This window comes from Juglans microcarpa x Juglans regia, chromosome 5S (genome assembly GCF_004785595.1).
Source record: "Juglans microcarpa x Juglans regia isolate MS1-56 chromosome 5S, Jm3101_v1.0, whole genome shotgun sequence".
NCBI classification, from domain to species: domain Eukaryota; kingdom Viridiplantae; phylum Streptophyta; class Magnoliopsida; order Fagales; family Juglandaceae; genus Juglans; species Juglans microcarpa x Juglans regia.
Genome location: NC_054603.1, coordinates 27,680,378 through 27,824,556, shown reverse-complemented (window position 1 = coordinate 27,824,556; position 144,179 = coordinate 27,680,378). Strand labels below are relative to the sequence as shown.

At 36.8% G+C, this 144,179-nt stretch overlaps 5 protein-coding genes and 1 long non-coding RNA gene across 9 annotated transcripts; 3 read left to right on the top strand and 3 right to left on the bottom strand.

The window, feature by feature from the left end:
* Positions 1-18,138: 18,138 nt before the first annotated feature.
* On the bottom strand, positions 18,139-19,495 carry LOC121266947 (probable membrane-associated kinase regulator 4). The gene has a single exon (XM_041170811.1). The coding sequence runs from the start codon at positions 19,390-19,392 to the stop codon at positions 18,316-18,318; it is 1,077 nt and encodes a 358-aa protein (XP_041026745.1). The 5' UTR covers positions 19,393-19,495; the 3' UTR covers positions 18,139-18,315.
* Positions 19,496-34,956: 15,461 nt separating this feature from the next.
* On the top strand, positions 34,957-35,316 carry LOC121267270. The gene has a single exon (XM_041171118.1). The coding sequence runs from the start codon at positions 34,957-34,959 to the stop codon at positions 35,314-35,316; it is 360 nt and encodes a 119-aa protein (XP_041027052.1).
* Positions 35,317-36,789: 1,473 nt separating this feature from the next.
* On the bottom strand, positions 36,790-46,519 carry LOC121266946. Of its 2 annotated transcripts, XM_041170809.1 has the most exons (19): positions 46,050-46,517; positions 45,474-45,695; positions 45,150-45,245; positions 44,505-44,557; positions 44,236-44,332; positions 43,645-43,718; positions 42,933-43,047; positions 42,219-42,329; positions 41,372-41,448; positions 40,753-40,819; positions 40,037-40,102; positions 39,685-39,792; positions 39,427-39,557; positions 39,179-39,245; positions 39,019-39,083; positions 38,763-38,856; positions 38,337-38,407; positions 37,878-38,235; positions 36,790-37,111 (listed from the first exon to the last, which is right to left on the bottom strand). In XM_041170809.1, exons 1-18 carry the CDS (start codon positions 46,176-46,178, stop codon positions 37,881-37,883), a joined length of 1,998 nt encoding a protein of 665 aa, XP_041026743.1. In that variant the 5' UTR covers positions 46,179-46,517; the 3' UTR covers positions 36,790-37,111; positions 37,878-37,880. The 2 variants fall into 2 exon arrangements, with proteins under 2 accessions (XP_041026743.1, XP_041026744.1); XM_041170810.1 differs by having other exon boundaries at positions 38,197-38,407; positions 46,050-46,519.
* Positions 46,520-48,972: 2,453 nt separating this feature from the next.
* Positions 48,973-62,819, top strand: LOC121266945. Of its 2 annotated transcripts, none has more exons than XR_005940947.1 (3): positions 48,973-50,236; positions 50,971-51,047; positions 61,725-62,819. It is a non-coding gene; the product is annotated as an uncharacterized LOC121266945 (long non-coding RNA). The 2 variants fall into 2 exon arrangements; XR_005940946.1 differs by lacking the exon at positions 61,725-62,819 and adding an exon at positions 51,173-51,471.
* On the bottom strand, positions 57,297-82,081 carry LOC121266944 (phosphatidate phosphatase PAH1). The gene is made up of 11 exons (XM_041170808.1): positions 81,746-82,081; positions 79,663-81,326; positions 78,977-79,566; positions 78,807-78,880; positions 70,058-70,142; positions 61,104-61,190; positions 59,946-60,018; positions 58,708-58,751; positions 58,487-58,615; positions 58,314-58,412; positions 57,297-57,546 (listed from the first exon to the last, which is right to left on the bottom strand). Exons 2-11 carry the CDS (start codon positions 81,149-81,151, stop codon positions 57,490-57,492), a joined length of 2,727 nt encoding a protein of 908 aa, XP_041026742.1. The 5' UTR covers positions 81,152-81,326; positions 81,746-82,081; the 3' UTR covers positions 57,297-57,489.
* A 26,724-nt stretch (positions 82,082-108,805) lies between these two features.
* LOC121266943 (calcium-transporting ATPase 1, endoplasmic reticulum-type-like) lies at positions 108,806-119,935 on the top strand. 2 transcript variants are annotated; one of them, XM_041170807.1, is made up of 9 exons: positions 108,806-108,882; positions 109,042-110,635; positions 110,888-110,960; positions 111,088-111,209; positions 113,161-113,442; positions 113,553-113,930; positions 114,431-114,540; positions 118,810-119,038; positions 119,176-119,935. In XM_041170807.1, exons 2-9 carry the CDS (start codon positions 109,223-109,225, stop codon positions 119,752-119,754), a joined length of 3,186 nt encoding a protein of 1,061 aa, XP_041026741.1. In that variant the 5' UTR covers positions 108,806-108,882; positions 109,042-109,222; the 3' UTR covers positions 119,755-119,935. The 2 variants fall into 2 exon arrangements, with proteins under 2 accessions (XP_041026741.1, XP_041026740.1); XM_041170806.1 differs by lacking the exon at positions 108,806-108,882 and having other exon boundaries at positions 109,024-110,635.
* The last annotated feature ends 24,244 nt before the right edge of the window (positions 119,936-144,179 follow it).

The window sequence follows — 144,179 nt, the reverse complement described above, 5'->3', positions numbered from 1 at the left end:
TCTATTTTCCCTTCCGCCAATATCATCGTAGTGACCAGTGCATGTCGCTGAACCACACGCACAGCCGCTCTGCACCATCTAGTAGTCTTGTGTTTCTTGACCAAGTGATTGTTGGGTTCTTAATGGTTTTTGTCATTTAGTTTCAAGAACATGATTTTCTGGTTAGAAGACTTTTTCAAAATACTTGTTGAAATGCCCTGAAATTCATTATTTATTGAGGCTGAAAATAAAGACATATACATAAAATTTGATCGAAGATGTTGGAATCAGAAGAAAAATACATGAAAACTCAAAATTGGATTTTAAGGAGTTTGAGACTAGTAAGCTTATCAGAGCAGAATTGGATAAGATGGGTATTCCCTATAATTACCCAATTGCAGTTACTGGTGTTATCGACTTCATTGGGACTGATGGAGCCCCTTTTGTGGCCATATGGGCTGATATGGAAAAAACTCCTGATGTTCCATGGAAAATTGTTTATTTGTAAGTTATAGTGTTTGCCATTCTTGGTCTTTATGCAAACATCCCTATCAAAATTAGTGCCTTGTATTGTCAGGTTATTTTTTAAGGGCATAGTGCCTTGGCTTGACGTTAGAACCCCCATTTTTGCTTTTGCCACTGGGTAGGCTCATGGGTCATTGGTGCTTAATGGCCCATGAGTTGCTTTTTTCAGAATTTTATTTTCTACGAGTCATTGGTGCTTAATTATTGTCTATTATGTGAAGTTCTCTGATAGGTCAATTAATCCTGATGATTTCGATTGGATTCTTGGGAAGATTTTGAGATATTTTTATGACGAAAATTTCAGGTAAAATATTTATTTTCCATGCTACATAGGTCTTTTTGTGAGATAATACATGTATGATTGCTGGAATTACCACACCTACAGTAGGTATTTGGAGCTTGGGGAGTACTATCATTTGGCTTCATTTGGTTCAGTTGCTTTATTTTTAAGTCCTATGCTATTTGTAATTTGGTGTTCTACCAATGATTTGCATTCTAGATGGTGTCCATATTGATCAAGTACGGTTCTGGCACTGATAAAACCATTTCTTTCTATTTTCTAGGACATAATTAGCAATCGGACGGCTTGACACAAATGCAGTATTTTTTGATCGATCATCAGGGTAGATCTTATCTAAACTCAGTGGCCATGCTAAAAAGGTTCAACTGCTTTTAAGTTTTATTCATTTGCTTGTGTTTTATGGTCATTACGATCTATTGGCTGATTAGATAACAATTGGCGCACACTTCCCTACATTTTTTCATGTTTAGTACTTGTGCTTATTTTTTTTTCCCTTTCTTTTAAAACTATTTAGAAATTGTTATTTTTATTCCAATATTTTCTTTTTTGTAATATATTGTTCACACTCTTTATGTATTTTAGGTATAGACTGTCAGCCTATGATACTATTTTGCTAGTATTTTTTTTTTCATAAAAGACTATTTCCGTTGAGAACAAATTGCCCGAAATATTTTTTTAATGCAGGAAAAAATAATTTTTTGCCATATTTATTGTCTAAAATAGGCATTTCTGGCAACATCATTCGCCACAATAAAATTTTCTCACGAGCAAGCTCCACTCGTGTGTGACATATTTTCCATGAAAACTCTATATTTCCAACTACTATCATATGCCAGAAATAATAGTATTTTGGACAGCAATTAAATTCGCAGCTACTAGCAACATCTATTGCTAGTTATTTCTAGGGAGTGTCCTACAAGTCGAAATGGCGGAACTCATTTCTGAAAATAATGCTGACTATACAGTTTGATTAGCATTGCAAAAGCAACTTCAGCTAAGTTCAAGGTGGCCTTTACGGACATCCGTATGAAGATAACTAGAAAATCATTAAGAGATCAAAAATAAAAAAATAAAAAAAAAGTTATAGGCAAATGTTATTAAGCTTAACTGGGATGCAATAATTTATTACCTAACGTGAATCAGCAGAAGGTTGGAATTGGTGTCATTGCTCATAACAACCAGGGACAAGTGAATGCATTTTTAATAGTGTCATCATTCAGTCTGCACTGACCAATGAGGGGTTTGCTAAGAGCAAAAGGTTTTGTTTTGAGCTAGCTTTTAAGCATATGGAAATTGAAGGAGATGCAAAGCAAGTTGTGATAACGTTACAGGTTGAGATGAACTATAGTTATATTGGGCACCTATTAAAGGAGGCGAGAGAACTCCCTCATTCTCTCTTCTTCATCTTCTTTTCTATTATACTTTATTTTCACATAATATCAGAGCCCTTGACTAACGTCTGGCTTAATCCTGTGGATTATCTCTTTTAAAGTTCTTCCACTAGTTTTACCTCTCATAGAATTTTCACCGCCATTCAACGATATTTTATTCAAATCAATGCATTTGGAATATCTTTACTAGCTATTAGCCTTTTTATTAGGTTTTGATCTGTTGTGGGTATTGTTTGAAGTCCCAAACCCATTTTTGGCCTTTTTTCTTGGTCCTATAGTTGACCAAGGCCATATGTAGCCCATTGTCAGTTCAATCTTTTGACTTATTGTTAACCCATTGTTGGCTACAACTCCAGATTCAATGTTCTAGCTACTAGTCACTTCATCATTAGTGCTATTTTGATCATCTCATCGACGATTAATCAACGAATATAATGGTTACACTCAAATTTTAAACTCAATATTTCAAAGTTCTTCACCTTGAGTCTGAAGGGGGATGTTGAAGATAATATCAAGTCAATAACTTGATTTGATTAATATCTTGATTTAGTTACATAATTATCACATCAGTTGATTTGATTTTCATAATTATCAAATCAAGAGATTTGATTTTCAAATATATTTACCTTATCTCATCTCTATGTAATTTCTCCATAAAGAGATAGCAATATTTTGTATTCAATAACAATTGAAAATAAAAATGATGTAGCCTTTAAAGTATGTTATATCTCGCTCCTCTCTTCTCCATCCTCTTTCTATTATATTTTGTTTTCTATCAATTATAATAGGGTTGCATGAAAGCCAAGTTCGATGTCAGTTTTTTAGTAAGTGGAGTTGGACTGTATTCATAATTCCCAATGACTCAAGTTATATTATTGACAGGTCCTTTTGGCATGTAACTCCTACATGACTAGCTACCATTTTAAAAGCAATTGAAAAAAGAAAAAAAAGCAATCAATTCTCCAACATTAAAAAAAAAAAAATGCATGATTGTCCAACAATAGTATGGATAGTGTGTTCAGCATGCTGGCAGCGATAGCGCTGGTCTTCATCTTCTTGGAAAATGTGAAGGAACACAAATTATCTAAACAAACCAAACCTAAAAACAAGTAAATATGATAAAGATGCATGGGAGCAATGGAGGGAAGACGCACGTGCTCCACTTATATAACAACTCGTCAGAAATTTAGTGGATAAATTTCTTTAGACTTAAGAATGTCGTGAAATCCGAAAAAGATTTCACGAATTGAGCGATCGTTTAGGTTTTAGTCAGTCAGCATAGTCGGTTTCCTACCCACTTTAGTGATAGAAGTGTTGTTTTAGTTGTTTATGATACTTAGGATAATGACTTTGAGCAACGAGTAGCACTATTAGTCTCGTATGATTATTTAAGATTTTATGGTACAATGTTTTTTTTTTTTGGAATCTTTTGGATGAATAGTAACACTCGAGATAGAGCCATGAGAGACCCGGTTTAGACGATTGTCAAATCGCTTTGTGAATTTTTCCAAAATAGTCTTAGAGAGTTTTTATTGGACACTTGGCAATATCTTAGTCACACTTGGTATATAGTGTAGGACACTTGGTACTAAAAGGAACCATTAGATGGAAATGTGAAGGAATAAAAGAAAAATCAAGCATTATGATCATGCCACATAAGCCAAACACTAATCTATCCAACCAAACACTATTACATCCAACCAAACACTTTGTGGACAACCAAAAGAGAGTTTCAACCCTAGTGAAACCCCAAACCATTGAGATTCAATTGAAACCCAAAACCATGGTGGAAGTCGAAACCCTAAACCGCTCCCCCAAACCCTAAATGACTAGTTTTAGCTTAAGTGATTAATCACTTGATTAAATCATTTTCAGATGCTATTAACCACTCAAATACATGCTATTACACCCTAATTTTATTTTTTTTATATCTTGGTAATTTTATTGGGCCAAGAAAAAATTAAAATTGGGCTTGATAGAAACAGAAACATTAAACTAAACCCTCTTTAAATCCTAAAGTGAGGCCCATTCGGTTAAGACCCATCAAAATGCACTACCAATGCAAAGCTTCTTGAGGAAGTTACCCCCAACCCCCAAGGCTGACCTATGGTTGACATGTTATCCCAAATAGCACATGATGGGAGGCCAAACAACCACCCAAAACTACCCACCTCTCTCGACAGCAGCGGCCAAATACAATAGGCTAAGTTGCCTATGGTTTTGGCCACTATTTTGGCAACAACCCCCCCCCCCCCCCCCCCCAAATCAAGTGGCCCCATTCACCCATCTCCTACCATGCCTCTCCTCATATAAAGGACGTCCTAAGCAGCCCCTTTCACTCTTTCATCACTTTTCTTTCACTTACTTTAAGAGAACTTAAGTGGAAGTTTCTAGCAATTTTTATGACTGTTCTTGCTTTTTTTTTTTTAATCCTTTTTTCTGTAGATTCTCATGAAACTTCCTTCATATTCCTCTTTGAGTATAGTTTCTAACGATGTATTTGGTATAATTTTTCGTGGAGTATGGATTGGTAAAATGTGGGTTTGAGAATATAAAGGTCGTAATGGGTGACAATTTAAATGATGGTGTGAAATCTTTATTTTTTATGAAGTTTTTGTTAAATTTAGGAGTATATGTTGATATGATGAAATTCAAACACATTTTTATACATATTATGAGTTTTTTTTATGCAAAGGTATCTTGTATTGAAAAGAAGCTTTTAAACCAAAGCTTGGATACAAAGAGGTGCAAAATCAAATTAGGTGGTATAACCACTGATGCTTACAGGATCCTTACTTAAGGCATGAGCAACATAATTGTTAGCTCTTACAGTGTGCCTTGCTGACCAAAAAGCAAAGGAATTCAGAGTAGTTCTAGTGTCTACTATCAACTGGCCTGCGTAGGTGTGGATGACTGATGTTGAGTTGAGTCCAATAATGACTTGCAATGAATCTCCCTCCCTGATGACATCGCTATAGCCACATGACTTACAAAACATGGATGCTTGTAATGCAGCAAATGCTTCTGCCAGAAAAGGGTCGGGGTACAAGTCATGCTGCATCTTGAGGGTGGCAAGAACCTGTCCCTCACTATCCTTGATAATTGCACCCACTCCCACCTTACAAGAGATTTTATCAAGTGTCGTATCCCAATTCAGCTTGAGTCTTCCCTGAGGTGGAGCTTCCCACTTGGTGTGTTGCTGCCTAGTGGTTGCAAGAGGCCTCTGCTGTTGTGTAATCTATTGTAATTCCACCACAAGATAAATTGATTTCTGGGCAATAGCAAAAGGGTGTAGGTACTGTTCCTTAAAAACCATGTCATTCCTTCTCTTCCATATTAGCCACAAGATAATGGTAAAGGACATCAGATCCTCAAGCTCCAAGGTCTCCATAAATCATTCAACTAAGTCTTTAAAGTGATGGTAGTGAGGACTTGCCTTCTATAACTTTCTAGAACTCTAACCCCACACATCCTTGCTGAGGGGCAGTCCCATAGGATGTGCTCCACTGATTCTAGTTGTTGTTTGCAAATTGGGTATGCAGGGTCCTCAATGACCTTTCTCTTCAGAAGGTTTGGTCGAGTAGGCAAAGCATTAAGGCATGCTCTCTAGATAAATATTTTTGCTACATTGGGGATGTTCAAATTCCAGAGATTAGTTCAGGGGTCCTTTGAGCTACTAGGATTAGAAGATTGACCCAATTGTTGATTGTCCAACTTAGTGAGCAAATGGTAAGCACTCTTTACACTAAACGCACATGGGTTTGTTCTCATTCAGATCAATTTATCAGGTTTAGGATAGGAGCTTAGAGGAATTTCTTTAATAAGGTTAGCTTCCTCCTTTGTAAAGATAGCATTAACTAGGTCAGTTTTCCATTGATTTACTGATTTATTAATAAGAAAATAAACTTTGGTATCAACTTGCAAGAATCTGAAAGAGCTTTAAGGCTTGAAGATTGTCTGCATAGGTAGCCATTTGTCAGTCCAAATCTCAGCTGAATCACCATCTCCTATCCTCCATATCAGACCCTCCTTAAGTAGAGATCGAGCAGCTATAAAGCTCTGTCATAGGTAAGATGTGTTTTGGCCCAGTTTAACTGATAGAAAGGACCTGTTAGGAAAATATTTTTCCTTCAAGACCTGTGCAGCAAGTGAGTCTAGCTTAGAGATAATTATCTAGCCTTGCTTAGCTAGGAGAGCTAAGTTAAAGTTAGCAAAATCTTAGTCCAAGGCCACTGTGACACTTTGCTCTTTTCATTTGATCCCAATGAACCTAGTGGATTTTGTGTTCTTATGATTGTTGCCCCCACCAGAAGCTTCTAACCATTTTGTTCAATTCATGGACAAGCTGCCTTGGCAATTTAAAAATGTCCATACTATAAGTAGGGATGGTCTATATGACAGCTTTAATCAGGACTTCCTTGCCTACTTGGGATAGAAACTTGGTCTTCCAGATGGTAAGCTTAGCCTGCACCTTATCTAGAAAGTTTTTGAAGGATTGAGCTCGAGACCTGCCTATAAGGGCTAGTAAACCTAGATATTTCTCATAGGAGTTGGTGTCCCTGATTTCTGCAATGCTGGTTATGATTCCATTAGTCTCTTCCATGGTGTTTTTTATGAAGTAGATTGAGGTTCTTTTCCTTGTTTAGCCTCTGTCCTGCTGCATTTTCAAAAGATTCCAACAAGTCAAATAATCTGCTTCATTCTATAAAGTTTGCTTTGTAAAAGAGGAGACTGTCATCTGCAAAAAAAAAAATGGTTAATGGAGAGTTTGTTTCATCTTATAGGCAGACCAATGATGATCCCATTCCTCTCAACTTTGTTAACCATGCAACTAAGTGCTTTTGTCCAGAGAATAAATAGGTAAGGGGATAGTGGGTCCCCTTGCCTAATCTCTCTTGTGGGTTTGAAACATTCTTGAGGCACTCCATTAAGGATGAGAGAATAAGAGACTGATCCTACACACTTTATAGTAAGGTCAATCCACTTTTGTTCAAAACTAAGCTGCTGCATTACTGATTTCAGAAAAGGCCACTCAATTCTATCTTAGGTCTTACTCATGTCGAGTTTAAGAGCTATGAAACCATCACTTCCCTTCAACCGTGCCCTCATGATATAAAGAGATTCAAAAGCCACAATAATGTTGTCTATTATGAGCCTGCCAGGGACAAAGGTTGTCTTAGTTGGAGATTTGATGTCTGGCAAGATGTATTTCATCCTATTAGTCAAGGTTTTAGCAATGATTTTGTAAAAAATATTGCATAGGCTTATAGGCTTGAAATCAATCACCTAAGAGGGGGAGGATTTAATAGGGATTAGTGCAATAAGGGTCTCATTCATAGTGTTAAACCATATTCCTTTATTCAGAACTTCAAGCATAGCTTTTGTAACTCTTGCACCCATCAGGACCAAGTGATCCCAAGGAACTCATGCTGAACAGGGTCTCTTTGACTTCCACTGCAGTAAAAGGACAAGCTAGGATGAGATTCATGTCTACTATGATTTTCTTAGGCATAGAGGAAAGGCATGTGGCAGTACTAGTAGGACTCGAGGAGGTGAATAGGTTCTGAAAGAAATGCTGAAACACCTGACTTATGTCCTGTTGTCTGTTGAACTCTTGGCCAGTCTCATCTTGAATCTTCTTAACTGTATTATGCTTTCTTCTTTGGCTAGCACATTATGAAAGAAAGATGTATTCATGTCCCCTTTTTTGAGCCAGGCTTGCTTTGCTCTTTGTTGCCACTTGGTGGTTTTAGCATCAAGTGTTGAATCCACTTCTTTCTGAAGTTCTTTGATCTCAGCATACAGTTTCCCCTCATTTTGTTCTTTTAGATGATTAAGCATTTCAATTTTAGACTTCAAGAGATCCCCTTGACTTCTGTGCATGTCCCTGCTCCACATTTTTAGGCCCTATTTGTAGTTTCTTAAGCCAAACAGTGGTATCAGATTGCCCTATGGAGTTCTCCTAGGTCTATTTGATCAAGTTCCCACATCCATCCCTCTTGCTCCAGCTAACTTCATATGTGAACATCCTTTCTTGCTTTTTAGTCACAAACTTGTCCTAGATCTAAATAAAAATAGTCATGTGATCTAAGGAGGATGCTGACAGATGTGGAACTAAATTCTGCTCGAATTTAGCAAACCAAGCAGTGTTGCCAAGAGCTCTATCAATCCTTTCTTTAGTAAAGTGACTTCCCTCTCTATTATTGGCACAACTAAATTTGTCTCCTGTAGAGCCAAGGTCATTGAGATCACAGTGTTCTAAGGCTCCTCTGAAAGCCACAATCTACCTATAGGGTCTGCTAGCAGCTCCAACTTTCTCATTAAGGCTTGCGATCTCATTGAAGTCCCCAAAACACAACCATGGGACATTCAGTGCAAGGGTTAGCTATTTTTGGAGCTGCAAAGTTTCACATCTTTTAGTAATGTTAGGGTGTCCATAGAAATCAGTTAATACCCAAGGGGTACCATCATTTGACAGATTGATTAATACAGAAATGTGCCAATAAGTATGCAAAATTACTTTTAGATTCACTGAAGAATTCCATAGTATGGCCAAACCACCACTTCTTCCCCTACTGATCACACTGAGTCTTTATTAGAAAGACCAAGTATTGGATCTTTGTTTTCACCAAAAGGTGAAGTTCGTGAATTGTTCGGAGGTTCCCAAGCCTTCAGCAATTCCAATTTAAGCAACTCATTGGATGAGGTGGGGCTTCTGAGCAGCCTCCACCACTTGAACTTGAGGTTGGCTCCTATTAGGTCTGAGCTCGATCTTCCTCTTCTTTTGGGCAGAATTGCTATACTGGGTCTCCAACATAGCTACGGGTCTTTTGGTATTTCTAAGTTTAGGAGGGGTATATGAGAGATTTGTGATATCAGACAGTACTGTGGACTGGCCTCTGGCTTTCCTTTTCCACGTGATGCCTTTGGGAGCTAAAAAGGAGTTTGAATGAAAGTCAATGGTTGTAGAACCAGAAATATGAGGTTTTGACATATTAGGAAGTGTAACCTTGTCAGTGAAGCTACTGTTGGCTACCATGTTAATCTCTTTCATAGGAAAAGGCAAATTAGGGTAGTAGTTGCTTACCTTTTGGACTGCATCCTCTAAACCATAGAGAAGACCCCAACTATTTTTAGCAAAAGGCCTAAGATTCTAGGAATCACCTGAAATATGCATAGCATTGCAATCTTGTTTGTTGGGTGCAAGAGAGAAATCCGTAGACTTCAGATTGCATTCCTGGTTAGTCTGACTTGTGATTGGCTCCTTAAACGTAGCAGCATTATCTTGACTTGTTACCTCTACCTCTGCATCTGATTGAGACTTGCCATGGCCAGCATTCCGAGGACCCCCTCCTCTGAATGCCCCCAAAAGGTAGTTCCCTGGGGAGAGGATTCCGATGACCCTCCATACTTCTTCACTGAAAACAACTGCAGGGAAACAGAAGCTGCTCTTAACCATTGCCCATATTGTTCCTATGGCTGTGTGACTTGGTTAAAACTAGGGCACTTCTAGTGGACATGCTGCAACAGGCCACATTTGACTCAGAAATTAGGTAGCCTTTCGTACTTGAAATAGGCCCAACATTGCTTGCCGTCATGGTTGAGCATACAACCTTGGATAAGAGGCTTAGTGACATTGACATCCACTCTAAGCCCTAGAAAGCTCCCCCAGCCACACCCTTGTTCATCAACCTCCACATGTGCACCTTACCAATGGCTGCACCTATCCTTTCACCTAGCACCTTATTCATACCTGCAAAAGGGAGATTATGTAATTGAACCCAAAGAGGTTCTGAAGTAAACTGCACCTCACTTGCAGAAAGCTCCCCCTCAAACTCTTTTAAGAATATAAGGTGACGATTAAAAGACCAAGGTCTTCCCTGCATGACCTTTTGCTTATCTGAGAATAGTTGAAGCTCAAGAAGAAACCGGTTGATGCCAAATTCTTTAAATGTTATCCATCCTGCTGGGTTCCAAACCTTTGCCATGGTAGTCTTGAAAGCTTCTCTGTTTGCAATTCTGTCATTGAGTATCATTGCGAAAAGACAATGGCTACCTCTAATCTTGGTTGATAAAACTGTTTCATATGCCAGTGTTAAAACCTGTTGTTCTTCATCTGTTAACTTCAAAGAACCCCAACATTGTGTGATATCATCGGACATGGATTTTTACTCCATAGACTGTCGACCAAGAGAGACAAGCTTTGTCAAGAGGCCAAGCAGAAACCTCACCCTTCAGAAGGAGAGAACACAAGCTTTGGAGTTCAGCTCAACAACCTTCGTCATACATATTATGAGTTGATCCAAAGCATGTTAGCATTTTTATTAAAGAGCTTTACATATTTTCTTTGAGCTTGAAACTAGAACCCACAAAACAAATTCTGTTTTGAGGTTATGATGATTATTAGTTCTAGAAACCTAGTCCACTGGCTATAAAATTCATATATGATCTTCTTAAGGGTTTCATTAGGTGTTAAGAGTCTCGTTTTGAAGAAAGATGGTTTAGATCTTTGTTGGAAGCATGTTTTACATGAAAAGATTTGGTTAAGGCACAAACTTGAAGCTCACAAGTTTACTTGGTGTTTTTATGGAATGTTTGACATGTGATCCTAGATTAAATGCTTAGATCAAGCTTATAAGTTGAATATGAAGTGTATGACTTTATTTCTTGAAGATTTGCTTCATAAAAGTCTCGGATTTAGCATTTTTTTATCTAAGTAAAAAACATGTGGTACTTGGTTTAAATTTTAGTGAGCATGGCAATTGTTTGGTGATGAATTCTGTGATTTTGGTTATTTAATCTAGCATGTTATCACTTAGTTTTGATTTATAAACATGTAAAAAGTGTCTTTATAGACTTTTAGAGTCCTTGGAGTTGATTTGAAAAGTGTTAGATGAAGAACATCAAGGGTGTGTTTTATTTCACCAAAACTTAATATTTTGGGCATTTTATTGATATGAGGAGTTTAGATTTTTATGAAGTGATTATATTGATGCCTTAGCACGATCTTAGAACTTAAGATATGATTTTTAGTCTAGCATAAATCGGTTTAAGAATATGGTTTGAGATTTAAAAAAATTGCAACAAAAATCAAGATTTTCTAACCTTGATGTAGAATGGTCAATGCATAGTTTGTATAGTTGTGGTTTTTTTTTTTTTTTTTTTTTTGTTCTAATTTCATAATTGGTCTTAGGAAAAAATTTACATGAAGTTAGTATGTAAAGTTTGATAGCATTTGGAGTTAGCATGTGAAACCCTTAATTTAGGGGCAAACTGGTCATATCCCACAAGTAGAGGGGTAAAATGGGCATTTTTCCATGAGTCAATGAATTTTATGTTTTATAGTAATTAGTGGGATATTCTAACCCTTAGAAATATTTCATTTCAGTTCACACTATTTTCTTGCTACTTTTACGTCACGTACAATCATTGTAAGTTAGCCTGTAACTTACATGCCAGTGTATTTCTGTATGTACGATGGTAAGCCATAATTGTCATAGTATTTTCTCTTATGATATCTATAAATGTTCTAATATGCCATGCCATGATTATTAAAAGTACATGCTTATCTGTTACATGCCATGTTATGTCATACCATCTGTCATATGTTCATGTCATGTCATGTCCCATGCATAGAGTATGTCACGAAAATTATTTTCAAGTCAACGGAATTTTTATGTTTATCCTGACTCCAAGTGCTAGGGTGGGGCATTATCCTAGTGGAATTCTATTTTTCACGCTGGCGTGTTTAAACTAGTGTGGAATTCCCTAAATTGACAAAGTACCATCAATAGATTTCGAATGAGACCTAAATAATTGGTTGCTGGAGCGAAGTCAGGCACCCAACGTCGGTAGTGCCAATCTCATGTTTATTGGTTTCAATTAGTTCAGTTATCATGATGTACACACAGTTGGCGCAGATGCTTGTAAGTGATGTGGTTCCGACAAGAGCACACAACTCAAGGGGACCCGTGTTGCATCCATATATTCATATTTAATTAGCCATGTTTATGTTGAACAAGATCTCAAGTTCATGTTCAGTTCATATCAAGTTCAGTTCATGTCAGTTACAGTCCATGTCAATTCAACTTATGTTAGCACATGTCATGTTATTTGCCAAGTCATGTCACACACATTCATGTTCACGTCACATCGCATTCAGGATTTATGTCATTTTACTGTCATGCATGCATCTATATACTGCTAGTTAAGTTGGTAGTTAACTTACTGAGATTGGTAATCAAATCTCACTTGGTAGTTTCAATTATCATTTCCCCCAAAATAGTAGACTGTGTCAGGACCTGGAGAGCTAGTTAAGGACCATCTAGATGAGGTCGATTAGGCCCCGATGTGATGACGAGTAGATTGTTACTTCAGTCCTCCAATTTTTAGATAGGATTATGGCTATCTTAGCCGAGTTACATGAGCGGCTCTGCGAGTTAGCTCAGTAGTTTAGTGTTTTTCAATACTGTACTTATGGAGCGTTGTCTCCAGTACTTATTTATGTTATAGTCATGAAGGACAAGCTTTGTATCATTACAATTATAATTTTGTTATGAAGTAATGAATTATGATATGTTTTGGGATATTTTTTTTGGTAAAGTGTTATTCATTCAAAGAAAAAATTATCCGCTGTGTATATTGCATATTGCTTAATGTATGCTAGGTGCATTGTATCTTTAACTGTCATGAACAGGAGCAAGTAACCTTGTGCATGTCCCAATGCTTTAGAGTCCGTCCAATCCTAAACAGAATCTGGGAGTGTCACAACTTATATATCCGAAATAGACACAAGAAAGCAAAAGGGACGGTCTATGTTAGAGAGAATATACCAAAAACAATATCAACATAAAAAAAATTAAAAAAAATATCCAAAAAGACCTAGCAAGAAATTCAAAACTACAAAATACAATATGAACTAAGAATAAGAAAAAAATTAAGTCAGAAATTAAACTAAAAAAATTCAAATAAAAAAATCAACTAAAAACTAAAAAAAATCCTTGCTAGGAGAAAGAGTTGCTTGTAACATGTCTCTGCATGTATGTCCTGATACTTCCAGCAGAATCTAATGTGAGATTACTTCAAGATACATTATCATCAAATAATTACTTGTGTGTCATGTATATGCATAGAGATTTATTTACTTTTCCTTATAAATATTTTAGTCATAAAGAAATTTTGTAAAAATAAACTCATAAGCTAACATGGCTTGATATTGTATGTTAAATTGTAAAACTACTTTTATTGTAAAATATATCTAACATATTATATAAACCATTTCAATTTGTGAGTTTACTTTTATGAATTTTTTTTATAAATGCATTTTACTTTTTTTTATTCGGGAGGGCGAGCATGACCATAATATTATATATAACTAATATGTAACATTTGTAGGTATTAGACAACTTCATGTTGATTAACAGAAAGAAAAATGATTTACATACAATATTTTTTACAACACTTTATACAACTATGTTTTAAATGATGGGTATTTTTGTAAAACACCTTATAAAAGTAACATCATTTTACAAAAATATCATCATTTTATAACATTGTTGTACAATATGTTGATCAATATGTTGTGTGTATATTATTACTCTAACAAAAAACTATCCACGTACCAATCATTTATTAATTGATCTGATGATGATTGGATCGCAACCATTCAGATAAAGTCATTAGTACTACTGTACGTACTTGCATGCAATCACAATCGTCCAGACATTTAACAGTTTTGATCATGCGTGCATCTTGCCTGCGTACTTTCATGCAGCTAATTTGTGACAAAGTTTTGCATCTAATACACAATTAATGCCCGCCACGTACGCACTTAGCTTGTAATTAATACCGTATTAATTACTGCCTACGCTACAAATTAATGCACATACAACAGTACAATACAGTAGCAAGGGGTGGCACAACTATTAGTTACTTAATGTTTTTTTATGATTGTATTCTTTTTTGTAAATCCAAAATAGATGAGTGGAGACAACTAAAGAGCATTTTGGATTCTTATGAAGTTGCTTCTGGACAGAAGTTGAACAAACAGAAAACCTCTGTCTTTTTTAGTTCAAATACCCCTCAGCAAACAAGAAACAGTTTAGGTGAAGTGATAGGTGTGAGAAGTTGTGGTGATTTTGAGAAATACTTGGGTTTACCCAATGTTGTGGGTAGATCTAAATATAACTCCTTTCGGGAAATTAGAGAAAGAGTTTGGGCAAGAATTAGCAATTGGAAGAATATTTTCTTAACACAAGCTGGGAAAAAATTTTTGATAAAAGCAGTTCTGCAAGCTCTTCCAACCTATGCTATGGGTGTTTTTAAGTTGCCTAAACAGTTATGCACAGAAATCTCTTCCTTAATAGCCAAGTTTTGGTGGGGTCATATGAAGAATGATAATAAGATCCATTGGAGGAAATGGAAAGGTATGAGCAGATCAAAACATGAAGGGGGGATAGGGTTTAGAGATATTGATTGTTTCAATAAGGCAATGCTAGCTAAGCAGGTCTGGAGACTACTAGTTAATCCTGAATCTTTTGCTGCTTCTATTATGAAACAGGAATACTATAGAAACTACTCTATTATGGATGCCAAGCTTGGTAGTGGACCTTCATTTATATGGAGGAGTTTATGGGAAACCAGAGATGTGGTTAGAGAAGGGATGAGATGGCGAGTTGGAAATGGCAAGAAGATAAAGATATGGGTTGATAAATGGATGCCAACTCCTACATCATACATGTTTCAATCTCCTGTTTCATCTCTTGGCAGGGAAGCTACTGTGGCTGAGCTAATAGATGAGGATACTGGCTGTTAGAGGTATGATTTGGTTCGAGAGACTTTTAACAGCGAGGAAGCTGCAACTGTTTGTACTGTTCCTGTGGGTAGAATGGGTTTGGAGGATAAAATTTATTGGGATCCTACAAAGAATGGACTTTTTTCTGTTAAGAGTGCGTATTATATTGCAATGGAGATTAAAAGGCAACATGGAGGGGAGCAATCTGTTAGGAATGGGGTAAATCTGGTGTGGAAGCAACTATGGGAGCTTAATATACCTAATTATATTAAGGTATTTCTATGGAGAGCTCTAACCAATTGTCTGCCTACTAAAGATATTTTGTGTAGAAGGAAGCTTATAGAATTTAGTTTATGTCCAATATGTGAGCAGCTGGTGGAAACAAGTGGACATGTATTATGGAGCTATGTGGCTACTTCTGATGCGTGGTCTGAGAACAGGAGTAAAGCTCAGAAAATGATATGCCAAGAAGAAGATTTTCTTGAGATTTGGACTGAATTATCACAGAAGGTGCAGAAGCATGATCTTGAAAGAATGGCTTTTATTTTCAGAAAGGTATGGCATAGAAGGAACAATTGGATTTTTGAGAATTCTTTTCAGAGTCCTTCTGAAGTCATCACAGGTACTATGACAGATCAATAGGAGTTTAATCTGGCTAAGGGTGTAAACCAGGTAGACATTTGTGTTTCAGCTCCTGTGAGTCGAAATGTAATTTGGCAAGCACCAAAACAGCACTCATACAAGGTGAATTGGGATGCGGGGTTTGATGAATCTTCTCTAAAAATGGGTGCTGGGATTATAATCAGGGATGGTGTAGGAGATGTTATAGCTGCTCTATGCATGCCAGGGAGATCTGTTAAGGAAGCTGTGGTGGCTGAAGCGTATGCTCTTTGGAGAGCTATTACTTTCTGTGAGGAGATTGGGATTGGGGCTGCTATTTTGGAAGGGGATGCTATGACAGTTATCAAGGGAGTCCAAGCCAGTGAAGAGAATTCTACATGGTATGGTCAAGTAATTGAGGACATCAAGCTGAAGTGTCGATATGGTCAAAGATGGCTACTGCAATACACCCCTAGAGAATGTAATGTGGTAGCTCATAAACGCTAAATTTGCTTTGCAATGTGAGGAGGAGGTGGTCTGGTTAGAGGAATGTTCTGATTGGATTAAGCCGTGTATCCAACTGGAAAAACTTTGTATCACTTCTGGTGTGGAATGAAGTATGGAATATGTTACTTTCAAAAATAAAAAATAAAAATAGTACGATACGACCCTTTTTTTAACAAAATGGTACGGCCATAGTATTAATACGCTTCAATACGATAGTTAATCATTAGAGTACGTAGTATATAGGGGTGAAAACCGTCATCAGTATAGTTTCGGTCCAAAACTGACGCTATACTGACGTATTTTTCAAAAGTCCAGAACCAATCGAACCAGCCAATTAGGGGAGCAAACTGGCAGCTTTGGTGTCGGCATAATTCTAGTCAATTATTCAATTTTTCATTGGTGGCACTATAAAGGAGGAGGAGAGCATAAAGTTGTGGCTCTGCGGGGTTGCGTGTGAGAGAGTAGAGAGATTATGAAGAAAAAAGAAGAAGATCAGGAAAGGAGGGGGCAGAGTTATTAAGGTTACGTTTGGGTAATGAGGTGATATCAGATATTTTGTAAATAATAATGAAAAAATAATAATAGAATATTGAATAATAGTGAAAGGTAGTTGAAAAGTAATAATTTTTTTATTATATGAACGTTAGAACTAAAACGACGTCGTTTCACTCATTTAAGTGAAACAACATCGTTGTATCTACGTATAATATAAATATATACATACATATACATATATATACAGTCGACCGGTTCAGCAGTTTGAATCAGGTTAATTCAAATCGGGATCAAACCGACCGTCGTCGATTTCTTTATTTTTTTGTCGCCGATCGACAGATTCTCTGCTAGTTTCGGCCTCTGACGGCCGGTTCGCATTGGTGACGACCGATGTGGTCAATTTTTGTACAGCCGTAATGTAGTAATCAACATTAATAAAAATATTTTTCCTTTCTTCACGTGAAAGAAGTCGCCACTAAATATAGTGCGATCCCTTTTCCCTTTTTCTTGCTTTGTGGTGATTGATGCTTTGGATGTTTATCGTTCTCCCCACCCTCAGGGCAATGTTTGTACTCTTATTTTATATTTCAATAAAGTTTTATATATCCAGCTAAGAATTTTTTTTTTTTTTTTAAAAAAAAAAGGAGAGAAAATCTTTACAACCCGATGTCAAATATTATTAAAGGATCAATGCACAAGAATAATTAACTCATAAAATGAAAATTGCTCTATGTAACTAAGGTACCAGACCTTGAGGCATTAATATACAACAAATATATATATATATATAACTTTTAAAAGAGCATTATTAATGTAGCATTTTGATCTTCTAGAATATGGCTGATCAGCAACTTAATTAATCTTCTATACCCTCGGTATAATACGTACTTTCGATCTTTTGTTAAAAAAAAAAAAAAAAGAAAAAAAAAAAAAAAAGGTCACAAGTTAGAAAGACTAAAATGTTTTGTTATACATCAGTCACTATTCATCTTCACACCTCACATTTGACAACTTTTTTTTTATTTTTTCATATGGCGTGCAGTGCGTGCAGTGAATAATAGCTGATGAGAAGAATTATTTAAGACTAAAATATATACTAATTTTATTTTAGAAAAGTGATCAAAATATTTCCTATTTATTAATGATATATATGTTTTGTAATTTATAAGATTAATTATTCAACTGTATCATTTTTAAACGACAATCGTTAGTATATATGCACTGTGAATATATAACTGTTTCAAAACATTCATGAGTATAGCTATCCAAACCCTCATCCCCTAGATCCCCAGAATGGGAAGTAAGCACCAACATATACTTGTGATCACAAATTAGAGAGATCGAGAAAAACTGACTGTCTTCAGTGTTTTCCCCCAAAAAAATCTTCAGTATCAAAATAATCATCTGTGATCTGCGCTCCAAGCATGACTTTTTAATGATAAGGCTCTTTTGTAAAAGTGTACATGCAGATATATAGACTGCGTGTAACTTTTAAAAGTACAAAAAGGTGATAGACCATATAGTGAATTAACAGAAGCGGATTTTTCATTGAAATTTATTTTTATTAAATTTATAATAAGCAATTCCAATGGTTTCTTCCACCCATTAACCTTAAAACAATGAGCTAATCTGGGAGTCCATTAAAACCAATTAAGCATATAATGCTAACATCATAATAATACATTCTGGAAATGTCTCTTTCTTGAGCTTTTCCCCAGTTACCATCAGATGATGCGAAGTCCTCTTCTTTCTTGATCAACACAAACCGCATTCCTTGAAGCAACATCACTAACAATCTTTGAAGAACTAATTAACAGCTGCTGAGACTGTTTACAGTGAGCGATTGCTCCCTCCACTGAGCTCTCAAGCTCTGAATCTGTACAACAACTGATCCTCTTGAGCAGCTGTAAATCATTAAAACCACTTGAACCGAATGAAAAGGATGAAGAAGCTGATGTGGATGAAGAACATGAGTTGCTATCAGAACGCCGTTGAATCACCCTAGAAAAAGACCACCTATGGCTGCTAACAGTACCATTCTCAAGCATCTCTCTGTCAATGTTCTTCATCAAAGTGGTCGACATCTGGTATTTCTTCCTATCAGTTTTTCCAAATGGGGTTTTATTGGGTGCCTTCCTAAACTTGTTTAGACAGTCCTTACTCTTTGAGGCAATGTTTGCTTCAGGAGTGCATGCTGCCTTGGCACAGGAGGATGCATCTGAACAACCAAATTTGCTGAACAGAGACTTGAGATATGAACTTGAAGCCTTGAGCTTTTTACCCAGTGCGATTTGCTTGAGCTGCTTGCCCGAAGACTTGTTTGGATGGTCTCCAATGAATACATTATTTTCAATAGACCATTCTAAGAAAAACTCATCTGCGTTTAGTTCGCTGCTGCGGCAAGACTGTGATGGTGAAATGTTGCGGGAGTCAAGTGGGGTACTGCTATTGGTAGAACCTGCAGTACTGGAGTCAGTAGTTATGGAATGAATCTTATAGTTTTCTTCTAAGGCTTCTTCTGTTTTGGGTTCAGTTTCTGTGCTAGGGCTACGAAGGGTTTTTCTAGCCATTTGTAAGCAAGTAGGGAGGTTAAGAGGAAGGAGTTTTCCCTTGTAGAAGAGCTCATCAGCTGGGGATGTTTTCGATTCTCTCTCACGTGAGATTGAAGCCATTTGGAACTCAAACTCTCTAGTTTGTGGTGGAGAACTGATAAAGTAACCCAAGAAGTTGGAAGAATAGCTCAATTCTATATCAATATAGTCTTCATCTGCATGGTTAACGGCAGGTTGGTTTGTGGCCATTTTATGTGACCTTCTGTCAAAACCTCTCTCTCTCTCTCTCTCTCTCTCTCTCTCTCTCTCTCTCTCCTTCTCTGTGATATGTGTATAGAGAACAGATGTGCTAGTTTGGTTGGGGGGAGGCCGTGAGCTTGGTGAAGGAAGAGGAGAGCAGAACATCATTTTATAAAGTGAGGATGGAGCATGCCATGGACGAAGCCAAGGGAGGGGCGAGAGGGGCGGGGCCCGAGGCTGCGATGTCTAAAAATAAAATTTAAGTAAAAAAGTTATGAATATTTGCTGCTGCTTCTGCAATGACACCCTCCCAAAAAAGAAAGAAAAATCTCTTCTAGTACTACTTCCCGGCCATCATCAGCAGATCTTCTTAGCTTCGTCTATTGAATAGCTCTAAACAAGAATTTACGGACAATTTAGAATGCTTCCAAGTTGGAAAATTTAGGGAAAAATAAAACTGTGGACCTTTAATTTCCCTGCCTAGCAGCCACACACTGACTGATCAATATGCATAGCTTGTCGTTTTTCTCCATCAAAAAAGGTGAAGTACTATATAGTTCATTAGCAAGTTGCTTTGTTTCAATTGTGTAATGTGTTCAGACCAGATATTGCATCAGCAGCATGCAGCAGCTGTGCAACCGATCGACATGCATGATCATTTGATCAGTCTAGCTAGGCTAATTACCTATATATGAAATATGCTAAACTTACTACAATTTTTACCACAAAATTAAATCTTACATTAACTTTCATGTGATTTGTGACATGATGTCATCATCAATATAATGAATATTAATTTAACTTTGTGTTTATAACATAACAATTTGTAAATATCACTGCAAGAAAAATTAGTATATGCGACGAATTATTTACAACGAGAGTGATTATTTACGACGAAAACAAATTCATTTTGACAGGATATAATTATTTTCACAGAAAATAACTGGTCATAATTAAACTGTTTTTTTGTAGTGTATTCTCGTGTGGTACTAAAATATGTCGTACTTGTAGTCCCTCTTAACACTTTTAACAATACTCATTACCTATTTTGCAGCCACTATTAAAATGAATTGTTCGATCAAATCGGGGTTGGGAGAATAGACCTGAAAACCTAGGATTTCGATCCAGATCATGATGAACTTGACCGAGATGTTAACAAGTTCTGACCAGAGTATTAGCACCGTATGGAAACGCCAAGTTCATGATTCACCTAAGTTATATTCAACATGCATAAATTGTTCGTGATGAGCACAGACCCAGCTAATTATTTAATTACAACTCCAAAATGCATGCACCGTGTATGTGTATATATATATATATATATAATATATATATATATATAGCTTAATTACTACCGGATGACATTGCTTGATCGAGCAAGCAGCATATATATCTTCTTGTTTTCTTTCGTTGCATTGCATGCATACGGCCTGTTGGTTCCTTGAATTTGCATGCATATATATATATATATATATATAGATCACACACGCACGCACACATACGTGATGAATGTTCTTTACGGCAGCTCGCGTGACAGACTACAGTATATATAGATAGGCACAGTAACATCTAATGAATACTGGCCTACATGATTTGAAATTCGAACAAACACGCAATAGGAAAAAATGTGAGTCATGTTTATCAATTTTTGGAAACCCCCGTGCATCTATATATAATGTCCACACGTACGTGACAGACTCGCTTTAAAAAACCAGCTAAGAGACTATAAAATTGGGGGAGTTGATCAAGTGCTGCGCCTTATCGGCCTGCTTTTATTTGGAGTAGTGATATTTCATGTACTGGTTGATCGCATGATCATTACAACTTTCACAACGTGCTTCTCATGTGACTGTTACTAAAGCTTTCTGCAGATAAAAGTTAGTGGAAAGCCCGAAAGGTGCCTCTCACTTTTGGAAACTGCCTTCCATTACAATGAATATGGGGTACCGTTAAAAGTTGTTGATTTTCTGGAAAGTGCAGTCTAGGAGTACTACCACTAGTACTGTTTAGTCTGCACGCAGCACTAGGAGTCTTTATAATGATTCATGTGCTCTGTAAGCGTACAAATTCAAGGTGGTCCATATATATATATATATATTATATAAGAACCTATCTCACGTAAACAGTAATTTTCTTATCCTTCCGTATATAGTCGGGTGTGTTGTCTTTTTTATCATTTTATTATATTCTTTTGTGTCTGTTTAAGTGAGGTTTTTGATCTTTTGGTGTAGGTGACAAGGCGTGCAACTTTAGTTTTTTTTTTTTTTTTTTTTCTCTTTCAATCTTTTTCGGTGTTGTGTTAGGAATGGGAATGGAATTGCGTCAATGAGTTTTTGTATTTTTGCATCTTTATTTGTTGAGTGTTAGGATGTTTTTGGTTTATTATTTTGCCTATTATGTTTTGTCGATTATGTCAGTACAAAATTCATGATTAAAGTGTTCTGTTAATCTGTCATACAAAATTTATAATTTAGAAGTTTTTAATTTCGTTGATTGTGATGTTATTGAGGTTTCTGATGCACTAACATTGTCATTTTGATTATGGGGAAGGAAATTGCTGGTCTCTGTATGATGGAATGTTTTTGTGTCAGTACACCACTTTTATGCTTTTTCTCAGTATGCTGGTCTTTGTATGTGTTTTCTCTTCTGCAGGTTGCATCAATGCATGCGTATAGGCAATTGTGCCTGTTTACATCTTTAAATTTATTTAAAAAAAAAAAAACCGTGCTTGCCGCTAAAGAAGAAAAAAAAAGCAACAAAAAACAAATAAAAAAAAGCACAAAAAACATTAAAAAATTGTAAAAAAAATAAATCAAAATCTAAAATAAAGATAAAAAATACAAAAACCATTAAAAAATTATTGTTAATCAGTGGGTATAAAAAAAAACTGTAAGGGTTTCTGATGCACTGACACTATCATTTTAATTATGGGGAAGGAAATTGTTAGTCTCTGTATGCTGGTATGCTTTTGTGCCAGTACACAATTTTTATATTTTTTCTTTGTATGATGGTCTTTATATGCTTTTTCTCTTCTGCAGATTGCATCAGTACATGCATATAGGCGATTGTGCCTGCTTACATCTTTAAATTTAAAAAAAAAAAAAGCTGTAAAAAAAAAATCGTGCTCGCCACGGAAGAGGAAAAAAAATACAAAAAACAAATAGAAACACACAAAAAAATAAAAAATAAAAAAATTGAAAAAAAATAATCAAAATCTAAAAAAAAAAAAAAAAAAAACCACAAAAACCATTAAAAAAATATTCTTAATTAGTGGGTATAAAAAAACTTCATCATTACTAAAAAAATAAAATCAAATCCATACATGTCTTATGTCCATTCATGGTCCTGTTATCGCACTTTCCTACAAAGGAAAATAAAATACATGTTAGAAAGATTTTTAAGAAGAATACATATAAGTGGCTAAAAAAAAACTGTACAAAAAAAACTATGCCTGTTACTGGACAAAAAAAAAAAAAAACATATGCATGCATGATTTCACAAGTTTTTTTCCATATCTGGTTTGAGAGTTTTTCTTTTCTCATGCCTGGCTTGGTTGATTTTGCAGCTTTTGATTGGTTTTACAGTGGTCTAATGGGCGATAGATCGCTTGGGAGGAGAGGGGACATTGCACTTTAAAAGATAATGTGTTGTGTTCATCTTTAGAAGAGTTCAGAAATCTTTAGTATTTTCATCTTGTGTTTTTTGTTTTCTTATGGATATTTTTCCTCATTACAGTTGGTTTTCTAAAAAACATTTTTTTGTGTTTTTTACTTCTCTTCTCTTTCATTTTTTTTCTTTTACTGGTTTTTAATGTTTACTACTAGTTTTTATTGGTGATTTCTTTTCAGCTGCTTTCCCAGTTCTCTAAGGTGTTCTTGGCTGAGGATTTCCAAAGCTGGAACTTTATGGTGTTTTATCATTGTGAGTGCATGGTTGTTTAGTGTAGTATTTTCTGACTTCCTTTTTTTTTTTTTTTTTTGTTCGTTGGTTGCTGTAGTGCTTAGTATTTTCTACGGGTTATTTTTTGTGCTTTGTTTTTAGGTCTTGTTGGTTGAGGGCTTTCAGAGCTGGATGTTTCTGGTTCTTATTTTTGTAAGTTTATGGTGCTATTTATTTTGTCACGTTGTTTGTTATATAATTTATTTTTTCAATTTTATTTATTTATTGTTATTCTATTTTATACTATTTATGGGGCAACACTTTCATTAATGAAAATGGTGCATGTGTTATTCTATTTATTCATTAATAGTGCATGTGTATTGTGTGGTTTGATGGTGACCTAAAAATTTTAACTTTCTATGTAGGATTGGATATATAATGGTTACACGAACCTTTTATAAAATGGTGCATGTGCAAGTGTTGCCCCATACTATTTATTTATTGTTATTCTATTCATTTATTCTATTATTATTCTATAATGAAAATGCATCTGAAAGTCCTACCTACAAAAGATGATATGTAATAACCTTATTTATAACATATAATATATTGGTGAGAAATCAAACAAAAGTTACAAAAAAAAAAAAAAAAGCATTGGAGCACACTTAACAGATAATTAGTTTAGTTCAAACCCAACACAATGTACAATATATAGAGAGATCTAACAGAAATTGTGAAAACATAATTTTTTAAAATTCCTATTTTTATTAAATAAAACAGAAATCATGTTTTATCTAGAAAAGCTAAAAATAAAATAGAATTTAGGAAACTCATTGTAAAAAAAGGCACAGATTAATAATTATTGCCTTTTATTTCGGATTCTTATAGATTTGTCAAATATAATATTATTTTGCTGCAATCAATCTAATTTTTGGAATATATTTTATATATTTTAGGTGTTTGTGTTGGCGGGCATTCTATATATAAAATTGTGAAATTGGTCAAATAAAAGGAAGACAGTTAAAGGTAACATTCAGATCAGATACAAAGCAATGTGAGGTCTAGTTGGCTATGTAAGGACTTGGAGAAGCAGAAAACGTGCGGCAAACTAGATGCAATTATCCCATTTTCTTAAAGTTATAAACCCAATCATAAAACTCTAATAATACAAACTCAATCACAAAACCCTAATAACACAAACACAATCACAAAAATCCTAATTTTGGATTCAAAAACCCTAATAAAACAAATACATTATATCATCTACCTGATTTGAGATTTCAAAATAATTTTAATAATACAAACCCATTCACAAAACCCTAATAATATAAACACAATCACAAATACAATCACAAAAATCCTAAATTTCGGATTAAAAAATCCTAATAAAGCAAATACATTATACCATCTACCAGATTTAAGATTTCAAACTAATTTTAAAATCACAAAAACAACTTACCATGGGAAATCGAAGACAGAGAGAGTGAGGTGAGGCCAAGGGTCTGTGCGTGGTAGCAATGGTAGGCTGCGGCTAGGTTATATGCGACAGAGAGTGGGGCTGAGGGACGAGAGAGTGAAGGTGAGGAAGAGAGAAGAGAGAGTGAGGTAGATTTTCCAATCACAAAACCCTAATAACACAAACACAATCACAAACGCAATCACAAAAGCAATCACAAAAATTCTAAATTTCGAATTCAAAAATCTTAATAAAACAAATACATTATACCATCTATCAGATTTGAGATTTTAAAGTAATTTTAAAAACACAAAAACAACTTACCGTGAGGAATCGAAGACAAAGAGAGTACTAAGGTGAGGCCGAGGGTCTGTGCGTGGTAGCACTGGTAGGCTGCGGCTAGGGGTAACAGTATGTGACACGACTCATTAACCCAACACGAACATGACATGATAAAAGCGGGTTAGGGTTTACCCTTAATGGATTCGAATCAAAACGGGTTGACCCGTTAAGACACGATAGCTTAACGGGTTGATAACGGGTCAACCCGTTATGACCCATTAAGAAAGTTAAAATTACAATTATACCCTTTGTAAAACCCCGCATTTTAGTATATTTTTACTAAAGGATTATTTTTATTTATTTAAATTTTATTCTCGTATTTTAAAATTGGTTGGATTTTTAATGAGTTTATTTCTATGATTTTAATTTGGTGAAAATTATTTTTATGTGCTTTCTTAATATTTATTTATTGTTATGCATTTAAATTGCTTTTAATATTTATTTAATTACTGTGAGATTCAATTATTTCAATTTGACTTTACCATTACGTTTAAATTATTTTATTTAACTTGAGGTTTTGAAATCATTTCCGTTGGATCATTTTTGTGACCCAAGTTATGAGGATTATACCTCATTTCTTTCTCTGCATTTTCTCTTTCCTCTTTTCTTTTTCTTCTTTTTTCTTTTTCTTCTTTCTTTTCTTTTTCTTTTCCTGGTTTCCTTCCCGTGCGCGCGTCCAGCTCCCTCTCTCTCTCTCCGTCCGTTCTTCTCCTCCCCAGCTCGCCGCCGTGCGCCGGCAGTGGCCTGCACCGCCCAGCCCAACAGCTCCCCCACCGGCCGGCGACCACCCCCCATCAATTCCAGCCTCCCTTGAGCCGCCGTGAGCCTCTACGCACGGCTGGAAGCCGCGGCACTCTTTCCGCCGCTGCGCCGCCGTCGCACCACCATTGGCCACCATCTTCACACCACTTCATCCTCGACCTCTTGGCAACCCATTGGACCCAACCCCAGCTCCGATCCGCCACCGGTGAAACTCCACCATCTACATTTCCGATTTGGGTATTTTGGTCTTCTACCACCCATTGCGCCGCCACCCACGGCCAACCTTCACCACCACTAGCTTCACCGACCTCCCTAGGCCCTACCCTATCATTTTTGAGTCTTCGTTTGTCTCCGTTGAAAAGTGGGTATCTGTGACCCACGGCCACAGTGTATTTTATACTGTTCTGTAGCTATTTTTCCACTTCTTGCAGCTTCGTGATCCTTCGGAAATTGCTTTATAGCATTGTAAGTATTTCTCTAAAGAACTTTCGTAATTTAAATGTATTTTTGCACTAACCCATTTCACTGTATTTTTGGCATGCCAGACTAAGTTCGAGGAGTTCGGGGGTCGGATGGATTTGTGATTGGAGTTGTTTGGTTTATTTGGTTTGGTTGTTGATGAGTTGCTTTGATTGGATTTGTTGGGATTGGTTGTGGATGGATGTTGGATCAGTGTTGGTGCATGTTCATACCATTATTTCATGCATGATCATGTTTGTAAAGAAAATTAGGTTTTCATGTGAGAATGGATTTTGGGTGTGTGTGTATCATGACCCCAAGCCGAGATGGGGCATTAACTCGGTGGAGCTCCTCTGGTTACTCGGGAGCAGAATATACTGAGTAACGTCCCCTGGATTGTCGCCGGGCGACAATGGGATCGGACGAGATGGTCTCATTCTGACTCCGTGGTCCTTCTGCTGGCGGGGACTAGAGGATGTCTGGCCACGTACGCACTGGGCACGGAACTGGGCATCGCTCGTTGCGTAGTATGGGTGCTTGGCCATGTACACGCCGGGCGCGGAACTAAGCACCGCTACGAAGCCAGGACGTGCTGATGGTCCATAGGGGAGGCCATGGTGCATATGGAATTAATGCACTATTTTCTGGGAAAATAGTGCGAGTTTGATTTCTGGGTAAATCATTTTCTGGGAAAATGTTTTACGGATATTTTGGGCCAAAATGGGATTTTGGCGTGTGTTGGAAAATTATCATTTTCGGGGAAAATGATGTCTTCTGGAAAAATGAATATTTCATCATGTGCATGCATGTTAGTTGCATTTAATGCATTTTATATTACATTGTTATTTGGGGTCATACTTACCTGCGATACCATTTTGTGGTAACGCAGATTTTGATGCAGATGAGGAGGAGGAGGGCGAGCCTGAGGAGACGGCTCCGCCGAGGAGTGATCTGGGATCACTCGTTTGTTTATTTGAAAACTATTGTAATATATTTTTATGGATGACTGTATAACTGCTATTTAAATTTTTACTGATGTTTGATTGTAAATAAATTCTGGTACTTAGTTGACTATCCGCTGCGTTATTTTATTTGTACACTGTTGTATGTACACACACTGGCACTTCGTTGGGATGTGTGACCGTGTTGTCACCATCCTGGCGTCTCGATCCATGTGTATTTATATAAGGGGGATTGGGGGCGCCACACCCTTATACCTAAAAAATAAAATTGTTGGGATTTTAATTTCGATATTTTTATTGTTTGGATTGTAATTTTGGACTTATAGTTAGTTTTATATTTTTTATAGATATTGTGATTTTAATATTTATATAAAATTATGCTAAACTTAACTAGATAAAATAGGTTAATTTTGGGTCTGTTTCAATCTATTTACATAAACGGGTCAAAACAGGTTGACACGACACGATCCGTTATGTTAATGGGTCGTGTTAGGATTTGAGATTTTGACATGATAAGCTTAACGAGTCGGGTTAGGGTTGACCTATATAGTATAATATACATGTCTTGATACAACACGAATACGACCCGTTAACACGATTTAACACCCCTAGCTGCGGCTAGGTTATGTGCTACAAAGAGTGGGGCTGAGGGACGAAAGAGTGAGGTTGAGGAAGAGAGATGAGAGATGAGAGACGAGAGAGTGAGGTAGATTGCATCATTGCAGAGAAACAGAGACGAGAGAGTAAGGCGACAGAGCGAGGAAGAGACGAGAGAGTGAGGCGAGAGAGTTGAAGAAGGGAGTGAAATGGGAAAGGGGTGTGTGACGCGGGCGAGAGGGGGGAAGGAGAAAAAGATAGGGTTTTTACTTATTTGTAGCAAAACGGCAACATTTAGGGAGAGGGGCTGGATTCCCCTTTGGCACACGAGCTGGGCCTTTCACACACACACAACCTCAGCCCAATAATAATAAAACTCACCCAAACACTACACATAACCCACCAGCACAGAAGGCCCAACCCAAAAAATCAAAATAATATATAAGAAGAAAACACCTTAACACAAAATACACAACAACTTTTGCAATAGTAAAATAAAATAATGAAAACGATCGTAATAATAACAATAATAATTTGAAATTAAAGAGCTAATAATAATATAAAATATTATTAGAAAATTAAAGTTTATATCATATATTATTGTGACACAGAAGACCCAATCCGAAAAACTAAAATAATATATAAGAAAATACATTAACACAAAATGCATAACAACTTTTGCAATAGTAAAATAAAATAATGAAGACGATCATAATAATAATAATAATAATTGAAATTAAAGACCCAATAATAATATAAAATATTATTAAAAAATTAAAATTTATATAATATATTATTGTGACACAGAAGGCCCAATCTAAAAAACGAAAATAATATATAAGAAAACACCTTAACACAAAATACACAACAACTTTTGCAATAGTAAAATAAAATAATGAAAATGATCATAATAATAAAAAAAAATGAAATTAAAGAGCCAATAATAATATAAAATATTATTAGAAAATTGAAGTTTATATAATATATTATTGCGGCACAGAAGGCTCAATCCGAAAAACCAAAATAATATATAAGAAAACACCTTAACACAAAATACACAACAACTTTTACAATAGTAAAATAAAATAATGAATAAGATCATAATAATAATAAAAAAATGAAATTAAAGAGCCAATAATAATATAAAATATTATTAGAAAGTATAAAAAATGCTTTCATTACTATTCAATATTGGCTCATCGCCGAACTAGGCAAACGTGCTTTGCATGTTGTTCTGACCTAGTGTATATATATATATATATATATATATAAATACTGAAGTGCTCCATGCTATATACACTGGTTAATTGTTATTATCATGTGTATATATGGTACAATATATTAATTCATTTCTTTACTATGTTTTGACTAGAAATCAACAGGGATTTGAGAACACAATAGTTGGGCCTCCCCGAGCTCCTAACATAATTGCTGCCTCCACATATTTGCTCTACATGATGTCATGTCACACTTATCTCTTTCTTCTTTTTTTCCTTTGGGAAGGATTCATGCTTTTTTCAAGGTTTTCCTTTGTGTAACGTGGCATACACATCAGTTTCTTAAAATAAAATAGAAAAATTATGTTTTATCTTCTCAATTTTACTCTCTCTCTCTATATCTCATGGCCAAGATGATAAATTTTTATTAACTAAACTAGTGAGAACAACACATGTAAGGCACGTGCCGGACTCCCCATATCCTAGATGGTGAGCACTATGCTTTCCATAGTGCTCGCCTGAGGCCAAGAACTTTTGCTCACCTCGGTGCTTTTGTCCAAGTTTCTACACTTGATTGAAAATTGCAAATGTTGGCTTCATCTTTTTTTCTCTCTTTTTAATAGAAATGACGCTTCCACATTTCCCATTCCACCACTTGACTTTGGCAAAACTTCTTCAGAGATTGCAGCCATGGAAAAGTTATTGCAATTCCAACATTTTGTTCACTTGTAAATCTAAAGTTAAGTGTGGTTAGAAAAGTTGGAATCTGAGTAAACAACCTAGTCTTCTCTCTCCTTTCCGTTTGTGGAAAGAGAGGAGGAGTGGGTCACACAGCACCCAAGGAGATTCTAACGGAATTCTGGTGGAAAGCACTTGTGAGTGGGAGCAGTTTTCTGTCAGCACCTGGCAGACTAAGGAGATGCGTGGTGGAACAGGGTGGAAAGCGGCAGCTGAACGAGGAGGAAGGTGGTTTGGTAATGGAAAATTTTGAGGCTTAGTGGGGAAAGCTTCGACTAACAAAGGATGAAAAACTCTGTGTTGATTTAGATGATGTTGTTCCAGAGGAAATAAAGAACAAAGGAGAAAGAAGCTTGGTGGGAAAGCTGTGGTTAGAAAGGAAGATTAGCTCTGGGATACTGGAGTCCACAATGGCAAAGATTTGGAAACTTAGTAAGGCAGCAAAATTTCTAGAGGTGGGGATGAATGTGTGTGTCATCATCTTTGCTAACCATGCAGATAAACAAAAAGTGTGGGATGGGAAACCATGGAAGTTTGATAACCAGATAATGGTACTCAAAATGTTCGATGGTTTTACTCCTCCATCAATGATGAGTTTTGATCATGAGAAGCTATGGGTGCACATGTATAATCTGCCGTTAGCCTTGATGACAAAGGAGAAAGGTGAGCAGGTGGGGAACACAGTTGGGAAGGTGGAGGATGTTGATGTATAGGGAGATGGAAGTGGTTGGGGAAGTTACCTAAGGGATCAAATCGATATGGATTTAACTAGGCCTTTGGCGAGAGGTAGAACAGTTTCAGCTCAAGGCAAGAGCATATGGGTTCCCTTCAGGTATGAGAAATTACATTTTCTGTGTTTTTTCTGCGATAGAATTATTCATTGGTCTAATGGCTGCCCAGAGAAGAGAGAGTTGAGGGATGGGAGTAGTGGGAGAGATGAGCAATTTGGGGCCTGGTTAAGAGTGAGTTTAGTGGGGAAGAAGAAGAGAAGCTCAAGGTTTAATGGGAAAACTAGAAGCAAGGGGTCATGGAGAACCAAGGTGGAGGAAGAGAGAGTGTCTAGCCTAGTGGGGGGTAAGTAGGTAGGAATGAAGGCAACAACCCAGGTGGCAGGCCAAGTTCATGAAGGGGTGGTGGAGAATGTGGAGATAGGGGGAGAGCCAAGGGGAGTAAAGGGGTCTGTTAAGCCTGGAGATGAGTTTGAAATGATGGATAGAGTAGAGTATGAGGGTCTTAATGAGAAACTTGTTTACCAAGAGGATGAGGAGGTTCTAAGGGACCTGGTAAAAAACAGGAAGACATGGAAGAGAAGGGCTTGAAATGTGGAGAATAGAGAGGTCCTGTCAATGAAATTATCAAACAAAAAAAGACCTTGTGAGGATGTTAGGATGGTTGATAAGGAGGTAACACTACAGAAAAAACAGAAAATAAAAAGTGAAGGAAATTCTATTGATGCATAGGAAGTTTTGGCGGAGGCTATTAAATAGCCTCGCCAAACATTATGAAAATCTTAAGTTGGAACTGCTGAGGGCTCAGCAACCCTTGGACAGTCCAAGACCTCTGTTGTTTAGTAGAGGAGAAGATGCCAGATGTGGTTTTTGTGATGGAGACAAAGTTGCAGCTTCGAAGGTTGGAAGGTATTAGAAAAAGACTTAGAATGGAAGGGTGTTTTGGGGTGGATTTAAATGGAAGAGGAGGTGGCCTAGTATTGTTTTGGAAAGAGGAAGGTTTGGTTGATATTCTGAATTTTACTCAGAGGCATATCAGTGCATGGATCTGTGATAATAAAAGGAGATAGTAATGGCTATTGACAGGTTTCTATGGACATCCCGAGACAAACAAAAGACAAGAGGCGTGGCAGTTGTTATATTCCATAAAACCTGAGAATAATAAAGGTTGGTGTGTTCTTGGGGATTTTAATGAGATACTTACGAATGATGAAAAGCAAGGGGCAGGCCTGGGGGGGAAACTTCATGAATAATTTTAGGAATGCTTTGGAAATGGGAGGTTTATCTAATCTAGGTTGGAAAGGGGATAAGTTTACCTGGAGTAATAGACATGGGAATGATATTTTCACTAAGGAGGGGCTGGATATGGTGGTTGCAAGGCTTGGATTGAAGCACAAAGGGAAGTTAGTGTAGAGGTTCTAGTGGCTAGAAATTCTGATCACAGGCTTGTTTTATTGAGTTTTTCCCAAACAAATAACTCATATTTCAAGGGCAGTAGATTTTTTAAATATGAGGCTTGGTGGGCTTCTGAAATTGACTGTGAGAGGGTGGTTAAAGAAGCGTGGCAGCAATCAACTAGGGGAAGGGGACCTTTTGAGAAGCTAAAAGGGTCAATTAGAAGCTGCACTGAAGGTTTGAGGAGGTGGAGCAGTGCTTTAACAAGAAACAAAACTCATGAAATTACTGCTTAAATTGAGTTGCTGAAGAATTTGCAGAAAGAAGAAGGAAGCCATAATATACAGGAGATTAGGGAGGTCCAAAAGGAGCTGGAAAGCCTGCTTGATCAAGAGGACTTGAAGTGGAAACAAAGAGCAAAAAGAAAGTGTTATAAGCATGGAGATAGGAACATGAAATTTTTTCATGCTTGTGCTAGTCAGAGGAAGAGGAAGAATATGATCACTCAAGTTTTTAATGAACAAGGAATTTTGGTGACTAATAAAGATGAAATAGAGGGGGCTTTCAATGAGTATTTTAAGAAACTGTTTTTTTCGACCTGCCCAACTCAGGAAGTTCTTAAAGACTGTCTAAAAGTGGTGGAGCCTAGAGTGACTGAGGAGATGAATGAGCATCTTTCCAAAGGGTTTACTAGAACAGAAGTCGAAAGTGCTATAAAACAAATGGCCCCATTAAAATCTCCTGGACCTAATGGGCTAGGTGCATGCTTTTTTCAAAATCATTGGCAGGTGGTGGGGGAAAATGTTTGTGATGTTGTCTTGTCTTTTCTGAATGGTGGTCCCTTTGATGAACTAATGAATTGTACACACATAGCACTTATTCCTAAAGTCAAAAACCCTATAGTGGTGAATGAATACAGACCTATTAGCCTATGTAATGTGGTGTATAAGATTGCCTCTAAAGCCATTGCTAATAGATTAAAGAAGGTTTTGGCAGTGGTCATCTCCCCTACTTAGAGTGCTTTTATCCCAGGGAGGATGATCTCTAACAACATAATGGTTGCTTATGAGGCTCTTCATGCTATGAATACAAGGCAGAAGGGCAAGACTGGGTCAATGGCCATCAAATTGGACATGTCCAAAGCCTATGACAGAATTGGGTGGTGCTTCCTGGAGGCTATGATGAAACGGTTGGGTTTTTGTGAGAAATGGATAAGACTGATTATGAGCTATGTTTCTATAGTGACTTATTCAGTTCTAATAAATGGGAGACCCTATCTCCCATTACCTTTTTATTATTTGTGCAGAAGGCTTAAGTGCTCTACTCAATTTTTCTAATGCAAGGGGCTTAACAAAAGCGGTAACTATGGCTAGAGGGGGGTACTAGGATAAATCACTTACTTTTTGCAGATGATTGTGTCTTGTTTGGTAGGGCCAAGTGCGAGGAATGGAAGAAGCTTATGGACTTGTTAAAGGTCTATGAAAAAGCCTCGGGTCAATTTTTGAATAAAGAAAAAGCTTCTATTTTCTTTAGTTCAAATACCAAAATTAAGGATAGGGAGCTTATTTTGAGGGATGGAGACTCGGTGGCATGTGGATGTTATGAGAGATACTTAGGTCTTCCAACAATGGTGGGAAGATCAAGATATAATACTTTCAAGTGCATCAAAGATAGGATTTGGCAAAAGATAATCTGCTGGAAAAATAATTTTTTATCTATGGCAGGAAAGGAGATAGTGATAAAAGTTGTCCTGCAAGCAGTACCCACATACATAATGAGTGTATTTGAGCTTCCAAAGAATCTATGTTCTGAGATTAATACCATGTTCTCGAGGTTCTGGTGGGGCAGTGCAAAGGGGGAGAAGAAAATTCAGTGGCAAAGCTGGGAAAGATTGGGGACTCAGAAGTTGAAAGAGGGAATGAGATTTAGAGATCTTGATAGTTTTAACTCAGCCTTACTAGCCAAACAGGTTTGGAGATTTCTACAAAACCCAAACTCTATGGTTGCAGCAATTTTTAGAAAGAAGTATTTTAAGTCCAAGCATATGTTGGATGCAAACTTGGGCTCCAATCCCTCTTTAATCTGGAGGAGTATATGGGGATCTTTGAAATTATTAAAGGAAGAGCTGAGATGGAGAATAGGGAATGGCAAATGTGCTCTTGTTTGGGGTCACAAGTGGCTTAATACCCCATCATCTTTTAAAGTCCAATCTCCTGTCAGAATTTTAGACAAAAATGCAAGGGTATGTGATTTGCTGGATCAAGGTGGAAAAGAATGGAATAAGGAGCTGGTGAAGGGAATCTTTATGAAGGAAGAGGCTGAACAAATCTGCAGTATCCCTTTAAGTAAGTTGGGTTCAGAGGATAAGTTGATATGGGGGCATTCTAATAAAGGTCATTTCACTGTAAGAAGTGCCTATTATGTGGACCAAGAGAGGAAAGGAGCACAGAAGGGGGAAACTTCAAGGGAGCAGAAAAAAGTTCTATTATGGAAGAATATTTAGGGTTTGAGGGTACTAGGTGTGGTCAAGTCTTTTCTATGGAAGTTGGGGAACAATGTCTTAGCTACTAAAAAGAATCTATGGAGAAGAAAGGTGGTGAAAAATGCATCCTGACCAATATGTGGGTATGAAGAGGAAACTGCAATGCATGTTATATGGAATTGCCTACTGCTAGGGATGTTTGGGCAGTTTCTCTTCGAGTCATTCAAAATGGTCTGCTAATGAAGATATTTTTCTGATTTTTTGGGAGAAGCAGATGGAGAGATTGAAAATTGAGGAACTAGAACTAGTGGCTGTTCTAATGAGGTCACTATGGCTCAGAAGGAATTTCTTTATTTTTTAAGACAAGTTCAGAGGACCTGATTCATTGATCAGAGCAGCAAGAACAGTGATTGAAGACTTTCAAGAGGCTCAACTAAAGGACAAAGCTAAGCCACAGAGTGAAGGTATTTCAAGAAGTAGTTTTTGTCAAATGTGGCTGAAGCCTTCACAAGGATGGATTAAGGCAAATTGGGATGCCTCTCTCAATAAACAAAATATGGGGTTGGGAGTTGTTTTAAGAAACGAAAAGGGAGAAGTATTGGCCTGTGCTTGTTACAAAAGACCCCCAGTTTCTGATTTTGTCATGGCAAAAACAGTAGCCTTGTGGTATGCTGTGGATTTATGCAATGAATTGGGCTTCAATAAAGTCATCTTTGAAGGGGATGCTCAACTTGTAGTGGAAGCTGTTAATAGTGAAGATGAGGATCTGTTTGCTAGAGGCCACATCATTGAGGATATAAAAACAGTGTTTAAAGGAAGAAGTGCTTGGAAGGTGAAGTTTATAAGAAGAGAAGAAAATGGGGTAGCTCATTTGTTAGCAAAAAATACTTTAGATATAGTACAAGAACAGATATAAATAGATGATTGTCGAGATTGTATTCTTTTACAAGTTTTAAAGGAGTCAAATTGTACTAGTTTCACTTTTGAGTAATGAAACATACGAGGTTCTTTGTTTCAAAAAAAAAAGTGTGGTTAGAATGTTAATGTTGACGGAGAGACACATGGTGAGAGAAATATGCTTACTTAAGGTTGTTGGTGCCACGGGATGGTGGCTTCGCACTGTGGATTGGTGATGGTGGTTGCGGTAGCTTTGTCAACAATGGCAGCAAATTTCTATAAACATTAGTAGAGAGAGAGAGAGAGAGAGAGAACAGCTTACTGGAGATCGGAGGATTCATTGTGGATGGTGGCCTCATGGTGGAGGGTGAGAGTTGAAGATAAACTGCTTTTATCCAAATCTCTACACTAATTTGAAAATGGTAAATGTGGCTTCTTCTTTTTTCTTTTTTCTTTTTTTCTCTTTTTAATGTAAATGATGTTGCCATGTAATGTTGAAGCCATACCCGTGGCCATCCCTTGGATAGGTGAAAGGAGTTGGCCTGATGGAGGTGATCGGAGAGGTTGAGAAATCTAATATCGGGATGGTGCGAAGATATGGCATTGGATTTGCTAGCCGAATTAGACTGTTCAAAAAGCTACTTGTCTGACGTGGATTAGACTGTTAAAAAAGTACCAAAAAATTGCATGGCTTTTGCAGATTGAATTATTCAAAGAGTACAAAACATTGGACCATTAAGTCTGAATAGAACAACCATGAACCGTTGATTTTTAAGGATGAAGATAGCATCTTCAAATCGTGTGGGCTCCATAATTTTAACACAAATGTTAGGGCGAGTTGGGACTATAAATTGGAAACACAAACCTCTTTTTATATTAGAGAGTAGATAAGTGGAATAAACGATGGGAAGGAAACCCTAACAAGCATCCCTGATAGGACATAGGTACATAGAAAAATCCAGTGAAACATGAAAAGAGAAACGGCTCCAGTTAAATTGGGCCGGTCCCATATTCCTTGGCATGATAACAAAGAGGTGTCAACATGCAATATGGGTGGTATTTAATGCAATCCAGTGACAGATTACTTGTAATTGAACTTTGTAGAATCTCTATTGAAACAATTGTCGTAAAATCACTACAAGAAAACTGTTTATTTGTACTCAATTATTTCTTGTGAAAATAATTATTTCTTGTCTAAATGAGTTTATTTTTATTTCAAATAATTCGTAACAAATGCTTATTCTTCCTGTAGTGAATACTCGTCCAATGGACCAACATTATCAGAAGGAGAAACAATGTCACAAACAAGTAAAAAAAGCATAAAATGGAATAGGAAAGAGAAAATTGAAGTGAACTTTGTGGTCATCATGAGGAGATGATCAAAGGCCAAATTGTGTCGACTAAAATGTGGGGTCGTAGGAACTTTCTGGTAGATCTGAGGGGGGAGATTCCAATTGTAGTAGAGGTGTGTGGAATGTTGATGTTTTGGCGGCAATAGATCTGATTCCCATGACTGAAAATGATGTGGGACATGATAAAAATGGGTATATGGTGATTGAGGATAAAGAAAAGAGGAAGAAGAGATAGAAGAATAGTGAAAGAGGAGGAGAGGATCATCAAGAGTAGGGGAGGGAGGGAGAAGCAAAGGAGCCAAGCTGCTTCTTCCTCTAAGTTGAGATCGGTCTTGGGGAGGATTATCATGAGTAGAGAGAGCAAGACTGGGGGACTGAGGTGAAAACCTCAAGGAGCTGGCTTCATTATCATGACCATCTATCAATATAAACCACTAGACTACCTAAAGTATCATGTAACTCCAAATTACAACTTTTACATCAATCTCCTTCTATGAGACCCATTTGTTAAAATCATGTTATATGACATTTTCTACTTACCTCAATGGTCCAATCATAAGAAGATAGTAATTAAATTGTAATTTATATTTTATATTGGGAGCTAAAGTTTAAACACTAATTTTGATAGTTTCTTGATCATATTACAAGAGGAAAAGGATCATAAGTTGTGATGTATTCATAAAATATTGTAGATCATTACGAGAATAACTCTCACAACAATGAGAATATATAAGACAAGGTGGGGATACCATAGAAATAATTCTGAAACTTTAAATATTAAATCAAATAATCTATTATTTAATGATAAGATTAATACATGAGATATAAATATATAATACAAGAACATGATCAATCTCGAGACTTGTAATCTTTTTATATTTGTTTCACTTCAGTGGCACTGTTCTCTGGTCTTGATCAAGAGCTACATATTTTCGTAATATGCAAGAATTTGCTGATCATATAACTTCCACTATGAGTGCAGCAAATTAGGAAGGAGATTGGTAGGAAATAGCTCTTGCTAGGTTCAAATTTTCTGACATCTTTTAACATTAGTTTCCCTTGGAACGTTACGTTTGGTTTGTATCTACGTTCATCATCAAGATCAAACAACTTGTAGTAATGCTCCCATTTGACCTAAAAAATATATATTCTTCTGTGGGGAAAATGCTTTCTTTCTTGCCCCATGAAAAAGAGAATCATATAATATATTTCTTTTCCATCTTCTTGCAGGTCAGCTGCTGGTTTTTAGGTCCTGTTCAATAGCATCAAACTCCCAGTCACCAATCTCCTCTGCCAATTCATCTCCACTAACCTGACCAATTTCCAGCTCTACTTTTGTCGGCTCTGCCTCAGAGTCCAATGCATTGATCAGTCTCTTAGTCATGGCCTCATCTTGTTTCTCTTCCAAAGTCACAGTATTCTGTTTTGAGTCAAGGAATGGACTTTGATGGGGACCATTGCTGGATGGTGTCTCTAACTTTCGAGTTGGAGACTCGATTTCTAATTTCGGTCTTGCAATTGATTCAAATTCTTCTTTTATTTTCTCCAGGTCATCAAACAGCTCTTTGACCTTCTGATCATCTTTTCTGGATGAGAAGTGTCCCAGGTGTTCTTTTTTAAGTGAGATGGATATACGTATTGCAAGCGATTGGGAGGGGAACAAACATGATAAAGACTGCATGCATACCTAAAAATGCCTTCACTCTGATTGCAAAACTGCCTTTTCATTGTGTCCACAACACTTAAAGTGGTTACAAACTGGAGCAAACAAATAAACATGGAGAATCATGTATTTGTTAAGTAGACAAGAGGTTGAACTTTGTGAAACAAGATCCTACTAATCATGGAAGGATATAAAATTTGACATCAGTATATTATAACAAAGAGAAATGATAGTTGCAGTCGTGAGTATGCAAGCGTCGTACATCACTTTGAAAAAAGTGAATAAATACGGGACCCACATGAAAAAAAAATTATTTTTTTAATAGTGGACCCCACTCTTTTTCAAAACGACTGCACGGCGCTTGAGCACTCTATGACTATATGTAGCATTACTCATTTTCAAAACTAAGTAAGAGATTAGGGGGCGTGGGGAAAAGAAAGTCATGCATACCTTGGCTTCAATATTCAAATATTTTTCTTCAAGCTTTTTTCTTGGATTTGTCACTTTTGAACTTTCATCATCAATTCTAGGAGATATTTTGGACCTGATTCAGACAAACAATACGAGGCTTGGTTTAACTTAATAATGTTTTTCTTTTTTTTTTTTTTTTTTTTTTTTTTTTTTTTTTTTTTTTTTTTTTGTTAATATGTTAAAGTAGGTTTTGAAAATTGAGTAACAAAATTTTAATATGAAGAGAACAAAATACCCTTGACTAGAACCCAAGTCGTCGACAAGTTTCCTGGTATGAGCTATGGAAGGCTTCAATATTTCCTAATTTTATATACACGATATGCTTGCTAATTAGAAAAGATACCGTGTCACCATGACAGATTAGAACAATCTAGCTGAGATGAATAAATGAATACCTTGTAAGTAGAGAGAAGATTAATAACCAGATTCACAAAGTTGTCTCCATATCTCTCCAGTTCACCACTTGATCAGCATGCAATAAGGAAAACACCATCAAATAAAAGAAATCATGTAAAAAATATGCAGGCACATGAAACATAGAACTGAAATTAGCAGATATTAATTCAATGTTCTGAACTATGGTCTTCAAAACTATACTTATAAAATGAATTAAAAAAAGAGACCATATATCAAACATACATACTTGACCTGCATCTCCCGTTGCTCTGTATACAAGGTCTGGTGAACCCAGGTATCTTCCAGAAAAGTGACCCATGTATCGACAACATTTCTTTCTACTCGACAATAAGAAATGGATCTCAATAGCTCATCTTCCTACAATATATCAATGTTTAAAGTACAAAATATCAGTGTAACGAGATGGATTTAGCCATTTTGAGCTATTTAAGTTTATATTTCTATGAGTAATCTAAAGGAGTTGATATGAGGAAAGCTATCATACCTTTGTTTTCAAGTGTGTAAGAATCTCACTACTTGCTTCATCAAAATTCTCTCTTTCTTCTCTCACATTGTTTAACTTTGCATTAGCAACAGCCAAAGAGTTCTTGACCTACAATAAATATTCATCTAATCAAATTAAACTGACATTGGCAATTTGTTTCCTTGCAAGTGCACAAACACATAGGTGGAATATGACACACTCAGCATACTTAAAGTAACCTTCTGAATGGATAATAAAATGAAAGAATATGCAGAACTAACATCAATGGAACAACTTAGAGATGTCTTTATCCCCTAAAAACTTTCTTCGCACTTGAGAAATAAAAACATAATCAGGTAGAACAAAAAGTAACCTTTTTCAATTTAGCTTCAAGTTCATCTCTTTGCTTTTCAAGTTCTCCAATTTCCACAATCAGTTCCTGGAAATGCATAATAATTAATGTTAAAAACCTTTGCAATGAAGTGGATCATATTCTGTTTTAAACTCCATTGCCAAAGAACTGTTCACTACATATCAGATAAGGATAGGAAACTTTTCAAGGGTATCAAATATGTTGTTGAAGAGGACTCGAGAGGGAAATTGGAGACTTTTCTCCATTCCCCGGGAGGATGGGTTGCACGTTTCTCGTTTCTCCACGTCCATAATTTCAAAGTTCAACGAAACTAAAGGGGAATGGAGAAAAATCAAACAGAGAGAAAACTAACAGAACAAGATAAAAGTTGAAGAGGACTCGAGAGGGAATGGTGAAAGGTTGCACATTAAGCTTTGGTTAAGGGATTTTTTGGCTTTAAAGACTTTTAGTTTTGAAGAGAATATGCATACATACACAGATATATATATATATATATAAAATAAAAACAGAAAACGGATACACATAGAAAATTACTATGTACCACAGAAGCAAAGATGACTGGTATCATCATCTTATCACGAAATGTCATGTGCCGTTAAAATTATTTTAAGTACTAATAGTGCTTATCAATGGCATTGATATATTCCTGAAAGAGAGTCCCTTAAATCAATGCTTACTGATGAGGAAGAAACATTACTTCTTCAGTAGCAATTTACCTTCTCAAGCTGGGTAACTTCATTGGCTTTAGCCACACGAAAATTGAGAGCTTCTTCTTTCTGAGACCTATTTGAAATGTATAAGTAAACAATAAGAAACGTTTAACTAAAGTGAAACACAAAAGGGAAGGAGGTAAACAGAAAATTTCAATGCAAGCAACAAAAAGGCTCGGGAAAAGCCATTCTATAGTCAAAACTGCAACTTATTGAACCATGGCAAGAAATTAGAGATGTTTTCTGTATTTACCCACAAGTGTGATGATGTCACATCCAGGTTTGTAGCATGATGTCTGTTTCTACATTGATTTATTCTAGTTTTTTGCTCGAATTGGTAAAAGAGAGGATGCATAAAGATAATGAGATGCCTTATCCTATTTTGGCATATGTAACTTATGTTGTAACCCAATAAATTTAGTTACAGATGACAAATATTTCCCCTTTATTGTCTTAAAGAAACCATGGGCATCTCTTATCCTAAAAAAATATAAGTAAGCCATCACAACGCAAAAGCAAATCCATCCACTAATACATGCACATGTAAGCATATGTGGCTATCCATACAAACACATACCAACTCATGTAGGAAACTTAAAAGCAAGTTCGCAGATACAATATGAACCTGTGGTCTAAAATCCGCTTTTCAGCTTTTGAGGTAGAGTTAGCCAGAGATTCCGATAATACTTTCAATTTATCAACCTGCACATATGGCATCTTCAACTATCAACCACAGAAAACTGTGATAGAGTAATCATGAAAGAATTTGCATAAAGCGAGCAAAGAGTTGCACAAACTATCAATAGTGAAATTTGGAATAAAAGTGCTACAAACGAGTTTAAAACCAACTGCATAATTCTATGATTTTTATTTCCCAAACACACCAAAATGCATGAAAAAGCCAGTATTAGACATGGATGACACATTTAGTCGGATATGCCTGGGATGCATGCCATAGGAGATATGTCTAGGGAGGAATAAAGACAGTAGCACGGCCCTAATTCAGCCAACAAAGGGGAAGCATCAAGTATTCTTGAATTATAGGTATGACAGCCTGAAGTCAGTTTGAACCGATATTTCCATATCATGAACATGGAAAATTGTAGCAGCACCAGAAGAAGATACTATGGTGGTGCTACAGCACCAATGTCATAACATCTGTCACTCAGAGGCATGGTTAAGCTTATTGTATACCAGCCATCTATGAAATAGCATATAAAAAAAATTTATCAAAGATAATGCCAACAAATGAGTCAAATATTAGAAGCTTTCTTCACAGTTCTGTTCCTTCCATACAGAATCAATGTTGGTGCTTGCCCAATACCAGAAAATAACTTCTGGCTGGGTTATTTGGGACACTTCAGCTGTGCCCTAGGTAAGATAAATGAAAAACTAACCTATTATCGTTGGACTCAGTTGAGATCTTTCATCATACATAAAAAAAATAAAATAAAGTAAAAACAAAATGAGACCTTTTCAGCATGAAGTGCTGGAGAATCACCAATGCTCAAGGACTTTTTCCTCAGTAAAAGTGCCTCCAACTGGAAACATAGTTGAATTTGTGCAATTGCTTCTTGTGGAGCCTGCAAGGAAACCGAAGACTCAGTTTCAATCATTTTTCACAAAATTATACTTGATTATCTGATTGAGAAGCAGCCTAGTGCTGCCCCAAGATTGCGAATTAAAATGGAAACTTCATAAAAAGATCTACGGGTGCCTTGAATAGTCAAGAAATTGAAGTTTAGCTTTACTTTCATTAAGATTAGACAGCTAAGATGCTCTTGCTTTCCCTTGTAAAGAGAAGTGAGCATTAATTGCAAAATGACTTGGGGGATGTTTTGTTTTCATGAATGGCATAGAAATTATTATGGATAGTTGTGAAAACGTTTTTTGAAAATGTTTTGATAGAGTTTTAAAAAATTGGTGCAACCCATTGAAAATACAGTTGGATGTCAAAATTTTAGGGAGAATAATTTTTTTCTGTAAGTTAAATACACTCCTTGTGTTTCTTACATTTACAACCTGATCCTTCACCCCATTCTCTTGAGGAGAGAAAGTACCATATAAGGCAAAGTTAATTAGCGATATGCTGAACTTAAAGTATTAGAAGTTCAAAGAAAATTTTTATCAACTTGCATCTGTTATGTCCATGTTGGTGTGTGTGAGATGAAAAAGATCAAGCTCACCTCTACCACTGCAGAAGTTGTTTCTTCATGTGATCTTTCACAACCTTCGCCTGGACACTGAGATGCATTCATTTTATCAAGTTTTTCCTTCAGAATACCAGCTTCAGCATCTATTCTGAGAGCAGACATCAGTTCACAAAAAGCAGTGGACAAAACATTAAAAGCTCCAATTACCATTTGTGTGATGATAAGCAACCATGAGTTGGGAAAGAAATTAAACTCAAGCATGATTTGAGAGTAGTTGCTAAAACATATATGCATGGTCACATATGACTCTAGCTATATACCACTTACTGATAGGAGAGCAATGGCCAATACTGAAGGGAGGGTATTCCAGAGGCAAACGGAAGAAAACACACCCTCCACATAAAATCCACACAGTGGCTATAATACACTATATCATTGGTGGAACATCAAAGAGTGAAGCACTACTTTGTCAAAGCTCAAGCAAGCAACAGTCATTTGACACATAAAATGGTATTGCAGATAAGCAAAGTTCCATCTCATCAAGGTTTAAAAATGTAGCCACAAAAGATCTGTTCCTTAACTGCAAATGAGTAAACATAGTGCTACATGCTGATTCATCAGACTCATCAGAAATCAAGCATATTACAGTTTATTCCATGCATAATATTTGCAACTGGATATAAACTAAAGTGCAGACTCATCACGGCCCTGACTTTCAGCTATATAAAGCAAGTTCCAAAACTACCTTTCAAGATCAGCATTCATTTTCAACCCTGTAATTGCACCTTGAGCATATTGCAGCAACTCTTCTCGCTTAACCTAAGAACAAGAAAACAAATGGAAAGAATGAATGGAGAGATGCATATATGCAAACATATTCAGTTCTAGGCAAGCCTGATGGTGCACAATAAAACAGGCAAGCCTATGTAAACAACATCAAACATTTTATCTGTGGCGCACAATAATGATGCTAAATAGGCAAGCCTGACAATATTTTGACTGCTCTGTAAAAAAAAGATAACTAGTACGGACAAATCAAATAGAACAATGGCCAGAATCGGATCCAATGAAAATAATATTTTTCTACATACAGAAAGAAAATCTATGTTAATCTGCAATTGAAAATATCATTGCTTTTCCATCACCAATGACAATAACTTAAATTTATAAAGCTTCTTCAAACTCCTAGTGAAGAACTTCTACAAATTAAATTGTGCCAGCATCTCTATGATATGATAATGAGTTCATGTGTATGTTCCTCATAATAATCAGGGGCGTAATGCTTATGCAATTTCTATGTAAATAGATGTCCTGGGCATGCATCTAATGTCTTTACCAGTACTTCATCTTGGTAGCCTGAGAATGCTTTTGCCAAATCCTGTACACTGCTCATTATTGCGTTGTGAACTTCCTTTCCTCCTGAAAGACACAGCCTGTACAAACCATACCACAAGAAAGTTTCTATGTAAGTCAAATAATACTAGGCTGAAATATGTGCTAATCATCTTTTTTTCCAAGAATGTGATTTCAAGGGAAAAAAAAAAAGAACAGGCCAAAGCGCTGTGATCAGACATTTTAAGAAAATTGGAAGATATAAAAAATCACCCATATATCTCCAGAAGTAGTGAAACTTCCTCCTCGTTTGGTGCTTCAAGAATCTGATTCATACAAAAGAGTTAACCTGCGGTTAAACTCCATGGATCAGCAAATACAAAGCCAGCAATGTTAATAACAATGACACTAAAATTAGAGGTAAGGTAGGAAGAGAAAAAGTATCACAAAGCCACAAATTTCTACTAGCCTAACACCCAAAAAATTAATAATAATTTAAAAAGAATCATCAAGTAGTAAGATCTTATTTTCCTCAACTATAAATCAGAAAAACTTCATATGTACTTCGAATATGTCCCTACACAGTACAAGCGTTATTAAAACATAAACAAGAGGGTTCCACTTGATCAGCAGAGAACATCCACATTCCAGGTGAACTTTCTCGTTTGGGATACAATACCCATTTATTTAGTAAATTAAACACCTCCTTCAAGATCCATATGTGCTATCTATTTTAAACTTATAATCCTAACTTCACCCCCTCCACTCAAGAGAAAGGGAGAAGTACTATTATAGAAAAGTATAATCCTTTCTTGTCAATGGGCATCTAGTGTGGGTTAGTTGAAAATTTCAAAGACTATAAACCATTGAAAATCTTCAAAATTCTTATGGGAAGCATGGATGTGTTGTTCAACTTACCATGGACAACGTTATACCTTCAAGAGCTTGGCTTTGAAGAAAGGCATCACGAAAATTCCTAAGTTCACCACCCATGTCAGAGTCAACATAATAAACCTGTTCACCATTATATGACAATTACTAAAAAATAGCTTAAAACATACAGTGCAAAACGCACAATGTGACCAAAAATAAATCTTATATGAAAAACCACAATAGTCAAACCCCCACCGCTTAGGAAAAACCAACTAGTGGTGCTCCCTAAAAATTTCTCACAACCAACAAAACATTCACATATACCCAAAAGAGAGACAAAATAAGATCCAAAACCGGTTTGCTTCTCACCAAAGCAGCTTTTCTTGGAGAGTCATTAGATTCATCAGAAGCAAGCTGTTCTTCGGGACTTTTTTCTATGTCCTCTCGAGAAACCACGGATAGACTCTCTATTTCTTTAAGGGCCACCAACCACCTTCTCAGTAATTGAACTCTCTCTGTCCCTCTACACGACACAGAAACCTCTTCCAATCGTTTCACGGTGAGCTTAAAGCTTTTCAAATTCCCAGGACCCTGATCGTGAACTTTAAAATAAATCTCAAAAATACAAGAGAATAAAATCATATGGCCTAAAAAATTAAAACAACAACAACAACAACAATGTGGGAACATGACACAAACAACCAGCATTGCTTCTAATTGACTAATTTCCAGTATTGGAATAATAATGACAATAATAATAATAAGGACGACAAAAGGATATTAATGCAAAACCCCAGCCGACAGCCGAGAGATATAGGAAACAAATAAGCTAAAATTATGTATATTGCATGATAGCAGAACGTATGTCAAAATAATTTTAAATTTACAAACAATAGTATGTGGATGAGAATCATTATAAGGAAGAATAATAAGAAGAAGAGTCACAATGCGCTCATGGATGATCTTGACGCCCTCGGAGACGGCATAGCCGGCGTAGTTGCGGACGGTGCGAGTGAAGTTGTTCCTGCCCCCAGCTTCCACTGCTTTGTTCACCGCTGTTCTTATCCACGACATTGTTATCGCCTGTCTCTCTCTGTTGACACCACTTTTTCAGGCAAAATGTAGGATGGTACGAGAATCTGAGAATGGAAGCTATCTGGGAATTAGACAGTATATATATTAAGGATGAAACAAATTTTCATATTAGTTTTTTGTTATAAATATTGTCGTGGACTTTGTTGTTAGAAAGAGCCAGTTGGATCGAGAGAAATGGTCGGGGATGGAAGAAGAAGAAGTCAACCGCTTCATCCAGCGCGCCGGTGCAGTGAACGTTTGTATTTTTCTTTACTTTTATTAGTTCATTTCGATTCCCATGCCTCTCCTTCCGCTTCCTAACTTCATTTCTCCTCTCTCTCTCTCTCTCTCTCTCTCTCTCTCTCTCTCTTTCAAGTCCAAATATTTTTCCTTTTTAAATTTCAAAATAATGTGTTGTCTATTAAGAAAAAATTTGTTTTATATCTAATGAAATAAAATGAGACGAGACAATCGTTAATAATAATGAAATCGCATGTGAATAATAGTGATAAATTTGCGTTGAGAAATTTGTTTTATATCTAATGAGATGAGATGATATAATCGTTAATAATAATGAAATAACATGTGAATGACAGTGATAAGTTTGCATTGAGATTTTTGAAAATGAAAAAGAAAAAATTAAATAAAAATATTATAAAGTTTAAATATTTTTTTAATATTATTTTTGTTTTGAAATTTAAAAAAATTGAATTTTTTTTTTATTTAGAAATTTTAAAAAATTATAATGATTAGGTAATGATTAAATAAAAAAACTACATATTTAAAATTTAAAAACAGTTGTATTTATAGTATTTAAATATTAAAATAAGATGAGATGAAATAAGAAACTATAAGGTGATATAAGATGAGAATCTTTTGCTATTTAAACTTGACCTTAGCAAATAAAGTACAAACAATCCCAGCGACTTTCGCAAAATACAAGTACAATTCATTTTATAATTTTGATTATATTCATGTTTTAAATTGAAGATATTTTTTAAATACAATATTATTTTTTATAATTTATTTTACAAAAATATCTCTTATTTAAAAGTAGGATTTTGTAAAGAATTGTGAATATAATTATAGGTGTATCATCTTATTTATTGTTATCCAAACAATATTTTTAAATTTTAGTTAAACACTTTCTAAAATTTCATTAAAACTACGTCTAACAACTTTTATTCAAATAACTTTTTATTCTGCTAAACACTATAGATGAGTAAAGATGATTCATTTAATAAATCTGTCGCCCATAAATATTAATATTTAGAATAGATAACTGATACGCACCAGCCTATATATTGCACACCTTTTTTTTTTTTTTTTTATCTTTAGATTTTTGTCAGACCCATCACATCTGTATGATTTCAATCTCTCTCTCCTTAATCTCTTTCACCGAAATCCATATCTCTCTCTCATCGACCTCTCTCCTCAAGCTTTCTCTCTCTCTTTGACCTCTCTCTCTTCTCAAGCTCTCTCTCATCACCCTCTCTCTCATCAAGCTCTCTCTCATTGAACTCCCTCTCTCTTGCAACACCCCCTCTCTCTCATTGAGCTCTCTCTCTCATCAAGCGCTCTCTTTTTCTCTCTCTCTCATCAAGCGCTCTTTCTCTCTCCTCGAGCTCTCTCCCTCCTCGAGCTTAGTTTTGGGTTAGTTTGATTTTCACTTTTTTTTTCATTACATTTTCTACACGCAAGGCAAAAAACACTAAGAATCTAAAGTCAGTTTTTGTATTTTTATATTTAATTGATGAATCCAGCGATTTTGTATCTATTTGAAATAAAATCACTGCAAAAAACCTTTAATTACAACGAGTTTTATATCGCCGCAGCCTTTTTACGTCAAGTTTTGCGACTAGTCTTTTGTAGTAATTTTTTTACTTTGTGCGATGGAAAAATCTGCCGCAACAAAACAACTGGTCTTTTGCAACGATTTTTTACTTTTTGAGACCAAAAAATCCGCCGCAATATTATAAAAACTTATTGCGATGTAAGTGGCCCGATGCAAGTAACACTTTGTGGAAATACAATTTTTTGTGGCGAAAAAAAATAATTCTTTGCGGCGAACTTTAGTCGATGCAATTAGTTTTAAAATTAAAATCTCCATCTTTCCCCTTTCTTCCCCCCTATACTCTCGTCTCTCTCTCTCTCTCTCTCTTCCCGCAACTACAATCGTCTTCCCCCGTCGCGAGCTCACATAAAGCCAGTCCCTCCCAGGCACAACCTCACCCAGTCAGTCATCCTTATAATTTTCCTTCAAAAAACCCTAGCCTCCACAATTATCATCCCTCTCTCTCTCTCTTTCTCCCCCCTACGAGTCTCTCTGTCTCTCGAGTCTCAACACACCACGTGACCTCAAGGTCCTCACCCAATCCCCCCTGTTACGATCCCACATCAACTAAGTATGGGATTGGTTGATGGTTTATAAACCCCTAGGCACTATTCCCTTATAAGCTAGTTTTCAAGGGTGAGTTATACCTAGTAGGTTCATAACAAATAGTATCAGAGTCACCACACGACTAAGGCCATATTGTGACGGTTGCAATCGTGCGGCACGTGGGTGATACCTGCATGGCAGTGTTCGCCCGAAGCTAGGAAAAGACGTAGTGCATAGCCAGCCAGTATGAGCGTCGGGACCGCCGTGGACATCGGCTACGGAGCGTGGTGGTTGTTACGATCCCACATCGACTAAGTATAGGATTGGTTGATGGTTTATAAGTCCCTAAGCACATTTTCCTTATATGCTAATTTTTAAGGATGAGTTCTACCTGGTGGGTTCATAACCCCCCCCCCCCCCCCCCCCCCACGCTAGTAGGACGCCGCAGTTGTTCCCCAACCACCCCCGCAAGCCGCAATCCACACGTTCTCTCTCGCTCTTCTGGAGACACGGTAAGCCTCTCTCTTTAATTGATAATCAATTCATATATTATGCGTAATCCTAATGAATTCATATATTATGTGTAATCCTTTGTAAATTCTTTTAGTTACTGCTATTAGTATATTATCATGAAACTTTCGAGGTGTCTATGTGTAATCCTAATGACTACAATATATACACAATAAATTGCTTTTTATTGTTAGAGGTGTCTATGCGTAAGTGCATGTGCTCTAATTTGCCCTTTTTTTACACCTCTACTAAATTTTTGTCTCTTTGGTTTGCTTGGTGTATGCAACTTATGGTATGCCTGTGGCAGGTCTACGGGTTACCACAAATAGGGGGATTACCTCAAAAATGGGTCTAGGGGCTTGTTTGTTGATCTCAAAGCTGATGTTCTGCTTTTCAAGTTGCTCTCAAAGCTGATGTTCTGCTTAGTACTTCTGCTCCAAAAAATATCATTTTGTATGATATCATTCGGTAACTGAGTTGAAAAACTTCCAACTTAAGCACGCATGCATGGGATATGTATCCAATTAGTAATATTTGTGCACCTATATATGTTAAGAAACGATTTGTATAAAGTAGTTCATGCTTAAAACCCATTTGTTATTTTAATATGGCTTAAAATGGCTTTGTCATCAAACTAAGCATTGAATCAAATCTGCACATGGTTTTAAGTATAGTTTTTGTGTTGGCAAGTGGAGTATAAATAAGACTAAACCAACTTCTATAATATATTTGCTCAAATATGTTCATGTACTTCTTAATAACGATGTCAGGCGGGGGTTTTTGGATGGTTTTTCAAAGTCTCTAGCATGCAAGGAATTCTGGGGATGAAAGACTAGAAGAAATATTTTTTGAAAATTTCTAGATAACTTTAGAAAATCTCTGTCAACTAAGGAACTCTAAGACAAAGTCCAGAACAAACTTTTTTTTTTTAAGTTGTGGTTGTGAAGGTTTAGTATTGTTAACTCCTAATAGCTTTTGGTGTTATGACTGGGAAGGAGTTTTTGGATTTAAATCTTTCAGTGCAAATCATTTCTAGGGTCGTTGAGTCTGTGTCAAACATTTCTTTTTTTCCTGACTATTAAGTTTTAATTTTTTTTCTCAGGTGGGGTTGGTCTTGCGGGTTGCTTGGATTGGCCCTCCCATGTTTTGGCCTCTGATTTTCTTCCCGGTATGCTTTACATTTTTACTATGAAGTGCATGGTTCGCGTATTTTTCTCTATTTTTGCTGCTGCTATTTGTGGTTCTTTGGTTCTTTCTTAACACCATATCTTTGTTTCAAATATCTTTGGATCTTTCTTAACACCATACACTAGCAATGTTGTCATGGCATTTTTGTGGGGCAAATAGGTTCATGAACTCATTATAATCTGAAAAATACTAAAATGTTATACTAGAAGTTAAGGCATATTTCTTGCAAGTCGGGGATTCAAAGCAATAAAGGAATGAAAATAATGTTGGGTGGAACTTGGCTAAACCCAATCTATACTAATTAGGTATGATTCAAATGAAAATTGGAATAAAATAGAGGTTTGGTTGCAACAGGATAGTCAAGGTGACTTATAAAAAAAAAGGATAGTCAAGGTGGGTTATACCTTGCCAACAAGAACTGCCCAGTTACCTTATAACCATCTTCCTCCAAGCTCTGTGCACATTAGAAATTGCAATGGTTTTGGTGAAAGCCATGTGTACTTGAAGGAACTTTGATGAAGTTCTTATTATGCTTTGAACAAAGATGCTTGTTGTCAAGCTCTGCCCAGTCACGTTGTCAAGCTTGTGATTTGGTTTCTCGTACATATATTCATGTAGCTTTTGTTTTCTATTGTATCCACCTCTGATTTAAATAATATCGTGAAGTTTTTCTCATGCTGTTATTTATAATAATCTGTAATTTGTTGTCTTCAGGCAAAAGTTTGATGATGAGTGAGTGACAAAAGAAGATGGAAAGAGGGCATTAAAGGAGCAACATGGGTGAGGAAGAGGTAACATCTATCATAAGGATAATGATACTATAAAAATATATCATAAGGATAATGATACTTCGCTCAATGGATTGGAATGCTAGTGAAACATTTCACTAGTAATTTTTTTTTAATGTTTGTAATAGATTATTAAAGTTGCCACAAAAGGACCATCTTTTCATCGAAAATAGATTTTTGTGACGATTAATGTATGTCGCAAATACACTTTTAGCGTCCAACATGAAATTTGTCGGAAAAATTTTATTTGCGACAACGATTTTCAACAGAAATGGCTATAGATATTTGCGACGATTCCGTGGTCGATGGAAATGTATGATTGCGGCGAATAATATTGGTCGCAAAAAGTCCTTATAGTTCCCATAACCTTTTAGTGTCGAAACAAAATATCGTTGGAAATTGCTTATTTGAGGCAATTTTTACAGTATTTACGACGAACAGTTAACGCTGCAAAAACTTTTTTCTCAACGATTTCCATTGGCAAAGAATGCACATTTGCGGCGACTTTTCAACTATTTGCGACCAACTTAATCACCAGAAATAATAAGCTATTTGCGACAATTTTTAGCTTTCATTGATTAAGAGCAAAAGTGACTCTATAATTCCGACGAATCTGCAGAGAACCAAAAATCGATAGGAAATATCAATTACGGCAATTTTGCCCACTTTTTGTGACGAATTACGGCGCTATAAAATGTTATTTTTCTTGTAGTATAGAATTTATAAACCGACTGATGAGAAGATTTACTCTTTAAGTTATTATTAGGGGTGGACCCACATACTTGGTTGGTGTCTCAAAGTTTTCAAATATCACCAAAAAAAAAAAAAAAGAAAAAAAGAATTTAATGATCTTTATATGTGAGAATTCTATAAAAGTTATTCTCCTGAAAGTCTGCTTATTTTTTCTGCCCCTAGTTATCATATAAATTTAGTTTAGTATACTATATAATATAATATTTGTACATAAAATACGTATATTTTATAATTGGATATTTGGATTTATCATGGCCAGAGGTTAAAATTTAAATAGTATAGCTAATATGGTTTACTAATTATAACAATTGTTAGAGGCATAGTTTTCCTGAATTCCAAATTGTATTCATTGTATTGAGGCAGTGCATATTTATACACTTTACAAGGGAATCAATTTAGTTACAAGAGAATAAAGTAAAGAATAAAATAACATAAATGTAAAACTTATTCTAGAATATACTAGAGTAAATGTAAATCAGTAGATTCTATGCTAATACGCCCCCTGGAGTCCAGTGGGGTGTCAACAACAATGAGACTTGTGCGAAAATTAAGAAATTTTTCTAAGACTAAAGGCTTGGTGAAGACATCAACCAGCTGATTTTTTGAACTACAGAAAGAGACTCAAAGTTTTTGCAACAACTCTATCTCGTACAAAATGATAGTCGATGTCCATGTGTTTGGTTCTGGAATGATAAACTGGATTAGCTGAGAGGTAAGTAGCCCCGATATTGTCACACCATAATGTGGGAGGCTGAGACAATGAGATGACGAGTTCCTGAAGCATGGTTTGTAACCAAATTAACTCAGTAGTAGGAGATGCAAGAGACATTTACTCAACTTATGTGCTTGATCTAACAATAGCTTTTGCTTCTTAGAACTCCACGAGAGAAGGTGCTGTCCCAGAAATACACAGAAGCCACCAGTGGATCGTCTATTATCTGGACAGTCTACCCAGTCTGCATTCGTGTACGCTTGAAAAGTAAGACTTGAAGATGATTTAAAAAATAGACCATGATTAAGTGTGGCTTTGAGGTACCAAAGTATCTTTTTAACAGCAGACCAATGAGACAACTTAGGACAGTGCTTAAATTAACATACTTTGTTTATAGCAAAGGCTATATCAGGCCTTGTTAGAGATAAGTATTGTAACCCTCCTACAATATACTTCTAAACAGAGTACAATCATCAAATTGAGGAGAATCAAACTAAGAGAGCTTAAGGGAAGCTGCCATAGGAGAAGTCATGGGTTTGGCATGAAGCATATTACTCCTAATTAACAAATCCTTGATGTATTTTCGTTGAGACAAAAATAAACCAAAAGTAGAATAATCAATCTCAAGCCCAAGAAAGTATGATAGTCGACCAAGACCCTTAACAGGAAAGGCAGTAGCCAAATCATTAATAAGAGAATCAATAGCATTTGGTTGTGAAGAGGTGATAATCATATCATCAACATATATCAAAACAAAGATGCGTAGATCACCATGATTCAAAATAAACAGAGAGCGATCTGCATGAGAGGCAGAAAAACTATACCCAACCAACCAAGAATTGAGTTGTGCAAACTAGACTCGTGGAGCCTGCTTTAGGCCATAAATAGCCTTGTTAAGTTTGCCCACGTAATTAGGATAATTCGGATCAATGAACCCTTAGTCAGATGCATGTAAACTGTGTTAAATAATGAACCATGTAAAAAAACATTTTGAATATCTATTTGGTGCAGGGGTCATCCCTAACTAACAGTAAGAGATATTATCAAACAGATGGTGGTCGATTTCACTACTGGACTAAAAGTCTCATGATAATCTAATCCCGATTGTTGGGGATAGCCTTTGGCTACCAATCTAGCCTTCCTACGTTCAAAAAAACCATTAGAGTTTAATTTGGTGCGATACACCCATCGACAGCTAAGAATATTAAAAGAAGGGAGAGGGGGTACCAAACCCCATTTTGAAGCAAGGTAGTGTACTCTTGAGTCATAGCGTCACACCATTCAGAGAACTTGGAGGCAGTTGAAAAACTGGAGGGTTCATATGGAACAGCTATCGTGGTGTTGAGACAATGCCGTCGTGGATAAGGGATCGTGCCATCTGTGACAACTCGTGGTCGCGAGGAGTTGGTATGACTTCGAGTAATGATTGGAGATCTTGGAGGAATGAGAGGAGATGAATCATTTTTGGATGGAATGAGAGTGGTTGAATGAGAAGGAGGAGAATAGAGAGCAAAATAATTTTCAAAAATTGAAGGAATAGAGGACAGGGAATTAGGGCTCAAGGAAGAATTAGGGCTTACAGAAGGAATAAACAAAGGAGATTGAGAATCTCGGCTTGGGCCTGGATCGAGGATGGGGGTTGTAAAGAGAGGGAGTGAAGTATGAGTCTGGGCTGTGTTGGATGGATTGGATAAGTGTTGGGGAGTGGGCTTCAAATGAGAAAGAGGAAAGGAGGCCTCATTGAAACTTATATCTCTTGAGATGTAAAGTATATTTGATTTGGGTTCTAGGCACTTATATCCTTTGTAAGTGGTGCTATAGCCCAGAAAAACACAAGATATGGAATGAAAATTTAATTTGTGTTGGTTATAGGGATGTAAACTGGGCCAACATTCACAACCAAACACCTTTAAAAAATTGTAATCCGGATCCCTTATTATAGTCGAGAATATGGAGATTGATTTTTGAGTATTTTTTAAGGGGGCAAATTGATCAAGTACACAGCAGTTTCGAATGCTTCATCCCAATATTTGGTTGGAAGAGAGGCATGGGCTAATAGAGCAAGCCCAGTTTCGACAATATGTCTATGCTTGCATTCTACTATCCAATTTTGTTGATGAGTATGAGGGCATGAGAAATGATGTGTGATGCCTAGTTTGTGACACAGTGGGGTGAGGGGTTTGAATTCACCATCACCATCGGTTTGAAGCATAATTAATTTGGTATTAAACAAACACTCGATAAAAGGCAAGAAAGTTGAGAATACTTGTTGAACATCAAACTTTAATTTCAATGGAAAAAGTCAAGTAAAACGAGTAAAGTGATCTATAAAAGAAATGTAGTATTTAAATCCGTTTCTGGAAACTACATGAGATGTGCCCCAAAGGTCTGCACTAACAAAATCTAAAGGCCTTGTATATGTGGGCCGACTAGATGAGTAAGACAATTGATGGCTTTTTGCTAGAGAACATTTGGAACACTTGAACGCAAAGGGAGTGGGAGAAGCAGGCAAACGGTTGGTATGCAAAATCTTAGAGACAAGTTCAAGGGATGGGTGACCCAGCCGTTGGTGACTTGGTGCCATTGAGGGAGAGATATTCGTTCACCAAGATGAGCTGAAGCAGATGGTTAATTTATTGTTCAAGGGAAGACATACAACCCATTACGTGTGGGTCCGGTGAGGAGGGACTTCCTCATTCGATTGTCCTTCACAAAGAAATGAGTGACATGAAATTCAAAAAACAAGAGTTATGAACACAAAATTAAAGAACTGAGATGAGGTTTTTGGTGATATTTGGAACATGAAGTAAGTTATGTAAAATGAAAAATGAAAAGCTTGAAGTAAGAGAGGAGTCACCAATGTGTTAAAGGGGAAGGCACGATCCATCACCAACTCTGATTGTCTCATTACTAGAGTATTGTTCGGTGGATAGGTTGAGGTTGCTCAAATCATTGGTAATGTGGTGGGTAGAAGCCGAATCTGGGTACCAAGTGGTGTCGGAAAAGGAGCTAGGCGTGGTGTAATTTGCAAAGAAGGATATGGGTGCTTCTGTTTGAAAGGCATGATCAAATTTGTGCCGGCATTGGAGGGCAACATGCCCTAGTTTGTTGCATACTTGACATGTGGGACATTGTCCACTAGGTGTTTGATGATAGTTGCCTAAAGGAGAAAAAGAGTATCGACCACCATGGCCATTGAATCTACCTCGGCCTATGCCTTGTCAACCACCACAGAAGAAACCTCTGCCACGTTGATCTCGACCACTATGTGCACTGTAATTAACTAAGTGTTTAAAGAAATTTTTGGCAGTGTAAGCCTGCCTACTTTCATGAATTAACAATAACTTATATAATTCATGAGATGAAAGAGGTTCGGATCTTGTAGTGATAGAGGTCACAAAAGATTCATAAACTAGACCTAAACCAATGAGCAAATAAGTGACGAATTCCTTATCTAGAAGTGGGTTACCCGTAGCAGCCAATGTATCAGCAGGAGTCCGAACTTTTCCAAAATATTCAGAGATAGATTGATCTCCTCAGAAAAGGTTGGTAAGCTGAAATTGTACCTAACATTCTTTTGCTTGAGAATGTGAAGCAAACATGAATGCAAGAGAGAGCCATAGTTCTCTAGCAGTGTTAGCAAAGAGAACATGGCCAATGACAGAATCAGAAAGGGATGAAAATAGAACACTGAATACCAACTGATCTGTACACATCCATGAAAGAAGATCTGGGTTGGTTTTTGGTAAGCCATTTGAGATGGGAGATAGAAATTGATCTGGACAAGGGAGGATTCCATCAACATAGCAATAGAGATCTTATCCTCTAAGATATGCCAATATTTGAACTTTTCATAGTAGATAATTTCCTATTGTTAGCTCAATGGTAACAACATGTGAGAAAGAAGAAATAATGGAAGAAGTTGGCTGTGGAAGAGAGGAGGAGACAGGCATTGCCATGGATCAAGGAGATTGCTAGTCGAGCAGCTCTCTGATACCATGTTAGAGGCACAGTTTTCTTGAATTCCAAGTTGTATTCATTGTATTGAGGCAGAATGTATTTATACACTTTACAAGGGAATCAATTCAGTTACAAGAGAATAAAGTAAAGAATAAAATAACATAAATGTAAAACTTATTCTAGAATGTACTAGAGCTAATGTAAATTAATAGATTCCAATCACTTATAATTTGTAATTCGATAGTATTATATAAATATACTATAATATATTTACAAAGTACAACTTAGAGCACTAGTATTAACTTGCCAAATGTCAGTGAGATTCATTAAAGACTAATGGAAGCCAATATTGACTTGCATTGGATTACGCAAAGAAAAATATATTTATCATACTCTGCATCATATACCAACATGTGATTTGTCATTTTTGTCATTCTATTTAAACACTCATATTGATGTGTAAATATGTGTATTTGAATAGAATGATAAAAATAATGAGGAAGGCAAGTAGCATTTCTCTTAGGCAAAATGAAACTATCTTAGCTTTTAGCTACAGTAATAAAAAGAGATTCAACAAATTTGGCCTCAACCGTAGAAAGGTCATCTTAGTTTTTTTATTCTTATTTCGCCCAGCAAAATGGTAAGCATGAGAGCTGCTATACAACATAACTGTTCATCCATTGAAAGATATCACAAAGGTCAGAAAATAGCTACTTATGTTTCCTTGACGCATGTTTTCTTCCCCAAAATACTACAGGTCAGAAAGAAAGAAAACTTTGTGATACAGGAAATGTCAGAAAACATAAAGGTCAGAAAATGATACAGGAGGAGGGCTAAATGTCACAGAGAATTTTATTCAGAAATGTATCTTGTGACCCTATCAAATAAATAAAACTTCCAGTAAAACATTGAGAGCTAGCATTAATTCTGGGATAAAGCCCAGCTGGTACCGGCAAACAAGAAGAACGTTTAGTGTATCCAAGTTTTGTGGGACATCCCAAGCCACTGACCGCGTTGGTACTATAAATCAATGTCTGCCACTGGCATTTTCCAATAATTCCACGAGTTATAATCTTCCTGCATGGGCATCAATAATCAAAGGTTGCATGAAGATTGCAGATCATGAAACAAGATATGCGTAAGACAACACCCTTTCCCCCTCCATCGACCCAAAGAAAAACAATAAGGTCAAAAACTAAAATAATCTTTTTGTTTTGCTCAATAGACAAATTAGTTTCTAAACTCTAAAATTAAACTTTTTACTCCCTACCATTGCATCATTGATCCAATCACTTCTTCTGTCACCCTCCAATTGGTAAATCGTTTGAAACGCCACATCAACACTATTAGATGCTTGGCATGTATCTATTAACAAGTTACACGTAAAAACATCCAATAAAAAAACAAAAATAATTTTGTTCACAAATATTTGTTTTAAAATTTTAAATAAATATATATATAAAATAACTGCAGTAGAGGGGACAGCAGCTCCTCCAGACAGCAACCCTTGGAGGGGCCAACACCACTCTAGGTTCCCTTTCACCTTCTTTTGGTTGGGGGGGGTAGAGGAACCAACCACAGAGGGTGGGGGTTCCCATCAACCGTTGTGACTCAGTGGCACAACCAACTTGTGAGCCCTCATGAGATTAGATATTGGTCTTGATGTAGCATTTCAAACGGTTTACTAACAAAAGGGTGGTAGAATGAGTGATTTCATCGATCATGCAATGTTGGAGTAAAAAGTTCAACTTTAGAATCCAAGAACCAATGCCCACTAAGCAAACCACAGAGAATTATTTCAGTGTCTTAACCCAAACAAATATTTAATTGTAAGGTTATCTTACCTGCTCAACCAATGAAGTTGGCGGGAACATGTCATTGACAAGAGTGTGCAAAGATGTGTATGACTTCACATCAATGCGATGACTAATGGCCACCTCACCCTGTCAGTTTATATTAGCTTCTCAGTAAACAAAATATTACTGAATGGTGAAAAACATAAGCTGAAGATAAATACCTTGGGATTAATGATAAATATTTTTCCCTTGGGAATCCCAATTTTCCTATAACTGAGTTCATCTGTGTCTCTATTTCCAAAGCCAGCATAAAATGGATTGCATTCAGAAGGAAATAGTTTTCTAATATCCTGTAAAATATGACATACAACAAAATCTCATAACAAAGGATACAATTGTGTTAAATATACATTCAGTAACAAGGTTGACCCTTGATGTTTACCTCTAAACACGCAATCTTGAATTCATGAGGCGCTCGTCGTATTACTGCCAATGGTAAAGGAAGAAATAAAATAGTAAATAAAGCATGCAAAGCAAGCATAAATAGAGACTTATGCTACCTGGGCAAGAAACGTGTACTAACAACAGTGAATCCTATGGTAATGCAATTTAGTACTTCTTTCTAGGGTGGGGTAACAGGTACATGTTACCCAGCCCAACCGCAGAGCCAACGGGAAGGAAACCACCTGTTAACCTGGGTGGGCTGGGCGGATTTTGCTACAAAATATTAAAGGGCAAGCGGGTAAGTTCTGTGTTGATTTTATTTAACCCAGTATATACCCACCCGCCAGCTTGATATAAGTATGTATATCATTACAGAACATAAGAAACCTAAGTTACCAAACACCTCTTGCGCTGCTCACATCTTCTCCCTCAAGTTCTTCTTTTTCCCCTTCCCTTCTCTTTTTGTCTCTGTTTCCTCCCCTTCTGTTCTTTCTCTCTTCTTGCTTCCTTCTCCTTCTCTCAGATCTCCTTCTCTCTTATTTACATTGCTCTCATGAACAGAAAGACCCACCGTCGGGGGTCTCTGCATGATCAGAGATCCACAAGTCGTCTCTGTGGGAGCAGATATGCGACTTTTGATGTTGGTTCTTGTGTTTAATGATGGTTTTTGTGTTTGATCTGGTATTTTACGGATCTGCGGACAGAAGGGTGATAAATTCATTTCCCAGTCAACGGGGATGGGTGGAGCTGGCCAGGGGCAGGGACAGGGATGGGGGGGCTATATGGCCGCCCCACCCAGGAGAGGGCAGCTACTAACCTGTATAGGGTATACAGGCTGGTAGCAACCCTACTTTTGATGTAGGTGCTTCTTATAATACATCCACCTTTCGCTAAATTCATTCATTTGAAGTCAGCTCCATAGATATTAGAACTCAAAGTTATTCATTCGATGGATAAATCATTTTATACATATTTCGGCATTGTATTTGCTATATTCACCATCTATCCACCCCCCACCCCCTTTTGGCTGAATGGTTGGACAGAATGTTTTGTGCATGCTCATAACAGCAGAAAAGTCACAATCACCACTAAGCATATTTACCAGAGAGCCAACAGAGAATATCACATTATATAGTTGGCACCATAGGCAATTGTGCTACAGACTTGATGCAAGCTGAAGTATTTCATGCAACTTTAGTGACATTAAATAATTCTCGAGGATGGGAAGAATATCACCTTCTCGGTACAATGAGGGAAATAATCCATCAGGGGAGATAACAACAGGCCCATTTGGTAAAGTATTCCCATCCTGCAATTGTAGAAGATTTGTCAATTCAGCGTATATAATTCAATGACCACAGTAGCTGCAGCCTCTGCAAGCCTAATGTAGGGCAAGAGGAGAATTGAACCGATAGGGAAGCTACAAAGATCAACCATAATCTCCCATAATATGATCCAGAAAGCCAAATGTTCAGCAGAAACACATGAATTTTTTCAGATGCTGGATCAGGACCCAAACCCTTCAATGAAACTGATTAAATTATCAATTATTTCAAAAGCTTAAACTGATAGCTTTCTTTTCCTCTAGAGACTAAGATGTTTCAATTTCAGTCTCTTGCCTACCCATTGATCCAACAACAGTTTGAAAGGTTAACTTATTTGGGAGTCTTTGGATCTACACTGATTTTCAACTCCCCAAAGAATTTCATCAGGACTACACCCTTCCTCATCTCTAAGTGCCTGGGTATCCACCATAAGCTACAGTACTAGTTGACATTCATGAAAAATATCTAATGAATTATGATTTCAATGCATCTTGTTTAGTAGAAAGATATTCCTTGCGCATTATCAGACAATCACTTATTTACAAACCTCGTGTGGGGCCAATCGTTCTCATTTCCCATCTCATGGAAAACCATTTTCGCTCCACTTAGCCCTATCCCCTTCTAGGCTTCGTTTGAACCTCACACCTAAATTTATGGTCGTGCCATCCTAAGGTGCTACCAAACAGAACTGATCTAATCGATATCCATTGTTGATAAATCAAAGATCTAACTGTCAAATCAGGAAAATTGGGTGTTATCATATAGGTCTGTATCAGCTAAGTTCACATGTTGGAGATATGCGAACTCAAATTGCTGGCATTCGTCACAATGGTATCATGTTAAATCACCAATCGTCCCAAAAGTTAATTAGCTTGGTAAGAAGAGATGAATTTAAACATTTAGCTAATATTCTAGCAAATTTAAAATACATCTCTATGGTTGATCTTGACCGTACTGCCAAATCTTAATTTTCAAAGTTCAAGATCTCATTATGCTAGAAAATCTAGTGAGATTTCAATTTTCAATCATTCAAGGAGCCAGTCAACAAAAAACCATTTTGTCTTGGTACCTGTTTCAGATTGAGCAAAAAACTCCTAGTAAGATATGCCTGAACAATTGCACGTGCACTAAGAAACAGCAGGTGATATCCATTCTCCTGTAAAAGGAGGAGCTAAAGATTAGACATCAATATATTAAAGCAGGTCATATCATTCCAGAATAGCATATTGGGCAACTCGAGAAAAGCTCACTTTTGCTTGATTGAGTACTTAATTCTACAACCATACTGCTCAATAAAATTTATCATTCATACCAAACTCCAAATAAAGCAAATGTTTTAAAAAGTTTATTTACTAGCATACTGCTACAAAACAGAATCGATCTATCACAAGTGGCCATTTTTTTAGTGTCTACAGTCGGATTTCTAGGAGATAAATTAGGAAGTTCTATTTTAGATAAAATCTGAAATTACTATTTCCGATTTTAGATATTTCTGTTTCCTGTTTTGTAGCCTAGATATTTGCTTATTTGATTTGCTGATTTTATGGCCTTCCTCTTCTATCTATCTTGTAATCATTTCTCTTGGAGATTAATAAGAATGATAATTCTTCATCTCAAAAACTACATGGTATCAGAGCAAAATGATCGCGATGTTACTACTTATTATTAGGAGTTGGTAACGTTATGGCAGGAACTTGATCAGTGTTATGATGATGTTTGGGAAAATTCGAACGACTATGCTCATCACAAGAAGATAGAGGAAAACGGCAGGGTTTACATGTTTTTAGCTGGCCTTAATCGAAGTTTGGACAAAGCTCGCAGCCGCATTCTCGGCAGGCAACCATTGCCCTCTCTTCGGGAAGTTTTTTCTGAAGTTAGACGTGAGGAGTCAAGGGGAAAAATCATGCTGCGCAATACAGAAACTGGTTTAAACCTGGAACCTGAGAATTCTGCTCGTGTCAAGAAGTGTTGATTCTGAAAATGACGGGCGTAATAAACCGTGGTGCGAGCATTGCAAAAATCGTGGCATAGGAAGGAGATGTGTTGGAAACTTCATGGTAAACCAGCAAACTGGAAGCCAAAACCAAATGTGATGGTTGCACCTACCAAACCACTGCTGAAGAGCTTCAGGAGCTTTCTACCAACTCAGATGCAGTACCTTTTACCAAGGAGCAATTAGAGCACCTGTACAAATTGTTTCAATCTCCAAAACTGTCCCTAACTCCGTCTTGTTCTTTGGTACAGAAGGGTAACCCTCTTGCTAATGCATTTTTAGGTGTTATTCCTAACTCTGTTTATTCTTGGATAATTGATTCCAGCGCAACTGATCATATGACCAGTTGCTCCGAATTGTTCTCATCCTATAGTCCGTGTGCAGGCAATAAATGGGTCAAAATTGCAGATGGTTCGCTCTCGGTAATTGCTGGGACAGGAACTATCAAACTCACTTCGTTGTTAACCCTTGATGATGTGCTCCATGTTCCCAATTTGTCTTGCAATTTGTTGTCCATCAGTAAAATTACCTCTGATCATCAGTGTCAAGCTAATTTCTACTCTTCTTATTGTGAATTTCAGGAATTGACCACAGGGAGGATGATTGGCAGTGCTAAGGAAAAAGATGGACTCTATTATTTTGAAGATGGACCGAACTCGAGTAGACAATGTCAAAGTACTTGCTTAAATTCAGTTTCTGTTTCCAAAGATAATGATATTATGTTATGGCATTATAGGTTAGGCCATCCTAGTCTTCAGTATTTAAAACACTTGTTTCCCAATTTACTTTGGACTTTCCTTTCAATGTGAAGTTTGTCAGTTTGCTATACATCATCATGCATCCTTTTCCACCCAACCCTACAAACCAAATAATCCATTTACTGTGATTCATAGTGATATCTGGGGCCCTTGTAGAACATCTACGTATTCCGGAAAAAAATGGTTTGTGACCTTTATTGATGATCACACGAGATTAAGTTGGGTTTATTTGATGACAGAAAAATCTAAATTGGGAAAAATTTTCAAAACTTTTTACACCATGGTATGGTACAAACACAATTTCAAAAAAATATTCAAATATTGCGGATGATAATGATCGAGAATATTTCAAAAACATTTTGGGCCAATTTTTTCTTGAAAAAGGAATTGTTCATCAAAGCTCTTGTGCCGACACTCCGCAACAAAATGGTTTGGCTGAAAGGAAAAACAAACACTTATTGGAAGTAGCTCGGGCATTGCTTTTTACCAATCAGGTACCTAAATATCTTTGGGGTGAAGCCATTCTTACTACTACATATCTCATAAATAGGACGCCTAATGAAACACCTTTTGATGTTTTTCATAAGTTTTATCCAACAAATTGGCTTTCTTCATCTTTACCACTAAAGATATTTGGTTGTACCGCTTTTGTTCATATTGATAGACATAATTGAGGAAAAATTGAACCCCGAGCCACAAAATGTGTTTGTTGGTTATGCTCCCACACAAAAGGGGTATAAATGTTTTGAACCCATTCCCAAAAAAATGTTTGTTACCATGGCAGTTACTTTTTTTGAAATACATTCCTATTTCCTATTTCCTATTTCACACCTCATCTTCCGGGGGGGGACACAAAACAAAGACTCGGCTGTTTTTCATAATTTCTTCCAAACTGAAGACTCGCAAAATGATCCTTCTCCAATTATTCAACCTGAAAACCCAAGCTTTATTATACCAGGGGAAAATGAGTCGAGTTTTTTAGATACTGAAAATGCAGGTCTTCCTACAGGGCCATCTCATGATGTTCACAAAGGATAAACAGAAACCAAAAACACAGCGTTGGTACCATTTGACATTGTCTACTTGTGACAGAATACAACTCGAAAGAAAGGGTCTTCCAATCCTTCGCATTGCCCAAAATCCGAAAACCCTCCAGGTAATGTCCTTACCGAGTCCTTACCTCATGTTCAGCCCATTTCATCTTCAAGTTCTGAGTCCTCTAGCTCTAAACCCGAGTCTGGGTCCAATCCTGAGTTCGATGATTCTAAACTTCCTATTGCTGTCCATAAGGGTGTGAGATCTTGCACCCAGCATCCGTTGTCCAATTATGTGTCATATGAAAATCTCTCACCTGTTTTTCAAGCCTTTACCTCACAATTGTCTTGTATGGAGATTCCTAATACTGTGCAGGATGCTCTGAAAGTTCCTGAGTGGAAGGAGGCTGTCTTCGAGGAGATGAAAGCTCTTGAGAAAAATGGCACGTGGGAGTTAGCTGATCTACCAAGAGGGAAGAAAACCGTAGGGAGTAAATGGGTGTTTACAGTCAAGTATAAATCTAATGGCTCTCTAGAATGGTATAAAGCTCGATTGGTTGCCGAGGGATACACTCAGACCTATGGCATTGATTACTTAGAGACATTTGCCCCAGTCACAAAGCTAAACACCGTAAGAGTTCTTCTGTCACTTGCAGCTAATCATGACTGGCCTTTGCAATAGTTGGACGTAAAAAATGCATTTCTCAATGGAGATCTAGAGGAATAAGTGTACATAGATGCACCTCCAGGATTTTGTGAAAAGTTTGTGTAAACTGAAGAAATCCTTATATGGGTTAAAACAATCACCAAGAGCCAGGTTTGAGAAATTCACTTAGTTTGTTAAAAGTCAAGGGTATACTCAAGGGCAAGGTGATCATACGATGTTTACAAGACATTCACAAGATAAGGAAGATAGCAATACTTATTGTGCATGTAGACGATATAATTCTCACTGGAGATGACGTACTTGAGATGAACCAATTGAAGGCTTCTCTATCATCAACATTTGAGATCAAGGACTTAGGATCTCTGAGGTATTTCCTTGGAATGGAGGTTGCTCAGTTGAAGAAAGGGATTGTTGTTTCCCAACGGAAGTATGTCCTTGACCTCCTTAAGGAGACTGGGATGAGTGGGTGTAGGCCAGCAGACACTCCAATCAATCCCAATCAGAAACTTGGAGATGACAAGGAAGGTGTTCCAGTGAATACAACTTGGTATCAAAAGTTGGTGGGAAAGTTAATTTACTTATCACATACATGGCCTGATGTTGCTTTTGTTGTGAGTTTGGTAAGTCAGTTTATGCATTCACCCTCTGAGAAACATCTTGAAGCAGTTTATCAGATTCTCAAGTACTTGAAAAGTACACCAGGCAAGGGTCTACTCTTCCAGAAGACCATACAGCAAAACATAAGAGGCATACACTGATGCAGATTGGGCAGGCTCAGTTACTAACAGGAGATCCACGTCAAGATACTGTACTTATGTCTGAGGAAATATGGTCACATGACAAAGCAAGAAACAAAATGTAGTTGCAAGGAGCAGTGCCGAGGCAAAATATAAGGACATGGCTAACGGAGTTTGTGAGATGTTATGGCTAAAGAGAATTCTTGAAGAGCTGCGGATGCCAGTAAATATGCCAATGAAGTTGTATTGTGACAACAAAGCTGCTATAAATATTGCTCAAAATCCAGTACAACATGATCGCACAAAGCATGTAGAGATTGACAGACACTTCATAAAGGAGAAGATTGATAGTGGAGTTGTTTGCATGCCTTTTGTTCCTCTACTCAGCAAATATCCGATATCTTCACCTAAGGACTTTTCAAACCTAGTTTTGAGCTCTTTGTAAGCAAGTTGGGCATGATAGATATCTACGCTCCAACTTGAGAGGGGGTGTCGGATTTTTAGGAGATCAATTACGAAGTTCTATTTTAGATAAAATCTGAAATTACTATTTCAGATTTTAGATATTTCTGTTTCCTATTTTCTAGCCTAGATATTTGCTGATTTGATTTGCTGATTTTATGGCCTTCCTCTTCTATTTATCTTGTAATTGTTTCTCTTGGAGATTAATAAGAAGTGAAGGAGGGGAGTGGCAGAAGGGATAGAATGAAAGGGAGGGGAGTTTCTATTGTCCATGAAACCTAAGATCCTCTCATAGAACGTGCGGGGGCTTAATGATCGCAATAAGCGTCTCCACATTAAATCTTTATTGCGATCGTGGAAGGTTGATGTGGTGTGTTTTCAAGAAACAAAATTGAGGACAGTTGATAGAAGACTTCTTAGCAGCTTGTGGGGATGTTTGTATGTAGGTTGGTCTTATTTGCCTTCGGAAGGAGCGGCTAGGTGTGTTCTCTTAATGTTCCCTAAAAGGGTAGTGGAGGTGACTGAGGAATGCGTTGGGACTTATTCGGTTGCTAATCTTTTTAACAATGTAGTAGATGGGTGGGAATGGGCATATGTAGGCATTTATGGGCCTAATTTGGATAGAGAGAGGGGAAGACTTTGGGAGGAGTTGGCGGGCTTACATAGTCTATGGGACATGCCGTGGTGTATGGGTGGAGTAGCAAGGGATGGTCGAGACTTGGCAGGTTTATTATTTCTCCTTCTTGGGAAGCTCACTTTCCGGACCTGAGGCAGAAGCGGTTGGCCCGGGTTTGTTCGGATCATTTCCCTATCTTGCTAGATTGTGGTGGAGTTCATAGGGGCCGCCAATATTTCAAGCTTGAAAATATGTGGTTAACAGCGGAAGGTTTTGTTGAGAAAGTTCGTTCTTGGTGGTCTTCTTATCAGCTCATGGATACCCCTAGCTACATTCTTGCAGGCAAGCTTAAAGCTTTAAAACAAGATTTAAAGAGGTGGAACATGGAAGTCTTTGGCAGTATTGACAACCAGAAGAGAGGAGTTACAGGAGTTGGAGGGGCAGCTATTGATGGGAGATACTTCTGAAGAGGTTCTGTTGAGGAAGAATGTGGTGGAGACTGAACTGGAGAGTGTTGTTGATGGAGGTGACCTCGTGGCAAAAAAAATCCAGGACTCTTTGGTTAAAAGAAGGAGATAAATGTACAAAGTTCTTTCATAGAGTAGTTAACTCACATGGGCACAACAACACTATTGAGACACTCGAGGCAGGTAATCAAGTTCTCTCTTCCCCTATTGAACTAGAGGATCATATTGTAAATTACTATGAGAATTTGCTCACGAAACCATCTTGTTGGAGGCCGAAGCTTGATTTGCCTTTTGAGTCAATTGACTTACAAAGTGCGAATTGGCTGGAAAGATCTTTTGAAGAGGATGAGGTGTGTAAGGTCATTAGCAGTATGGCTAAAGACAAAGCGCCTGAGCCGGATGGTTGTTCGATGGGTTTTTTCCAACATTGTTGAGAGATTGTGAAAGGTGATGTAATGCAGGTTTTTCTTGAATTCTATGCTTTCAAAAAAATTGAGAAATGCCTTCATGCGACATTCCTAGCTCTCATACCGAAGAAACATAGGGCGATTGAAGTAGAGGATTTCCATCCTATAAGCCTGGTGAGTGGGATTTACAAAATTATTTCAAATGTCCTTGCTAATCGGTTAAGCGTGGTGATGGAGCAAATTATTTCAAAACCTCAAAATGCCTTTGTATGGGGGCGGCAGATCCTTGATTCAGTTCTTATTGCCAATGAGTGCTTGGATCACAAGTTGAAGGAGGGCACACCCGGTATCCTATGTAAGCTTGATATGAAGAAAGCATATGACCATGTAAATTGGGATTTCCTTCTTTACTCTCTTGGGAGATGCTGTTTTGGTGACAGGTGGATTTCATGGATTTGTCATTATATTACTACTGCTCGATTCTTAGTGTTAGTTAATGGTATCCTTGTGGGCTTCTTTAATAGTTCGCGTGGACTGAGGCAAGGAGACCCCTTGTCTCCATTCCTTTTCGTTATTGTCATGGAGTCACTTCGCCAGATGGTGAAGGCTGCTGTTAAGGGTGGTTTCTTTACTGGATTTTCGGTGGGTAATGATACAAATGGCTCTATTATGATCTCACATCTTCTATTTGCAGATGATACACTCTTTTTTTGTGATGCAGAGTTGGGCCAAATCCAAGCTCTAAGAGCACTTTTGTTATGCTTTGAAGCCGTGTCGGAGCTTAAGGTCAACCTTGGCAAATCTGAAATGGTGGCGGTGGGTGGGGTGCCTCAAATCAGCAACCTAGCAGCTCTCTTGGGGTGCAAAGTGTCTTGTCTGCCCATGAAATATTTGGGCCTCCCCTTTGGGCGTCTTTCAAAGCAAGAGCTATTTGGGAAGGGGTTATTGAGAAAGTGGAGAAAAGGTTGGCTGGGTGGAAACGGCTGTATCTATTGAAGGGAAAGCGGATTACACTAACCACAAGCACTTTATCTAATCTTCCGACCTATTTCCTATCTTTATTTCTGTTGCCTGCTGGGGTGGTTAATAGGATCGAGAAGTTATTTCGGACTTTCTTGTGGGGTGGTTTGGGGCAGAAAAACAAATTTCATCTTGTTAATTAGAATAAAGTTTGTTCCTCAATAGCGAGTGGAGGTTTGGGTGTGCGTAATTTAAAGACTTTCAACAAAACGTTATTGGGGAAATGGCTATGGAGGTATCATTTGGAATGTGAGTCTTTGTGGAAGGAAGTTGTTAACCCTAGGCATGGAGGTGCTTGGGGTGGTTGGTGCACTAATTTAGTGAGGGGGCGGTATGGCGTGGGTTTGTGGAGATATATTAGGGTGGGTTGGCAGTGTTTTGAAAACAACATCCGTTATGTGGTTGGTCAGGGTACTAGAATCAGGTTTTGACAGGATGTTTGGTGTGGTGAGCGCTCTTTGGAGTGCCTTCCCAGCGCTCTATAGCATTGCAGCTAATAAGGAGGTTACGGTGGCAGATGTGCTAGTGTTTGTTCATGGTGCTTATCAATGGAACATTCTATTCACTCGGGATAATCATGACAGCGAGCTGTCTACCGTTACAGAATTTTTCAGCTTGCTACATTCCTCAAGAGAGACAATGGCACAAGTTGATAGAATACAATGGAGAACCAGTAGTAGCAAGAAGTTCACAGTGAAGGCATATTATAAAAGGCTGGCTTCACAAGGTAATGTACCTTTCCCGTGGAAGAGCATTTGGAGGTCTCACGTACCTTCTAAAGTAGCTTTCTTTGTGTGGACTGCAGCCCTGGGGAATATTCTAACCACGGACAACTTACGGAGGAGGGGCCTCATTGTGATGGATTGGTGTTATATGTGCAAAAAACACGGGGAATCAATAGACCATCTTTTATTGCATTGTGAGGAGACAAGAGAGCTGTGGGATGGGATATTTAGTAGAGTGAATGTTGCTTGGGTTATGCCATCAAATGTGGTTGATATGCTTGCCTGCTAGAAGGGTATTCAAGGTTGTCCCCAGGTGGCCGCAGTTTGGAAGATGATACCCTTATGCATTATGTGGTATAATTGGATGGAGAGGAACGCGAGGTGCTTTGAAGATAGAGAGAGAACAATAGCGGAGCTTCAGAATTTTTTTCTACATACTTACTCCTATGGTTTTCAGCTATTGTCCTTAATGGAAACAATGTGCATGATTTCTTATCTTTAATGTAGTCCTTTTAGAATGTATTTAGGCATGTTCTTTTGTATACTCCCTATGTACATGAGCTATGCCTATCTTTCATTCATATCAATGAAACTTACTTCTTACTTATAAAAAAAAAATAAGAATGATAATTATTCTTCTCAAAAACTACATCACCAATGAAAGTACAATGACAGAAAAAAACAGACACGACATCAACAAGCCTGCTTCAGCATTCCCACTATATGGCTTGGTGCCAGATGAGCATGAATAATATTTTCATGGATATTCCAGCAATTAAAATAAAAAAAAAAATATTTAACATATATTTGAAAATAATTACAAAATTAACAAGTGGTCAATCTTGAAGAGTAAAATGTAGAAGGATGATAACAAGCCCTTTCCTTATTTATTTATTTTGGCAAGTCAAAAATATTTGAAACCAGGAGTGGGTATTGACCACAGTGGAAGTCGAGGCCCACTTCCTTCTGCTCCTAAGTCAAACTCCCTTAACAAATCATAGAAACCTATATCTTTAGAGTACATTCTGTCTCACATCATAAAATTTCATTTTGTCCAAAATTGATACTTCTGTCATCTAAGTGACCATACAGCAGCCAAATGATGATTTGGGAACATTAAAATTAGAAAACACATACCTTAATTGCAGAGAAAAGTCTAGCGACCCCAGATTGCGTCCAGTCCCTACCAACTAAAGGCATAAACTGGCCTAAAACATCAGATCTGAAAAGGTAGAAAAAACAAGGGCCAGGGTAATGCATGTCACTTAAACCCTACAGTTAAATGGAAGAAATCCAACATAAAAATAAGAGACATCAAATAAGGAACACCCATAAAAATAGAAGACATCGAATATCCTTGCATAATAATAAATTTGGTAACAAGAATGCTCTTGGTTGCTTAAAAGTAAGACTCTTCATGGAGGAAGAGTTTCTTCCTTGCATTAAATTCATCTGTTAAGCCGTTAGTTCCACAAACATTTAGTACAGATCATGTTAAAGCATGTACTTAATAACCTTCGCCACCATCCATTATCCTCAAAAATAAAATCTTGATCTCTCCAGAATCAACACAGGCAGAAGGCTTCCTACGAAAAACAGTTGGCTATGCAGACAAAGAAAGTGGCAGATCAAGAAGAATACACAATCTCCAGCAAGGTCATGGGGACCATGAACGGGTTCATAAACACCACCTTCAGGAAGGTCGCTTTAGAACCTCCGTAACTTGCCAGGTACAAGAAGAAGCCCATGATTTAAACGAGAGACCCAGACAGCATTGTGGCTTGCATTGCTAGGTGAACTGCCTTAGTACACCCTGTTGGAGGGTATTAAGGCCATGGAGAAGAAGGATCTACTCTCCACTGTTGTATTCCTTCTATTTTTTAGCTTTTAAATTTGGGTTTGTATGTGGAGAAATTGGACCACTTGATCTGAATTGTTTTATGGTACAAGTGAAATGGAAGAGCTTTTCTATAGCTCTGGTTTTGGCAAATGGAATCAGAATTTAGTGAATAGAATGGTGCTTTCAGAAATTTATTGATTCTGTTTGACCATGCGATTTGTATAACCTGTTTGATGAAATGTCTCTTTGACAGTCCCGTTGTGGTGTTCTAGTTAAGAATAACTTCCTAAGCTCAATATAGCCAGTTAGTGAAATCAATGGGTAGTCTTTTGGTAAGATTATGAAGCTGTGTTTGGCATTGACGGGGATTGTCCACTTTCCAGTTTCCACCACCATCATGGCCGAATATGCTAACAAAAGAATTTGGGGTTCCTTCATAGTTGTCGTCTTTGTTATGCAGGGCATTAAATTAGCAGGTTGTATACTTCCAAGTATGGTTGCATCTGTATCCTTATGTTAGGAGCAATCCCCACTGCAATAACTCAATAGTGAAGCATGATGATGCTTGAAAGGCAGTTCACAGTCCTTGTTTTCAAGAATGCAGAACAAGCAGCATCTGATATGTTAAAGTTGTTGCAGAGAGCAGTAGGAAGTCAGAGTTTTTTCCTAATGCTAAGAAAACAAATGTTATTTTATGTTGTTAGAAATGTGGTCTTACCACTGCCCCTAGACGCATATTACATGATGTGTCACAAATCGAAAAGCCAACCAGAGCAAACAGAAGGGTCTTAAACCGGAGCAGAGCCACTCCCAATGACCAGGTGTAATGTTTTGAGCTTAAATATAAGACCTGAAGCTATGATAGAGTGATCTGGACATGAGCGAGAAATAAAATGGAATATTTCCATTGAAATTTTATATCAAACATTGGCAAGACCCTTGTCTGATAATTATCTCCCATGCGGAAGGACTATAACAAACCAGGAACACTGGTCGAACAATCTGCAAGAACCTCAAGATGTCCTACTTAGATGTGATTATGATTGCCAAGCCCTAGGGGTTGGCTCAAGTGGAAAGAACCTTGGTCTTTGTGGTATACTCCCTCTAAGACTAAGGTTTGAACGTTTTGGTGCAAACAACTTCTAGTGTCCATTGTACCGGGGAAATTTCTCCTTGAATTACCCCAAGTGTACTTGCGGGAAACTCCTTGCCGAGGGCTTGTGCACCCGCGGGATTAGTCGAGACTTTATTCCCGGCACCCAGTGCCAATAAAAAAAAAAAAGGATTATAATTGCTGAAAGAGTCCGTAAGTGTATTTAATTACATCACAACTTTAGTCACCATTGCTACACTAACGAAATTAATTTTTTATTGCAATTTTTTCTTGGATTGTCAGTTGCCTATATGGAACCTAGGGAGCCTACCTTGTAAAGTTCTTTAATAGCAAATTTGCTTTATATAATAACATCATGAAGTCACACCATCAATTTGTCAACATAATCCTGAATATAACCAAAAACTGATGATTAAACACATATGATAACCTTTTTTTTTATAAGTATACAAATTTTATTGATCAAATAATCGGCAAAGCCATAACAGAAAAAATGCCTTAAGCTACGTAGGCACATTATAGACAAGAAAATCATGTAGGTCCATGCCTTGAAATCAACAACAATGGCCCAAGTACAAAGCGTTCTAAAGAAAAAAACTTTCAGCTCCTCTTGCGATCTCCCCTTGTCTTCAAATGTCCTGTCATTCCGTTCCTGCCATATACACCACATACTACATATAGGGATCATCTTCCATATGGCTTTAATCTGTTGCATGCCTTTTAGATTGGTCTAGCTGGCCAGCAATGCCACCACTGTCTTTGGCATAACCCAAGACAAGTCTAATCTACTGAACACCTCATTCCATAATACCCGAGCGGTCTTACAATGTAGTAGGAGATGGTTTACAGACTCTCCCCCTTCTCTACACATGCAACACCAATTTACAATGATTACCTTTCGTTTCCTCAAGTTGTCGATTGTGAGAATCTTCCCAACGAAGCTGTCCATACAAAAAACGCTGCTTTGGGAGGCGTCTTATGTCTCCAAAGCCTTCTCCATGGAAACTGAGTTTGGGGTTCTTGTGTGAGAGCCTTGTAAAAAGAGCAAACTGAGAATACCCCTTTACCATCTGGTATCTAAATCTTCCTGCTGAGTGCTTGGTAATATAGAGTACAGAAGGCTGTAATAATCTGCAAAGCTGCTCATTTCCTAATCTTGTGCCGCTTTACTAAAGGTGATGTTCCAACGGATCTGCTTCCCAGATATCTCCATAACTTCCGACATTGATACATCTTTAGCACTAGCGATATTGAACAATGAGGGAAATATCTCTTGTAGAGTACTATTACCACACCATATATCTCTCCAGAATTTGATCCTAGAGCCCTCTCACAGAAGAAGTCTAGTATGTCTACTCAAGGCCTCCCAACCTCTTCTAATATGTTTCCACAAACCCACTCCATACGCCCCCCCAACTTCGTTAGTGCACAATCCCCCCATAAATCCTCATATTTGCTCTCAATCACCAATTTTCACAGGACTTCTGGTTCCTTATGATATCTCCACAACCACTTGCCAAGTAAAACCCAATTAAAGGTCCTCATACTTTTAATGCCCAAACCACCATTAGAAATGGGGCGGCATATCGTCTCCCACTTGACTAGGTGAAACTTGAACTCCTCCCCCCCACTCCACTCCACTCCACACAAGAAATCACGTTGGAGTTTCTCAATTCGAAACGCCTCAACGTCATCCTACCACCTTTTGACAAATACATCCTTTTCCATCCCCCAGCCTCCATTCTACTTTCTCAACCACTGTGCCCCATATAGAGGATGCTCTCGAAGGAGCCCCCAACGGAAGGCCCAGATAAGTCAGGGGAGTGAGGCTATCTTGCACCCCAACATATTGGCCAACTGTCATAGGTTAAGAACACCTCCAACAGGCACCATCTCTGATTTGTCGAAGTTCACCTTCAAACTAGATACTGCTTCAAAACATAGGAGCAAAGCCTTCAGTGCTCAAATCTGATTTTGATCCGCCTCACAAAAAACAAGAGTATCATCTGCGAACAACAAATGAGATATGTTAAAGGTTCCCCTCACAGGGGATCCAACCGAAAAACCATCCACGAAACCATTATTAGCCAATGCCAAAGTCATCCTACTAAGCGCGCCTCCATCACAATAACAAACAGCAAAGGCGACAACGGATCTCCTTGTCTTAAGCCTCGTGTGCTATGAAAAAAACCAATTGGACTGCCATTTATCAACACTGAGAATTTAACCGTTGATATGCACCAACTGATCCAAGTCCGCCGCCTCTCCCCAAAGCCACACCTCCCAAGAAGGTAGAGAAGGAACTCCAAGTTAACGTGATCATACACCTTCTCCATATCTAGCTTGCAGATGATCCCTATTTTGCCAGACTTTAACCTACTATCCAAACATTCATTGGCAATAAGAACTGCATCAAGAATTTGTCTCCCTCTTACAGAAGCATTTTGAGGTTTTGTAATGATCTTCCCCAACACCTCACTTAGATGGTTCGCCAGCACTTTGGAAATTATTTTATAAACACCATTCACTAAGCTTATGGGCCAAGACTCCTCAACCTCCATGGCCCCCACCTTTTTTGGTATCAATGCAAGAAAAGTGGTGTTAAGGCTTTTCTCGAATTTTCCCACCAAGAAAAGCTCCTGAAACACCTGCTGAGATCTTCTTTTATCACTTCCCAACAAGTTTTAAAAAAACCCATAGACAAACCATCAGGCCCCGGTGCCTTGTCTTTAACCATTTTCCTCACTACATTATAAACCTCTGCCTCCTCAAAGGCCCTCTCCATCCGAGATACATCATTCACCGCAAGGCCATCAAGTGTAGGTCACCATCCCTCTTGCTCAATTTGGAGCTGCTCAAAGAAGCCTACTACATGTTCTTCAATAACCTGCTCTTCCTTGCATTCAACACCATCAATTTTCAGTAAATCAATGTTGTTGTTTTCCCGATGGAAGTTTGCAATTCTATGGAAATATTTGGTACTTCAGTCTCCTTCCCTCAACCACAAGGCTCTCGATTTTTGACGTCGTTACGTCTCTTCTAGTAAGATAATCCTTTCAAGTTCCGCAGCCAACATTGTCATTTGTGCTAGCTCATCCTGTGTAAGAGGCCGCACCTCTTGTAATCTCTCAAGCTCCTGGATTTCCATCACCTTACTTTTCTTGCGCTCCCCTATATCTCCAAAAGTCGGTATATTCCAAAGCTTCAGATCTTTTTTTAGCGCCTTCAATTTACCCACTAGGATGAAGCTAGGGGTACCCTAAAACTGATACGAGGACCATCATTGTCTCACCCTCTCTACAAAGCCTTCTGACTTCAGCCACACGTTTTCAAATTTGAAATACCTTCGCTTTCTTCGAATATCACCACAATCAAACATGATAGACCAATGATCCAAGCAAAGACGAGGCATTCGTTTTTGCCATACATCCGGAAAATGACTTTCCCATTCTGGTGATATTAAGAAACAATCCAAACGAGACCAAGACTAATTGTTTGACCACGTGGCTGAACCCCCTGAGGCAAATCCACCAAATTCAAATCAAATATGCATTTCGAGAACTCAGTCATTGCTGGCCTTACTCTTCGATTCCCCGAACATTCGCTTGGAAATCTTATAACGTTAAAGTCTCCCCCAATACACCAAGGGAGATCCCACCAGCTGCATACTCCAACTATTTCTTCCCACAATGCTCTTCTATTGTTATCCAAGTTTGGACCATAGACACCTGCAAAAGCCCACAAAAAAATCATCTGATACACTTTTGAAGGAACATGCCACCGAGTAGGACCCTACAAAATCCTCTATTTTCTCCACCACCCGTCTATCCCACATCAACAACATACCTCCTGAGGCCCCAATAGAAGCCATATACACCCAATCCACGTGAACACAACTCCATAAACTACGCACAATTTTCCCATCAATCATTTTCATCTTCGTCTCTTGTAAACAAACAATGTCTGCTTTCCACTCACGAAGCAGATTTCTTACTTGAAAACGTTTATTAGCCTCATTGAGTCCGCAAACATTCCACGATACTATCTTGGATTTCATTTAGAGAAAGCCAGCCCCTTCCCTTTTGACCTACCCCTGCTGGAGCTACCCTCAGAATTCATAGACCAAGTCAATCTATTTAGCTCACGCTGTTTTTTTGATCTAGCTTTTCTATGACTTTGATGCCCCGCTTCAATGGCTATAAGCAAAGCCATAAATTGATCTTCATATCCCTCACACTTCAGTCCCACAACTTTTTGTAGTTCTTTTACCATTTGAAATACCCAATCTGAGATATTATAATGCACTGGCATCATGAAGCTTAGAGGGACTGGAACACCTCCACCAAAAGTCTCTTCCACCACTGAAATCTGTCCAGAAATACTCCCAGAAAGTTCAACGTTAGAAAAGTAAGCTTGCTCTTCATCCGAGCCCCCCCTCCCCCCCCAAAAAAAAAAATCCTCTTCAACCGTTTCATCCATCTCAGATTCATCAAAAAAGTGTGCAGGTGGGTTCACGTACGCGGGGCTTTCACCCACTAAGCTTATCGGCAAACTCTGCCCCTCCGCAAGTGACGCAGATGCAGATTTGAGCTCGCCAATCATTCTGTGTCCATTCGACACCTTTTGGCCTTCATCAGAGGCCACCACCATCGTCTCCGGCGTATTCTAGGTGGCCACCGTCACCTTCAAACCACCACCACCACCATCTCCGGATTGTTTCTGGGAAACCAAAACAGGTTCGTCGGGCTTTTTCTGCAAAACCAGTTGCTGCTGAGACCCCCACCAACATCGCCGGCACCTTCTAAGTCGCCGGCACATTCTGTGTCACTGGTGGCTGCATCCCCACTGATGGTGTGGTGGCTGGTGCGCCGGCTGCACTCTCGTAGTTGGGAAGGTTTCTCGGGCTAGCCTTCCTGTGGTACATTTTGAGCTAGGGCCCATAGTGAGGCCCAGCCCTTGATCTCGAAGGCCTGGAAGCCTTTGAAGGCCCAATCTAGCTCAAAGGCTTAAGCCTTTTTCCGTGGGGGCCCAGCCCATGGTAAGGCCCAATTCTTTCCACAAATGCCGGCCCCTTACCCTTATCCTCTCCCCCTTCTTTTTCCTTTTTAGTCCAACATTCCTTAACACTTCATCCATTTTTTGCTGCAGGTACCTCAATTGCCTCTACATGTCCATCAGAGCATGCCACATATCTCCTGCACTTTTGCCATCAGCCTCCCTGCCATAGCCCGCGTTACGTACAAACGAAGGGGCTCGATACAGCTTTCGGTCCTTAGGCCTCACACCACCATCTCCACCTCCTTGTACCAAGGGCGGCACCACCTGCACCAGAGCATCCTTGTATGACCGAGAGCCACCATGGAAACCACCCCTGTTTCTCCTTTCCAGTTCATAGTCCACAGAGCCTCCCTCAGTCTCCTCCCTCCTTCACCCTCAAGAATCAACAAAAAACTCCTCCTTCCTCCCTCACCATATGCTGCCACCATCATATATCGCCCTCTACTATTCGAGCACTTCTGTGCTACTAAACTTTGGTAGCCTTCCCTAATTGCTGAATAAAACTCCTGCTTTTCCCCATTCAAGCATTCCTCCAGCGCACCTCAAAGCCATTGCACTATCCTTGGTTCCAACAATAAAGAACTCTCCCCTTTCCATCCTTTCTCTGTGATACATAACAAAGCAACCTCTTGCACAAGACTGAAGAGTTTTGACTCTATCACAATCTCTCTTTTGAATCCCATCACAAAAATTAGTGTATCATCATGAAGCACACAATTTTTTTTTTTTTTTGTGAAAGTGTACGGAGAGAACAGGTTTAGGGGGAGAGAATACAGATGATAACCTAACATCGTTATTTCAAAATTTGTCCAAATTTTAACAGCAGCCCATCTCTCCATCAATCAATCTCTCTTTTCCATCTCTTTCCCAGATGGCATGAGTATCGGGTATCAAATTAGGACTATGATGGGAATATGATTTTCCTCCAGTGTCAATAGAAGATCTTTCTTCAAAAAACAATGGAGGGTTTTGCTGATTTTAATAAAAGGGTAGTGATAGGCTTACAATTCATTTACTACATATTTACTACTTATAATGTATTTGTTTTTTTATCATTTTCTTTTAAGTATTTTTTTAACATCCTTAATTATTAAGAAAAAATTAAAAAAATATATAATTTTGCCAATAGTCACTTCCTTAACCATTAAGTAAAATAAAAAATTTAAAAAAAAATTCAAATACAAAAAGAGTAGTAAATGAGTAGTAGGAGGGTTGTAACCCTATCATTTTCCTTAATAAAAAGTGTCCAAAATATTGCATTGACACCCACTATAGGAGGTCACCTTGTCTTGGCATTTTGAAATAGGCTGGAGGAAAACAGCAAGAGCTAACCAGAGTGGTCAGGCATGAGCAACTAAAACGACCTTTTCCATTAATACTTTTATCAAAACTCATGCTGAGGTTCATCTGGATTTTATAATTCAAGAGAGGTCAGGATTTGAAGAACACTACAAGTTAAAGTTCCCTAAGAGCTTCAAAAGATATTGTTTTTTCTGTAGAAGCTTAATAGTCCAAAGACAAAATAACGGCAACTAATATCAATAAGCCATGTAAATGACTCAGCATAACAGGAAACGCCCCTAGAGCTGCCTTGGTTGTGATATGAAAACTCTAATGGCATGTGCATATACTTCAAAGTCCAAAAAGACTAACGCTTATGATAGCCAAAGTCAGGCATTTGGGTAGATCACCTTTGGTGATTTCCTATACAAAATTGAAAGAGAAAACAGAGAGGAAAAAGAACATTATAACAGGAGCATCTTCATTGGCTTTCAGCAAGTTCCAGTAACAAGCATACTTTTTTTTTTTTTTTTTTTTTTGACAAGTTCGTAACAAGCATACCTAGCAGACAGATAATAAGATTTAAACCTTACTTGGTAATAGTCCCATCAACATCTGAAATTACAATTCGTGCATTCCACTTCCACAAGTAAATATGGGCATCAACCTGTTAAAAGTTAATACAGTTTTAGCAACTAAATTATACAAAAGTCCTGCTTTGATATCCATATTGGAATCTTTGAATTCTAGATGATTGACAAACCTTTTGTGTTCCCAGAACCCTGGTAGAGAAACTGAAAGTTATAATATTTTGACCTTCTTTCAGACTCAAAGAAGCTATCTGCTCATTAGTGGGAACATTGGTCCTTATCAATTGCTTGTGAGGGGATCCATTGCCATTATGCGAAGCCAAAGTTGACACTACTGTTGAGTTGCCAGATTCAGAATCAACAAAGACATCGTCATTGGATGAATTACTGCTAGCATGCTCAAGTGTTTTCACTCTTCTGAATGGAATAGGCCAGAGCCTCCATCTACGCCCAGATGAAGGAGTATTTCCAGAATCGTCATCCCTCGGCTGTGGTGTGCCATCCTGTTCCACAGGAATTGCATCTTTGGGCTCAACAGGTAAATCTAAACCAAATGCAGCCACTCCAAGAACAAGATGAGCAGCTTTTTCCCACGGCAAGTACCTCTCTCTAAATCTGACTATTAGATTCTCATTACTGATAATTGATGCTGATGAGTTTGTAAACTCCTCCGCAGATATCCGATGCGCATCAAAGGCTTCAGCAGCAGCTTCCAGACCCATACCTGGATGAAGTTCATTCCTACATAGTGAAATCTCAAACCCTGCGAATTGTAACATGGATGAAAGAATATAAATACTTTATGAGATGTACAACAGGAGACCCATATTTATACTAAATGACATCAAGAGACCCTTACTTAGGATGGAGTGAGTTTGATTCTCTTCAATGGAAACTCCTGTGTGAGTTTCTGCTGGCTCATTATTACTGCATTCATCTACCCCTTCAAATGCTGCTGATGTGGTAAACTTTCCATCCTTAGATTCTGAACCATTATATACAGAATGAACAGATTTGCTGTCATCCATGTGTTCTACTTCTGCTTCTGCATTCCATGCATTTTCCTCAATTGATTCAACTTGAACCTGTAAACCTGGAGACGTCATATTACCAGGAGAACTTGAACTACAGGAGGCAGATAGCCCATCATCATTTCTCGATTCTACAGCACTCCAATCTTTCCCTCCCTTAACAACTTGAGAACTCTGTTGAGATGTCTCTTCTGAACATTGGGCGTCCAATGAGGAAACCACATCTTTTAAATCAGTATTTCCAACCTGTTTGGTCAATTCTGATAGCTCCAAACAGCTCTTAAACACCTCTCCACTCTTGTTAGGAGGAGACACATCCTCTGAATCACTTTGCACGTGAATCTTTCCTTGCTGGTCTGCAATGTTCATAGCTTCTTGAGATTGACAAACATGGCCCCCCTCTCCTTCCCAAACTTCCAGCTGGTGTCCAAAAGCATTGTCATTATTGCTAATACTGCCAACATCAACAGATGCACCATTAGCTGTAGATGGACTCATCTTGCTAATATAATCAACAGCCCAAACATTTTCGCCTGTGCTAAACTCCTCATTGCCTTCACAAAAATCTGCCCCATCACCTGGGCCCAGATGAAACTGTGGTGTACTTAATTGCACATTCTCTGTATTCTGCTCTGATGTTGAGATGGGGGCTGTCAATACATAACCATCCACACTTACCAATACCACTTCTGCATTCAAACTTTGGGGTTCCACAAAAGCCTCGCCGTCTAAACAGTCATATCGATTTGATCCATATTCTGACAACTCTACTGAACCCTCAAAAGAAGATTGTTCATCCTGGAAATCATAAAACCTTCGATCGACATCAGATTCTACCCTCTCAATACGGTCCGGACGCAAGGGAACATATTCATCTCGCAATCCAACCACCCCTGAATCAGAGGCACTATGTTCAAGTATGTGAATGCCATTAATGTTGTAATTACTATCTTTGTTGTTATCGCCTAAACTACTATCCTCTGCTGTAACTTTCAAGTTATCAGAATCCTCTGCCACCTCGTTTATCTCACCTCCTTTACCAGCATCGACCTTTATAAAATAGGCCTCGCCTGAATTATCAAGATACATGTGGAAATTGGCTTCAACGCCATTGACTGCTATGCGAACAACCTTCTCAGCACCTTTCAGAACTCCCTGAAATTTACCAAAACGGACATACCAAGGCGTGCTTCGGAATGTCCCATCCTGCTGCTGAACAACGATGACATCAACAGCCCCACCAAAGGGGTGGAAAGGGGTAGCAACAGAGTAAACACCCTGGGAAATTAGGCTCCCAACTTTACCCACCACATTCATCAGGTCAACCTACTACCAAACCCTCAAGATTTTGGGAAGCCCACAAGGTTCAATCTTAATTTCCTCTCAATTGAAAAAAATCAACATAAATTATTTCCTCCAAACCAGAACGCGATATATTTCAGGATTTCATGGATTTTTTTTTGTCGATCATAATTGCCACTCTTCAACGGCGCTGCGTGACATCCAAGAAAATAAAATAAAAAATGCAATCAAGTTGTCATCTTTAAGAGAAAAATTACGAAGTAAAGATGATGTCCATACTTTGAAGAAAATTTGAAACCTTAATGCCTGTTTGGGCAATAAAACGAAGGGAAAGTAAAAGAAAAACTTCCCGAATACATATTCTGAACATTAGGGAAGATAAGGGAAGGCCACATGCAAACGAAACGAAGAAATGAACTCAATCTACACTTAAAAAAGAATCTAAATTTTTCAATATTTTTTAGCTTTATTTTTCCCAGCAAGCAAAAATGCACAAACAGCAACTTTCTTTCTGAGAAAGTTAACAAACAAGATTGGAGAAGAGAAAATTGAAGAACGAGAAAGCGAGCTCTCAAAGAAAATAAAAGAAGATGAGGCGGCTAGACTTACAGATACACAATTGAAGATGGCCGAAGACAGAACAACCAGGAAGCTCGAAATGCACAATTCCTCTTTCTTTTTTTTTCTTGCTCTTTCTGGGTGATTTTTTTTTTTTTTTTCTTCTTAAAATTTCTTGAAATTTCTTCAATCAATGGTTCTATGCTCGCGTTTGCAATCCTCAACCCGTTGAAATTGTCGGAGGCTTCGAAGTTTGGTCGTTAGTGAGGATTGTCTCTGGATAACAAAAACAGAAGGCCACCAGAGTCAAGAAACTTCCACCATGGCCAAACAATAAATAGGTATTCCTGGAATGATGTTGCTCAACTGGTCATATTGTTGAATGAAATTACAGAGCCTTGCTCTTGAAATCTTGCGTAAATGTTAAAGGAAAGAAAGGGTGTTTTAGGGAGTTCGGCTTAGTCTCCGTGTTAAATAAATACATGTTGTCTCCAGGTTACAGGTATGGAATGAGCGAACCCAGGCTAGAGCCTCTCCTCGTAGCGCTGTCTTTAAAATGTGGAGAAAATTCAATTCCTGATTTTGAAAAGACCAAATTGCCCTCCTTCCCCAAGTTCCATAATTTTACTGTACAAGTACAACGTACAGTTCAAGATTTTAGTTGTCACCGTTACAAATTCTTTTCCCACGAGAATTGAGATTTGTTGAAATTAAAATTAAAAATTAAATAAAATATTATTAAAATATATTTTTTTATTATTATTTTTATTTAAAAATTTAGAAAAGTTAAATTGTTTATTTTATATTGTATAAGAATTTAAAAAAATTATAATGATTAGATGAAATGAGTCGAGATAATTTTACTACTCATCATTTCACACATTATATATTATACTTATTTTTATTTTTATTTTATTTCTGTTAAATTAAATGAATTTTATACTCATCATTTCTACATCACATACTTGTTAAGAAAAAAAATATGTGTATAAATGATAAATAAGATTTTTCTTAAATATTAGAAATTGTGGAAGTTTTTCAAGATAAAATAGTTTTGTTTCCACAAGTAGGTGTGTTTGGTTCACTATTTGTCGTGAAATTTATTATAACTTAAAAAAAAAAATTAAAGTACCAATCATCTTTTAAGATAGTTGATGTGAAACTTTTTTACATAATATCAATATGTTGGATATGTAAAAAATAATATTTATAAAGAAATTTTTCCTCTTGTTTTTAGATAAAGTGAGAATAAATTGGGAGTTAATACTCACCCCCAATTATTAGTTTTCAATTTCATTCAAATTGGGTTAGAAAAAATAAAACCATCCCACTTTTGTATATACTAAAACAAATAATCAATTCATCTAAAAAATATTGTAGAAATAAATGAATATTTAAAAAACAAATTATTTCATATTTAGGAAAAGAAAATCATAGTTTTTAATTGAAAGACTTTTTATGAGTATGTAGACTCTCCTTTAATAGTATTAGCAACGTGGGTCGCTCATACAAAAATAATAAAAGTGGTGTTAGCCACCGAGACTGTAATTCGAGGATGGATTCCGATAAGGTTATTTAGTTTTTTTTTTTTCTTTTTTGTCATTTATTTTTTTTATATCCTTATATATATATATATATAGATATATTTTAAAAATCTCACAACATAATTCAAAAATATTTCTTTAATTATTAAGTAAAAAAAAATTTATCGAGACTCATGTGTAACCATTTGTCGAAATAAGTAACATTATTTAAAAAGTAGTGATACATGTATTTACAATTTTATTTACAGTCTTACTTACAATACTTATTTTGTTAGTTTTTTTTAAATTTAAATTTTAAATTTTAAATTTTATGATTTTTAACATATTAATAATTGATTCGTAGAAATTTTTTTTTTTTGTTTTAAGTTTTTCTTAAATTTTTCTTATTCAAATAATAATAATAAAAGTAGCAAATTGGGTCACGTCGTGACTCATTCTGATAGAGGACAAGATCGGTATATGATATTACAGAGAGGGCATTTCTGAGACAGAATAATGGGTGTGGACGGTGGCATGGCATCTGTTTGTGCACGAGTTGCGCATGGAGAGTTGCATGTGTTGCACATTTATAAAATAAAATATAAATGCCTTAAACTTATAAATAGACTGACCTATGTCATCTTCAAAACTTATTTTTTATAAAATATTTTATTATTGTATTCCTTCCCTTGCAATAATATTCTCATACATTTCATCATGACAAGTACTAGACCTATAAAGATAATTAATATATTAGATCTAATTTTTAAGACCGTTCACTTGGATATATATCTGGCTATTTGACTATATACCGGATTCGAATATCCATTTGGATCAACCCTAGCCGGTACCCGGAAGAATCTAGATTTTGAAACCTAGAACCTAGGTTGTACCCGGAAAGATCAAATTTTGCAAAAAAATCCACTTTTTATTTATTATTTTTTTAAAAACTGGATCCTCCGATTATATCGGATTGGGCATAACGTAAATTTTTAAAAATAAACTCGGGCTGCTGATATTCACCTCATGTACTCGTTCCCACTCTCAGATATGAGGAGGTCGGTAATTTGGTTTAGAGGTGGCAATTCATATTTGTGGATCGTGTTTATATCTTGTCAAGTGATGAGTATTAGAGTATATGTGAATCCGATCCATTTAATTAAACGGGTCAAACACTAAAATCTTAACAAGACTCATATAAATAACGGGTGATACGATATAACCCACTTAACCCGTCTTATAATAAAATTTTATTGGGTTAACCTAGATACAATCCATTTAATCCGTTTAATCCACTTCAACTCGTTTTATATAAATGGATTGAATTGACCCATATATTTATTTTTTAACTCAATTAATATAATTTTATATATAATACAAAGATTACTATATAAATCATTCACAATCACAACTGGATTCGTTATAAAATATTTTATTATCAATATCCAAACTAATAACATGTTAGAAAATTAATATTTTCATAAAATAAAATTACATATTAAAATTACATATTTTAATCTATAAAATAGTTATATCGGGTTCAAGTTGAGATGCTTGACCCATTTAACCATTCGTGTCGGGTTTGAATTGACTAAAAAATGACTCGAGATTGGCCTAACACAAGCTCAACATGACACAACCCAGTTGATAGTCCGAAGATTGATGTTCACTTTCAATTTCAAACTTGGATCTTTTTACATAGGCTGCAATTTGACAAATCTTGAGCATTAATTTGAAACTAAGGCTGCGTTTAGATGTTAAACTGAGTTGAGTTGAGTTGAGATGATAAATTATTATTATTATTTTAGGATTTGAAAAAAGTTAAATTATTTATTATATTTTATGTTGGGATTTGAAAAAATTGTAATTATGAGCTGAGATGAGCTTACTTACCAAACTAAAGCTCATGATTCCACCATATAAACAAATGTACAAAACTCAAGATCCATTCAAAAGGTAATGGTTAATTCTTTTCTCCAATGAACTAATATTGCTGATTGTCACTTGCTCGTTAGAACTCGATCTCATAAACTATCATCTAATTTTCACTTATCTCTCACATACTTTGTGGTATATGATAAGTGGAAATATATATAAGTTTTTAGGCACACAAACCTCAAAGCCCACCAATGATGTGACATTAAATTAAAAAACAAGTTCTATGTGGAGATTGAGTTTTTTTTTTTTTTTCTCTCTCTGACTTGGTCGCTTTCCTGTCTCCCTTGGGTATCCACATGGCTGCTCAGGAGGCCACGTCAGTCCCACAGGCACCAACGGGACATCGTTTGTTTGCTGACATCATTGTGGAACCATCAAAGCCTCTTCCTGAAGTCGAAATTCCAATGCGCCACCGAAGTTTTAAGGAAGGGGAGATGTTTTTCCAATTTACAAAAGATGAAATTGACCGCACTACTTCTCCTTTCTGTTTCACCGTTGTCCTGAAATTTTGCGCATCCATCACTAGACCAAATCCAAAAATTCATCAAACAAAGATGGGGTTTCAAAGTGCAACCAGTGGTGGATGGAATGAGGAAATCGGTATGGTACCCAAGACAAACGAGGATGATTTTCGCACTGTCATGGCAAGAGAATTTTTTAACATTGAAGGTGTGCCCTATCGCATTTTTCGCTGGTTTCCTGATTTTGATGAGAACGTAGAAACTGTGAAGGCCTTGGTGTGGCTTTTCCTATCGGAGTTACTACCAAATTTTTATCACATCTCCATGCTGAAGATTCTCACTGGAGGTTTTGGAGGGTTTTTGAAGCGAGACAATGCCATTGCGTGTGTTTCACGCCCTAAAGGAGCAAGATGTTGTATTGAAATGGATATCACCCAACCTTTGCGGAAAGGTTTCTAGATTTGGTCCCCTAGTGAACCTAGAAGTAGATTCCAGGAGTCGTATTTGAGACTTTGTCTTCCTTATGTCAAAAGTATAATATTCAAGGACATTCTGATAATAGTTGTCTGTTACAAAAGTAAGAAATAAATGGAGTAGAGGAGGCAGCGAAACCGAAACAGAAAGGACCTAGAAAGGTGTGGTGTCAGGTTAAGTGCCCTGAGAAAACTTAGAAAGAGAGCAGGAAAAATAGAAGGGAAGAGATTCTTAATCGGATTAAGGCGAGGCAGAAGCTTGGAGAGCAGGCGGATCAGATCCTGTATGCATCAAGAGATGGCATTATGAGGAATCAAGAGGAGTAAAAGTAGGCAGAGTCATATAATGGAACAAGAAAATGTGGAGGCTCTAGCCAAAAAAAAATAGGCTTTAGAGGAGATTGAATCCCCTCGTGAAGGTTATCAGTTTTTGGCTGACAAATTACAATCCCCACGTAGTTTTTTACAGCTGGTGGATGAAATTTTAGAATATGAACAGGGTCGTATAGCGCACCATGTCATCAAAGATATGGAGAGGGAGAATGAAAAGGAGCCCAACCTACTTGAGCAATAGAACCATGTTGTTGTGTTGGATTCTGAAGTGCCGATGGAGGATGGGGCTTCTGTGATAAAGGATTATGAATCTTATCCGGAAATGGGTGTCACAATTCGAGAAATTTTGAAGTCAGACAGAATGAGATCTGGAGTGATTTGTGGAGTCACCACTCGGTCTAAAAAACTTCGTTAACTATGTTTAAGATCCTTACGTGGAATATCAGTGGTGTGCATGTCTCAAAATCATTTATCCCATATTATGAAGAGACTTAAACCTCGTATTATTGCGATCATGGAACCTTTCTCAACTGAAAAAAAAAATATGCAAATTTGGGCTCGACATTTGAAGTTTCATAATTTTGTCTCTAATTCGGAAGAGGGTGGAGAAATTTGGCTGTTCTTAGATGATGAATTATAGTTTACACCATGTTTGGTCACGAACCAAATATTATCAGGTTGGTTCTCGCTTGGTGATGAGAGGATGCTTGTTACATTTGTTTACAATAGTTGATTTAGGCGGGTGCAGTTGGAGATGTGGGAGGATATAAGTTTGGATAATGAAGGTAAACCATGATTTTTGGCGGGTGACTTCAATATTATTCAGAATGATAGTGAAAAGGTGGAGGGTGTTCATCGGGCTGATAGGGCGAAGTAGGATTTTAATAATTTCATTGATGATTGTGGTTTGCTAGAGGTTCCTTTTTAGGGATTTAAATTTACTTGGTGCAATGGACAACATGAACGACATAGCATTTGGGCTCGGCTGGATTGGATTCTTGTAAATGCATCGTTTATGAGTAGATTTCAATAGACAACATGGATGCCATAGCATTTGGGCTCGGCCGGATTGGATTCTTGTAAATGCATCGTTTATGAGTAGATTTCAACAATGCAATAATGCATGACTTGCCCCATACTTCATCCGATCATAGTCCAATGTGCATTGAGCTGTGGAGGTTTAACAATTTTTCAAGAACAAGCCAGTTTTGGTTCCAAAGAATGTGGGCGTCTCATGATGATTTTATTTCGCTAGTAAGTAAAGTGTGAGATTGTGATATGGGCAGCAATGCTTTGACACGGGTAGCCAAGAAATTATATAATCTTAAAAATGCCCTAAAGTTGTGGAATACTTCCACATTTGGGCGTGTGGAGAAGGAACTTAAGTTGGTGGAGGATCAATTGGTTGGTTTGGAGCATGAGGTTGCTGATAATTATTTTGAGACTGCCGAAGAGCAGATGTTACTACTCAAGGTGAAGCATCAACTGTGGTTTGACAGGGAGGAGATCTTATGGAAACAAAAATCTCACAACCGATGGTTGAAGGAGGGTGATGCGAACACGTTCTTCCATGTGAGCGTCATGCACAAGAAGCGAAGGAATAATTTAACTTCTTTATTCTTGCTGGATGGGTCTTCCTTGTAATCTCCTTATGAGATACATGATGGAGCTATCACTTATTTTCAAAATTTGCTGGCTGCCGAACCAGTTGTTAGAGATGAGGTTGCACTTTCTCTCATTCCTAAGTTGGTTTCAGAGGAAGAAAATATGGCTCTACTTCAGCCTCCAACTTTGAAGGAAGTTAAATAGGCCTTTGATTCCATTTCAGATGATAGCTGTCCTGGCCCTGATGGGTTTACAGTGGCTTTTTTCAAAGTGGCATGGAACACCGTTTGGGATAATTTGTAGAAGGCGGCAATGGAGTTTTTTAGTGTCAGTCCTCTACCCACTTTTTATGGTGTTACAAACCTAGCCCTTATTCCAAAAGTAGATAAATCGGATAGCTTCACAAAATTTCGACCTATCAGTTTATGTTGTGTGGTGTATAATATTTTTACCAAGATTATGGTGAATCGTATGGCTCCTATCTTCGGTAAACTGATTTGTCTTGCTTAATCAGCTTTCTTAAGTAATCGCAGTATTTTTGAGAATATCTTCATTGCTCAAGAGATGGTCTCTGGGTTTAATAGAAAGGTACATGGCGGCAATGTTATCTGTAAGATTAACATGGAGAAGGCTTATGATCGGATCAATTGGAGCTTTCTACTTTGAGTGCTAAAGGGATTCAGCTTCTCCCCAAGTTGGTGTGATATTATTCTTTAGTGCATATCCTCTCCTTTTTTTCTGTTTATGCTGAATGAAAAATCTAAAGGGTTCTTCAAGCCTTCACATGGGATAAGACAAGGTGACCCCTTTTCACCTTATCTCTTCATTCTTTCGGAAGATATTCTTTCAAGGCTCTTGGATCCACAATTTGATCTTTGAGCTATCAAATCTTATTCTCTATCCAACTCTTGCTCGAGGATTTCACATCTCCTCTACGCAGATGATTTGTCGATCTTTTCTAAAGGTGATAAATGCTCTATTCGAGGCTTGTTGAAAACTTTGAAGCTATATGAATCTATCTCAGGACAGAAGATGAGAGCAAAAAAATCGATGTTGTTTTGTTCCAAAAAAAAATTATGCAAGGAAGCAAAGTTTGATGCAAGTTACAGGTTTTATTGAAAGCAAATTTCCTTACAATTACCTCGGTGTTCCGCTACATACTGGTAGACTCACAGCCTCTATGTTGAAGCTGCTTATTGAGAAAATCAGGAAGAAAGTAGTAGGTTGGAAGATAAGTCTTCTTTTTGCGGGTGGAAGATTGGTGTTATTGAAGCATGTCCTTAATAGTATCCCGATTCACGTCTTATTTGTGCTGAAAATCCCTTTGGTGGTGATTAGAGATATTCAAATTCTGCTTTTAGAATTCTTGTGGGGATCCAAGGATGGCAAAACAAAAAAAAAAGCCTGGGTATCGTGGAGAAAAATTTGTCGCCCGACTCAAGAAGGCAGCCTAGGTGTGAGATACCTTAAGGAGGTGTAGGATTCGCTTTCACTGAAATTTGCATGGAAGCTAATTGGCAATAAGTCTCACAGGGCAAATGTTTTTGAAAGCCAATACTTGAGGAACATGACACCTTTAGAAGCTGCTCAATCCCCCGTGGCTCTAGTTTTTGGAGAAGTGTGCTTGACAGGGTCCCTTTGGTCCTCAAACATGGTTTATGGAAAAATAAGGGAAAAGAATGTAAACTTTTGGTTTGATCCTTGGCTTCCATCGGGTGTGCTGGCTATTCGGGTTCAGGCTGTCCACTTCCTTTTGCTCCAAATTCGTGATTTGCTCTCTCTAGTTGGTTGGAACATATCTCGACTTAAAGATTTGGTTGGGGATGAGTTATGTAATGACATCCTGCAATCCAATATTCAGTTGAAGAAAGGTCCAGACATTTTCATTTGGGCACCTTGTCGTGATGGAAAATTCTCGACAAAAGGTGCATGGGATATGCTACGGCTTCAATCGATGCCTCCTCATTGGGCAAAATGGACCTGGTTCAAAGGTATTCTGAGTAAAATTTCTTATACTAGTTGGAAATTCTAGAACCGTGCGCTACCAGTTGATGCACGTATTCAAAAAATTGGTATCCATTTAGCATCCCACTACCATTGTTGTATGGAAAATTGTGAGATTGAAACGGAGGAACATATTTTTGGGAATGGCTCTCTCGCTGAACGAATTTGGAAATTTTTCTCTAAGAGATTAGAGATTCAATATAGAAGAGGCCAAAGCATTTATGTATTGCTCTTTGGTGGTTGAAAGCTAAGAGCTCGTCTCAACTGGGGGTGGTGCGTGGCCTTCTCCCAAATATGATTATTTGGAGACTTCAGAATTTCCGGTGCAAGAATCGTATGGAGGACAGAAAATTGTCTTGGGAGCATATTGTTTCGGTTATTGTGATGTGGGTCTAGAATTTGTTTGCAAAGTCTATGAAGTTTAACTCTAGCTCTATTCAGGACCAACAGATGATGTGGAGCATTAGATGTCCTATAATTATGCCACAGTTTACTAAAGTGAGAGCTTTTTCCTGGCAACTTCCAGAGCGTGGTTCTTAGAAGTTAAATATAGATGGATGCTCCCTTGGTAATCCTAGTTTATCTAGTGGAGGTGGTGTGATTCAAGATGATAGAGGAGATAGCTGAGTTTTGGACTTTAAGGGACGAACTTTGTCTTTGTAAAGAGCTGGGTTTATCGGGCATTAATGTTGAAACTGATTCTATGATGGTGCTCTCATATTTTCAACGAGGTGCCTGTTCACACTCGTATTTGTGGGGTTTTTGGGATGAGATGGCTGAGCTTCTACAGACTATTAATTGCCGCATTTGCCATGTCTCTCGGGAACGTAATATGGTTGATGATTATTTCACTAAGGAAGGTGCTCGTAACTCATGCCTAGATCTTTGTGTTCACAATATTCTCCCTAGGAGGCTCAAAGGTTTGTTGCGCCTTGACAAATGTTCCATACCTTATCTACGTCTGAGGTAATCCTTTCTGTGGTTTTGGGTTGTTTTTTTCTTAGTTTTTGGTTTCCCTTTGTGTTAGCTTTTGTCTTTTCTTTGTGTTGGTAGTTTGTTTATTTTGTTGTCTTTTTTTTCTTTGATGGATTGTAACCACGATATTCCTCTGCCATAAGTGAATGCTTCTTAATAAAGCTTTGGAGGTTAAATAAAAATAATAAAAAAACAAAAACAAAAAGAACTGGTGAAATATTCAAATGCAGGACGCATGCCTACATCTCTTACTACTATCTAATTTTCTCTTTGTATGTTCCTCACCACCTCCTTCCACTATCTCATTGATTGTCCCTCTATGTATATTTGCTTCTTGCTAATTGACAAACACAAAAAATAAAAGTTGGAATATTTCACAGACTTTATAACCTGCATTGTCTATTTGTCTACATAGGCCGTCACACTAGAGTTGGAAATTCTGTGATGAGTATAATTGGAAGCCAAGCCGTACGTCATCCATCAAAATGTAACCCAAGACTCAAGTGGAGGTATTGAATGATCACTCAGTGCAATCCCATGGATTTTTGCCTTATTGAGACAATTAGCATGGTTTCTGCATCTTCTTGTTAACTAGCGACATTGACTTGATGGTAGCCATTTCTCTTTTGACAGCTTCACACATCTATCAGTACTCAATGACTTAATAGTATGCCTATACATAGTATCAAGGCATTCTAATTTAGCCTATAGGTTATCCCCTCCGTGACTTGAACCCTTAGTGTTAAGGGTGTAAAATTTGAAAAATTGACCAAACCAAAAACTTGTTTGGTCGATTTCAGTCCTGTCCTAGGATGGGGTTTTACACCCCAAACCAACAGAGCTACAAATATATATTTTTAATATTTTTTTGTAAATTATATATTATTTTATATAATAGTTATATAAGTGAATTATATAATTTTCATATAACATATTATTTTGACAATATAAAATGTTAAATATATAATTATTAATTAACTAATATATAATTATCAATTTTGATAATTTGAACAACTTTTTTTTATGTTATTTTTAAGTAAAAAATGTGCAAATAAAATTAAATAGTTGTATTATTCAAAATTATAAATATTGTGGGCTTCTTTTTATACTAATGGGCCGAAAATACACATTGCGGACTTTTTTGTATACTTCAAGAATGATGAGTTTTTTGTATGATTGGACCCCCATTTAAAATTGGCCCAGACCGATATGGATCGACATGACTGATAGCTAACGGTTTAGTCCAGTCCACTAGGGATGATCGATTCGGGAAAATGATGATCATCTCCCCCCTCCCCCCGGCGGCCCCGGGACCTATTTACACCCCTACTTGACATGGTCCCTGCTCTGATACTAATTTTTTAAAACTCAACCATTGATCCAAAAGTCCTAAAATTATTGGATACTAATTTAGTTAAACATTTAACCCTCAGGATCATAATATGCAATAGAAAACAATTGAGAGTTAGAGGGAGAATCGATAGAGAGAGAGGAGAGCGAAATCAAAAGAGACAAAATGACGACTAGGCGCAAGAGATGTGCAACAGATCGACGGAAGCTGAGGCAGGTAGCATGGCTGGCGACAAAAACAAAATTGTAGAGAAGAAAGAGAGAGAAGTCGAGAGAGTGATATAGAGATAAAAAGAGAGAGAGAGAGAGAGAGAGGGATCGATGAAGACTTACCACCATGAGGTGGTGCAGGTCTGAGGGGCTAATGGTCATGGGTATGGGAAGCAGAGATGATGGGGAGGAAAAGTTAGAGACAGAGAGAGGGAAAAGTTTGGAAAAGATGTAAAAGTTAGAGGACCCCTTAGCGCCAACTTAAAATTTCAACATTGGCTCAAATGTAAATAGATGGTTAGAACATATTTTACAATTTTGCTAATAAATTATTATTTTTTTTGATATAAAAATTTTCACAAAAAATATAGTTTGAATGTAATATCACTGCTTTCAAACGTGGAAGAAAATTTGATAATTTTTTGTAATGATTTATCATAACTGTCACAAAAAGTCATTTTTAGTGACGATTTTTTATGCATCACAAATTTTAAACCGTCCCAAAAACTTAAATTTGTTGTAGTGCTGTACTATAGTTGCTTTTAGGTTTACAAAATAATTTCAAATTGGTGATAATACTTGATGACACTTACCTTGGATTCAACTTAGAGATTATACAAAGAGTTGCAACAACTAAGGACTTGTTAGGACTTGAAAAATGTGTTATATATAGGAATGTAGAAAACTTAGGTTGTCATGCTCATTTAAGTCGTTGGAAGGTAAGAAATGATTTTTTTTTTTTTTTTTCCGAAATGAAAAAGAAAACTTACCTAGATCACCAATGGGAGGCCAACATATAGGATTCTATTAAGAGAGGAGAAGGGTTGTGATTCTATGAATATCATTAAGGTTTAGGGCTAAGCATCAAGGAGGAGGGGGATTATGAGGTTTGGGGATATTTTTTCATAAGCAGAAGTACTTTGGGTTTTTTTTGGGTTCGTTTCATTAGGCTAATGAAATTATGATTGCAGGGCACAAAAGAATCTTCCTTGTTCTGTTTTCATTAAAGGTAAGTTTCTATGCCTAATTGAAGGCCATGGCAGCCTTGGTTTTCTTTCTTTTTTTTTTTTTTTTTTTTTTTTTACCCTAGGTTTTTTCTGGTAAGAATACAATATTCTATAAAAGTTCTCTGATAAGGCTGATCAATTCCTCTTCAAAAAGTTGTTCCTACTTACCAATTATAAAAATAATAATAATAAAAAAAACACTTAATGTAACAATCCAACCCAATAATTTTAAGATCGGAATATTGATCATTTTTATTGGGTCTAAACTATATTTAATGGATCATATTGGATAAGTCCACGAGCGATAAGTTATTGAGATTGATTATGAGTTTTAATTAAGCTCAATAAGTAGGTTAAATCTCATTTATTATTAAAGGGTTAGACTTGTTTTAGAATTTAAAGATCGACCATTAGAAATTTATTTCAATTTAAAATCATCACTGATTGAAGTCTCTTACACAGTCTCAGTCACTACCAATCCTACATTGAATGAACTGTTAAATCATATTTTTAAATTCAAATTCTCTTTTTAGATGATCACGACTGAGTGTTCAGCAAATTAGTGTCACTACATGTATTAACTGATTCCAACTCAAACTCATCAGCGCCTCTCCCAAATCTCTCTATAAATATTTCACTTCCGTGTGTTATTTGAAAAAAACCATAAACCTCTATAAGTGCAGCGGCCGAATCCAAGATATCTAGTCCAATACTGTGCGTCTTCCATGTTCAACACGCCAATAGTCGACTGCCTCATGCCTCTCACAACATCTCTCGCGTTTTCTCTCTCTTTCTAGTTCACATGATTGATTTCATGTCGGAAATATTGGATTAACGCTGCGAGGTAAGTAACCTGATCATAAATTAAGACTAGCACGTCAGCTAGTTATATATATTATTATTAAAGCCAGTCCTTTGAAAGCCACTGTTTATGCATCACGCATGTCATAATATTTGCAAGTACGTCATTCATCATGTTTCATTTCGCATATTATAGTTATGCATATATTATTCATCTCACGTTGCATGAGACATGTAAGTTTTCATATAATCAAGTGTAATATAAGTATAAAACAGTTAATCAGATGGTCATTTAGATGTATAGTACCAACGTAATTCATGGGTGGATATGCAAGCCACATAGCTAAGCGTGGTGCACTATAGTATGCTAGAATATTATTAGCAACTCCTATTGCGGCTATGGGATGTGGGGCCAATGCATAACCTTGCACATAGGATTAAATGCATGGGCCAATATAATGAGTAAGATAAATCAGGTAAGCTAAGATAAGTCATGCTTGTCATAGCATACATATGAACAGCCATGATTTTAAGTTCTCAGCATGAAATATTTTATGAAAAACCTTATGTTAAGTATGTTTACGTTATGATAGGTTTTTTACTGAGTCATCCACTCATTTTAGTTGTTTTATGTTTTTAAACCACTCTAAGTCAGAATATTTGTAAGGGTTGAGCTGCAGAATGAGACTTGGTCCAGGGAGACATGACAGTGACCCAGATCATATACAAATATTTTAAGTTATGCTTTTTATAGCACAAACTTTGCGAAGTTTTAATAAAAACTTTCGTGCATTCTTATTTATGATTTCAGCATTATAATACAAAACAAATCTATTTATTTTAAGGAATCTTTATACTTGGTATTTTCTTTATAACAAATGATATATATTTTTAAGTCAGATTCAATAGTAGTACTCTAGCTCCTGTGATTTTCTAAAAAAAATAACATATTTTTTAACTATGGGGAGCGGGGTGTTACACTTAAATACAACCAATCATCATCTAATTAGCAAGTACCTCTCATACAATTAATTAAAATTGAGTAGTAAAAAAACTCCATTTAGGAGTTGAATACTTGAGTTTGGCATGGCATGTGGAGGTAGAATTGGTAATAGCATATAATCTTGAGCAAAGGACTTTTTGCAAAGAGAAATGCTAAATACCATCACTTTTCTTATCATCATCTAATATGACATTAAATGATTGGAAAGTTATTTATTATTCATTACTTATTATCAACTAATCATGTCACATTAGAAGATGGAATGGTGGATAGAGTTTTTTTTCCAACAAATACAATAATGGCATTCAAGGGCATGGTCGACGAAGTTATTTAAGATAAGGAGGCAATTCTATTAGTATGCATTTGATTTTCAATCACATGTCTTGGTAAAATGGATTATCATTTGTACAATTAAATTTAAGTAGCCACTAAGTTTGATATTTGTGGTTTACTACCATTATATTGATATCAATTAAATTTAAGAAGCTACTAGCCACTAAGTAATGTGTTTGTATGTCTAGAATTGTTCGTTTGAAATTTTCTTGGTAACCAAATGACAAGGATGAGAAACATAGACAAAAGGAACAAAAATTCCAATACTACACATATCACTACCGACACCAAAACACATTAAAATCGTAAATCAAATATGCAATGAGTGAGAGATGGGAAAACTTGGAAAGTGTAATGCCTAAACTCTCCTATGGGTGTAAAAAAAATCGATAAATTGGTTGAACCAGACCGAACTGGTGTGTTTGGTTTGGTTCGTACTTGCGACTCGAAACTGGCTCTAAACTGGTTTGGTACTGGTTTTTATATTTTGAAAATCGGTTTGAACCATACCGGACCAGTATATATATTTTTAGTTTAGATTTTTTATTATTATATATAAAATATTATTCATATAATTATTTATATTATATATGTGTTATATGTTAAATTTCTAATTAACATAACATGAAATTTAATTTTATTATTCATGTCTATTAGTCTTATAATATAAAATTAATCTTAAAAGTTTTAATATAACATTTGATTTATAATATAAAATAAATTAATATTATATTTTTAATATAACATTTAAGTTTTGATATTAACATATAAATTTTAATTTTATAATTTTTTAGCCAAAAATTATAAAATATGGGATATGGGTCAATCACTTGCTAAGTTTTTGTCGGGGTATAATTTTTTTTATCCGTAAAACTGGATTGGACTGGATTGAAACCAGAAACATTGATAGTTCCGATTTCGGTGGTTAATCGGTCTAATATCAGTTCTTAAATTTTTAAAACCGGTAGATATCGGTTGGGTTCTACAAAATGTCCAAAACCAGATCAAATTGGACCAATTACACCCCTACTCTCCAATAAACAGTATTTTAATAACATGATGAGATCTACAATAGTAAAGGTATGGAGATCTCAATAAAAATCTCATTATAGATTATACATTGGAAAATCTTATGTTGCTTGTTGGTTTTGACCACTAGTGCATTTTATTTTTTTAAAAAATAAAACAAATAAGAATGCACTAGCAGTCAAAACCAATGGTCCCTATAATAACAACAACAACATTGTACATTTGGCCAAAAAAATAAAAATGATCAATAGAGCCAAATAAATGGTTCGATCCCATGTTGTTAGAAGTCAAGAAAATATACACAGTGGAATGATTATACCTCAGGTTTAATCTTTGTAGTTGTTCCATGAATGAATCCAATGTACCACACTCCGATTAATCCGAACATATCTCTACACAATAGTTGAGTGTACTACATAGATAAATTAGAGACTCACTCAAAATACTCAACCTAGATGCCTTTTCAAAGAGAGAATGAATTTTGGGAGAGAAGATGATATCACCCTAGTCTCACATCACTAGCTGAAAATTCCCCTAATAAAAGGAATTATTTTTTGGTAATATATAGGTGGCCTTAAATGCTAGCCATCATCCAAATGTAACGCATGGCCATAATGACAAGCATTATTGGCTTGGCAGATGAATAGGGAGGGGCATGCCCATATGATCTCCCCTTCCTTTTTCTATATCTCCCACTCGTACATAGTGAGGATAGCCCTAGATCCATATTTCTCACTATTTTCTCAATATTGTTCAAATAAACAAATAGGTTGTGCCACTACCGAATACACATAAGAAGAAAAAAATGTGATAGCATTATACCAAATTTCTCCAAGAGAACACCAATATAATGACATCCCTAAAGTGTCTTATATGCACCAATCTCATTTGATTGCATCTAATCAAGCATCTTCGATCCCTCTCGAGATCTAAAAAAACTAAAAAAAATGCATCTTTAAACTGTATTAATCATGACCATAGACAACATACTATTGTAGCAAACAACATAATCTCTATCTTATGACATATGAAAGAAAAACATAACTATAAAGAACATTATCCAAATATACGAAAACATTATTTTTTCAAAAATAATACAGAAACCAAATCCAACTTAAGTAACTACAAAAAGTAAGTTTTGTTGAATTTTGAAAGTGTATAGCACATTGTGGAGCAATAAAGTGTGACAGGCTTGCAATTCTATCTTCTGGGTACCAACTCCTAACACCTCCACACTAGCTCTATTCCCACTTTGATATCACGACCCCCAACTACAATCCAACAATACTCCTCAAACCCGACTTTATCTTGCACTATATGCTCAGTCGCTCTTGAATCAACAACCTACATTAGATATGAGTGAGCAACCATCACATGACTTGTTTCATAAATAGAAAGAGGATAGCCAAATGGTACCTTCTTCGACTAAGTGTAGTCATGAGCGAAGTGACCTTTATTGGCATAATTGAAGTAGTCTAGCTTGGACTTGTTCTTTCCGCGCTTGCATCTCTTGCCACGCTTAGAAGGTCCTGACCCTTTCTGTACATGTCCAATAGCTACTCCAATCTTAGCGTTCTTGCATTTGGGCCTTAATGCCTTGCGGGAGCCAGATTAAGTCGCATAGGTTGAATGTTTGGGTTTAGCGGCCTCCAAGCACTCAACCTCAAGTTTTAAGTGACATGACACATCATCAAAGGTTTTGATGTTTACATTGTGAAACAAATTTTGGCTCATCGTTTATCAAGAATTGGGTAGAGAGCATATCACTGCCTGTGATTGTTGTTCATCAGTCATATTGTTTCAGGCTATCTTGAGTTTGCAGATCATGGATGACATCGCTCTAAGATGTTGCTTTATCGTGCATTTAGAGTGCATCTTATAGGAGTCAAACTTCATGGTCAACCCGTACAATCTCATAGCTAAAGTTCTCCCAAGCTTCACTTTTAGTGTCTTCCACAAATTCTTGACAGTATTGAACTCCTTAAACCCACTAATAAGATCATCGTGCATGGTACTTAACATAGTAAAGTGCAAGCATTGATCATTCTTGAGCCAATTCTCAAAGGCCTTACAATCCTTTCGGCATTTTTATGAGTCCCCTTTCTCAGGCTCATTTAGTGAGTGAGTTAGAGTTTTCACGACCTCCTGCTCAATCAAGACATATTGGATCTTGCAATGCTAAATGTCATAGTTCTTCTCATCTAATTTCTCTCATTTGTTTTAGCCAGTAACAATATTCTTAGATGCCATTTTACTACAAAATGGCACATAAGACATTACACTCACACCCTTTAAGGCCTTGTTTGGATGTTGAGATGAGATGATAATAGTAGTAAAATTGTTTAAATTAAAATATTTTATAGGATTTTGGGAAAGGAAAGAAAAAATATTGAATAAAAATATTGTAAATTTAAAATATTGTTATAATATAATTTTTTAATGTTATTTTTGTTTTGAGATTTGAAAATGTTGAATTCTTTTTTATATTTTGTTTAGAAGTTTAGGAAAATTGTAATGATTAGATAAAAAAATTAAGATTTGAAATTGAAAAGTATTTATGTTTGAGTCATGCTTGGATGTTGAGATTAGATGAGATAAGACCAACACAACATCCAAACGAGGAAAGAGATTTCCCATGCTAGTGTTAAAAGAAGAACAAAAACTCGAAATGGAGAAGTAATGTGGGGAAAAATCTCATTCTCATTATATTGTTTAATGATACAAAAACTACTGATATATACATTACAAAAAGCAGAAAAGAAAAGAGTTCTAAAATTAACTTTTGATCTTCTATTGAGTTACAAGTAATGATCTGTAGCTGTATGGACAACATGGATAGGTAGTTTACACTGAGTTTCCTGACATTTGTGCATTCTATGTAGCCATGTATTTTACAACTGATGTCTTGTTTTTCTTTGTCATTGCTTTTCTTCTTTCTGTTGCTTCCTTCTATTTCTTGTGTGCTGCAGTATGCTTTATATTTACTTTTGTTGCTGCATGTATTTCTTGTGTATTGCATGGTTCTTCATATCTACTTTTGCTGCTACATGTATTTCTTGTATACTGCAGTTTTGTTGCTCAGTGTCCTTATGTCTTTTTTGCTTGTAATCTTTCTTATCCCATTTTATTTCTTGAGACTCCCCTCAAGATAGGTATAGATGTTTAGGATTCCCATCTTGGACAATAGAAATTGAAAAACAGAAGCTGATAATGCCTTAATGAAGATGTCTACCAATTGGAATTTTGAGACTATGTGGACAGGAGTGTTGACTCCAGCTAAGACCTTTTCTCAAATAAAATGGCAGTCCAGTTCATTTGTGTACTTTCCAATGAGTCTTTGGTAGGTTGTAGGGTCTTGCAGAATTTCATTTGTGGTGTGGCTCAACTTGTGATTCAACTCAATGGGTGAAAAGACTATTTTGGTGCCAAGTAACCCTGCATCTTCCAAGATTTCGAAGGTATAGTTCCTTTGACAGATCTTGATTCAAGAAGATGACCTTGCAACCTCTAATCCTAGGAAATATTTGAGAGTGAATCAACTTCTTCTTGAGAATTACTTTCCACTATGATATCATCCACATACATTAAGAGTGTTGTAAACCCTTTTTGACTAACTTTAGTGAATAAAGAATAGTTAGATTTGGATTGATGAAATCCAATAGAAGTGAGTGAATTAGAAAAATTTGAAGACCATTGTCTCGATGCTTGTTTAAGTCCATAAAGGGACTTATACAGTTTGCATACTAATTTCTCCCCCTCAAACTGCTCTCTGTGGATGTGGTATTCTGGTGGCATCTCCATATAAATTTCCTTAATAAGATCCCCATGTAAAGAGGCGTTAAGAACATCCATTTGAGATTAAAAAAAAAAAAAAAAAACCACTTGTGAATAGATATGCTAAGGCAAGAAAGACATGAACTGTGGTGAGTTTGGCAACTGGAATGAATGTTTCTTGGAATTCAAAACCCTCTCTTTGAGTATACCCTGTGTATTTCAAAAGAACCATCAGATTTGAGTTTCACTTTGTAGACATATTTACAACCAATGACAGTTTTATTGGGGGGAAGAGAAGTAACAATCCAAGTGTTATTTTCCTTTAAGGCATTGAGTTCAACTTTCATAGCATCTTGCCAATGTTTAAATTTCATAGCTTCACTATAGGATCTAGGTTCAGAGAATAATGAGAGGAAAACAAAAAAAGATTGGTGAGATGGGGAGAGATGTCTGTTGCTCAGGTGATGATTGAGTGGATGAAGTGTGGAGGATGGAGAGGATGTATTGAGGGGTAAAGATTTTGCTATCTGGTAGTGGTATTGATGAAGATAGGCAAGTTGATGTTTATCTCTAGTGGACCTTCGAAGAGGGAGGGTGGCATGCAACTCATCTGGTGGTTGCAATTCGGAAGGGGTGGCATGCAACTCAAAAGGGGTAGCAGGTAAGGATGTTTCAGGATGAGGTGATTTAGATTAGGAAACATGATTGGATGGTTAAGGAGAGGGTGTGAAGGAGTCATCTAGTGGTGCCGGAGGTAAAACCAAATTTTGAGGAAAGGAGGAATGAATGTCTAAAGATGGATGAGAAGAGGGAGTGAAGGTAAAGTGGAGGAGTGGAATGGAAAGACAGATTCATGAAAGATTGCATTCCTAGAAATGAAGGTAGAATGAGTCTCTATGTCATACATCTTGTAACCTTTGATATTTGTAGAGTATCCTAGGAAAATACAAGGTCCAGTTTGAGGTTCAAACTTGGTTCTGTGGTGTTTAGGAGTGCTAGCATAACTTAGGCAGCCAAAAACACGAAGATGAGCATAGGAAGGTAGTGATGAAAAGACCATTTCATAGGGAGATTTATTAGAAAGGTAATCTGATTTGCAGAATAAGGTGCAGCAGAGGTACCTCCAAGCTTGGTGCTAAACTTGAAGTTTGGTGGAAATCCTACTGACTTATAGCATTTATCTTTTGTATTTTCAATCTTACCATAATGGTGCAAACCAGGTCTAACCTATCTTTTTTCTTTAGGAAATTTTGGTAGGCAAGTAGGGTAGAAGGTTCTGAGGTGGGTAAGACTATATTCCTTGCTTGCCTCTATCTTTCCTCTTGTAAAATTAGTGAAAACGTTTTATCTAATGAAGGCAAGGGACTTAGCAAAATGATATATCCCTTTACAACATCATAGCTGTCGTTTAAGCCCATTAAAAACTTAAACACATAATCTCCTTGTTAGACTTCACCAGTATTTCTTAAGGCATCACAGGTACACTTTCCGCAAGAACAACATGGAAGAGGTCTACAACTATGTAACTCTTCCCAAATAGCATTAAGTTATGTGAAGTAATCACTTACAGAGAAGTGTTCTTGTACAATCCCACTAAGCTTGTGTTGGAGGTGATAAATTCGAGCTTCATCAGGTTGTGCAAAACGTTCCTTAAGTTTGTTCCAAACCTGTTTAGCTGAAATCATGAAAAACACATTAGATGCAATGTCTTTTGAGATAGAATTCAGAATCCATGCAAGGAGGATGTTATTGCATCTTAGCCATGAAACATAGGAAGGGTCTGGCAAATCAGGAGTGGTAATGGTGCCATCCAAGAAGCTTGACTTGTTCTTGATGGAAATAGAAAGCAGAAATTATCTACTCTAAGAAATGTAGTTTGAACCAGTTAATGAGGGTGAGACAATGACAGTGTTAACATTGTCACTGTGATGTAAGAAAAATGGACTATTTGGATTCTCAGCAAGGGAAGGAGGAGAAGAAGAAGAGGAGGATGTCATGATTTATGAGATGAAGTCTGTTTGTAAACGAAGTAAACACAGTAGAAGAAATTTCTTGCTCTGATACCATGTTAAAATAAGAATAGAAAGTCAAAGTGAAGAAGTAATGTGGAGAAAAATCTTATTCTCATTATATTGTTTAATGACACAAAAACTATTGATATATATATATATATATATATAATACATTACAAAAAGTAGAAAAAAAAAGAGTCACAATTAACTTTTGATCTTCAATTGAGTTACAAGTAATGATCTATAGCTGTATGGACAACATGGATAGGTAGTCGTTTACATCGAGTTTCCTGACATTTGTGCATTCTGTGCAACCATGTATTTTACCACTGTTGTCTTGTTTTTCTGTGCCATTGCTTTACTTCTTTCTGTTGCTACCTTCTATTTCTTGTCTGCTACAGTGTGCTTTATATTTATTTTTGCTGCTGCATGTATTTTTTGTGTGCCGCATGGTTCTTCATATCTACTTTTGTTGTTGCATGTATTTCTTATGTACTGCAGTTTTGCTGCTCAGTGTCCTTATGTCATTTTTGCTTGTAATCCTTCTTATCGCATTTTATTTCTTGAGAGCTAGTCTAAGTTAAAAGGAATAATAATTAAGACGCGTCACAAGATTGAAAATTTGTTAAGCTTTCTAGTCATCTCTTGCGCTATAATGTCTAATTGGTAATTTTTAAATTAATTTTTTAATTGGTAGTAGTGTTTTGTGTTTAGTCAAACTACTGATTTCCTGAAATATCTTTATTTTGAGTGTATGAAAAATATACTTCACTCTCCCATAAAGTTTTACAACGAAATGAATTCCCAACAAATTCTGCTTAGTCATTAAATGGATATATGCTTTAAAGTATAGAAGTAAATGCAACCGTATTCAGCAACAAGTGAAGCTTATTAAATATTAGTTAATAAAAGAGAACAAAGAAAAAAGATAAATAAAGTCAAGTTAATAGTATAGAGAAATACTTTAATCACAAAAAGACTTCACAAAAATAAACTTATAAACTAATATAGTTTGATATAGTACGTGTAGATTATAAATGTACTTTTATTATAAAGTACTAGATGTAATGTATTATATGAAGCCACACTAATTTTTAAATTTATATTTGTATGATCTTTTTGTAACTATAGGAGTCATTGAATTTTCTAGCCAATTAGATATTAAAATAAGAGTCATTGCTAAAGCGTTTGATGCACAAAGGAAGTGTTATGGGATGCATTGTTTTGATTGTTGCCGTAGGAGGGAACTACTATTGGATATTTTGTGAAAAATAATTTGATGTGATATGTTAGATTCTATTTTACGATAAAAATAATTTTATAATATCTAATATTCTTCATTAAGTCACGTCACTTTATAAAATTATTTTTATATAATTTTCTTGTGACTAAAATGTTTCTCGTAATGGAATGTAACAAATCAAACTGATTAGAGTATGGACTACTCCCCGATCCTTTCTTGAATCAGCACGAGCGTCAGCACCTATGGAAGTGAGATGGAGTTGCTTGAATAGCTTGATAGGAGGCTAGGAATACACGACTATGACTTGTGGAAAAATGAACGGAAGAAAAATGATCTAAGACAATTACAAGTATGGCTTGTGGGGGCCGGAGATCTATGGGCATGTTGATTTGGAGAACGTTGTTTGAGAGATGAAGTGAGGTGTTAAAACATCTCTGGATTAACTTCAAAGCTGGGAAATTTTGAGTAATGAGTCTTGAAATCTCCGGCTTATAAAATTCTGTTGAGCCAAGATTATTGTCTTGTCAATAAAAAACGGCCGGGCTTCTTCTTGGTTGCTTCCTCTTAGGAAAATAAATAAATAAAACCGAGGAAAAACAGCAAGTGTTGACTGGACAAAGACTAAAATATAAGAGCAGTTGAACAAGAAACTTACAACCAAAACCGAGGCTGGTTTGTTTTTTTTTTGTTGGGTTTTGCTATGTATAAGATACTATTTATTTTTACATCATACACCTAATATTTATTTATTTATTTTTTCTCATAAGGTGTAGGATATAGGAAAGTGAATAGTAATCGATGAGAAATTCTTTTTTTTTTTTTAGGCTGCGTTTAGATGTTGAACTGAGTTGAATTGAAATGATAAAATATTGTTAGAATATTATTTTTTAATATTATTATTATTTACTATCCATTTACTATTTATATTATATTTAGTTTTTTGTTTATCATTTTTTTAAGTATTTTTTTTAACATTCTTAATCATTAAGAAAAAATTAAAAAAAAATATATAATTTTACTAATAGTCATTTCCTTAACCATTAAGTAAAATTAAAAATTAAAAAAAATATAAAATACAAAAATAGTAGTAAATGAGTAGTAGGAGGGTAATAACCCTATTATTTTTCTTATTTTTGTTTGGAGAAATATTTTAGCCATCAAATAATTTTATAAAATTAAATTTATAAATTGATGTGATTTGATGTGGAATATCATATGATAAAATTACTTTTATTGTAAACTAAATTTAACAGATTACATGAAATCACGTCAATTTATGAATTAACTTTTATGGATCTTTTTTTTTATACCTTTAGCGCTTGTTGTTTGTTCTTATTTTTCTGATATATTTTCCTTTAAAATAAGACTCTTTTATTAATTTTTTTGCAGGTATCTTTTAACTAAGATGCCATAAATTGCAGCCATCAACTCTAAATTAGATGATCTAAATTGTGGGACAAGGATCCTCACCCTTTCATTATTATCAGCCATCTTATCATTTGCTATATCATAAATATTGTAGTTATAAAGGAATTACAAAAATAAATATATAAATTAATATAATTTAATGCAGTATGTCAAATTATAAAGTTATTTTTAATATAAAGTAGATCTAACATATTTCGTAAAATCACGTCAATTTATAAATTTATTTTTATGTAATTTCATGAGATCTATAATAGTACTCTTTACAAAAAAGAATTAAAAAAAAGATCGTAAAACTTTGTTGCATTCAAGATGTATTTTTATTGTGTACAGTGCATTGAAGGATGCTGTCCCAGATTTGCTGTCCTTGCAAAGGATCCATTATTTTATTCTCTAATTAATTTAATATTAATAAATATTAATGTTTAGAAAGAGACATAGACCAACAAACCACTAATTTAAAAGTCAATCACATAAGACTTGAGTTCGAGGCAATTCAATATTTAAATGCCGATGGCTGAATGGTTATTGGATCTTACTCCCGCAAATTTGGACATATACACAAATCCTGCCAATTTCGACGTGAACCCATCAGCTTTGTTCCCTAACCCATGACCTGGAATCTACGAACAAGTACAACCCAGCTTGGGATGTTCACTCACTGGCATTAATTAGGTTCTTCAGATTCAACTTAGGGAATTGAGGACATTTTCCAAACATAGCAAGTCAACTTCCTCCTTATCAAAATATATATTTAAGAGGAATATCATGCATCAATTATTATTTATTAGCACATTCTATACTTATAATTTTTTCATAAAATGTGAAGGTATTTTTTTATAAAGTGTAAGAGTATTTTTTATAAGATGTGAAATTATTATAACTTTTTAAATTCTCATATAAAATATAATAAATAATTTAATTTTTTTAAATTATAAAATAAAAAAATATTAAAAAATTATATTATAATAATATTTTATTTAACTTTTAATAAAACATTTCTTCTCGTCTAAATTATGTAGTCAAACGAGTTATTACTTCGCTCTACAAGTTTCAGTTTTCCTCTCTCAAAGCCATCCGATCATGACCCAATATTGGTCCCATGGCTCAAGTGGGCCAACAGTTTTTTTTTTTTTTTCCTTTCAATTGTACTTTGTATCCATAGAGTGGACTTTACTATGCTGGAAAACTTGGAATGGATAGTGGAAAACTGAATTATAGACTAATTATGGGTTTGTCAAGAAAGTGAAAGCAGAGAAAGTTCTGAGAATCCTCCAAACAATCCGATCACTGACCCTTTTGTGTATTGTAGGGCCCCATCTTGTTCTGCTTTAGCTCTTCCTTTAGGCTTTATGCATGCTTGCCGCCTGGTCCCTTCACACCCATCCACTGGTCATATTTCTGGGATTTATTCAAAAGACTTTCTTTTGCAGACGGCAATGTTATTATTTCATGACAAGTGCCGCAGATATAACGAGGTTATAAGTAAATTTATAAATTGATATGATTTTTTAAAATTTGTTAAATTTATTTTATAATAAAAATAACTTCACAATTTAACGTATTATATTATGTCATATCAATTTATAAATTTATTTTTGTATAATTATTTTATAATTAAAATATTTTTCTTATTTTATTGCATATAAACGAGCGTTGAAATGGAAGACCTTCGGCTTTCATAACATCATAACGTAAAGAAGCTGCATACACAAGTTTCGGGTCTAACAAGTGCAAATAAAATATCTGAAAGATAAGATAGAATTAATATCATTCTTAAGCATTTTCCATGAACTTTCGTCCTAAAATGCCTTTCTGTTGGCTCAAGTTTCCAGTTTCAAGCTGCAGTGCGTCAAAAGTTGGTAAATGGGATTCGTGACTCAGGACTGGGAAAAAAAAAAAAAAAAAAAAACAGAGGCCTTGTCGTTAGTCAAAGAAGCAAAGGTCCAGGCTCCATTCCATTCAAGGATTGCTTTTTCTTTTGGTCTAGAGAGTTGTATCGACCAAATGGTGTCTTGTGAGTTGTGACCACTACCAGATGGCAGCGGCTGCTCTCTCACCCAAAAAGCAGCATGTGTTCATATATAGAGTTCCCCCTTTTCCTCATCATTCAAATAGAAAAGTAAACCAACGACAAGAAGGCATTCTCTACTTGTCCAACAAGAAACAACTCGTGAAAGCAAGAGTGCTCTTTAATCTAACGTCGCTTTCTCTCAAGTCAAAAATTCAAAATTTGTTATAACGTATCTTATTAGGAAAATGATATATGTCCCGCTCCCAATTTTTTTATTTTTTATTTACTTAATGATTAAGTATATATTTTTTAATAATATTATAATTTTTTATTTTTTAAAAAAACATTTAAAAATTAAAAAAATACATATATGAAAAAAAAAAACAATCATAAGACTATCGGTGGCTCCCAGCAGAGCGGTGGCTGTAGAGCCACTCATCTTATTAAGTCATATTAATTTATAAATTTATTTTTATACAACTTTTTTTTTTTTGCACTTCTCTTTTCAATACAAAGATTTGCTAAATTTATTATTTAAATTTTAAGGTTTTTGTATTTAATTTTTTTGGATATTTAAGCAATATTTATTAACTATTTAATAATGCCTACATTCGCACATTTAGTAACAAATACTTTTCAAACTTACTTTTATGTACCTATATTTCTCCTACTCTAAATCCTTACATAAGTCTAATTTGTTTTTACAGATAAAATGAGATAAGATAAGATGAGATAAGTTGAAATAAATATTAAAAATTGAATAAAATATTATTGGAATATATTTTTTTAATAATATTATTTTTTTGAGATTTGAAAAAGTTAAATTCTTTATTTTATTTGATGTGAAATTTAAAAAAATTATAATAATTAGGTGAGATAAGATAAAATGAATTGAAATGTATTGGAAAAACAAACGAGGCTAATACCCTACCAACAACAATAATAAAGACTAGTTGTCGACTTAGCCAACAAGAAAGATAAAAATAATAGCAATTTAATGTGAAAATAGTAAATGCCGTTTAATCTAATGTCGCTTGTAAGGATAGTTTCAAAATGTATATGATGATGTTTCGTTACAATTCAAAAATATTATTCTTGAATTTAAATAATAAAAAATAATATTATTCTTGAATCGGGTTACATATAAGAAAAATGTTATTTATATTTATAATTTTAATTACATAACCATACGTACTACCATATCAGTTATTAAAATTGAGAAAAAATTTTTAAATTTGAGATTTGAAATTTAAATTAAAAAAGAAAATACTGATAAAATAGATGAAATTGCTATTCAATACATATAATATTGCACGTAAAATTATACGTTGGTTGTAGTATTACTCTACCTATAATGTTACAAAGATGACGTTTCTGTCTTCATAATGTTTAAGTTGCATATAATGACACGTAATTAATCTATTTAAAGACGTTTTTTATAAGACGAAAGTGACAGAAAATTGGGTGTAACATAAAGAATAACATTGGAAAAATATTAGAGAGATTATGATTCCATTCCAACAACCATTGGTTTATTCTTTTTAAAAAAGAATCACATCTAATAAGTTATTGATAATATAAAATAAAGAGAGCACAAAGCATAAGCATGAAAATTGAAATTAAAAGGCATATGCTCTGGTTTCTCCGGTAATTTAATCGCACGGAAGGTTAGCAGGTAGTTTCGATAATCTCCTCTCTAATCTAAACGCACTTAGGGAGGGAGAGAGGGAGAGAGGGAGAGAGAGAGATTGTGGAGGGTCAGTGGAAAAGTAGGAATCGTTCCTCGATCTGATGCGCCTTAATTGAGTGGTCGAAGCATTTTATACTTTTCTAGAGAAACGAACAAACGCTAATTTAAAGGGCTCTTTAGAAAACAGTCGGAGTTCGGTGATTTGGGATTTGCAGTGTCCTCGGAAATTTTGTTTGTCTTCAATTGATCAGGGTTTCGTACGATTTGACCTAGAAGATTGGGTTTTCCTGAGGAAACAAGTTCATCGTCAAAGTCCGTAATCTCTATGGGGAAGGGTGGCCAAGACTACGGTAAGGCGGAAATCGTTAGCCCCAAACCCTCCGATCGAGAGGTGTTTCCAGCCTGGGCGAAACAGATTCCAGAATGCGAGCAGCACTACCAGGTGAACAAGATATCTGGACTAGGATCCGAAGACGTCGAGAGATGGCGCAAGATCTACGGCTACAATGAACTGGAGAAGCATGAGGGCCAGTCCATTTGGTCTCTGGTTATCGAGCAGTTCAACGACACTCTGGTCCGGATCCTACTTGTGGCGGCAGTCATATCCTTCGTGCTCGCCTGGTACGATGGAGATGAGGGCGGCGAGATGGAGATCACCGCCTTCGTGGAGCCTCTTGTGATTTTCCTTATCCTGATTGTTAACGCAGTCGTTGGAGTTTGGCAGGAAAGCAATGCTGAGAAGGCACTAGAAGCGCTTAAGGAGATTCAATCGGAGCACGCCACGGTTATTCGCGACGGCAAGAAGCTCCACAATTTGCCTGCGAAGGAGCTAGTACCCGGCGATATCGTGGAGCTTAGGGTTGGCGATAAGATCCCTGCCGATATGCGCGTCTTGGAATTGATTAGCTCGACCTTAAGGGTTGAGCAGGGGTCACTGACTGGAGAAAGTGAAGCTGTGAATAAGACCAATAAGGCAGTTCAGGAGGACGCTGATATTCAAGGGAAGCGATGTATGGTTTTTGCTGGGACGACGGTTGTGAATGGTAATTGCTTTTGCTTGGTTACTCAGACGGGTATGGAGACAGAGATTGGAAAGGTGCATGAACAAATTCACGAGGCATCGCAGAGCGAGGAAGATACGCCGTTGAAGAAGAAGCTGAATGAGTTTGGTGAGATGCTGACGATGATAATTGGAGTGATATGCGCGGTGGTGTGGCTCATCAATGTGAAGTACTTTCTTACTTGGGAGTATGTGGATGGGTGGCCTAGAAATTTCAAATTTTCGTTCGAGAAGTGCACGTATTACTTTGAGATTGCAGTGGCATTGGCGGTGGCTGCAATTCCCGAAGGTTTACCGGCGGTTATCACGACGTGCTTGGCGCTTGGTACGCGTGAAATGGCTAAGAAGAATGCCCTTGTGCGGAAGCTGCCGAGCGTTGAAACTCTGGGTTGTACGACTGTGATTTGTTCGGATAAAACCGGAACCTTGACTACAAACCAGATGGCTGTGACGAAGCTTGTGGCGATGGGGAGTAATGCTGACAGGCTTCGAACCTTCAAGGTTGATGGGACTACATACAATCCATATGATGGTAAAATACACGACTGGCCAATGGGTGGTATGGATGATAATCTTCAAATGATTGCAAAGATAGCTGCTGTCTGCAATGATGCGGGCATTGCTCAGTCAGAGCATAAATATGTAGCCACTGGAATGCCTACCGAGGCAGCTCTAAAGGTAAGACCTTTCTTTTTGAAATTTGTTTTCCTATTCACTTTTGTTTTCTATCTTTGCGACTGATTCCCCCCTCGACTGACCCATAATTAATGGACAACGGTGAAGAATTTTCTGTTCTAAAAAAATAAAAAATAAAAAAAATCTGCAAATTGAGTTGCTGTATGGTGTTTTGTTTATTTCACACCTGCTCTGCAACAGCAAGTAAAATTGTTATTGAGATTCACACTTGAATCTGCTCTCTATGCATTTCAGGTTTTAGTTGAGAAGATGGGCCTTCCTGAAGGTTCTAACCATGGTGGATCAACGACTAGGAGTGATTTACTACGTAAGTTGAAACTGGCATACTTCTCTCTTTTGACGCCTTCCGCCTCCAAGAAAATGAAAAAGTTTTAACCTTGATGATTTACATGGTCTGCTGCCGTATTTTATTTCTTAATTTTACATTTATTTAGGTTGCTGCCAATTGTGGAATGAATATGAACATAGGTTCGCAACTCTTGAGTTTGATCGCGATAGGAAGTCCATGGGTGTTATTGTGAACTCCCAATCGGGGAAAAAGTCATTGCTAGTGAAGGTGCTCTCTCTCTCTCTCTCTCTATATATATATATATATATTATTGTATTAAAGAAACTTTCACACTTTTTTTTTATAAGTAAAGTAAGAGGTAAATTTTATTGATAGGAATGAAATAGGCATAGCCTATGTACACAGGATGTATACAAAAGAGCGCCTAAATATATTCTAGAAATGCTAAATTAAAGATAAGAAGTCATGAACATTGCTTCCATCGAGCACAATGGCTGAAAACCAGAGCAATAACGTGTGTACAAAAAAATTCCGAAGCTCCGTCATTGTGAGCTCCCTATCTTCAAAGCACCGCACATTCCTTTCTGACCAACTTTCACACTTATTTTGCCTTTCTATTAAATGCAACAGTATTATTGTGATATAACAGAAGCTATCTGTGAAGCATGGGCAATGTGTTTCCTTTTCATTTGGTGTTTTTTTTTTTGTAAGTAAGAAGAGATTTTATTAGAAATGAATGTATAGGCGAAGCCTATGTACACATGAAGTATACAAAAGAAAACACTTAAATACATTCTAGGAAACAAAAAGCGACATCAGAAAATCATGTACGGAAGATCCGTTGATAACTAAAGCTGAAAACCAAAACAGCAAAGAGTGCACAAAAAAATTCCAGATTTGCTTGAGATGCTCCTTGTCATTAAAACACCACACATTCATTTCCATCCAAATGCACCACATAAGATGCAAAGGAATCATCTTCTAGGCCGCGCCCACTTGAGAACAACCAAGAAGCCCGATCCAACATGCAAGTAGGCCAACCACTCTCAAAGGCATCACCCAAGCCAAGCCAATTCTACAAAAGATACCATCCCACAACGCCCGTGCCACCTCTCAATGCAAGAGTAGATGATCCACGGTTTCCCCATTCTTTTTACACGTGAAGCACCAATCCATAACTATAATACCTTGCTTCCTTAAATTATCCAGCATCAAAATTTTCCCAAGAGAGGCAGTCCAAATGAAAAAAACCACTTTGGAAGGCATGAGGGACCTCCAAATACACTTCCAAGGAAAATGAGGACTATCCTGAAAAGTCAACAGCTTATAGTACGAATGAACAGTGAAATTTTTGCACCCCTTAAGACTTCCACAACATCCTATCCTCATCATTACCACCAAGCCTCAAAGAGTATAAAAAGCTGAAGAAAGTTGAAACTTCGTCAATCTCCCATTCCTGTACAGCTCTAGTTAAACAAATATCCCACTGAATAGTACCATTAGAACAACAAAGCAAATCTGAAACTGCAGCAAACTGATCTGAAGCCAATCAAAAAATAGCTGGAAACACGCTATTGAGGGCCCGATCACCACATCAAATGTCAAACCAGAAATGGATCCAAGATCCCTCACCAACAGCAAAACTAACATGACTAACAAAGCTCTCCCAGCCCTTTCTAATGAACTTCCGAAGCCCCAAGCCATAAACCCCCTGAACTACATTAGAACACCAACTCCCCCAAGAAGTTTCATTTGGTGGTTTTTTAAGTGCAGTATTTTCTTGGAAAGCTTCTACAAATTTAATGGTTCAGTTGAACTTGTCTCTACAGTTGCAATCAAATGCCTTCTTGATTTATCATCAACATGCTTGGTTAGTTGATTTGTATGTTTAAAACCTTAAAAGTGCAAAATGTGGAGAAGAGAAGTTGTAGGGTTCTCGTTTATAAGACTTGAGAATCCTGGGGGAAGCCCCCCTGGCGGGTGGGTATAAGGGGACAAATTTGGCAATCAGAAGTATATAAGGTGCTAGGTTTCCATGATCCAGTATTGATTCAATTGAACTTGTATATAATTGTAATTAATGTCTTCTTGTATAATGAAGAGCTGCTGATTATTTCATGTTGCTAATGGCAATTAATTTTTTACTGCCGTGTAGTTGTTTTCACTTTGTCAATTGTACCATGTTATATAATTCTAATATGAAGTTAAATTGTGGCAGGGTGCTGTAGAAAATCTCTTAGAGAGGAGCACTAAGATTCAGTTGCTTGATGGTTCCGTTCGATTTCTTGATGAGAATTCAAGGAAACTCATTTTAGATGCTCTTCAGGAAATGTCAACTGGTGCACTGCGCTGTCTTGGTTTTGCATACAAAGATGAGCTCGGTGATTTTGAAACCTATGATGGTAATGAAGATCATCCAGCTCACGCACTTTTACTTGATCCTTCAAATTATTCATCCATTGAGAGTGACCTCATTTTTGTTGGCTTCGTTGGACTGAGGGTAAGTCTTGACATTGCTAAACTCTACATGCTTTACTTATTCAATCACTTTATTTTTCCTTAGTAGCCTTAGGCCTAACTTTGCGCGATCATTTTTCCAAATTTTTATAGGACCCTCCTAGGCAAGAGGTTTACGAAGCAATTGAGGACTGCAGAGCAGCCGGGATTCGTGTTATGGTTATCACTGGAGATAATAAGAATACAGCAGAAGCAATCTGTCGGGAAATTGGTGTATTTGGACCTAATGAAGACATAAATTTAAAAAGTATAACAGGAAAAGAGTTTATGCAACTGCATGATCAGAAAGCTCATCTACGCCAAACTGGTGGGCTCCTGTTTTCTAGGGCTGAACCAAGGCACAAGCAAGAAATTGTGAGATTGCTTAAAGAGGAGGGAGAGGTGGTTGCCATGACTGGTGATGGAGTGAATGATGCGCCTGCATTGAAACTCGCTGATATTGGGATTGCAATGGGCATTGCTGGAACAGAGGTGTTGTTTCTTTTCGTTTAGTAAATTATTTCTCATATTTACATTTTGAGGTACATGCCATGCCAATGGTAGACCTAAATGAAAGGAATAATCAGCAAAAGAAGCTGACTTATTAAAGAAATCATTAGGGAGAAATGCCTAAATGGTAATATTAGAATTTCCATGAGGTAATGGAGGCAATACTGAGAGAATGGATATGTTTCATTTAATTGTATAGACAGAAGTAACATACTAGAACAAATTGTATGGACAGTAGATGTGCATTGGACAAAATTGAACGCTGTTGAACTGGACTTATGTGGCATATGCACTGGTAGATGGAATAAGGGAGTAAGCATTAGTAATATTGTATACCATAATTATAACACCACTAACTTCTTTCCTGGTTAAAATACACTTGTTTTTCTGATCAGTGAAAAAATACATAACTTGTAATTTCCCTATATTCCTTGTAACTCTCCAATCTTTTTCAACCATTGTTTCAATTTTCCTACTTTCAGGTCGCAAAAGAAGCTTCAGATATGGTGTTGGCAGATGATAATTTTAGTACAATTGTTGCTGCTGTTGGTGAAGGCAGATCTATATACAACAATATGAAGGCATTTATCAGGTTGGATCATACTTTTGCTTGTTTAGTTTTCATTTTGCATGATTTTAAGACAATCAATAATCAGAAAAAGAAAGCTCTTAAAATGGTGTACTTCAAAGTTGGGATTTAGCTATAATTAAACTTAAGTCTGTTTGGTGGCCCGTGTATTGTCATGAAATAGTCAATTTTGACTGATTGAAGAGGTTGAATGAAATTATAGCCATGACTAGATAAATGAATGGCTATTAACAAACTACAAGTGATTTATTTGAGTTGATTTCCTTGCTTGATATTTGAAAATTTTGTTGGATGGTCATATCGTTGTTTTGGTTGTTAGTAGATAGTATCTAATTATAAAATAAAAAGGTATCTAACTTGATGCAACATAACGAATCAGTAAATCCCATTAGTTTTCCATGGCCTAATTTGTTCTGAAGTGCAATGTGAATTTGATGCTTAACGGCTCAGATCATATCTAGGGCTGGTCATGTGCTGGGAGGGGTCCAGTCTGGATCATCACCTTGGGATAAAATCGTATTGCCTTCCTAGCCCAGCCATGCCTAGACTTGTGCCTTAGATTGCAGACATGGGCCCAGGTTTGTCCTGGGTACTCCCATTGATTGTTCTTCATTTGGTATGAAATTGTCTTTGTATTCATCATTAATAAGATCTTTGTTTTACTAATAAAAATAATCTTTTTAGTAATTTATTTTTTCTTTAAAAGCCCCTTCCAAGTTTTGTTTTTGTTCATGGATTAAGGTATAGATATCAGAGGTCTTTTATTCAAACATTCTGTAAGTAAAAAAAATCCTTGAAGTAAAAAGAAAATTAAAGGATTATAATGGGAACCATAATATTATAGGAAGATGGTGAATGGAATCTCATTTTGCTTGGGGGGAGAAGTTCAAGCACTTTTTAATGATTTTAATGGGCTCCACTTGTAACATTGATTAGTCCTTCATAGTGACAAGGAGAACATGCTTTTTTTCATGTCATGTTAGTGGCATCATCTTGCCTTGACCTTCGCTCTCTTTCCCCATTTATCTTTTTTTTTTTATTAAAAAAATAAATATGTAATACCCCAAATTTTGTATAGAAAAGTGAATGGAATTCCACATTGCTTGGGAGGGAGAAGTTCAAGCCCTTCATTATCATTTCAATGGCTCCAATTATAACATCGAATAGTTTTTTTTCGAGTATCGGCCCAGGTTTAGCTTCAGCCTTCTTTGGGTCATTACAAAATAAATGGTATTAAAGATAATTCCAACCAAAAGTATGACACTTGAGTCTTGCCACCTATGATGGAATGGCTCGACAGAATGTCTAGGGTGGGGGGGGGGGTTTGTGTAGGAAAGTGGTAAATGAGATCCCACATTGCTTGGGAGGGAGAAATCCAGGCCCTTTATAATGATTTAAGGAGACTCCAATTATAATATTGACTAGTCTTTTTTACACACCCGTGGGTAACCCAAGTGGTAAGGGCGAACTTGTGTGCATTAGCCCCATGTCATAGGTTCGATTCCCCCGGACCAAACTGCGATTTAAGTGGGAGGCCATGGTGGTATGTTGCTGTGCTAGTCTCCCCGGGAGTTTAGGTTCCAGGGGTGAGTCCTAAGGGCTATGCCGTGGGGCAGTTCCCCCATAATAAAAAAAAATTGACTAGTCTTTTTGGAGTATGGGCCCAAAGGTCGCTTGACTCTTCCTTAGGTCATTACGTAATTTGATTTTTGGTTCAAATGCCATTTCCTTTTCCATAAGGACAGGGTATAGTGTGAGGCTGTGGGTTCATGATCTAGTAGGTACATGCATAACGTTTTTGATAAGTAAACAGATTAATATAAAATGCACGCTTTGTCATCAAAAGATGAAAAAATGCATACTATACTGTCATTTTTATACCATATTGGAGTATGTTGGCCTCAACGCCCTCCTTTGCAATAAACAAAAGGACATATAATGCACATAGTGCTTTGTCATGTGCATTCTGTTTGGATTTTTAACATAGTACTTTATTGCTGTCGAGTTGATTCATTTTGTTTTGCATTAGTTCATTAATGGAGTCTAATGTCGTCATGATTGTGGAATTACTATAGGATAAATAACTTATAATGCACATAGTGCTCTGTCATGTCTAGTCCAGCGGTACTAGGGCTGTAAATGAACCAGTCTGTTCAATAGCCCGCTCGATACTTGTCCGGTTAAACTCGAATCGAACTCGATTCGTGGGAAAAAAATCGCTTGTGAAAGTAGATACCCACTCGATTAGTAAATGACACATACCCGACTAAACTTGACTTGACTCGGCTAAGGCTGTCGTTAAGGCCCGCCCGTTTATGCCCGAGTCTACTCTATTAAAGCTCATTCATAAATTGATAAATATATACATACACCTTTGTATATATACATATATATATATATTAGTTAATAATATAAGCATAGCATCTTTTATAATTAAATATATAGTATGTAACCTAATTACTTATGCATAATCACTTGTGCCTATATATTGAATATACTTTATAGCTATATTTTATAATTTGTACAATAGTTAATTGATAAGATTTAATAATTTCATATACTAATACGTGAGAAATATATATGAAATGTTGATATATACTATCATATTATGTGTATGTATTTGTGATTTATATAGGCATATAATATGTTATTATTATGGATAAACATCGACTAGTTACAAAGTATTTATTTATAAATTTTTACAATTTCTAATTCAATAGAGGTTCTATTTGTTATTTGTAAAAATTCCATTAAATTTAAATTTAAATTTTTTTATTTATCTAATATCTTAAATATTAGTTTTTTTTTTCAAAAAATAAAAAATAAACAATTCGTGCCGAGTTAGCTTGGCTTGGCTCGAGCTTGAGTTTTTTGAGTCGAGTCGAGCTCGGCAATACAAAGACCGGCTCGGCTTGATTACAACCCTAAGTGGTACTGCCACTTCTGATTTGGTGTCTACTGCCTCTTTAGCAAGTGTGAGAGATACTTGGGTGTATGTTACAAAATCATGCAAACTTGCTGGTTTTTCAAGATGATGGACTCATTCTCTAAAAGTAATGCTATATACAGTTTTGGAGTGTGCAGTCTCTGCATACTCCTTTTGAAAAAAAAGTGGGGGCCACCATTAAAAAAGTTATTATTTTTATGTGGGTCCTAGATTTTTCCACTTTTTTCAAATGGAGTATGCGAGGATTGCACACTTTAGGACTGTAAATATTTTTTCTCTTCTCCAAAAGGTTTTTATAAGGAAAAAAAAGTATTATCATCTTTCCTATAGGTGACAATATATGACACGACTCGTGAACCCAACATGAACACAAATACGAACACGAACGAAATTAGTGGATTTGAGTTTTATGTTAACGGGTTCAGGTCAAAACGGTTAATCAGTTAAGACACGATTTACAAACGAGTCAATAACGGTTCAATCCATTTAACCTGAAATCAACCTATTTTGACTTGTTTAGATTTTATTTCAAAATACAATTTTATTATTGTTGAGTTGTAATATTGATATTTCTCATTATGCTTATGTTTTTATTGTTAATATTGTAATTCTGGACCTATGCTTTGTTATTGTAGGTTTTGTAATATTGGTTTTATTATATGTTAAAATTTGAAAAATGTTGATATTTTTTGTTAATAGGTAGTCTTTTTTTTTTAAAAAGATATTGTGGCTATTAATAAATATAGATTTTAACTTTTATGTGAAATTATGTTAATCAGGTCAAATGGGTTATGCGTGTTAGTTCAATCTATTTACATGAAACATGTTTAAATGAGTTGTGTCGTGTTTACCTATTTTTAATTAATTATTAAACGGGTCAAAATGGATAACACGACATGACCTATTATCTAAATGGGTCGGGTTAGGGTTTGAAAGTTTGACATGTTTAGCTTAATGGGTCAGGTTGACCTATATAGTCGAATGTTGATGACTTGACACAATACAAACACGATCCAAAAACACGAATTTCCACCCCTAATCTTTCCTTCAATGTGGAACTGCAATCCATGTTTGGTGATATTTACCAAGTCTGTTTGTCAGCACTTCATGCTAGTCATGCTGTGATCAATTGGTCTTTGAATTTCGAAAGGCACCTTTGTTGAAATTAATATGTAAAAGTTGTATATCTCCTTTTAACTTAAAAAAAAAAAGAAGTTTTATATCTCCTTTCATAAAATTGATTACTTTTCTGCCTCTTAAATTAGATACTTCTGGCATATGATGACATGTCAATGTGTATTTTTGTGTTTCCAACCATTGTTCAGGTACATGATTTCGTCCAACATGGGTGAGGTCGCCTCTATTTTTCTAACTGCAGCTTTAGGTATTCCCGAGGGCCTGATACCTGTCCAACTTCTGTGGGTCAATCTTGTTACTGATGGACCACCTGCAACTGCTTTGGGATTCAATCCTCCAGATAAGGACATAATGAAGAAGCCACCTCGTAGAAGTGATGACTCACTAATCAATGCTTGGATTTTATTCCGCTATCTGGTATGTGTCCTTTCATTATGCTCCAACTTATGTTGACATTAATGTTTATAAGTTTTTGTTTTTTCTTGCTGCACACTTTCCGCTGATAGCACTCAGGGACTTGATATATAATTAATCCACTTTAACGCTGCACACAGGTCATCGGGATGTATGTTGGAATAGCAACCGTTGGTATATTTATCATTTGGTACACCCATGGTTCCTTCCTGGGCATCGACCTCAGTGGAGATGGTCATAGCCTGGTCACATACTCCCAACTTTCCAACTGGGGGCAGTGCTCATCCTGGAAGAACTTCACCGCCTCATCCTTCACTGCTGGCAGCCAGGTTATCTCTTTTGAAAACCCTTGTGATTATTTCCATGGTGGTAAAGTGAAAGCGATGACACTCTCGCTCTCTGTTTTGGTTGCCATCGAAATGTTCAACTCCCTCAATGCCCTTTCCGAGGACGGAAGCCTCTTAACAATGCCCCCATGGGTGAACCCGTGGTTGCTTTTGGCCATGTCTGTCTCATTTGGCCTGCACTTCTTGATCCTCTACGTGCCATTCCTGGCAGGAGTATTTGGCATTGTGCCCCTCAGCTTCAATGAATGGCTCTTGGTTTTGGTAGTTGCATTGCCCGTGATTCTGATTGATGAGATTCTCAAGTTCGTAGGGAGATGTACAAGTGGGTCTCAAGCACCCAGTAGAAGAACGATAAAACCCAAGTCAGAGTGAGGCAACTTGTGGAGAATTTTTATTCCTAAGACTGCCACTGTTGGTTGGTATTTTTGACATGGGATTCTTAACCTCCGTTCTTTTGGTACTTCATAGTTTTTTATGGGGAAGAAAAAAAGAAAAAAGAAAAGGACATTTTTTCCTTACTTCATTAGAAAATTTATGCAGCTCGTTCTTTTCATGCCTATCGGGATGGAATGTCTCGAGGCAATGTATAAAATGCACTAGGTTGGGCTTCTGTCTGCAGTGTATAAAATGCAATCCCAACTTACAACCCACCGAACCCCGATCCTCACATCTTCTAATTGACGCTTCAAACACAGTTAGAAATAATCAAGGATGGTGCATTGTGTATTTTCCAACTAATAATTGTCTAGGAACTTGACAAGGATAAAGCAGCCCATATCCCTCCCAACTAATCTCCTACATTAGATATTCTGTGTACAAACTGTAATTAATTCGATATATCCATACTGTATAACTATATTTATTTTATGCCCTTGAAAATTTCTGTAAAATCGCCCCTATAGACTATTGTCTAGGCAATATTATAAACTGTAATTATAATTTGATCTTTAGGGCCCTCTATAAGTTGTAATTGTAATTTGATCTCAAATGACCATTTGCAAACTTTTGTTGGTACCGAGGTTGTAACGGGCAGTTGTAGAGTATGCCAACGCTATAATCGAGCACTTGCTTGATAATTGAGCATATCGATGTTCGTGTGTGACTGTTTATCATTAGTGAAAAGCGTGCATTTCAAACTTGGTTATCGGTTTTGTTTTCGTGGGCGCTAGTGGATTTCTTGCCTTCTAAGGTGATTTCAAGATTGTGTAGTTGTTTTGGTATTAAAGTCAAAATTTGTTTGTTGTAACTCGCGCTTAAGTGGTCAGGGAGCCCATTGACCATTTGGGTCTATCTTAGGCAGTTTCCGATGTGATACCCCAAAAGAAAACTTAGAATTTCTGTACTTTTGGATATATTGATCTAATATGAAAACATAGGATTTTTGTGGATCAAACTAGTTAGAATTCCATTTTAATTTCAATGTTAATTTATGATCCTCAAGTGAACCCAAAAATTCTTGGATTTAGTTGAGATATTTAGGATCACAATTAGACAAAATGATTTACACCATTAGGTATCGTTTAGATTTGAAGATGAGTTTACATGAGTTGTGAATAGTAGTGAGATGAGTTGTAAATAGTAGTGAGATTTGTGAGTTAAAGTTGATGAATAGTAATGAATAGTAGTGAGATGAGTTGAGATGAGTTGAGATGAGTTGAAATGAGTTGCGAATACAAATCGGGATTAATCTAGTCGAAATTTTTAGAAATTTTTAGGAAAATAAATTTTTTTTTGCGATGATGTGGCAGAAAGTGGCCCAATCCGGGCATGACACGTGGAATGTACATTTCCACCTGATCATCCGGTTACTCCATAGCTTGTAACACCCTCTCCACCTGGAAAACACACTTGCAGCAGCTCCTCACACATGGTTTGATCTCCTTCCATCCATTTGATCAAGACTCACACACTTGGCATTAAGTATACACATGAGAGAGTAAGTGCAGTTGCCAAGCTGCATGCCTTCACATTCTCACTTTCCTTCTGCAAAATCGAGCCAAGTCCCTCGTATTTCCTCTGTTCTTCTTCCTCTCACGCACTCTAACTCCAGCTGCACAAGTCACACAAAATTTTAGTTCATTACTTCAAGTTTTAGTGAAATTAACCGAGAGGTGGTGTGAGCATAGTGAAGAAACGGTTACTTTATGCTTAAGGTCTTTCGGTTTGGTCTCTTCCATTTCTTTTTGTTACAGGTTAGATGAGTGAATTAAGATTTGATTTGAAGCATATTATTGGAAGTATATATTGAAATTGTTAGAGGAATCTTTATCTGGATTACACCCTTCTCTGTCTCATTTTATTCTTATCCTTTTTTTTTTTTTTAAAAGCGGACCCTCTAGAACATAACTAAAATGACTAAAAAAGTAAATTTCTTTGGGTTTATAATTGATCAAATTATTTATACATTCTAATCTGAAAGAATCTATATCTTTGTTGGTTTGAAGTCTCGTTACACACTTTGGAGTTTGATGTTGTTAGCTTAAGTTTAATCTTGGAAATGTGAATTTTTATAACTTGAATGTCGTATTTGGACTTGAATTAGACTTGATGATGACTTGCATGGTTAATTTAGATGTTCAAGAAAATCAACATATTATAAGAAGATGAAGTTATATGCTGTAGATTGTTGGATATATGTCTTGGTTTGAACATTTGTTTATGATTTGGAGTTTTCCCTTAAAGTTATCTTAGATTATTTGTTTGTATGAGCATGATACCTTCCATAACTGATCTTTGGCATGAATGTATTTAGAACTTAGGATTCATTAACGTTTTAAGCACCCAAATACACAATAGAAGCAAGGAACACGATATTCGGCCTTGGTTTGTTGTTTGATGTTTTAAGTTGGATTAGTAGTCATTCTTTTCATGAACTTGGCCATTTACTCTATTTTGGAATGTAATCAAGTATCAATTTTCGGTTGTGTGTTTATGAGTATGCAATTAGGCTTTAGTTGCATTTAGTGAAATATTAATGTCAAGAATTTCGGATTTAGTGAATTTCTTATGTTTGATGTGTGATAAATTATGTTTTGAGGCCAAAAATGGGTTTAGAATAGAAAATGTGCATTTTGTGAAGTTTGGGGGCTAAAATATAAATATTAAAAGTTTAGATATTTATGTGCAATTTTTTAGAATTAAGGGGTTCATATGCAATTTTTGCTATATTTATGAAATGTTCAGAACTTGTTTTATATTTTATGATTTATTGTAAAGTCTCTAACCATAGTATATATTTATTTGAGCCTTTGGAGATTTCTTTTGTAAACTAAGGAGTTTGTAAGTTAACTTCGAACTTACTCATGAATTGTACTAATATGCCTAATGATAAATGCTATTCATTGATAGGTGTCTATGTTCTAAATTTCTATTTGATGTCCCGAAATGTCCATATCATGTTGTAATGTCATATCGCACGAAGCATGAATTCATGTCATGTGGTATAAGCCATGCACTGTATATGTTTTGTCATGACCCAAATTAGGATGAATGATTATCCTAGCGGAACTCCTTTGTCTACCTTGGAGTACATCAATATGGAGTGGAATCTCTTGAATTGATGAAGAACAATCAACAAACTCGAAAAATGATCATAAAGTGATGGTATTTATGTGCCTTCCCGTTGGTGAGGGCTAGAAAGTACTTAATGTGAAGGACATTTATGTGAAGCTTGAGTATTCTTGAGAAGAAGTCATTGATGGGATTTTTTTAAAACTCCCATTATTTATTAAAACAATCCTCACTTATAGTGGAGGGAAACCTTATACATCATCCACCTCAAACAAATAAACAAAACAAACCAAAAAACCGGACCAATAAAGAATAGAGTGGAAACAAACCAACAATGACATAAAGTAAAAACAGAACACTCAGAATTCTCATCTTATCCATTTGAATGATTCCTCTCAATTTAGTTGGCAAAACATCACCAGCAAAATATCTCCTTGTAATGCCTCCCTCTCCTTTACGCGCTAAGAAATCTGCTGCATGATTTCCTTCTCTAAATTGATGTTTTATAGAGAAATGAAGACCTTGTAACTCCTCTAGTATTTCCCAAAAGTCCCATAAATACCAGGAAGAGCAAAATCCATTTGTGAGCCATCCCACTACCAATGCCGAGTCACTTTCAATACAAATATTTTGGAAACCCAAATCTTTACACAACCGAACACCACTAGTAAGAGCACTTAACTCTGCTTTATTGATGGGCGTTACCTGTCACGTGGTGAAGATAACCAGAGGTGCATACTTATTGTGAGGGGAGCCGTGGAGGTACCATAAGTAAGATAAAAAAAATGATGTTATGATGTTACTCTGACTTTTGTAAAGGAATCTAGATGAGAGAAAAATACAGTTTCATGAAGTACGAGTCTATCTTCATGCATATATGCCTTGTTTATTATTAGCCATGTTATTATAATTTGTTTGTATGTTTTTAGCTTAACTTATTGATATTTGTAGAAATCTCATGGTGGTAGTCTCACTACCATTCCCATTGGGAATGGTAGAAGCTGTGGCAGGACATGAGAAGACGGGTCCTAATTAGGAAGAGACAATAGGACTGGGTGAAGTTGACTGATGAAAGTTTCTTCTTTGATGGAAGAATGTTGTTATTGATAATATTATTTGTTATTTCTGGTTTATTGTGCTTAATCAGTAATTTGGAAACATCTTGATTTTAAAGTTTATAACTAAGGAGTATGCTACTCCAATACATTTTGGTTTGTATGTTTTACTTGATGGATGTTGAACAAGTTTGCTATGCTTTAAGGTTATTCCTAAGTTTGGGATATTAGTTATTCAGGCACAATTGCTAATTTGGATTACTTATTCTGCTACGATTATTTTATGCTGTTAGACGCATGCTAGGTGGATTGCATATTATCCGTCAAGTAAAGGGATATGTAATCATGTGTTGCATGTACTGATGTTTTAATCTCCATCAAATCCAAAGCAGGATTGGAGGCATCATAGTAGAGCCTGTTGAATCATTCCTGAAAGCAACCCGTGCAAGGCGAGTTATACAGATTGGAGGCTCATCCCTAGAGGTAACCCGCTAGTGGTGATTATGGCGAGTGTTAGTCTCTATCGCATGTGCGTTACCAAAATTTCTCGCTAAGGTAGAGGGAGGATATCTTAACTGCTTTTATGAGGTGTAAGTATTAGCCCCAATCGCATGCGCATTGCTAACACTCGTGTGGCGTCTCCAATCCCCCTTATATAAATACACAGGGATCAAGACACCAGGATGCTGACAACACGGTCACACATCCCAACGAAGTGCCAGTGTGTGTACATGCAACAGTGTACAAATAAAATAACGCAGCGGATAGTCAACTAGGTACCAGAATTTATTTACAATCAAACATCAGTAAAAATTTAAATAGCAGTTATACAGTCATCCATAAAATATATTACAATAGTTTTCAAATAAACAAACGAGTGATCCCAGATCACTCCTCGGGCGGAGCCGTCTCCTCAGGCTCGCCCTCCTCCTCCTCATCTGCATCAAAATCTGCGTTACCACAAAATGGTATCGCAGGTAAATATGACCCCAAATAACAATGTAATATAAAATGCATTAAATGCAACTAACATGCATGCACATGATGAAATATGCATTTTTCCACAAGACATCATTTTCCTCGAAAATGATAATTTTCCAACACACGCCAAAATCCCATTTTGGCCCAAAATATCCGTAAAACATTTTCCCAGAAAATGATTTACCCAGAAATCCAACTCGCACTATTTTTCCAGAAAATAGTGCATTAATTCCAAATGCACCATGCATTAATTCCATATGCACCATGGCCTCCCCTATGGACCATCCGCACGTCCTGACTTCGTAGCGGTGCTCAGTTCCGCGCCCGGCGCGTACATGGCCAAGCACCCACATTACGCAACGAGCGATGCCCAGTTCCGCGCCCAGCGCGTACGTGGCCAGACATCCTCTAGTCCCCACCAGCAGAAGGACCACGGAGTCGGCACGAGACCATCTCGTCCGATCCCATTGTCGCCCGGCGAAAATCCAGGGGACGTTACTCAGTATATTCCGCTCCCGAGTAATCAGAGGAGCTCCACCGAGATAATACCCCATCTCGGCTTGGGGTCGTGATACACACGCACCCAAAATCCATTCTCACATGAAAACCCAGTTTTCATAAACACATGAACATGAATGCAATACACGAAAACCCAGTTTTCTTTACAAACATGATCATGCATGAAATAATGATATGAACATGCACCAACACTGATCCAACATCCATCCAGAACCAATCCCAACAAATCCAATCAAAACAACTCATCAACAACCAAACCAAATAAACCAAACCAACTAAACAACTCCAATCACAAATCCATCCGACCCCCGAACTCCTCGGACTCAGTCCGACATGCCAAAAATACAGTGAAATGGGTTAGTGCAAAAATACATTTAAATTACGAAAGTTCTTTGGAGAAATACTTACAATGCTATATAATAATTTTCCGAGGATCACGGGTGCGCTCGAAGTGGAAAAATAGCTGTCGAACAGTGTAAAATACACTGTGGCCGTGGGTCACATATACCCACTTTTCAACGGTGACAAACGAAGACTCAAATTTGATAGAGTAGGGCCTAGGGAGGTCGGTGAAGCTAGTGGTGGTGGTGGTTTGCCGTGGGTGGCGGCGCAATGGGCGGTAGAAGACCAAAATACCCAAATCAGAAATGTAGATGGTGGAGCTTCACCGGTGGCGGGTCGGAGCTGGGGTTGGGTCCAATGGAGGGAAAAGAAATGAGGTCCAATCCTCATAACTTGGGTTACAAAAATGATCCAACGGAAATGATTTCAAAACCTCAAGTTAAATAAAATAATTTAAACGTAATGGTAAAGTCAAATTGAAATAATTTAACCCCACAGTAATTAATTAAATATGCAAAAAAATTTAAATGCACAACAATAAATAAATATTAAGAAAGCACATAAAAATTAATTTTCACCAATTAAAAAAAATCCTAAAAATAATCCAATTAAAATCCAATAATTTTAAAACAAGAAAATAATTTTTGAATAAAATAAAAATAATACTTCAATAAAAATACACTAAAATATGGGGTGTTACATCCTCCCCCCCTTAAAAAAAATTTCGTCCTCGAAATTAGCAAGGTCAAACATTAAACCAAGACAGGATCAAGATTCAACCGAGAGAATACTTAGAACATACCGTCAAAATCAATCAAACAAGTACGGATATTGCTCCCTCATGTCGGCTTCTCTCTCCCAAGAGAAATCTTGAGCCAACGGATCACCCCATGACACTTTCACCATAGGTATTATCTTGGACCTTAACTCTTGCTCTTTCCAATCCACGATCTGTGTTGGGGCAACTTCATAAGTAAGGTTGGGCCGCAGTTGAATGTGTTCGGGATCCACAAAACGTGGCTCTTGCTGTCCAAAACTCTTCTTCAAAGAGGACACATGAAACACATCATGAACATCCCCAAAATAATCTGGCAAGGCAACTCTATAAGCAACAAGCCCAACTTTCTCTACGATCTGAAAATGGCCCACATATCTTGGACTAAGCTTTCCTTTCTTACCAAAGCGCTTAACGCATTTCATAGGAGAGACTTTAAGATAAACTCAATCATCTTCTTCAAAGGATAAGTCTCTTCTTCTTGTATCTGCGTAACTTTTCTGGCGACTTTGCGCTTCAGCCATCTTCTTCCTAATAAACTGAACTTGATCCTTCATTTCTTGAATTATCTTAGGCCCAAGCAATTTGTTCTCGCCAACTTCATCCCAACATAAAGGCGATCTGCACTTCCGTCCATATAAAGCTTCATACAGGGCCATCTGAATGGAGGAATGAAAACTGTTATTATAAGAGAACACAATCAGCGGTAAGTGATTCTCCCAACTTCCTTGGAATTCCATGACACAAGACCGCAACATATCCTCTAGAGTCTGAATAGTACGCTCTGATTGGCCGTTCGTTTGGGGGTGATACGCCGAACTAAACTTCAATTTAGTGCCTAATGCTGCCTGCAAACTCTTCCAGAAATGGGACGTGAATCGCGAGTCTCGATCTGACACGATACTCTTGGGTATTCCATGCAAACGCACTATCTCCTTGACATATAACCGAGTCAACTTACCCAAAGAGTCAGTATTATTAACAGGCAAGAAATGGGCACTCTTGGTCAACCGATCCACAATCACCCAAATGGAGTTCTTCCCACTAGGAGTCCTCGGCAACCCTACCACAAAATCCATAGAAATATCATCCCACTTCCACTCCGGAATAGGGAGAGGTTGGAGTCTACCAGCAGGTCTCTGATGCTCAGCCTTCACCTGTCGGCATGTGTCATATTTCTCAATAAACAAAGCGATGTCCAACTTCATTCCTTCCCACCAGAAATTCTTCTTTAAATCTCTATACATCTTCGTGCTTCCTGGATGAACCGAATAAGGAGCCGCATGGGCTTCTGCTAAAATCCGCTCTTTAAATTCAGAATCTCGGGGAATCACTCTATGATCCCGAAACCGAAGAATGCCATCCTTATCCAAGTTGTAATGCAAGGGTCCTCTAGACTTTCTGACTCTTTTCCTGATAGCCAACAAATTAGGGTCCCTTCTTTGAAGAGTCTTTAATTCTTCAAAATCCACTACTCGGACATCCAAGACTGAAGATAATAATTCTTTTTGTTGTGAACTCTCGATAAGAAGTCTCCTCATTCCACAAAGGAGAGAGTCCACATCTGATGATTCCGCTTCATCCACTTGTTGTGACTTCCTACTCAAGGCATCAGCGACTAAATTTGCCTTTCTTGGATGATACTTGATTTCACACTGATAGTCGCTAATTAGCTCTAACCACCGTCTTTGCCTCATGTTTAGATTCTTCTGAGTAAACAGATGCTTCAAGCTCTTGTAATCAATATAAACTTCACAGGCTTCGCCATACAGATAATGCTGCCAAATCTTAAGCGCAAAAACTATTGCCGCCAACTCCAAATCATGCGTGGGATAATTCCTTTCATAAATCTTCAGCTGACGAGATGCATAAGCAACAACCCGTCCCTCTTGCATAAGAACGCATCCCAACCCGAATTTGGATGCATCACTAAAAATCACAAATGGCTTGTATGGCTCCGGAAGTGCCAAAACAGGTGCCGTTGTCAATCTTCTCTTCAACTCTTGAAAACTTCTCTCACATTTGTCAGACCATACAAACTCAGTATTCTTCCTAGTCAAGGCAGTGAGAGGTCCTGATAGTTGAGAAAAACCTTCCACAAATCTTCGATAGTAACCGGCAAGTCCCAAGAAACTTCGTATCTCACGAACTGTCGAAGGGCGAGGCCACGACAAAACATCTTCTACTTTACTAGGATCTACAGCCACCCCTTCTTGAGAAATCACATGTCCAAGAAACTTAACTTCTTCTAACCAGAATTCACACTTGCTCAACTTAGCGTACAATTGATGCTCTCTTAATTTCCCAAGTGCCAGACGAAGGTGACAAGCATGCTCTTCCAAATCTCGAGAATAAATCAAAATGTCGTCGAGAAACACCACCACAAAGGAATCCAAGAAAGGCTGAAACACCCTATTCATCAAATTCATAAAAGCAGCAGGGGCATTAGCTAACCCAAAAGACATCACCTTAAATTCATAATGCCCATACCTCGTCCTGAAAGTAGTCTTGGGCACGTCCTTATCTCTTATTCTCAACTGATAGTACCCTGACCTCAAGTCAATCTTCGAAAAGATAGCCGCTCCCTGAAGTTGGTCAAACAAATCATCAATTCCCGGTAGATGATACTTGTTCTTAATAGTCACCTTGTTAAGCTCCTGATAATCTATACACATTCTGAGGGTACCATCTTTCTTCTTGACAAACAACACGGGCGCTCCCCACGGTGAAGTACTAGGCTGAATAAATCCCTTGTTGACTAGTTCTTGCAATTGAGTCTTCAACTTTTTTAATTCAGCCGGTGCCATGCGATAAGGTGCTTTATGCACAGGAGCCGCACCAGGTTCCAAATCAATAACAAATTCCATATCGCGAACGGGAGGCAATCCGGGCAAATCATCTACAAACACATCAGGAAACTCGCCCACAACTGGAATATCTACTAACGACTTCTTCTCAGATGGCGTAGACACGACTTGGACCAAAAAAGCATCTGCTCCACAAGCTATATCTCTCCTAGCTTGAATTGCTGATATAATTGTTGGTTTTGCCTTCAACTTACTTCCCGCGAATTCCAAATAATCATCATCCGAGAGTTGAAAACCAATTACCCGACTTCTACAATCAATATTTGCTGAATATCGATATAGCCAATCCATTCCCAAAATTATATCAAATCTCAGCAACTTGAATACAATCAAATCTGCATCCAGTGTCCTCCCTCCAAAATCCAAAGGACAGCCTAAAGTAACTTTAGAGCACCACACCATCTCACCATTTGGAAGTGCCACTACTAGAGATTGCGATAAAGGCTCCGTGACCAGATTACACATCCGTGCAAAAGTGGCAGACACAAAAGATCGAGACGCCCCGGAATCAAACAAAGTACATGCATAGAAATCATATAGGCGAACTCTACCTGAAGCAAACACATCCACCAGACAATTCCAAAAAATCCAACCATATCAAACATTAAATCAAATTAAAATAATTAAATGCATACCAGTAATAACCCCAGCATCGTGGGTCTCTGGAGCTCCATAATCCACATCACTAGGGGTCACTGCATAAACCCGAGCTTGTACCAACTGTCTCTGGTTGCCCCTTCCACCTCGTCGACCTCCTCGCGCTCCTTGCCCTCCTTGAACTTGACCAGGACACTCCCGAGCAAAGTGACCCGGCTGGCCACATCTAAAACACTGAATTCCTCTCTGGCCGCAGTCACCCTCATGGGCTCTATTGCACCTGTTACAAACTGGAGCTCGACCTCCAGCACGAACACCGGTGGTAGTCTGCGAACGGGCACTAGTCCTTTGCACGAACTTATGAGGCGACCCAGAACTACTCCCTTCACCAACGTAACTCCGCCTCTTCTGACCCGGAAGGGAGCCTACTCCAAAACTATTTTCCCGTTCTGCAATGCTGGCTAAATCCACTAACTCTTGAAAGTCTTTAATCCGAAGGCAGGCCACTTGTCTACGTACCTCATGGCGCAAACCCTCCCGGAAGCGCTCGACCCGCAACTCCTCCGTAGTAATGAGGTGAGGAGCGAATCGTCCAAGCTCCATAAATTTTCTTGCATATTGCTCAACAGTCATGCCTCCTTGAACCAAATTATTGAACTCCCGAGCCTTTTGCCTTCTCACTGAAAAAGGAAAGAACCGGTCATCAAACTCTTTCTTGAAACGCTGCCAAGACACAGCAGCCAAGGAACCCAACTCCATTTCTAATAATGTCCGCTTGGTCTCCCACCAATTTTCCGCTTCACCTTACAGCATATAGCTTCCATATAATACCATCTGAGCCTCCGTGCATCCACAAACTTCAAATGTTCTTTTCAAATCTTGAATCCACCTCCTAGCTCGCATTGGGTCCTCCTCCCCAGTGAAGGCAGGAGTCCTATGCGTTAGAAAGCGCTCATAGGGGCACCCCACTTGGACTCCTCTACTTGAATCTCCTTGCGGCGGTCGAAAATTCAGTTGAAGAAATTCTGTCATTCTATTTAATGCTCTTGCCATAGCATAATTTCCATCACCTCTAGGTAACTCATCTTCAGGCACATCAGCTTGCCTTCTTGGTCTCACCATAGTCCTGTCATAGAGCATTCTCCAACCCCGCTTAAATCCAGATAAATCATACTCAACCAAAAATAAACACTAATTAAAGCGATAAATAAAATAATTCAAATAACATCAATTAACATAAAATAACATAGCAATAAACTCATAATATAAAATAAATAACTTAACTTACACCACTTAAACAAAAAAATTTTATTATTTTAAAATAATAATAAAAATAATTTTCTGGTACTATCCTAAGGGACATGTGGTTTTACCCAGAGCCGAACTGCTCTGATACCACCTGTGGCACCCCCAATCCCCCTTATATAAATACACAGGGATCGAGACACCAGGATGCTGACAACACGGTCACACATCCCAACGAAGTGCCAGTGTGTGTACATGCAACAGTGTACAAATAAAATAACGCAGCGGATAGTCAACTAGGTACCAGAATTTATTTACAATCAAACATCAGTAAAAATTTAAATAGCAGTTATACAGTCATCCATAAAATATATTACAATAGTTTTCAAATAAACAAACGAGTGATCCCAGATCACTCCTCGGGCGGAGCCGTCTCCTCAGGCTCGCCCTCCTCCTCCTCATCTGCATCAAAATCTGCGTTACCACAAAATGGTATCGCAGGTAAGTATGACCCCAAATAACAACGTAATATAAACTGCATTAAATGCAACTAACATGCATGCACATGATGAAATATGCATTTTTCCACAAGACATCATTTTCCCCAAAAATGATAATTTTCCAACACACGCCAAAATCCCATTTTGGCCCAAAATATCCGTAAAACATTTTCCCAGAAAATGATTTACCCAGAAATCCAACTCGCACTATTTTCCCAGAAAATAGTGCATTAATTCCAAATGCACCATGCATTAATTCCATATGCACCATGGCCTCCCCTATGGACCATCCGCACGTCCTGGCTTCGTAGCGGTACTCAGTTCCGTGCCCGGCACGTACATGGCCAAGCACCCACACTACGCAACGAGAGATGCCCAGTTCCGCGCCCAGCGCGTACGTGGCCAGACATCCTCTAGTCCCCGCCAGCAGAAGGACCACGGAGTCGGCACGAGACCATCTCGTCCGATCCCATTGTCGCCCGGCGACAATCCATGGGACGTTACTCAGTATATTCCGCTCCCGAGTAACCAGAGGAGCTCCACCGAGATAATACCCCATCTCGGCTTGGGGTCGTGATACACACGCACCCAAAATCCATTCTCACATGAAAACCCAGTTTTCATAAACACATGAACATGAATGCAATACATGAAAACCCAGTTTTCTTTACAAACATGATCATGCATGAAATAATGATATGAACATGCACCAACACTGATCCAACATCCATCCAGAACCAATCCCAACAAATCCAATCAAAACAACTCATCAACAACCAAACCAAATAAACCAAACCAACTAAACAACTCCAATCACAAATCCATCCGACCCTCGAACTCCTCGGACTCAGTCCGGCATGCCAAAATTACAGTGAAATGGGTTAGTGCAAAAATACATTTAAATTACGAAAGTTCTTTGGAGAAATACTTACAATGCTATATAATAATTTTCCGAGGATCACGGGTGCGCTCGAAGTGGAAAAATAGCTGTCGAACAGTATAAAATACACTGTGGCCGTGGGTCACATATACCCACTTTTCAACGGTGACAAACGAAGACTCAAATTTGATAGAGTAGGGCCTAGGGAGGTCGGTGAAACTAGTAGTGGTGGTGGTTTGCCGTGGGTGGCGGCTCAATGGGCGGTAGAAGACCAAAATACCCAAATCAGAAATGTAGATGGTGGAGCTTCACCGGTGGCGGGTCGGAGTTGGGGTTGGGTCCAATGGGTTGCTAAGAGGTCGAGGATGAAGTGGTAGGAAGATGGTGGCCAATGGTGGTGCGACGGCGGCGCTGGAACGAAAGTGACGCCGCGGCTTTGAAGGGCTACTGGTGGTTAACGGCGGCGCGAATGGAGGTGAGGTTGGTGGGATAAGGTCGCCGGCGGCAGGAGAACACAATGGGGTGGGCGGTGAAGGCCACCGCTGGCTCACGGCGGCGCTGGCGTTGAAGGCGACGGACGCACGGGGAGAGAGGGAGAGCGGCTGGGTCGTGCGTGGGAGGGAAGGGGAAATAAAGAAGAAAAAGAAAAGAAAGAAAAGAAAAGGAGAGGAAAGAAAAATGGAGGGAAAAGAAATGAGGTCCAATCCTCATAACTTGGGTTACAAAAATGATCCAACGGAAATGATTTCAAAACCTCAAGTTAAATAAAATAATTTAAACGTAATGGTAAAGTCAAATTGAAATAATTTAACCCCACAGTAATTAATTAAATATGCAAAACAATTTAAATGCACAACAATAAATAAATATTAAGAAAGCACATAAAAATTAATTTTCAACAATTAAAAAAAATCCTAAAAATATCCCAATTAAAATCCAATAATTTTAAAACAAGAGAATAATTTTTGAATAAAATAAAAATAATACTTCAATAAAAATACACTAAAATACGGGATGTTACAACTCGACTTTGTAATTAGGCTAGAAAGGTTCTCGACCGTTGCTTAGGAGAAGGTTAGTTCCGATCACATGCGCTTTGCTAGCATTTGATCATCGGGTGTGGGTGTTAGCCCCGATCGCATGCGCATTGCTAACACTTGGCTTGATGGGTGGTTGGCAGAGGTTCTCAACCACAACTTGGGTGAAGGTTAGCCTTGATGCATGCGTGTTGCTAGCCTTTGGTCATCGATTGATGGTTGTAAGTGTTAACCTCGATCGCATTTGCGTTCTAAACACTTAGTCGTTGAGGTAGTGGGAGGGTCGCGTGACTGCTTGGCTGAGGAGAAGGCGTATATATGTGTTGTTCGTTGGCGTGAGAGGCGTGCTCAACCGCGATGCTGTGATGGAAGGTTTGAGTGCTTGACTCTAGGTCAACCTGATCGTTTTGAGAAATTTTCACCAAAAACAAACTGGTTAGTGTAAATAATCCAAAATTACAATTTAAGACTTGGAAACCTGAGACACTTTGCTGGAGTATGGAGAGGGCTCAAAGCGCTTAGGAGAGGCTTGAGGGCGGCCATGCCTTGGTGATAATGAAGATCTGACATGCCTAAGTGAATGCTCTAGGACATTGTTCTGGTGAAGACAAGGTGTTGAGGTGCCCGAGTGCTTTTCGAGTCCTAACTACTGCTCCACGTCATCCTTTATTGCTTGGAAGAGCCTTGTATCTCGAGAAGAGCATTGTTTCTCTTATAAATTTTATTGCTTGGAGAGTCTCCTTAATGAGCGAGAATAGTGTTGTATGTTAGGGCGAGCGTTGTTGCTCAATGTGCGTGTCTGCTCTAGTGAAGATAAAGAACTGAGGTGCCTGAGCGATCTTCAGGGTGACCCTGCAGTTAATGCTCTAGGTTAGGTGGATTTTTTCCTAACTTTTTGTCTAGCGGGGGTTGATCATTGTTGCACATCCACTTTATTCCTTTCATTAGCCTTGGGCTCTTATTCGGGATATAGATTATTTGAACTTACTTACGATTAAAACTGAGGAAAGTGTGTTATGCTCATTCATCCCTTAGGATTCTCATGGAATCTTAAGGAGTTTTGTGGGGGAAAATGTCCAAAAACCAAACTTGTTAGTGAAAGTAAAATTCAAATAGTAAGTTTGAGAGAGGTAAATCCAGGCCATTTAGTTGCTGCTTTCCATTTTTGCTTGAAGAGATTGTTCGCCACTAAATGATTTTTGGTTGATGGAGGTCGTTCTTCCTTGAGTGATTCTTGCTTGAAGGAAATCATTCATCATCGAGTGACTTCTTTGTTTTGACTTGTCCCATTTGCGTATTCTCTTTGTTCTGTTTACATCTCGCGTGACTCATTGTTGAGCCTAGGTGTTGAGTTGTTTATGTTAGACAAATTATGAATCATACATTATATAATTGCCTAATAAGTGTGATCAATAAAGTGACATAACTGGGCCATTAACACATCTTTAGAAGCCCATGCTTTTGGTCAAATTATGAGCATTAAAGTGGTATCGGCCCAATTCATGTGTAGAGATCCATTAAAGACCAATGTAATATCATTATTTTATTATGGGAAAAATTGAAATTCGGGTATTATATATAGGTCATGGTCCCCACTCCAGATCATCTTCTTGACCCTACACTTCCCATTGCCACTTTTTCTAGAGAGTGAATCTTAGACGTGGAAGACCATACCGCTGCGCTCTTCTCTCCAATCGCTACATGTACACTCTCTTGGCTAGATTTCTACACAATTTTGACAAGTGATCTTGGCGATTTTGGTATTTATATAGATTCGACAAGTGGTATCAAAGCCTCCTTGTCAGCTTTGTGTGGAAATAAAGCTTGTGAAATATGATTTCGTATTTTGTGAAGTTTTCACCGCTCAAAGTTTCTTATAGAGTTTTTAGGGTGACCAGAAAGTTTTTCTTGAGTTGTTGTGGTGGTCGCCAGTATGTAGCTCACCGGATCTATAAAAAACCGCCACTTATGGTGGCCAAAACTTTTTTTTTAATATTTTTTTCATTTTATTTTTGATTTTTGACTAAATGGGGTTGCTGGAGGCATGGGAGGACACTAGAAATGTCCTCATTGGTGTCCCATTGTCCAGATCTATCAGAAAAGTAGTCTGGTCAGCCATATCGGTGACTGGAATGTTATTCATGGGTCATGTTGTTTTAAATTCGGGTAGGGTTTATTATGTGAATTGGACTTGGGTCTTAACAAAAGCCTTGGGCTTGCTTTAGTTGGTCCAATTCCTTAATAAATATAAGGTGAATTGGGTTAAGTAAGGATTGAGTTTTATATGTGATGGTTTGGCCCATGTATTGGGTCAAAGTTATAAGACCATTGTGTTTAACACTTGTGGGCCGAATTACATCACAAGTCTATACCCATGGGTTGACCCTTACCCATCTTGATTGGTTGACTTTGACCCAATTGACAATTGACTGACCTGTTTGACCTGCCCGTTTTGCTTGAATCTGAATCCTGATCTAGATTCGACAGAATGAATCTTATTATTTATTATTTTAATAATATTTAAAAAATAAAAAAAAAAATCTCAGAATATCTCTATTGTAGACATGTTGTTTAATATTGTCTTATTTGTATGAATGATCTTTTTTCTTTGAGATAGTTAGTTGCAATTCATACATGTGGCTTAGAGAAATTAAAGTGATTCGTCATCTGAGTGACCTCCATCATGGAGATTTTCTCCTAGGACTAAAATGTAAAAGTTTAATTAATTGCATCAAGTTACATCTATATATATGCGAATAACAATTGGCTCAAAGGAAGGCTGTTATTTGGCCAGGTCTTTGATGGTATAAGGTGGTTATATGTGAATTGCAGAATTTTTTGATTAGCCTATGTATTCAATAGTTGGCCCAAAGGAAGGTTATTGTTTGGCCAGGTTGTATAATGTTTGGGGTTGATGAACCTCCCAAGCCTACTGATCAGATGACAACTTATGATAAATGGGATCGCTATAATCGTGTTAGTCTTATGGTAATGAAGCATTCTATTCCTGATTCTATTTGAGGTGTAATGCTTGAAGAGGAAAATGCCAAGAAGTACCTGAGCCAAATGTCAGATTGATTTTTTGCGTCAAAAAAGGTAGAGACAAGTACGCTTCTTAGCAAACTTGTCTCAATGCAATATAATGGCAAATGGAACATAAATGAGTATATTATGGAAATGTCCAATCTTGATACTAAATTAAGCGCACTCAAGTTAGAAGTTTCTGATGAAATTCTTATGCATCTCATTCTGATTTCTCTTTCTGCACAAGTTGGTCATTTCAAAATTAGTTATAATAATCAAAGGAAAAAATGAACTCTTAATGAGCTTATTGCTCATTGTGTACAAGAGGAAGAGAGATTGAAACAAGAAAGGACAAAAAGATGATTTTTCTATCTTTGTTTGCATTGAAATTAATCTACTTATTGTGCCACCTAACACTTAGTGGATAGATTCGGGAGCTATGTAGGGTTACCTAAAGTACCGAAAACCAAGTGATGCTGAAAAATTCATTTACTTGGGAAATGACAATAAAGTTAGTGTGGAGGCAATCAGAGTCTATAGATTTAGATTAGAGTTTGGTTTTTATTTAGATTTGGATGAGAATTTTTATGTGCCGTCATTTAGACGAAATTTAATTTCTGTTTCTTATTTGGACAAATTCGGTTATTCTTGTTCATTTAGAAATGAGAAATTCAGTTTTTTTTTTCTGAGATTCAAATGTTGTCGGTACTGGCTCTTTGATTTATAATTTTTATTTGTTGGACTTGTAGGCCTCTCACTTAAAGATAAACGAAACCTTGCATGTAAATAGTTGTGGTACAAATAGGAGATTAATCAATGAGAATTCCTCTGTATTGTGGCACAAGTGGTTGGCAAAATTGAAAGGCTTGTATCAATTGGAATTTTTGATCCTCTTGATTTTTTAGATTTTATAATCTGTGTTGAATGTATAAAAGGCAGGCAAATAAATTTAAGGAACATAGGTACCAACAAGAGTTCATGCGTCTTAGAAGTGATACACACTGACATTTGTGGTCCATTTCCTATGACATCTTAGAATAGTCAGCGCTATTTTATCACTTTTATAGATAATTACTTTTGTTATGGGTATCTATATTTGATACATGAAAAATCACAAGTACTGGACGTTTTTAAGGCTTATAAAGCTGAAGTTGAAAATCAGATTGATAATAAAATTAAGACCGATAGATCTAATTGTGGTGGTGAATGCTATGGTAGATATGACGGATCAAGTGAACAACTTCTTGGGCTTTTTGTGAGGTACTTAAAAGAATGTGACATTGTTCCTCAATACACCACTCCATGTCAAAATGGTATAGCTGAGAGACGAAATCAAACCCTAAAAGATATGGTTAGAAGTATGATGTCTCATTCTTCTTTGCCAAAGTCAATATGGGGAGAGGCCATAAAGACTGCAGTTTACATTCTCAATTGAGTACCTAGTAAAGCAGTAGCTAAAACTCCATATGAGTTATAGACTGGAAATAGGCCTAGTATTAGGTATATACATGTCTGGGGTTATCTAGCTGAGGCTAGACCCTATAAGCCTAATGAAAGGAAACTGGACTCAAGAACAATAAATTGCTATTTCATTGGATATTCAAAGAGATCAAGGGATTTCAAGTTTTATTACCCTTAAGGTAATACTATTATTGAGATGGGTAATGCCAAATTCATTGAGGATATTCAGGATAGTGAGACTACACAACCCAGAGATATTATATTTTAAGAGGAACAAATTGAAATACCTCTGACTAATATTGAGGGTGGTGAGATGGTAACACCTGTCATAGTACATGATGCAATGTAGATCATCAAACCATTTTTGAGTTGCCTCTAATTAATAAAGAAGAACCTGAACAACCTCAATAAGAAGTGCCATTAAGGAGATCAAATAGGGAGAGGAGATCGGCAATTCATTGTTTATCTCCAAGAGCATGAGTTTGATATAGGGTTGGAAGATGATCCAATCTCTTACAATCAAGCCAAACAAAGTGCTAACTTCCAAAAGTGGATGGGTGCAATGCTCGATGAGTTAAAGTCTATGAAAGATAATGACGTTTGAGACTTGTGGAATTTCCTAACGATATTAAACCAATTGGTTGTAAATGGGTCTTCAAAACCAAGCAAGAATCTAAAGGCAATGTCAAGAGATATAAAACACATCTAGTTGCAAAAGACTTTACACAAAAGAAAGACATTGACTATAAAGTGACTTTCTCTCCAGTTTCATTGAAAGAATCTTTTAGGATCATTATGGAACTTGTTCCTCATTATAATTTAGAGCTTCATTAGATAGATGTAAACACTACTTTTCTTAATGATGACATTGAGGAAACAATATATATGATGCAACCAGAGGGTTTTGAGACTGATGAATCAAGTCGTTTGGTTTGCATATTAAAGAAACCCATCTATGGATTAAAGGAGGCATCTCGCCAATAGTATTGAAAGTTTGATTGAGTAGTTTCCTATTTTGGTTTTAAGGAAAAAGCTGTAGATCTATCTATTTATCATAAGATCAGTAGGAGCAAATTTATATTTTTTGTACTATATGTCGATGAAATTCTACAGGAAAGTAGTGACATAGGCCTATTACATGAAACCAAGAAATTTCTTTCGAAACACTTTGAAATTAAAGATCTTGTTGCGACATCATTTGTTATACATGTACAGATTCATCGTGATAGATCATATGGTATAGTGAGCTTATCACAGAGGGCATATGCCGATAACATATTCAGTAGGTTTGGAATGCAAAATTGTGCATTTGGGGATGTGCCCATTGCAAAAGGTGATAGATTAAGTTTGCTCCATTGCCCAAAAAACAAAATTGAAATAAAACAAATAGAGGATAGCCCTTATGCATCAGCTATAGGGAGCCTAATGTATGCTTAGGTTTGCATACGCTCAGATATTGCGTATGCAATTAGAATGCTTGACAGATATTTGAGTAATCCAGGTATGGATCACTTGAAAGCTGTTAAAAGGGTAATGCGGTAATTACAAAGAACAAAAGACTATATACTCATGTATCGGAGGTGAACATCTAGTGATTATTGGGTTCTCAGACTCTAATTTTGCTGGCTACCTTGATAGTAGGAGATCTACTTCTGGTTATGTTTTCATATTGGTTGGAGAAGCTATATCATGGAAAAGTCTCAAATAGACGCTTACAACTTCTTCTACTATGGAAGCAAAGTTTATTTCTTGCTATGAGGCATCCAACCAAGCAGTATGATTGTGAAATTTTATCACTGGTCTTCAAGTCGTAGATAGTATTGAGAATCCATTAAAGGTTTATTGTGATAATAAGGCTGCTGAGTTATTTTCTAAGAATGACAAGAGTTCGTGAAAATGTAAACACATTGACATAAAGTTTCTTATTTTGAAAGAAAGAGTTCAAAATCATCATGTGTCAAATTGAGTACATTAGTACAAACCTTATGGTTGTGAATCAGCTCACTAAGGGCTCACCACCTAAAGTGTTTAGAGCATGTAGCTCGTATGGGAGTGGTTAGTCCTAGTGACATATTTTGTTAGTGGGAGTTTTTTTGTTATGTACTTGACTTATTTGACACTTACTATGATCATGCTTTTGGTTTATTGATGATGCTAAGGCTACATTTCTTTCAAATTGTAGTAATACATAAGGCTTGAAAGAATGATGCAGGGACTGGTTAGAAATAGGCACGATAAAAGGATCACATTAAATGAAATTTTCATGCTACACATCCGTACTTGATCTAAGTTGTTAATGATATTAGTGTTTGTGACAATGTTTTGGTCCTGTCACTATAAACATGAAAATGACTAGTACCATAATCCTATATTGATATTATTCAATGGACCATATTGTTTCAAGATGATATCCGTAAAGTTTGGCAATTACAGTTTGAGCTCATAAAATTTATAATGTTTGGTTTTTCTAGAAATCTATGGTCCAAGTGGGACATTTGTAGAATTATTTAAATTAATGGATTCGCACATATTATGAATCATACATTGTATAATTGCCAAACATAAGGTTTGGATAATGTTTGTAAGGTCCAATAAATGTGATCAATAAAGTGACCTAACCAATTTTTTTTTTTTAAAAAGTGACATAATCGGGCCATTGACACATCTCTAGAAACCCATAATTTTGGTCAGATTATGAGCATTAAAGTGGTACGTGTCCAATTCATGTGTAGAGACCCATTAAAGACCTGTGTAATTCTATTATTTTATGATGGACAAAATTGAAATTTAGGTATTATTTTATGATGGCCCAATCATAAGACTCATGTGATTAGAGCGATCCCATTTTTCATAAGTTGTCCTCTAATAAACAGAACTTTGAACAGTAGGCTTGAGAGGCTCATTAACCCGAAGTGCATAGTCTAGATCCATACATCCAAGAACAATAATAATATGCTCTTTCCATTTTGCAAAAGTTGATCCATTAAGGATTGGAATGTTATTCAAATTGGTAGATATCGAAGATGCATTCACCATAAGGAAAAAAAAAGAAGAAAGAAATTCACAATAAATAAACATCCCATCAATCTTGAAATATTAATAAACAAACCGTAACTTTTGTCATGCAAACTTTAGTTCAAGTGGACAACAAAATCAATCAAACAATATGACAAAATTAAACCCAAAAACTTTATGGTTTTATAAAAGTGGGCCCGTATGAGATATCTAGTGTATTATTGCAATCCAAGACAGTAACTATAACATGCAAGTGGTCCTCTCCCAATAAGGCTAGTTATCACGAATAATGCAAAAAATGTACCTTCCTTTGGGTCGACTATTGAATGCATAGGCTAATCCCAAAACAACAATTATACAACCTGGCCAAACAATAACCTTCCTTTGGGCCAATTATTGAATGCATAGGTTAATCTGAAAAATTATGTAATTCACATATAACCACCTTATACCATTTATGACTTGGCTAAATAAAAACCTTCATTTTGGCCGATTGTCATTTGCATGGATGTAGATGTACTTTAATGAAATTCATTAAACTTTTACATTTTAGGCCAATGAGAAAATCTCCATGACAAAAGTCACTTAGGCAACATATCACTTTAATTTCTCTATACCACATGTATGAATTGCCATTGAATATCTCAAAGAAAAATAATCATTCATAAAAATAAGACAATATTAAACAATAAGTCTCCAATAGAGATATTCAATTTTTTTTAAAAATATTATTATAATAATAAATAATAATATTTTATTCTGTCGAATTCGGGTAAGGATCCGGATTTGGGTCAAATTGGGTGGTCAACGGGTCAACTGGGTGGGTCAAACGGGTTGGTTAATGAGTCAATTGGATGGGTCAAATTCAACAGTCAAATGGGTAAGGATGAATCCCATGAGTATGAGCTTGTCAAACCATTCGGCCAATAGGTTTTAATTATAAAGGCCTTATGACTTGGACCCAATACATGGGCCAGAGCAACACACACAAACCCAACTCTTACTTAACCCAATTCACCTTATATTTGCTAAAGGATTAGACCAACTAAACCAAACCCAAGGCCTGTGTTAAAGACCTAAGTCCGATTCACACTAAACCCTACTTGAATTTTATAACCCTATGACTTGAGTTACTGTAGCAGAAAGAGACCACTGGTGCCATCATTGTTCCGGCCACTTTTGGCTAGGGCTTTAATCGAGCCAAGTTGAGTCGAGGCGGTTTTTGGCTTGTCGTTGAACAAATCTTTATATTGATGTGAGAGTCAAATTTTGTAATAAGATATGAATTATATGGAACAACTTAACGATTATCCACGTTTTTGCCCCTAGTTTTGGCAATAATTCCATTATCACGGCATTTATATTGTGGAAAAAAAATCAGTTCCAACAATTGTATTAGGCGTGAAGTTTTTGGATAATGGCTTTTACAACAACCATTTTTCATACATACATTGGTTGGATTTAATATTCCATAGAGACCATGTATTATATGTTTTACAACTGTTCTATATAAATGCAGATTTTCATTTTTGTCAGGAATTTCTGCAGACACAATCTCATTAAAAGCTTATGGAGCATAAACTTTCAAATCTCTTTGTAATATAATCAAGAAATCAGCATGTGGTAATCTTCTCTTTTGATGCTCAATTACATAAACATAGGCCGATGCTTTGCCAATGATTTGTCGTTTGAATAATTCATCTTTTAGTTATTCTAATTTTGCTATAAAAATATGTGCAATTAAATTAGGCCGATTTTGTGCTTCTTCCTGTGGCCTCAATTCATCTAAGATTTCTTTTCAACCTGGATTACATGTCATAGTTAAGAAAATATCATTTTTTTCAAAATATTGAACTAAAGCTATTGCTTCCACACACACACACACACACACACACACACACACATTTTCATATCTCTTGGACATCCAATAAAAGATGATGGCAAAATAATACAATTGCCAATTTTGGAACCGTTAGCTTCTCCAACTGAAACACTATTAAAAAATCTTTTATACACTTCAGACCAAATTTCTTACTGTTTATTACGAAAGTAATCCAATATTGAAGTCTCAATCTTCACATACATATCAATAACAAATTCTTGTAACAGAAAGCCAGATAGTAGCAGAATAGACTTGTCATTTGTTTTGATTTATAACTTGCAACAGTAATATTTATGGTATGAAACAATTTTTATTTTTTGTTTAAAAATGTAAAAAAATTAAATACAGTAGATTAAGAAGTTGTAGATTCAAGGGCTAAACAGTCAAGAATCAGAACATAAATAATTATTTTGACCTTGTTCCTCTCTTCCAAGTAACTAATCTACTGATATTGATTGTTGTGGATCAATTGATAGTCTTATTTCAGTTTGTGACAATGTTGTTCCTTTTTTAACTCTTTGTATGCATTGATACCAACCAGCATTGTCAAAAGGAAATAATAATGGATATTACAAAGGATTATAACAGCCAAAATAATATTGAACTATATGATTGCCAACTGAATGGTTGAAGACCACAATATCTCGCCCCTTTAAAGGAGCCGAATCATCACTCAATTCAAATGATTGCAAATTATGAGATGATGGTGCATTAAAAACACGTTGATTCAAGCCAGCATCTAGTCTGATATGAGTCTCACATTTTTCTAGATCGGATACATCGCCAAGGGTTCTAAAAAAACTTGAATATGTATTAACCTCAAGTATAGCCATGAGTTTAGAAATAATCGATGGATCCAATTTTCTTGAATCATTAACTCGATTTTGTAATTAATGTTCGGTGTCATAATAATATAACTATAGATAAGTTGGTCATTCATCCACAGGAAGCAAGTCATTAATATAATGATAGATCTGTCATTGAGCTCGAAATGTATAAATTCTTTTATTCCTTCTGCATAGATCTTTATCAAATTTAACGCCGAATGATGTAAATGTAAATTTTTTATTATATGTACGCACATAGGTATGAAATCTAGTAGATTCA

Coding starts and splice junctions, on each gene's coding strand:
- LOC121266944 (XM_041170808.1), bottom strand. CDS start 81,151: ATGAATGTGGTGGGTAAAGTTGGGAGCCTAATTTCCCAGGGTGTTTAC. Junction 58,752..59,945: donor TCCCTCATTGTACCGAGAAG/GTGATATTCTTC, acceptor TACCATTGGCAG/TAATACGACGAGCGCCTCAT. Junction 58,413..58,486: donor TATTTATCATTAATCCCAAG/GTATTTATCTTC, acceptor ATAAACTGACAG/GGTGAGGTGGCCATTAGTCA.
- LOC121266947 (XM_041170811.1), bottom strand. CDS start 19,392: ATGGCCACAAACCAACCTGCCGTTAACCATGCAGATGAAGACTATATT.
- LOC121266946 (XM_041170809.1), bottom strand. CDS start 46,178: ATGTCGTGGATAAGAACAGCGGTGAACAAAGCAGTGGAAGCTGGGGGC. Junction 44,558..45,149: donor AAGGTATAACGTTGTCCATG/GTAAGTTGAACA, acceptor TGTATGAATCAG/ATTCTTGAAGCACCAAACGA. Junction 39,793..40,036: donor TTGAAGCTAAATTGAAAAAG/GTTACTTTTTGT, acceptor TATTTATTGTAG/GTCAAGAACTCTTTGGCTGT.
- LOC121267270 (XM_041171118.1), top strand. CDS start 34,957: ATGGGGTTGGGAGTTGTTTTAAGAAACGAAAAGGGAGAAGTATTGGCC.
- LOC121266943 (XM_041170807.1), top strand. CDS start 109,223: ATGGGGAAGGGTGGCCAAGACTACGGTAAGGCGGAAATCGTTAGCCCC. Junction 110,961..111,087: donor GACTAGGAGTGATTTACTAC/GTAAGTTGAAAC, acceptor ACATTTATTTAG/GTTGCTGCCAATTGTGGAAT. Junction 119,039..119,175: donor GGATTTTATTCCGCTATCTG/GTATGTGTCCTT, acceptor CGCTGCACACAG/GTCATCGGGATGTATGTTGG.